Here is a 144179-nt window from a genome sequence, read left to right on the forward strand (position 1 = left end):
CAGCGTCTGTTACTGCTGCGTTACCTCCACCATACAGCCAGGCTCAGCGTCTGTTACTGCTGCGTTACCTCCACCATACAGCCAGGCTCAGCGTCTGTTACTGCTGCGTTACCTCCACCATACAGCCAGGCTCAGGAAACAGGAGAGGGAATAATATGGAGGAAATGGGCTGCTGATAGGTGTGTTCTTGTGTGCTAAGCGGAACACACATGCATGCCCACATGCATGTACACACAAATGCACATGTATATGAGTGGTTGGGTAAGAGGATACATCCATTTGGTCTAAATTGACTGCTGTGAAAACGTTTAAATATCTTGTGTTTATAATGAAGATAAGTGACACTGCAATTATGACCATCTTATGTCACAAAGTCCACACAGTGCAAATGCCTCTGTAGGCAGCACACAGCACATTACACTACCACTTTAGACATCACTAAGGTCAGGGCCAGTACGCACTGTCCCTGTAAGTAACATTACAGCAACAAAGCATTTATACAGTGACCAGAGACTCATCAAACACATCAAACACAGTACAAGACTGTCATGAGAAGGCACAAACACATTTCTGCCTGGTGTCATGTTGAAGCTGATGCAATATATAATTAGTCATGCTGCTTTCCCTCCACCATCACAAGATGCAGTAAAACCAATTAGTTGTTTTCTTGGGGCCCTACGGAACATAAAGGTTAAGAATCCTTAGTTGATCCTTGGCTTGGCTATACTGTACAGTATGTATGTTAACCCCAGTTCAACCTCAGTACACTGTTAAAGGTCTATTACAAGTTCTGATCAATGCTCCTGCTGTTTCATAGGGTGTTTCTTAGAACAATGTCTCCGAACCCAATATAGTTATTTTACAGTGGCCTTGAAGTAACCTTGTAATAGTACATCCCAGCAGGCAAAACTGTACCAGCTTTAATTTTATAATTATAAACACTTACAATCAGGGGTGGAGTTGGAAGAAGTCTGGGAACTCACCACTGTAAAATCTTCTGAAGAACCTTTGTCTTGCCCCAAAGGGAGATTTACAGTTGAAGTCAGAAGTTTACATACACTTAGGTTGGAGTCATTAAAACTGTTTTTTCAACCACTCAACAAATTTCTTGTTAACAAACTATAGTTTTGGCAAGTCGTTTAGGACATCTACTTTGTGCATGACACAAGTAATTTTTCCAACAATTCCAGTGGGTCAGAAGTTTACATACACTAAATTGACTGTGCCTTTAAACAGCTTGGAAAATTCCAGAAAATGATGTCATGGCTTTAGAAGCTTCTGATAGGCTAATTGACATAATTTGAGTCAATTGGAGGTATACCTGTGGATGTATTTCAAGGCCTACCTTGGTAGGTATTGATATTGGAGTGGCCATCACAAAGCCCTGACCTCATCCTATAGAACATTTGTGGGCAGAACTGAAAAAGTGTGTGCGAGCAAGGAGGCCTACAAACCTGACTCAGTTACACCAGCTCTGTCAGGAGGAATGGGCCAAAATTCATCCAACTTATTGTGGGAAGCTTGTGGAAGGCTACCCTAAACGTTTGACCCAAGTTAAACAATTTAAAGGCAATGCTACCAATTACTAATTTAGTGTATGTAAACTTCTGACCCACTGGGAAAGTGATGAAAGAAATAAAAGCTGAAATAAATCATTCTCTCTACTATTATTCTGACATTTCACATTCTTAAAATAAAGTGGTGATCCTAACTGACCTAAAACAGGGAATTCTTACTAGGATTAAATGTCAGGAATTGTGAAAAACTGAGTTTAAATGTATTTGGCTAAGGTGTATGTAAACTTCCAACTTCAACTGTATCTTACAAGTTATAGATATATGTCTCTAGTAGTCCCATCCTCCTCTGAGCCCGAGGCTCACACAGAGCTGGGAATATACTTCATATCACAGTGAACATTATGGACAACGTTGCTCGTGGGGACATGTCTTAGCAGGGAAGGGGGTAGACTTCACATGAACACCCCTCGTGACCCAGGCACTGGAGTAGCTCCAGGTAAACTCTGGAACAAGGCCCTCGTTTGAACAGCAGTCTACCAACTCCACCCACAGCATTACACCATGTGGTTCTATTCAAAAACAGTACAGAGTGGATGCATGTGTGTTGTTAATGTGGGTGTCTTTCAAGCAAGTATGGTTTTTGAGTGTGTGTGTGTGTGTGTGTGTGTGTGTGAGCTGCAGTGTATCCTTTGACTCTGCTCTCCTTTATAGATCCTCTGATAGGAAACAGCATTTCTGGACTATTTCAAGCGAATGAAAACTAGACAATTATGCAAATGAGTATCATGGGATGGTCTCTTCCTTTTTGCCAGATGGTCTTTCAAGGACAATAACTTGGACTCTTTAAACTCCCGGGCAACATCTCACTTATCAAATTACTTGGAAGAATCAGCGACATACAATCAAAAGATTAGGGTTGGAGTAAATAAAACATCAAAAGTACTATGGAGACAGAACGTTTGGTAGAAAATAATAGAGAATATTCCCCGCAAATGGGGTGCGTAGCCAGCTAAAGAGGATACGTGGCATATTGAATTCATGAGACATTACTGAATACAACACACCCCATTTCAACACAGATAGCCTTGTAATTTCCAGACTGATTACCACTATCTGTGCAGCGAACATTTACGATCAGGCGGCTTGCGAGGCTAAGACACAGAATGAACTGCAAAAAAACATACTTTTACACCCATATTCCCCTGGAAAGAGCGAGATGAATTATGAAATTGAATTTATTTAATATGTTTTTACTTAAGTCAATATTGAACCATATGCACAGCAGGTTTATTGTCTTTACATTAGCTTGTGTAATAAATGATTTCTAAGCAGAGTATTTACAGTAGTGGGTTGGATATCATGCAATCACTTCCTGATATTAACAGATGACTAGGGCCAGGAGTTTTTCCTGCCAACGTGACCTCATTGGGAACAACTTTGGGCCCTAGTCAATAAATAGCCCATAATTGATTTCCGGTCAGGTCAAATGACCTCTTTATAGAGAATCACAACAGAAAAATATCCTGATCAGTTTAAATGTTATCCTCAAAATCAAATTGAATTTAAAATGATGAACAGGGTTAATTTGGAGTCGAAGAAAAAATTAAAGTTATGACCAATATTAAAAATGGAACAAGACGTTAAGAAAGTCAATTTGTTCCACTCATAAGATGAATTACTGTATAATTCTGACTTTTATCAGACGTTTATTAACCTTTAACCTGACTCTCATCAACCCATATGGCAGTAGACGTTCGGTTGCTAAAACAACACCATAGGGATTTATTCAATCATAAATGATTCCACTTCAGATATACTGTAGCAGTAGGGCATCATTATCCTTCTGATGAAACACAATATTCATTTTTTTGATAAGCAATGTTCCTTTAAAAAAAGGATGAACAACTGATGAACGCAGCCTCCTGATCTTCTAGATCAGTAAGAACAACTGTCCTGAGGAAAGAGAATGGGACAAAAGGAGGAAGGACAGAGGGCTGATGGACTGACTGACTATGACAGGAGGAAGAGGTGATACTACTGTGCCTATATCAGAAAGGGGGAGTTTGTTTTATGTTTGGGTCATATAGATGACCTGCCATTTCTTTCTTTAAGGTTACAGTATATCCTTCTCATCTGTTATTGCTACCCTCACTGTATCTATTCCCTCACTCATTCACTCTCCATCCTCCTACCTCTCTGCTGTATTCCATCTCCATTCATCTTAAATCAACCTTTTATTTTCTTCTATCCATTCCCATCTCTAGGTACCCCTCCCTCAAGTCTCACTCCACCTCTCTCTCTGTCCTCCTCCTCATTTCTCAGTCCCACTCCCCCTCGTCTCTGTCAGGGTTGTCATCTCTAGGTGGCTCCTGAAACTGGATGTTGGCCAGCATGTCCCTCATGGCCACCATCAGACGATTTACTTCCTGGTTCAGCTCCCGACCCGCTTGAGCTACTTCCAGGTCATCCTGCGGCATCGGCTCACCCTGCAGAGACAGTGACTAGAGAGTGAGCAGTAATTCTAATCATCACTGAACATGACAATACGGAAGTGTGTGTGTGCATTCGGAAAGTATTCAGACCCCTAGACTTTTTCCACATTTTGTGACGTTACATCCTTATTCTAAAATGGATTAAATCGTTTTTTCCCCCTCATCAATCTACACACAATACCCCATAATGACAAAGCAAAAACAGTTGTATTTTTTTTTGTTGCAAATATATATTTTTTAAAACCCGGAAATATCACATTTACATAAGTATTCAGACCCTTTACTCAGTACATTATTGGAGCACCTTTGGCAGTGATTACAGCCTCGAGTCTTCTTGGGTATGACGCTACAAGCTTCGCACACCTGTATTAGGGGAGTTTCTCCCATTCTTCTCTGCAGATCCTCTCAAGCTCTGTCAGGTTGGATGGGGAGTTTTGCTGCACAGCTATTTTCAGGTCTCTCCAGAGATGTTCGATCAGGTTGAAGTCTGGTTCTGGCTGGGCCACTCAAGGACATTCAGAGACTTGTCCCGAAGCAACTCCTGCGTTGTCTTGGCTGTGTGCTCAGGGTCATTGTCCTGATGGAAGGTGAACCTTCGCCCCAGTCTGAGCGGTCTGGAGCAGGTTTTCATCAAGGATCTCTCTGTACTTTGCTCCGTTCATCTGTCCCTCGATCCTGACTAGTCTCCCAGTCCCTGCCGCTGAAAAATATCCCCACAGCATGATGCTGCTACCACCATGCTTCACCGTAGGGATGGTGCTAGGTTTCCTCCAGACGTGACACTTGGCATTCAGGCCAAAGAGTTCAATCTTGGTTTCATCAGACCAGAGAATCTTGTTTCTCATGATCTGAGAGTCTTTAGGTGCCTTTTGGCCAGCTCCAAGCGGGCTGTCATGTGCCTTTTACTGAGGAATGGCTTCCGTCTGGCCTGATTGGTGGAGTGCTGCAGAGATTGTTGTCCTTCTGGAAGGTTCTCCCATCTCCACAGAGGAACTCTGGATGACATCGGGTTCTTGGTTACCTCCCTGACCAAGGCCCTTCTCCCCCGATTGCTCGGTTTGGCCGGGTGGCCAGCTCTAGGAAGAGTCTTGGTGGTTCTAAACTTCTTCCATTTAAGAATGATGGAGGCCACTGTGTTCTTGGGGACCTTCAATGCTGCAGACATTATTCGGTACCCTTCCCCAGATCTTGACACAATCCTGTCTCGGAGCTCTACGGACAATTCCTTTGACCTCATGGCTTGGTTTTTGCTCTGACAACTGTGGGATGTTATATAGACAGGTGTGTGCCTTTCCTAATCATGTCCAATCAATTGAATTTACCACAGGACTCCAATGAAGTTGTAGAAACATCTCAAGGATAATTTTTACATTTACATCATTTAGCAGACGCTCTTATCCAGAGCGACTTACAGTTAGTGCATACGTTATTTTATTTTTTCATACTGGCCCCCCGTGGGAATCGAACCCACAACCCTGGCGTTGCAAACACCATGCTCTACCAACTGAGCTACCTCCCTGCCGGCCATTCCCTCCCCTACCCTGGACGACGCTGGGCCAATTGTGCGCCGCCCCATAATCAATGGAAACAGGATGCGCCTGAGCCCATTTCGATTCTGGGGTCTGAATACTTATGTAAATAAGGTATTTTCTGTTTTTTATCTCTAAAAACCTTTTTTCGCTTTGTCATTATGGGGTATTGTGTGTAGATTGATGAGGAAAAACATGTATTTAATCCATTTTAGAATAAGGCTGTAACGTAACAAAATGTGGAAAAAGTCAAGGGGTCTGAATAGGGTGTGTTGCTTAAATTCACCAGGAAAAGCACAATGGCATCTCTTAAGAACACAATATTATTCTCTCCTGTCTCTCTCAGGTTCAAAATGTTTCAAACGTTGCACTAAGGTATCACGCATAAACAAATTCATTTAAAGAGACAAACAGGAGCTTTGTACGAACCTAGGTGACATACAGTATGTCAGTGTTTTGAGTCTAGGTGTTTTGGGATTATCACGCAGAAAATCCATTTAGTTGATTGATTTAATTTCCAACACGCAGGTCCTCTGTGATCAAGGGCTGACTTCATTTTCCGCACCTAAATTGTAATTTCAGACCTCTTGGATAACACTGTAGCTATTCTAACAGTGCAATAAAACAACTGCAAGCAGACGGCATCTCTTCCTCCTCCTCCTAAACTGTCTCTTTCTTATCCTAATTGCATCTCTTCCTCTTCCTAATTAGATCAGTCTCAAGATGGTTTAAAACTAGCTGCATAAAGAAAGGGTGGTCCCTCTTGGTTAAAACATTGGGTATATGTGTTTCTGTTTGTCAGTGGGTGTTTCTGGAACTTGCATGGTCAGTTGTGGCACCGGAGGACCTTTGGACACTGGAGCACCCAGGTCGGTGGTCCACATTAGTGATTATCTTTACACTTAGCCACATGTCCTCTAATCACTAGCATGGATAGCTACACTCCGAACTAGCATGGGCATTGGAGAGTGAGTATAATGTGCCATGCTTTGCTTCCTCCACATCACGTTGCATCCCACTGCACAAGGTTAAATGGCAACCCAGTGCCAGTCAGTCTAGGACACTTGATCAAATATAAAAATCACTCCCGCACATGTATGCTGTACATTTATGTTTTGATCAAGTGGATCAAAACATAAATGAATGACAAATGAATGCAAATGAATGCTCTGAAGTAGGTCAACATGACGAGAGACAATGTGGTGTGTGTGTGGGTAGATATAGGCTATCCTCTGGTTGCTGGTGCCAGGCTGCTGAGTGCTTATCCTCTTCAGGTGTATTTCACCCTGTGTGACACTGCCCACTCTTTACCTCCTCTCCACTCTGCCTGAGGAGCAGGCGGTAATGGGGCGGACAGTACATGCACTCCTCGTTGTTTGCTATGGACAACACTGAGTCAGAGAGGAATCAAGACTCTCTCTTGAAATGCAACAGTTTTCTGTTCTGCTTCAACAGGACTCAAGTAACACACCATTAAAAACAGTGCATCAAAGAGGTTATGTTAGCCAATCCATAGCAGTAAACTGTTGTTTCAAATCAAGCTAGACCAAACAAAACACGGAGTCAATCAAGAGTTCTTGTACCAAAAGCCAAGTTTGCCTCATCATCCTGTTTCCACGACCTGTGCTGTATCAAATGATAAAGCCAAACTTTGTTAGGCCTCCGATGCCTCGTCACAAAGTGTTGGTTGTAGATAGTGATCAGATTGTGTTATCTGACATCAGATAGAGGTCAGTCAGACACTACATAACATCGTCAATGGGTCAACATTGCTCGGATGTCTCCAAAACGCGCCAGCAAACACTATTTCAAGAGCATGTTCTTCATGGGCCATATTTTTTAGTTCCAACAAAGGACCAAGTTTTTCTGTGGCAAAGTTACGCTACTGTAGACTTAATGTTGTTAAGCTGCTGTAGATCTAGTGGAGTAGGAAGCAACTCCAAAGCACTTTCTCAGGCTTGGCCACGGAGCTAATAGGCATGAAATGAGTCGTATGGTTAATCCATTCAGAACCTCGAGAGGGTTAGGGAATATCTATCCAAACTCCAGCTAATCTATGTTCCCTTCCATCCTGTCAGAACCCTTCGAGCCAACAGTAGCCCAGGATCTCTCCATTAGCTCAGCACTCCCAGAAATGTAAACAGAAATGTTTTAAGATTATTACTATGATGTCTCATCCCGCTGACCGCTGCCTTGCAACAAAGTGGGCTAGTGTATGTCAGGAATCTGGGAGCTTTGAGGAGGAGACAGACCAGGTTCTCTGACTCTCGGTACACTTTATGAATGTTTTCATTGTCTGCTGCAGCAACGTGCCAATTGAAGCAGCCTGTGATCCTTATAATCTTCCGTGTGTGGGGAGGTCATATGCCTCAACAGCTGATGTTCCCCATTGGTCACCCATTTGGAAAGGCACGGTGGAGATGCTAGCTATATTATCATTATGAGGTTGTGTTTCACATGTCATCTTATTCAAGGTCCCTGCTCTATATTAAAACACACACACACACACATTAGTGGGTTTATGAGGACATTAACAGGAGCTGGGCCATTGGGGTCAGAGGACAATCAGTCATGTTGTTCTATGAACCAGAGGACTTTTTCTTAGATTTGCCACACTTGGGGTATGCAGCTCTGTCCTCAGGGACCACAGTGTCTGCTGATGTCCTCTTCTTCCTCTGGTACTTCTTTGTCAAATCCACATCCATTAATGTCACTGATTGTAATCAGAGTTTTCCAGACTTGAAGGAAAGAACACAAGCCATCTGCCTGACACTGCAGCTCCTGAGGACCATGGTTGCATATCCCTAGTCTACTGTAGCTCACCCTTGGTCTAGCTCACTCACTTACCTGCAGGTTGAAGTTTGGCAACAGAGAGCGGAAGAACAGCGACAGGGTGCTCTCATTGGAGGCTCCCACACTCTGCCTGCAAACACAGAGACAAGGGAGAAAGCTAACAAGATAACACAAGCATGCAATACGATTCTCACACTCTTCTGCTGATAAGGATTCTCCCATGACCATAAATTATATTAACCATCATATACAGTGAGGTCCATGTTTTGCTCTGTAAAAGTTTAATATTTGGTCCCATATTCAGAGCATGCAACAACTACATCAAGCTTGTGGCATATTGGAGTTAGTTTTGGTTGTGTTTCAGATTATGTGTGCCCAATAGAAATGAATGGTAAATAATGTATTATTAACCATTCCAAAAATGTGTCACTGTCCATGTACTTTTGGACCTCACTGTATATCATGATAAGTAGGTCCAATAGTTTTTCTAAACCCTAAGAATGCTCTGCTTTTATGTTGTGGTTATAGATCCATATTGTAACCAGTAACCCCCCACCCATTAATAAAAATCATTACTTCAACCACTTATACACCCCCAGTTCTTTATCTTTATCAATCAAAACACTTATCCGTGGCCATGTTTGTAAAGCATGTGAGGAACAAGCAACCATCAGGCAGAAATAGTAGGTCTGTTCTCAGACATGGGTGTGCTGTCATTCTACGTAGTTCTCACCAGAGATCACCAGAGCAGGGTACAGTATCTTGACTAGGGGTCAATTTGTCATGTTTTTTCGTTGTCACCGTATTTGCCTCTCTGATGGTTTGATGCCTCCCTACCATCCACCACTGACTCTGCTGTTTAACAGCTATCACAAGACGGGAGGAAAGAGGCCTCACTCAGGAGCCAACAACACTCCTGTAACCACATGCTATTTCAGAGAAACTGATGACAGCGAGAGGGGAGAAGAGATATCGAAGAGAGGGATAGGTGGGAGGGAGAGAGAGAAAGAAGGGAGGCAGAGACAGAAGGGCGTGTCAGGGATAGACCACCGAGAGGAGAGATGGAAACTGGTGAAATCAAGGCTATTCTTTGTGCCAAACTTATAGCAATGGCTTTTTTTTTTTACATTTAAATGTTTAGTCATTTAGCAGACACTCTTATCCAGAGCGACTTACATTAGCAATTAGGGTTAAGTGCCTTGCTCAAGTGCACAGACAGATTTTTTTTTCACCTAGTCAGCTCGGGGATTAGAACCAGCGACCTTTTGGTTACTGGCACAACGCTCTTAACCACTAAGCTACCTGTCGCCGAAGGTACCACCATTGGCAAAGACAAAGAGTGTCCACACTCCTGAATATTACAAATGGATCACCACCATTCCCTTATACCGTACTCTAATCTAATATACCTTCCTTAGAGATCCTCAATGGAGTCAGTGGACAGTGGTCCAATCAGTCTTATGTGGACTGAAACAAACCCAGCTTTATTGGTGCTGATTAGGAAAACACAAGCAGACACTGTCCTTCTGACTCTTGGTTTTCTGTCCAGAGGCACAAACAAGATTGCTGATCCAAGTAGACCTATAGAGAAGAACTTAGCGATCTGAAGGAGCCACACTCTATAACTAGCTATATGTGATATACTGTATGTTTATATTTTGTGTACTATGTGAAAACCTGCACTGGTACATATTACCTTATTTGATTTGAGTCCCTGGCGGCGTAGTGTGTTACTGATGGTAGGCTTTGTTACTTTGGTCCCAGCTCTCTGCAGGTCATTCACTAGGTCCCCCCGTGTGGTTCTGGGATTTTTGCTCACCGTTCTTGTGATCATTTTGACCCCACGGGGTGAGATCTTGCTTGGAGTCCCAGATCGAGGGAGATTATCAGTGGTCTTGTATGTCTTCCATTTCCTAATAATTGCTCCCACAGTTGATTTCTTCAAACCAAGCTGCTTACCTATTGCAGATTCAGTCTTCCCAGCCTGGTGCAGGTCTACAATTGTGTTTCTGGTGTCCTTTGACAGCTCTTTGGTCTTGGCCATAGTGGAGTTTGGAGTGTGACTGTTTGAGGTTGTGGACAGGTGTCTTTTATACTGATAACAAGTTCAAACAGGTGCCATTAATACAGGTAACGAGTGGAGGACAGAGGAGCCTCTTAAAGAAGAAGTTACAGGTCTGTGAGAGCCAGAAATCTTGCTTGTTTGTAGGTGACCAAATACTTAGTTTCCACCATAATTTGCAAATAAATTCATAAAAAATCCTACAATGTGATTTTCTGGATTTTTTTCTTCTCAATTTGTCTGTCATAGTTGACGTGTACCTATGATGAAAATTACAGGCCTTTCTCATCTTTTTAAGTGGGAGAACTTGCACAATTGGTGGATGACTAAATACTTTTTTTCCCCACTGTATGTATAATGACACAAGTTAGGACATGTGTATCCCTTACCTCTCAGGCCGGGTGTATGAGGTCACTGAGTCCAGCGGGGGGAGAGGATCGAACCCCATCACCGGCTGAGTGGTCACCTCCTGGGAGAGAACACCCACAATTCACCATTACAGTAAACATATTTTGAAGGCCTATCCTCACTAACACTCTGTCACAGATGTCATTGTCATGCATCCAAAACATCAACGTTGATCTTGTTTGTGTTATGAGGACCTCTCGATGAGGAGTTCCAATCATTATACCTGATTGGGTTCTTCATGGAACCAATAAGTCAGCCGTATGCCAGTGATTAATTCCCTCTTAACTAGAGGACTCTATTCTCAGCATAATTTGGCATGCTCTGTACTGTAGCGGTTGTTTACGTGTATGCTACTCTCCTGTTTCATGTTATACACATACATGATGTAAAGTGTACAGAATGAATGAATACAACCATTCATGATCATGTGATAAAGCACTAAGGAAATTATACTATGATTAGGTAAGTCACTCTATTCCCCTATATACTGTGTGCTACTATTGACCAGGGTAATGGCTGGTCAGAAGTAATGCAATGTAAAGGGGATAGGGCTACATGAGGCACAGACATAATCATAGAGTAAGCCTGGTTGTCAAATCCATTTCTCATTTAACAAACGACAAACAGCATGACAATGACTCCTGAGTGGCGCAGTGGTCTAAGGCACTGCATCGCAGTGCTAACTGTGCCACTAGATCCTGGTTCGAATCCAGGCTCTGTCGCAGCCGGCCGCGACCGGGAGACTCATGGGCGGCGCACAATTGGCCCAGCGTCGTCCAGGGTAGGGGAGGGAATGGCCGGCAGGGATGTAGCTCAGTTGATAGAGCATGGCGTTTGCACCGCCAGGGTTGTGGGTTCGATTCCCACGGGGGGCCAGTATAAAAAAAAAAAAATATATATATATGTATTCACTAACTGTAAGTCGCTCTGGATAAGAGCGTCTGCTAAATGACTAAAATGTAAAAAAATGTAAAATGAAAGAGTGGGCTAAATCAGAAACAGAACTGGTGACCAGGGTATAGTAGTGTGGCTGTTGCCGGAGTCTCTCACCAGCGGTAGAGTGGAGGTGGCCTCTTTGATCTCAGACAGGATGACGTGGCGATGGATGTTCAGGGGGGCACTCTGGTACCTCTGCTTCCTCCTAGGGGGGTGGAGGTGACAGGAGGGGAAACCAAAGTCAGAGACACATATGCCAATATGCCACATTTCATGAGGCTCCTTTGATTTCTTCCTGACGTCAAAATGTAACATTGCTTTATTTCATCTAAAAGTGTTGCCTCAACACTTATGAAACAATAACTTTTGTAGATTTGTCGTAGACGTATGGTTGGTTTCTCAGACCTAGATTAAGCCTTTTCCTAGACTAAAAAGCATGTTCGAAGGAGATTCTCCATTAAAGCATGCTATTTCATCTAAGGAATAGAGGTAATCTGCTAGTCGAACACCAAACTCTTCATTGAGACAATGCTGAAACATCAATCCATGGGCAAGTCAGTGCCACATTTTCATTTGCGCAGAAATCAAAATGAAAGAAAAGTTATCTTCAGCCGGCTATGGTGTGAAATAATATAAAGTGCAGTCTTTATATTATTACTTTGGTGTGGTTCACGAGGACCTTTTCCCTCCTATGATAAAATAACTGTTACAAAATATTTACTGTGTGTGAAGTTTCAAATGCATCTGTCATTACTATGTGTAATGTGATAGGTATTTTAAACATTACAATTTCTTTTACACACAAAAACACATTTGATTAATAAAATATTTAATTAGTTGTCTTCCTCAAATGAAGTGGATGATGACACAATCTTTGCGAGAGGGAGGGAATCTGATTTAATTGGTCCTCAACTCGCAGCTCAGACACTTCATTCAGGATCAATGTAGTTAGCCCTGAGTTAGCCTGCCTCAGAGCAGGTTAGATCTGAAGGATTCATTGCCATAGAAATGTACCTGGCTAAAAGGTGAGCCACATTTGTGGTACTGGTTATACCGAGTTGAACTCAGACCAAAGTTACCTCGCCAACTCCTCAAACCACATTCGTAGTATACGGCTCAGGACTTCTGACAGTGAGGAAACAACAAGCCATGAACATTAGGCCCCCTGGAGCACAGAGAGCACTCTATGTCCCCTCTCTATGTGCCCTCTCTATGTCCCCTCTCTATGTCCCCTCTCTATGTCCCCTCTCTCTGCTCCACTTGTGAGGGGTCAGTCAGATGACTCTGTAGCTCAGTTGGTAGAGCAGTCAGATGGTCCCGTGTAGCTCAGTTGGTAGAGCATGGCGTTTGCAACGCCAGGGTTGTGGGTTCGATTCCCACGGGGGGCCAGTATGAAAATGTATGCACTCACTAGCTGTAAGTCGCTCTGGATAAGAGCGTCTGCTAAATGACTAAAATGTACAAATGTAAATGATTAACATGGGGTTAACAGACACAGTACAAACACTGACCCTAACTTCGGCAGCCTGAGGTGAGAGTGAGAAAGGGAGAAATCGATTGAGAGACACGTTAAGCAGAATGAAAGAGAGAGGGGGGAAAATAAAGGGATATGAGGGGTGAGAGAAGGAAAAGGAGAGACGACGTGGGAGAGGGGTAAGCAGGGAGGGGAAAGGGGTAAGCAGGGAGGGGAAAGGAGAGACGATGTGGAAGAGGGTTAAGCAGGGATGAGAGAGGGGAAAGGAGAGACGACGTGGGAGAGGGTTAAGCAGGGATGAGAGAGGGGAAAGGAGAGACGACGTGGGAGAGGGTTAAGCAGGGATGAGAGAGGGGAAAGGAGAGACGACGTGGGGAGAGGGTTAAGCAGGGATGAGAGAGGGGAAAGGAGAGACGACGTGGGAGAGGGTTAAGCAGGGATGAGAGAGGGGAAAGGAGAGACGACGTGGAAGAGGGTTAAGCAGGGATGAGAGAGGGGAAAGGAGAGACGACGTGGGAGAGGGTTAAGCAGGGATGAGAGAGGGGAAAGGAGAGACGACGTGGGAGAGGGTTAAGCAGGGATGAGAGAGGGGAAAGGAGAGACGACGTGGGAGAGGGTTAAGCAGGGATGAGAGAGGGGAAAGGAGAGACGACGTGGGAGAGGGTTAAGCAGGGATGAGAGAGGGAAAGGAGAGACGACGTGGGAGAGGGTTAAGCAGGGAGGGGAGAGGGGAAAGGAGAGACGATGTGGAAGAGGGTTAAGCAGGGATGAGAGAGGGGAAAGGAGAGACGATGTGGAAGAGGGTTAAGCCGGGATGAGAGAGGGGAAAGGAGAGACGACGTGGGAGAGGGTTAAGCAGGGAGGGGAAGGGGTAAGCAGGGAGGGGAAAGGAGAGACGATGTGGAAGAGGGTTAAGCAGGGATGAGAGAGGGGAAAGGAGAGACGACGTGGGAGAGGGTTAAGCAGGGATGAGAGAGGGGAAAGGAGAGACGACGTGGGAGAGGGTTAAGCAGGGATGAGAGAGGGGAAAGGAGAGACGACGTGGGAGAGGGTTAAGCAGGGATGAGAGAGGGGAAAGGAGAGACGACGTGGGAGAGGGTTAAGCAGGGATGAGAGAGGGGAAAGGAGAGACGACGTGGGAGAGGGTTAAGCAGGGATGAGAGAGGGAAAGGAGAGACGGCGTGGGAGAGGGTTAAGCAGGGAGGGGAAAGGAGACAGGGTTAAGAGTAAGGGTTGGGGGATAAGTTCCATTTGAGATAAAGGTATATGATTGATTGGACTACAATGGTGGTGGAGATGGGGGGTAGGCTTAGAGAGCTTGTGGGTGTACAGTCACTAGTGAAAGTCTACACAACCCTTGCACAGTCTTTACATCTTATTCCAGGGTTAGGTTTTCAGACTTTTTACCTGGGCTTTGCGCCTTTCATATTTTTTTAAAAATCCTAACAAACTCTCCAAGCCCTGCCGGTGACAAGCATACCCATAACATGATACATTGAAAATACAGTGGGTTTCACTCCGTGTTGTGTTGTATTGTATTTGACACAAGCCTTTAGTTTTTAATTTAGGCAAAAAAAGACATGCCAGATATGTCGAGTGAATGCAATGTGGTTTATCCTCTGTATTTTCAAGTTCTATGCTTGTAGCATCATGTTATGGTTATGCTTGTCACCTGGAGGGACTGGGGAGTTTGTCAGGATCTAAATAAATATGAAAGGAGCAAAGGCCAGATAAAAAGTTAGAGAAAACCCTGTCTCAGTCTTCTGAATAGGGCTGTTGCGGTGACCGTATTACCGCCACACCGGCGGTCATGAGTCATGAAGGCAGTCAAATTCCATGTGACCGTTTAGTCACAGTAATTAGGCTTCTCCAAGCTCTGATGCTGCTGATGGTCATTAGTAGCCTACCAAACTTGCTAACTGCCTGGTACTCAGCACTCTATTGTCCCTCTAATCCCTCTGACATCAATGCAAATGTAATCACAAATGTAATCAAACACTTCATGAGAGCCCATGACCTCATGTTGCGCAACATTTCTATAGGCTATGCAATTGCGTGAGAAAACAGAGTGAGGAGGATCCCATCAGCTTTCTATAGGCTAGGCCTACTATATTTATTTCACAACTTTCCTAATATTAAGCTAATATTAAGCACATTGCTTTTCTTTACAACAGGAGTATAGCCTACCTGGCTGGCATGAAAATGGACCACAGGAAAAGCATCCTCCATTCGCTATTTAAGTGCAGAGATGACATGTATTTTTTCCCCTGCCCCCGTTTTGAGACAGGTGCATGATAATGGTCCATTCTAAATCAAAACGAATTTCACACATATATTATTTAGTATATGTAAAGACAAGATTAAATCAAGAATAGTCTGATGGGTGACAATATTAGCCTATCACTTGTGAATTATATATTATCACTTGTGAATGATGCCCAGCTTAAGGCAAGAAACAATGCCTTTTTTTTGTGTGACTTTTTCTAATCATAGTCGCACACCTCATGTAGCCTAGCCCATAGGCCTATATGTTTTAATAAGGTTCGTATCACAACTAAAGTGGCCAAATAACTCCTTAAAATTAAGCACATTTATCCGCTTTACAATGGGTGTAGAGCCTAACTGGCTGCAGCGTCTGAGTTTCAAGTTTGGGGAAGATAATTTTCACCATAAAAATGCACCTTTATAATAAAAGCATTACATGCATAATCGCATTTGTGGTCACTTTTGATAATGGTTTTTTCCCGCTATTGAAACATTTGCGCTTAAAGCCTACTGCCGTGTGCGCATTGCTGCGCATATTATGTGAAGAAATAGCCTAATAGTTTATCAACATTTTAAGCTAAACGTTCTGATCTGTTGCGTCAGCCTCATTGCGTAAAAACATTTTTTTTTTTTATGCTAGTGGTTGTACTAATTTGAGATCTATCGCATCACACAACTGTCCAAGACTATGTTTGGAATATTTATTTCTCGCACAGAATAGGTCAACTTTTGTACTATGGGGATAGTAGATTGACATAGGCTAGTGGTTTTGCTGTTCGTTAGGCCTACTAATCTTGTTGGCTGACGAAAAGTACATGTGGACAGTTGTTCCAATATCTTCAATATGCACCTTGGAATTGGATAAGGACGCGCACAGTTGCACCGATATGTCTGTCTTCACTTGTAGCCTGTGAGAAAGACCCGATCACGTGGATCACGTGATGGAGAGCTGTGTGAGTGAGATGAGAGCTGCTTCGGAGCGGGCAGCATTTAGGGAGAAGGGCTGTAAAAGGCATGGATTTCTTTAGGGTGTATTATGGCCACACAAAGGGGATGCCGCCGAGAAATTTGAGACATGTTTCTTTGTTAAACGCTCAACACAGAATAGCCGCATGTGCGCACTCCCTCAAATCGTTTGGAGAAAATATCCTTTCTATTTTATTCAGCTTTGTTCAATTGTATTCTTCATACTATTAAATAATATTAAATAATGCCACAGAAGTCTAAGCAAATATTGTCTGCTAAATGAACTAGTGTAGCCCACAACCATATGGCATAGCCAGATCAGGACCTAACATAAGGACAACTCAGAGTATGCTATTCTGTTCTTCTGAAATAGACTACATTTTCTTCATATAATGTTTCTTTAGAACTGTCTAAAATAAATACTGGATTTATTGTGAAGGTATAGCCTATATTACATGGATTTATTTTATATTTCAGCAGGACAATCACACAAATTGTAATGCCAAAGACACACCAGAATGTTTTTCCAAGAGGTGTTGAGTGTTCCTTAATGGTCCAGTCTCAGTCTTAATTTTAATCTGCTTGAAAATCAGAGACAAGGTTTGAATATTCCTGTCCATCAATGCCTTCCAACCAAATTTACTGAGCTAGAGCAAATTTGACAAAAACAATATGTTGCCCTAAGATTTGTGCAAAGTTGGTAGATTCTTATTCCAAGAGTTTTACAGCTGTAATGGTTGCCAAATGTGCTTCCACCAAGTATTAACTCTGGGGTGTAAAGACATACGCAATCCAATGTTCTATAATTGTTATTTCACATTGGAAATGTGGAGTAGGTTGTGTACAATGGTAGAAAAAACATCTAATGTAATCAATTATTTTATTTAATTTTAAGGCAGCAAAATGTGTAAACTGTGCAAGGGGTAGGTAGACTGTTACTAGGCATCTCCAATCCAAAGTTAAATCTAGAATCGGCTTCCTGTTTCGCAACAAAGCCTCCTTCACTCATGCTGCTAAACATGCCCTCGTAAAACGGACTATCCTACCGATCCTTGACTTCGGCGATGTCATTTACAAAATAGCTTCCAACACTCAACTCAGCAAATTGGATGTAGTCTATCACAGTGCCATCCGTTTTGTCACCAAAGCCCCATATACTACCCACCATTGTGACCTGTACGCTCTCGTTGGCTGGCCCTCACTACATATTCGTCGCCAAACCCACTGGCCCCAGGTCATCTATAAATCACTTCTAGGCAAATCCCCGCCTTATCTTAGCTCATCGGTCACCATAGCAACACCCATCCGTAGTATGCGCTCCAGCAGGTATATCTCACTGGTCATCCCCAAAGTCAACACCTCCTTGGCCGCCATTCCTTCCAGTTCTCTGCTGCAAATGACTGGAACGAACTACAAAAATCTCTGAAGCTGGAGACACTTATCTCCCTCATTAACTTTAAGCATCAGTTGTCAGAGCAGCTTACCGATCACTGTACCTGTACATAGCCCATCTATCTGTAATTAGCCCAACCAACTACCTCATCCCCATATTGTTATTTACATTGTTATTTATTTTGCTAATTTGCACCCCAGTATCTCTATTTGCACATCATCTTCTGCACATCTATCATTCCAGTGTTAATACTAAATTGTAATTATTTTGCACTATGGCCTATTTATTGCCTTACCTCCATAACTTACTACATTTGCACACACTGTATATTGATTTTCTATTTTCTATTGTGTTATTGACTGTACGTTTTTGTTTATTCCATATGTAACACTGTGTTGTTGTTGTTGTTTTTAATCGCACTGCTTTGCTTTATCTTGGCCAGGTCGCAGTTGTAAATGAGAACTTGTTCTCAACTGGCTTACCTGGTTAAATAAAGGTGAAATAAATAAATACAAAATAAATAGGCACTGCATGTTGGAGGTGAACTAGCCTGGAATCCACACTGAACATTGCTCCCCTGAATCAATGAATATTACTTATTGAACAGAAATACTCAGTGTGAATTCCAGGCTAGAGGTGAATGGGGTAAGAGTTACAGTTTGGGGGGTTGGAAAGGTAATAATGCCAATAATGCCAGTGGTCCAAGGGGCTTTTACTTGTTTTGGCAGTCCTCCACCAGAGGGTCCTTAGTGTCGACTCGTCGTAACACTTCCCTCACACACTCCTCCAGCCACAGTAGGACACCTCCCTCCCTCCACAGGGTGTGAGTCCGCCCCACGTACAGAGACACCAGCTCAGCCAGGGCAGGAGACTGCCTAGAGAGAGGGAAAGAGATGGGAGGAAGGAACAATTCAATTTATGTAACTCTAATTCAATTTAAGCTCTCCGACAATAGATTACAATTTCATGCTAATAAATTATGATTCAATTCCATTAGGCTGACTGACACAGAAGAGGTGCATTTAGGAATGATATGACAGACAGGGAGACATGATGCCTCGGTTGAAGCAGATGTTTTACCCCAACTGGCTTCTGGGTCCAAAGAAGGCATGAGACGATACAGCAGCGTCAGGCTGCACTGTGCACAGGTCCAACAGAGGCATCAACACTGGGGAACACACAAACACACAGATATAAGGTATAGGTCTCTTTTGTGTATGTGTGTGTCTGCTCCATATAAGCATCCATGGTGGAACATATTCTGAAGGCTGTCCCTCTCAGGCCTGTGGTTGTGCTGTGCATGATTGATGCGTGTGTGTATGACTTTAACCTCCAGGGAACATGATGAGAGCGTTCTGCAGCAGCAGGTCAGCCTTGTGTTTGAGCCTCTCCCTCTCATCTGACTCAGTCTGATCCTCCTGACTCAGGTGGAAGTGGCTCAGAGCCACAGAAAAGGCAAAGTTTGGCAACTGGGACAGGTTCCTGTGCACCTGGGAAACACACACACACAGGAATCGGACAATAACACACACACACACACACACACACACACACACACACACACACACACACACATAGAAATCAGACACACTGGTATGAGGTCACACACACAGAAAATCTTGCACACACATGCACGCACACACACACTCGTCTCACCTCCCAATCCTGGTATAGCCGGAGGAGGAAGTTGTACTCTCGTGAGCGAAGGGATAGGAAGTCAATGAGCAGTAGCATACAGAGGGGATCGTTGTCTGGGTCCAGACTTGGGAGAGAAAGGAGATGACGGAATAAAACAGCTCCTCTTCTTCAATGAATACTTCATTCAGTTTCACCTACATAACTAAGACCACATAACTACTATATAAATAAACATGACATAAATAAAATAAATAAATTGTTTCTTTATTAACAGTCGGACCCATGACAACCCGTGACCAGAATCTGTGACATTGCCGGAAAGACTCAATATATCCTGGGGATCTTAAATACAGTGACACTATACATAACGGAAATGGAAGCAATGTGCTTTTACTGGTATTTCCAGTTTTATCCACTACTGTTGCTGCAGGTAGAAAATCCTAGGAAATGTTATTTAATTGACACTGTCTCCAATCAATCATTGTCTGGTTGTGCATGTGTGTTTGGTGGGGGGATCGCCTGAGCCAGGGGAGACACAGCGCTGCGAATCACGCAAAATCTATTATTTGGCATGGAATACCATTTGTAGATCAGTGATTCTACACCTTATTTTGCTCAAGCTGATCCTCTCCAACAGACTTAGAAGTTGTAGCTTAAAAAATTGTAAATTGGGGGCAGTTAAAAGGGGAGAGTCAATGAAACCAACCATGGAAGTACATTGTATGGAATTCGGAGGGTAGCCCCAACAGACTCAAACCCGGATCCAGCGACTATAAAGTCAACACCTTAACCGTTACTCCAAGTGGAACCTCTTGTGTAACGGTTAAGGTGTTGGCTTGACAGTCACTGGATCCGGGTTTGTGGATCCGCGTTTGAGTCCCGGTTGGGGCTACCCTCCAAATTCGCTACATTGGTGTCAGAAGTGGGATGGTGCCCATGTGGCGTGTACACGTGGGGACTTGGTATAGCTTGGGGACACGCTCTCCCGAAGGAAGGGGGTAAGTGAAGCGACCTTAACCCAACACCTAGCGAGCTCTTCAAGAGGTTCGGACCTCTTGGAGTAACGGTTAAGGTTAAGGGGTTGGCTTGGCAGTCGCTGGACCCGGGTTCGAGTCCCGGTCAGATATTGATTGGAGACAGCTTGTGTCAATTAAATATAATTTCCTAGGATTTTCAACCTCCATCAACACTAGTGGATAATGCTGGAAATACTGGTAAAAGCACAGTGCCTCCATTTCCGCAACAAAAAGCATGGCCCTATATGTGGTATATGACAGAGCTGCTGCGGGCGGCAGGGCTGGTCATCTGGTATTCCTATCAGTCATCTACTGAAGCAGAGATAAGGTCCTCCTGATCATAACACAGTAGGCCTGAGAGGGACAGCCGTCACAATGTGTTCCACCATGGATGCTTATATAGAGCAGACACACAGCACCATGAGGGGAGGAAGCCAGTGTTTGACGGAAATCATAGATATACACTGAGTGTACAAAAGATTAGGAACATCTTCCTAATGTTGAGTTGCACCCCCTTTTGCCCTCAGAACCGCCTCAATTCGTCTGGGTGTGGTCTCTACAAGGTGTCGAAAGCGTTCCACAGGGATGTTGGCCCATGTTGACTCCAATGCTTCCCACAGTTGTGTCAAGTCAGCTGGATGCCCTTTGGGTGGTGGACCATTCTTGATAAACACAGGAAACTTTTGAGCGTGAAAAACCCAACAGCGTTGCAGTTCTTGACACAAACCGGTGCGCCTGGCACCTACTACCATACCCACTTAAAAGGCACTTAAATCTTTTGTCTTGCCCATTCACCCTCTGAATGGCACACATACACAAATCAAATCAAATTTTATTGGACACATGCGCCGAATACAACAGGTGCAGACATTACAGTGAAATGCTTACTTACAGCCCTTAACCAACAGTGCATTTATTTTTAATAAAAAAGTAGAATAAAACAAAAGTGTTGAGAAAAAAAGAGCAGAAGTAAAATAAAATAACAGTAGGGAGGCTATATATACAGGGGGGTACCGGTGCAGAGTCAATGTGCGGGGGCACCGGCTAGTTGAGGTAGTTGAAGTAATATGTACATGTGGGTAGAGTTAAAGTGACTATGCATAAATAATTAACAGAGTAGCAGCAGCGTAAAAAGATGGGGTGGGGGGGCAGTGCAAATAGTCCGGGTAGCCATGATTAGCTGTTCAGGAGTCTTATGGCTTTGGGGGTAGAAGCTGTTGAGAAGTCTTTTGGACCTAGACTTGGCACTCCGGTACCGCTTGCCGTGCGGTAGCAGAGAGAACAGTCTATGACTAGGGTGGCTGGAGTCTTTGACAATTTTGAGGGCCTTCCTCTGACACCGCCTGGTATAGAGGTCCTGGATGGCAGGAAGCTTGGCCCCAGTGATGTACTGGGCCGTACGCACTACCCTCTGTAGTGCCTTGCGGTCTGAGGCCAAGCAGTTGCCATACCAGGCGGTGATGCAACCAGTCAGGATGCTCTCGATGGTGCAGCTGTAGAATTTGAGGATCTGAGGACCCATGCCAAATCTTTTCAGTCTCCTGAGGGGGAATAAGCTTTGTCGTGCCCTCTGCACGACTGTCTTGGTGTGTTTGGACCATGATAGTTCGTTGGTAATGTGGACACCAAGGAACTTGAAGCTCTCAACCTGTTCCACTACAGCCCCGTCGATGAGAATGGGGGCGTGCTCAGTCCTCTTTTATTTCCTGTAGTCCACAATCATCTCCTTTGTCTTGGTCACGTTGAGGGAGAGGTTGTTATCCTGGCACCACATGGCCAGGTCTCTGACCTCCTCCCTATAGGCTGTCTCATCGTTGTCGGTGATCAGGCCTACCACTGTTGTGTCGTCGGCAAACTTAATGATGGTGTTGGAGTCGTGCCTGGCCATGCAGTCATGGGTGAACAGGGAGTACAGGAGGGGGACTGAGCACGCACCCCTGAGGGGCCCCCGTGTTGAGGATCAGTGTGGCAGATGTGTTGTTACCTACCCTTACCACCTGGGGGCGGCCCGTCAGGAAGTCCAGGATCCAGTTGCAGAGGGAGGTGTTTAGTCCCAGGATCCTTAGCTTAGTGATGAGCTTTGAGGGCACTATGGTGTTGAATGCTGAGCTGTAGTCAATGAATAGCATTCTCACGTAGGTGTTCCTCTTGTCCAGGTGGGAAAGGGCAGTGTGGAGTGCAATAGAGATTGCATCATCTGTGGATCTGTTGGGGCGGTATGCAAATTGGAGTGGGTCTAGGGTTTCTGGGATAATGGTGTTGATGTGAGCCATGACCAGCCTTTCAAAGCACTTCATGGCTACAGACGTCAGTGCTACGGGTCGGTAGTCATTTAGGCAGGTTATCTTAGTGTCCTTGGGCACGGGGACTATGGTGGTCTGCTTGAAACATGTTGGTATTACAGACTCAGTCAGGGACATGTTGAAAATGTCAGTGAAGACACTTGCCAGTTGGTCAGCACATGCTCGGAGTACACGTCCTGGTAATCCGTCTGGCCCTGCGGCCTTGTGAATGTTGACCTGCTTAAAAGTCTTACTCACGTCGGCTACGGAGAGCGTGATCACATAGTCATCCGGAACAGCTGGTGCTCTCATGCATGCTTCAGTGTTGCTTGCCTCGAAGCGAGCATAGAAGTGGTTTAGCTCGTCTGGAAGTCTTGTGTCACTGGGAAGCTCGCGGCTGTGCTTCCCTTTGTAGTCTGTAATAGTTTTCAAGCCCTGCCACATCCGACGAGCATCAGAGCCAGTGTAGTACGATTCAATCTTAGTCCTGTATTGACTCTTTGCCTGTTTGATGGTTCGTCGGAGGGCATAGCGGGATTTCTTATAAGCGTTCGGGTTAGAGTCCCGCTCCTTGAAAGCGGCAGCTCTACCCTTTAGCTCAGTGCGGATGTTTCCTGTAATCCATGGCTTCTGGTTGGGGTATGTACGTACGGTCACTGTGGGGACGACATCATCGATGCACTTATTGATGAAGCCAGTGACTGATGTGGTGTACTCCTCAATGCTATCTGAAGAATCCCGGAACATGTTCCAGTCTGTGCTAGCAAAACAGTCCTGTAGCTTAGCATCTGCGTCATCTGACCACTTTTTTATTAACCGAGTCACTGGTGCATCCTGCTTCAGTTTTTGCTTATAAGCAGGAATCAGGAGCACAATCCATGTCTCAATTGTCTCAAGGCTTAAAAATCCTTCTTTAACCTGTCTACTCCCTCTTCAATAAGTGAGATCAATAAGGGATCATAGCTTTCACCTGGATTCACCTGGTCAGTCTGTCATGGAAAGAGCAAGTGTTCCTAATGTTTTGTACACTCTGTGTATACCATGACCACCACATCCTAGAGAAGATAAAGGCTATAGGCCTAAGACACAGGGCCGAGGTAGATGCATGTGTAATAACAGCCCTTCCATAGTGTGTGGAGTGTCCCATGGGTGTTGTTCTGTCATACTGCCTAGCCAGGTTTTATGACCAGTAATGAAATAGAGCCAGCCTGATCCATTTAGAGGAGTCATTCCTGGATAATATATGGACATCTGACTTGGGGTTTATGTTTGTTTAGTTGATATGAAGTGTTGTAAGACCTTTATTATTATTATATATGAGAAGGACTCTTTATAAGAGGAAATATTAGATAACAATTGGGATCGGGCGCAGATTAGCACAGCGCAGCCTTTGTGCCATTTAAGCAACTACAAATATCACATAGTTTTATTTAATTGATTGAACAATCTGTTTTTTATATACACTACATGACCAAAAGTATGTGGACACCTGCTCATCGAACATCTCATCATGGCATTAATATGGAGTTGGTCCACCCTTTGCTGCTATAACAGCATCCACTCTTCTGGGAAGACGTTCCACTAGATGTTGGAACATTGCTGCGGGGACTTGCTCCCATTTAGCCACAAGAGCATTAGTGAGATCGTGCACTGATGTTGGGCGATTAGGCCTGGCTCGCAGTCGCCGTTCCAATTCATCCCAAGGGTGTTCGATGGGGTTGAGGTCAGGGCTTTGTGCAGGCCAGTCAAGTTCTTCCACACCGATCTCGACAAACCATTTCTGTATGGACCTCGCTTTGTGCACAGGGGCATTATCATGCTGAAACAGGAAAGGGCCTTCCCCAAACTGTTGCCACAAAGTTGGAAGCACAGAATTGTCTAGAATGTCATTGCATGCTGTAGCGCTAAGATTTCCCTTCACTGGAGCCTAGCCCGAACCATGAAAAACAACCCCAGACCATTATTCCTCCTCCACCAAACTTTACAGTTGGCACTATGCATTGGGGCAGGTAGCATTCTCCTGGCATCCGCCAAATCCGTCTGACTGCCAGATGGGGAAGCATGATTCATCACTCCAGAGAACACGTTTCCACTGCTCCATAGTCCAATGGCGTGAGCTTTACTCAACTCCAGCCGACGCTTGGCATTGCGCATGGCTTGTGCGCAATGCCAGGCTTGTGTGCGGCTGCTCTGCCATGGAAACCCATTTCATGAAGCTCCCAACGAACAGTTATTGTGCTGACATTGCTTCCAGAGGCAGTTTGGAACTCGGTAGTGAGTGTTGCAACCGAGGAAATACGATTTTTACGCACTACGTGGTTCAGCACTCGGCGGACCTGTTCTGTGAGCTTGTGTGGCCTACCACTTTGCGGCTGAGCCGTTGTTGCTCCTAGACGTTTCCACTTCACAATAACAGCAATTACAGTTGACCGGGGCAGCTCTAGCAGGGCAGAAATTTGACAAACTCAATTGTTGGAAAGGTGGCATCCTATGATGATGCCACGTTGAAAGTCACTGAGCTGTTCAGTAAGGCCATTCTACTGCCAATGTTTAGATTAGGGGGGGTTCATGTAAGCCCTCTTAGGTTTCCAACCTCACCTGTACACCTTTTTTGTCTTGTCTTTATCTGCACTGTTTGTCTTTCAATTGTCTTTTTTGTGTGAATAAATAAAACACATAGTCTGTCGCTGTACTTCTTCCATTATGCGATTCTCACCTTCCCTCTACCCCTGACACCTGGGGTGCACACTACGCACACACACACACACGCACGCACACACACACACACACACAGTCTTCCATGTACCTCAGGATGAGTCTGCAGTACTCCAGGGCTGTCCGGGGGCATCCCCTCCTCTCCAGGAACATCATGTGCTTATAAACAGCCAAGTAGAACGCCCTGCAGAGAGGATAAATGTACAGACTAAGGAGAGACTTATATTATAAACCTTTTACATTTCCATTGACTATATCATTTTATGAGAAAGGCCCTTGCATAACAGCGTTTGTGGATTGACCTGTGTAGCAGAGGTTTATTATCTAACCTGTTTTCTGGTCGCAGGTAGTCCAGTCTGCTGGTTCCTGACGTCAGGCTGCACACAGGGTGGAAGGCACACTCAAAGCTGTACAGGGCGCGCTCTGGAACACACACCACACAGTCTTTTACCAACGACAAGTGAAAACATGTAACTTTAGCCAGCACTACCTGGTTGCTAAACAGTCCCAGTGATTCTCAATTGGTAGATCACCATACCCTCCTCCAGGCTGTTTGTCTTTTGTAAAAACATAAATGTCTCCCTCTGCTAGAAGGCATGAAAACAGCTTTAAGTGAAACCACTCCCTTTCTCCCTTGCAAGTTCCGGTGTCAAGTGCCAACAACAACTACATCAACAAGACTAGCTACCTAGAGGTAGCAGCTTTTCTCATTGGTCAAGACACTGGTAGGATCCCAATGTACTAAGCCCTTTCAAACTCAGATTACACAACTGTATAAAATGTTTTCCAGTGCTGCTGTAATGAGTTGATTAGAGTAGGACCTCATTAGCATGATCAGGATCAGCTGACACAGGATGAGAGGGGCTACACCCACACATGAAGAATTTTGACATGCACTTTCAGTGACTATATCTGAACAATCAGTGGGTTGTTTGAATGTATTGTGTACAGTGTAAACATGTGGCTAGATAACCAATAAATATTTTAGCTGGGTTCAATTCAGTTACATGTGGTTGAAAATGTACTTTCACCTTGGTGGTCAGAGAGAAGTCACTTTAAATGGAAGCTGCTTTTGCTTGCCCTCTGTATTGATGTGATTTAGCCCTGACCAAAGCGTGCTCTGCTCAAACCTTAACTGTATTTATCAACTAATTTATAGATGATGTTAGTAGGCTCGAAGCGACAGGCTTGGAGTAACAGTACGGTAACATTTCCTGCCTAAATGCATTACCTGAGGAATCTGAAATATGCTACTTTGCATCCAATTTAGAGTCTTTCAGAGAATAAACATGCTGTAGATACAGCTGACTCAATTGAACTATTAAACCTTATCTAGATCAATTGCATAAGGCAGAGGTTCTTAAGCTTTTTCAGCTCGAGACCTAAATGAGAAATGTACTGTCCTCAAACCACCCAAATTAAGAATAGGCGGCGGCAGGTAGCTTAGTGGTTAAGAGCGTTGTGCCAGTAACCGAAAGGTCGCTGGTTCTAATCCCCGAGCCGAATAGGTGAAAAATCCCTTGAGCAAGGCACTTAACCCTAATTGCTCCTGTAAGTCGCTCTGGATAAGAGCGTCTGCTAAATGACTAAAATGTAAATGTTAATAAATAGTGTGTGATTATAAATGTTTACTCATAACTCGAGACCCACCGCTCATATGCTTTCTTAACAATAGGTTAAGAAACCCTGGCATAAGGTAATATATGACATACTAGAGCAGTGTGTGGTATAGGTATTGTGTATAAAATAACCTATTATACAATGTACTGCCCAGAGGGCACCAATGTTTATCAAGAATAATGTTGCATAAACTTATTCCAACTATTTATCTGGGACCTAGATTAAATTGTATATGGGTCCAAGAAAACATACCAAAGGGGTCTCATGACACATTTACAAACCTTGAGCAAGAGGATACTGCAGAGAGGATCCCCAACTCACCAATCAGAGCTTTGGGTATGACCCTCCTTGCCAATCAGAGCAAAGACAGGAGTCCCACTCACCAATCAGGTCCCTGATACTCACCGATGAGGTCCCTGGCCATCTCCTGGTCCTCCTGTATGCGGCAGACATCAGAAAGCTGCAGCAGGGAGTCAATGTGGTAGGGGTTCATCTGGAGCAGGGCCTGGGGAGAGGGTAGGGTGGGGGGGCAGGAGGAGAGTGGGGGGGCAGGAGGAGAGTGGGGTGGACAGGGGGGAGAGTGGGGTGGACAGGGGAGGGTGGGGGGGAGACAGGGGTAGGGTGGGGGGACAGGGGAGGGTAGGGGGGACAGGGGGAGAGTGGGGGGGGACAGGGGGAGAGTGGGGTGGACAGGGGAGGGCGGGGGGGTCACCGTTTGTCTAAACATTAGAAACCATATATGTCCTCAACCTTAAATTTCAACTGAATTCCCTCTCTGAATTCTCTAGTTTCTCATGCCGTGATGTAGAATTTTTGTTAAAATTGATCTAGAATCTAGAATCATGCATATCGGTTGTCCTAGATATTTGAGACATGCATCACGGCATTGCTAATCAATCTCCAGTTATATTTCTGAGTATCATGTCAATATGAAAGACTTTTATGAACTGCAGTCCCATTGATTAGCCTAGTTATGATGACCCTTGACCCCTGAGACCGTGGGTGAACCCTTACCACAATGTTGTTGGGATCCATGGACTCCACTGAGTCCAGGAACTTGAACTGGATCTGCTGGTAGTCCCGGCTGTGTTCGAAGGTGAAGTACTGTAGACCATCCCTGGACTCCAGTAGGGTCATTGAGATACCTGAGGGAGGAAATATTACAGACAGTATTATTCTATGTGAGTTACATGCAATGAAGTATATAAACACTATGTATTGCCCATTCAGAGGCTTTGAAGCCACCAGTCGGCCATATTGGCATTCCCTAGTAGGAGCAGTCCTCCACAGGAATGAATGATATTCTACAGTATTTCACTTAAATGTTTTAAGGACAAAATTACATGCATTTAAATATTGTTGTTGTTGTAGTGGGGACAGTAACATTAGTACCCTCTAAAAAAAATACTTTAAGGAAAATGTTTTTATATATTTTTTCATTTTATGTTTAGCTCACATAATATAATTGAAAAGTATGCATTAAAGTGTCTGTATTAGAATAAAAGTGTCAAAAACTAATGTAGACATTTATAAATGCATTTCTATAGCTTCCAAAATCTTTTTTACAATTGAGGAGGAGTATCAATACAGTGCCCCATCAGTCATCCAGGATTTATACACATTACTGGTTACATGTGTACAGTTGCAGTATGTTGAAATTGCATCAATTTCATATAGATATGTATGTGGAATAAAGATAATGATCTGACAATTCGATATAGATATACAGTGCATTCGGAAAGTATTCAGACCCCTTGACTTTTTCCACATTTTGTTACATTACAGCCTTATTCTAAAATTGATTAAATCGTTTTTTCCCTCATCAATCTACACACAATACCCCATAATGACAACAAGCGAAAACAGATTTTTAGAAATGTATTCCACATTTAAAAAAAGAAATAAACTCCTCTCACTGTCAACTGCGTTTATTTTCGACAAACTTTTAACGTGTAAATATTTGTATGTACATAACAAGATTCAACAACTGAGACATAAACTGAACAAGTTCCACAGACGTGACTAACAGAAATTGAATAATGTGTCCCTGAACAAAGGGTGGGTCAAAATCAAAAGTAACAGTCAGTATCTGTGCATCTCCTCCTCATGGACTGCACCAGATTTTCCAGTTCTTGCTGTGAGATGTTACCCCACTCTTCCACCAAGGCACTTGCAAGTTCCCTGACATTTCTGGGGGAAATGGCCCTAGCCCTCACCCTCCGATCCAACAGGTCCCAGTCGTGCTCAATGGGATGAGATCCGGGCTCTTCGCTGGCCATGGCAGAACACTGACATTCCTGTCTTGCAGGAAATCACGCACAGAACGAGCAGTATGGCTGGTGGCATTGTCATGCTGGAGGGTCATGTCAGGATGAGCCTGCAGGAAGGGTACCACATGAGGGAGGAGGATGTCTTCCCTGTAACGCACTGCGTTGAGATTGCCTGCAATGACAACAAGCTCAGTCCGATGATGCGGTGACACACCACCCCAGACCATGACGGTCCCTCCACCTCCAAATCGATCCCGCTCCAGAGTACAGGCCTCGGTGTAACGCTCATTCCTTTGACGATAAACGCGAATCCGACCATCACACCTGGTGAGACAAAACCGCGACTCGTCAGTGAAGAGCACTTTTTGCCAGTCCTGTCTGGTCCAGCGACGGTAGGTTTGTGCCCATAGGCGACGTTTTTGCCGGTGATATCTGGTGAGGACCTGCCTTACAACAGGCCTACAAGCCCTCAGTCCAGCCTCTCTCAGCCTATTGCGGACAGTCTGAGCACTGATGGAGGGATTGTGCGTTCCTGGTGTAACTCTGGAAGTTGTTGTTGCCATCCTGTACCTGTCCCGCAGGTGTGATGTTCGGATGTACCGATCCTGTGCAGGTGTTGTTACACGTGGTCTGCCACTGCGAGGACGATCAGCGGTCTGTCCTGTCTCCCTGTAGCGCTGTCTTAGGCGTCTCACAGTACGGACATTGCAATTTATTGCCCTCATCTGCAGTCCTCATGCCTCCTTGCAGCATGCCTAAGGCACGTTCACGTAGATGAGCAGGGACCCTGGGCATCTTTCTTTTGGTGTTTTTCAGAGTCAGTAGAAAGGCCTCTTTAGTGTCCTAAGTTTTCATAACTGTGACCTTAATTGCCTACCGTCTGTAAGCTGTTAGTGTCTTAACGACCGTTCCACAGGTGCATGTTCATTAATTGTTTATGGTTCATTGAACAAGCATGGGAAGCAGTGTTTAAACCCTTTACAATGAAGATCTGTGAAGATATTTGGATTTTTACGAATTATCTTTGAAAGACAGGGTCCTGAAAAAGGGACGTTTCTTTTTTTGCTGAGTTTACCTTAATTACAAAAGTATTCAGCCCATTTGCTATGAGACTCGAAATGGAGCATCCTTGAGATGTTTCTACAACTTCATTGGGGTCCCCTGTAGCTCAGTTGGTAGAGCATGGCGCTTGCAATCGGGGGAGAAGGGCCTTGGTCAGGGAGGTGACCAAGAACCCGATGGTCACTCTGACAGAGCTCCAGAGTTCCTCTGTGGAGATGGGAAAACCTTCCAGAAGGACAACCATCTCTGCAGCTCTCCACCAAATCAGTACTTTATGGTAGAGTGGCCAGACTGAAGCCACACCTCAGTAAAAGGCACATGACAGCCCGCTTGGAGTTTGCCAAAAGCCACCTAAAGACTCTCAGATCACGAGAAACAAGATTCTCTGGTCTGATGAAACCAAGATTGAACTCTTTGGCCTGAATGCCAAGTGTCACGTCTGGAGGAAACCTGGCACCATCCCTACGGTGAAGCATGGTGGTGGAAACATCATGCTGTGGGCATGTTTTCAGCAGCAGGGACTGGGAGATTAGTCAGGATCGAGGCAAAGATTAACAGAGCAAAGTACAGAGAGATCCTTGATGAAAACCTGCTCCAGACCGCTCAGACTGGGGCGAAGGTTCACCTTCCATCAGGACAATGACCCTGAGCACACAGCCAAGACAACGCAGGAGTGGCTTTCGGGACAAGTCTCTGAATGTCCTTGAGTGGCCCAGCCAGAGCAGGGACTTGATCCGATCGAACATCTCTGGAGAGACCTGAAAACAGCTGTGCAGCAACGCTCCCCATCCAACCTGACAGAGCTTGAGAGGGTCTGCAGAGAGGAATGGGAGAAACTCCCCAAATAGAGGTGTGCCAAGCTTGTAGCGTTATACCCAAGAAGACTTGAGGCTGTAATCGCTGCCAAAGGTGTTTCAACAAAGTACTGAGTAAAGGGTCTGAATATTTATGTAAATTTATTATTTCAGTTGTTTAGTTTTTTATACATTTGTAAAAATGTCTAAAAACCTGTTTTTGATTTGTCATTATGGGGTATTGTGTGTAGATTGATGAGAGAAAAAAAACAATTTAATCAATTTTAGAATAAGGCTGTAATGTAACAAAATGTGGAAAAAGTCAGGGAGTCTGAATAGTTTCCGAATGCACTGTACAAGCTAAGACATTGAGACTACTCAAAAAGTGAGAGGTAAAAGATAAAATCACCCATCTATATTTTGGGAGGGAAGTGATATTTCCCAGATCAAATCTCCAGTCAGGTGATTACATAAGCCTTGAGTTTGGTGGAGCTTTGACACCCTGAGGAGTAGCTAACACTGCCATAACAGAAACTCTGATTCTTCTCCAACCTCAGCTCTGGGTTAAACAACCCAGTATCCCACAACACCAGGGGCACTATGGACCCAAACATCAATGGAGTCTTTCCCAAACATCAAAAGAGTATTTGAGGCCAAGGGCTAGGCATCATTTGATTAATGATACATGGTGATTTGACTTCATAGGGCAAAGTTCAAATCCACAGAACAAAGCCTTTGGTGTGATCCTACCCAGAAAAGCTCTCTGTCAACATGGCTTCAGGCTGCCCACTGCTGTTAACATGTAATTTTTTCTGCTGCTACTCTTGATTGGTTATAAGCTACCCAAACTGAACCAGGATTCTTAGAGTCCCGCTGATGAGAATTCCAAATTTGTGATAATGGAGAGACACTGTCGCCTTGTTGCTCAACACAGAGGCGCCAGCCTGAGGAGATGGGGATTAAATTTAGCATAATTGATTAAATCCTAATAAATAGAAACTGGCATATCAAAATGTATTTCAGAGAACTAGAGCTATAGCGTGGCTGGCCCTTAAATGTACACTACACAGAGGGCTAATAGTGGTCTAAGGCACTGCATCTCAGTGCTTGAGACGTCACTACAGACCCCCTGGTTCGATTCCAGGCTGTATCACAACCGGCCGTGATTGGGAGTCCCATAGGGCGGCGCACAATTGGCCCAGCGTCGTCCGGGTTTGGCCGGTGAAGGCCGTCATTGTAAATAAGAATTTGTTCTTAACTGACTTGCCTAGTTAAATAAAGGTAAAAAATAAAATAAAATAAAAACATGCCTGTCATTCTCTCCTGGCTCAAAGTAAGAGGAGCGATTGACTGCATCACTACTTGTCTTTGTGAGAGGTTTCGACGTGTTGAAAGCACTGATCTGTCTGTTCAAACAGCTAACACACAGCTCAGACACCCATTAATACCCTACAAGACATGCCACCAGGGGTCTCTTCACAGTCCCTAAAGCAGGGGTCTCCAACCCTGTTCATGGAGAGCTAACCTCCTGTAGGTTTTCAGTTAGTTCAACCTCAGTTGTAACTAAACTGGTTCAGCTTATCAACCAGCTAATTATTAGAATCAGGTGTGCTAGATTAGGGTTGGAGCGAAAACCTTCAGGACAATAGCTCTCCAGGAACAGGGTTGTAGAGTCCTGCCTTAAGGCCAGAACAGAGGTTGGGAAACGCACAGTACTTCATAGAGCAGGGTTCTTCAATTCCGGTCCTGGAGGGCCGAAACACTTCTGTTTTTTATTTCTACCTGGTAGTTAATTGCACTCACCTGGTGTCCCAGGTCTGAATTAGCCCCTGATTAGAAGGAGAGGATGAAAAACAGAGGTGTTTCGGCCCTCCAGGACCGGAATTGAAGAACCCTGTCATAGAGCCAAGACAACATGGAACTCTCTTCCACATCAGGTAACCCAATCTAGCAGTAAAATCAGATTTTAAAAAACATAAAAACAACACCTCACGGCACAATGCAGACTATGAAGAGACACACACACACACACTGTAATATTGTATTGTTGTACATTTTAGATTGTACATCTGTTATGGTGGAGCAGTGTGAATTTGTATAGTACACAATATTTGTTGTGATGTATTGATTTATTTATGATGTAAACTATTGTTTTGATGTGTTTTTTTGTTTTGTAGGGTGGGGCGGTATCCAGATTTTCATACCGTCATACCATTTCTCTACCATATCGGGGTATTGATTATTTTTTTATTTACACACAAAACCATTTAGGCAAAAGGGATCTTGATCCAGGAGGGTATTGAATGTCTCTGCTGTAACCAAGAAGCTTGATTTTGACATCTAGCCACTTAGCTAGCATGTTAGCAAACCAAATGCATAGCTGGAGCCCTGAGCTGGATATAATTTATTTGATCTGAGATTTCTTATAGTTATATTTAAATTATAGTTATAAGCAGTGGAGTAGCACGCACTCTCGCAGCCCCCGCGAGGCGGGGGTGCCCCCAACCCAAAAAGTATAACTTTTTTTGTGTGTTTTTAATTTCTGAACGGTATTGAAAATCATACCGTCGGTATTTTGAAATACCCTGATATACGGTATATCGCCCAAGCCTATTTTTCTGTTCCTGTTTGGACCATAGAAAGAGTAGTGGCTGCCTTCGCAGTAGCTAACGGGGACCCTGCTATGCCTGTCTGAGTGGACTGATCCATTGTGGAGGCTGTGGGGATGGAACAGCCCATCAGTCTAAGACATGATACTGAAATTGTATATGGTTATATTATGTAAGAACAATGGTGCAACACAAATAAAAATATATTATTTTATAACAAATGCACTTTCTCCTGCGTTGGGACAATGGTTGCTGTTCTGAAACACATCAGTGCGCTGTTGAATTGGCGCCTTTTCCTAGACCATGTTGCTAATAGCAAAGTTAACCAGCATATTGGTGTTGAGAACAATGTGACAGATATTATTATTATGATCAATTATTCCATATATATATATACAGAAATAAGACAGATCCTGCTTCTGTTGCCTGTTTGAGTGTTTGTGTTACAGTGTTTGTCTTACTGTGTTCAGAGTTTGTTATAACCAATTTATTGATGTGATTATGATATGCTATAGGTCAGGCCCTATTGGTCACGTGCATGCGAAGCATACATGTTTTACATAGAGAGAGCAAGGGTTGAGGGAATAGGGAATGTTTTTCCTAAACAAATTAGGGATTTCGGTAACAAAATGGCTTCAGCAACACGGATAGCGCTATACACACTGTTGATGTGTGGTGGTCGCTGCAGCAGGGAGGAGAGAGAGACACAGGGTGCTAGTCACACAGTCACTCGCTGTCTTTTTTTGTAACACAGCGCAGAAAGTCTGAGCCAGGCGTCACAATCCAATCAATTGTGGTCAGACTCCCTCTAGTCATTTCTGTGTCTTAATTATTTCATAAAACAGTTTGCTTAAAGCATCAGACAATCTCAGTGCATATAGTTGATTTGATTAAAACACATAGGATGTGCCTATATATGGAAAATAGCCTTGTGAATACATACTATTTATGCAACATTTCACAGAAATGTTTCTGTGGATGCAAATGTATTTAAGTATCTCCCATAACAAAGTCACAAAACAGAAGATAATGCCGAAAGAACAGATTACTCTTGGTCGACCAATAATTTTTTGGGTTGGGGACAGCCCTAGTATGAGGGCATTATCTTCCGTTTTGTGACTTTGTCATGGGAGATACTTCATTACATTTGCATCCACAAAAACATTTCTGTGAAATGTTGCATAAATAGTATGTATTCACAAGGCTTTCAGCATTCTGAGCGATGCCGAGTGTGAGAGGTTGAGAGTAGGTCTGACCTGGGCGACTGAAGCGTGGCCAGGTGTCTTTAGGGATGGTCATCCAGGTGCTGCGATGGAACTGTCTCTGTCTCTGACGAGGTCTGAAGAAAGAATGAAGAGATGGGCTTATACTGTAACCTTTAGTAGTATTAGTCCCACAGATAAGGAGTTCTGTGAATATCTTACCTTTGATCTCCAAGAACTGCTCGAGCTCCAAAGTATCTCTTCAACTCTGTCTCAGGATTCAGGTTCCTAACCAACAAAAGAGGGTAAGTTCAACTAAAATATATCACTGATAAATGACTGCCATAAGTTCTGTGTATTCTGATTGGATGACATTACCCCACAGAGTCCTGATGTCTGATTGGATGCAGTGCTGTGGACCTACTCACCTGTGTTCCACGTAGAGTACAGGCCTGTTGTCTGAGCCTCCACAGCCCTCATTCTGCAGGGTCAGTCCATTAGACTGCTCTATGCTCTCCAGCAACGCATCAATGTCATCCCCAGCTACCTCCTGACAACCACACATAAGAGTCAAATATAAGACAGAGCAGCCTATGTGACTGAGTGAGACGGCATCAGGGCAGCACCCCCATAGCCTCAACATACAATGAAATGCTGCTAAAGCAAGTGGCAAATATGGCAATGTGCACAACAGTGCCCTCACATTGGGGGACATATGTGTAAGTGATTTGTCAAGATGGACTGTATACCAGTTTATCTACTGTAGTGTTCTTCTTCTTCTTCTTCTTCTTCTTCTTTTTCTTGCTCGCTTTATCTCCGGACTCAGGCTGACATCATAAGAAAATAAAAACAGTTAGACAGCTCTTCAAAACATTCTGACTAGAGCAATCATGCATAATAACAACAAGACTGAAGAGGAAAGGGCTCTCAATACCCCATAATACTGTGGAGGCTACAGTGTACTAAGGGTGTCCGTTTCCCTCTCCTCACCTTCGCAGCACCTGTCTCAGGCTGTGCATCTCTCTTCTCTGTTTCCCCACTGTTGCTCTTCTCCTTGCCTTCATCACCATTCTGTTCTTCTGGCTTCACTGTGTCTTCATCAGTCGTAGCTTTCTCTGCTTCATTCTCTGCGTCACATATCTGCAGAGATGTGGTTCCAGCAAAGGAGGGAAAGGCTCAGGTTAAGGTTGTATATCAGAGACTAAATCTCTACATTGCACATAGTTTTAATTAATCTTTAGTCAGTCTCTGCCTTGATTTCTTGTGGGAGCCATTGGAATTCCAACCCATCCTAGTGACATTCATATGGTCAAGGCAAGGGGGTGTACTGTATGAGTCCTGTCTGGCCAGGCAAAAGCAGTTAGTCAGTATAATTCTTGTTTGATTTGTTGACACTGTCTGTATATGTCGATGTGTCCAGCTGCTTATTTCATTGACTAGCTTAACAAGCTAGCTAGCTTTGTCACAAAGTTACGTAGCCTAGGGGTGGAGCTACGTGGCAGTTAGCAAGAAGTTTCTTTAAAATGTTGCAATGTGTCTTAGAAAAAGAGAAACACTACCAGTTCGTAAATGTTGCTCAAGTTGTTCTTATTCTTCTTTGTTTTTCTGCTGCTGCTCTTAGCAGGCTGGAGAATAGCTTCATCCAGTTCCTCTTCTTCCTCCTCAACATCCGCAGCCTTCTCCTCTGGCTCTGGCCCTTCACCTGGGACTAGCTCTCCGAGGTCCAGGGCCTCCTGCCCCCGCTTTTTCCCCTTCAACCTCCTCAGAGCACGGCTCGACATCTTCCCGGGACAGAGTTGTCACGAAGATGGGTTATGGTTCAGCTGGGATTTGACCCAGCTCCAGCCATAAACAACATGAGAACGAAATCCGCATGCCAAAGAGCTTATTCTACGGGTGCGCTATGTAGACAATCTTAGTGCAGGCCAACTATTTTCGTTTTGATAATCACAGTTTGCTGCCGTTTACCTTTGTACCACTAGGAGGCAGTAGTGCGTTAGGACAAAGGCTCTGAAAATGCCTGAATTAGTTCACACAAAAGGGAACTAACGACTTTCAACATTTCAACTATTATTTGCATGCAGGGGGAGCGGCAACCACTACCAAGGCTGTTGCTGTAAAGTCAGTTAATGGTTTCAAAGCCTATGACCAATGCATATTTTTGTTGTAACAAGGGTTGCCCTGCATCTATCAATACCTTTTATGTGTTATGGTATAAAGAAATGCCCATTATAACTAATAAATTAGACTGAGTATAACACAGATAAACCAACAAGGAAGTTGCACATGTTCCTGCTGCTGTTATGATGTAATGGTTGCCAAACCCAAGCACTCAAGAAAACACACATTGCATTCCTCATTCTTGAGGTAAAGGTCAACTGTGACCATAGGAATGAGGAAGATGCTTCATATGGAGGAAAGAAATGTACATGTATGTCAAACTCTGGAAATGTCATTAGGGTATATAAACAGACAGTGGGCACCTCTAAATGTTCATCTGTTATAACTACTTCATGACATCTCTGTGGCTGTGTATGATCTAAATAGTGCAGGAATTTCCTATGTGTCGTAATAAAGTGTGTGAGCCTCTTTGTGTGTTGCGCTGTGAGAAGGAACGGTGAAATACATACGGTTCAAAGGAACTATTAGAAAATAGGAAATGTAAAACTTGAGACATGACACGTAAATGTAATTCCAAACCCACAGATCATCAATGATGAAACAGACACAAACTAATTGTGGTTATATGGTAAACGTGCAAATTTGAAATAACTAGAATAACTATGTTTGTTTTCAGATTGTATCAAAAGCATAACAAGCATAAAACATAGACATACTTTATTTTGTAGAGTGGTGAACACATAACTTTCCAACATACAGCTAGTTGGCCACTGACATAGTAAACTGGCCAAAAAGAGAAAGAGATAATGCAAAACAGTGCTTGCTTATAAACAGTTAACATTCCAGTGTAAAAGAACACAGTATATTCTGAGGATACAAAATGTATAAATAGCTCTTCATTCTCTTTTAAAATAATTTCATTAGGTCTGTGCCAGTAAATGTGGTTGATTCTCATTCACATCTATTCATCCAATTACTCACAAAATAACTTACTGTCACAACAAGAATACAAACTTTGCCATTTACATTCCAAAGCCTTTTTAGGGGATCAAAATGATTGTAACTGAAAGAGTTGTGGCAGGCGGTGCAGAGACATAGGACACAAACCTTTTGTAAAAGCAGTAACTAAAGATCCACAAGGCACAGCAACATCTCACTTCAATACAATCCCTTATACATCATCAAACATCAGCAGCAGTGTGTCCTCTCCACATCCCTCTACTCTCCGAGGCCTGATTCCTAACTTGATACCTGTCCATAAAAAATCCCCATTGATGCCAATGCCCAATTTACACAAAAGTCTAAGTTATGCAAACATATCTATCTCAATTTAGGATTCGGCCCTCAGCCAATGGCAGTCAGGAGTGAGCATGGCCTGGGTGGGGCCCCACTGTATATCTGTTTTGGTTGGGGCTCAGTGGAACTATAAGCTAACCTGAGTGAGCTTAGCCCAGCAGGCCTGAGGGAAGGACAGTAAAGGGATCTAGTCATCGTTGGCAGTGACAGCGATGGGGTTGACATAGGCAGCCGCCTCCAGGTCCTCTGCCCGTTTCCTGCGCATCTCAGCGGGTGGGCGTGGTGGAGGGTTCTGGGGAGGGAGCTTGATGCTCTCTGCCACCGGCTTACGGGCACTCTCCATCCTGGGCATGATGGGCTCCCACTGCTCCCCTCGGATGGCCGCCTGGAAGACATACAGACACAATAGACAAAAGATCATTCAGGCTCCCTCAATTAACATAGATAAATGGGTTGCTCTGGTGCTGCTCTCTAGAAACATGCATGCAGTGAATTCCCAACAACAGGTGATAACAGCCAAGTCACTCCCCTAACAGCCTGGGTTTCTTAACTAGCTAATAATGTCTCAATAAAAATACCAGAGGGCAAACAAACGCTTCCTTGTAAATCAAGCGCAGTAGGTTCATACAGGAAACGTGAGTGTTGTATCAACTGATAGCATCAGCTGATATTGCACCAATTAGATTTATCACACTACCTTAATTTGGCGGTCTATTTAGTCGACCAGGTTTGCACACACATTCTCTGATGGCTGCCGTGGGTAAGCTATGCGCTGGTGTTCTTGGTGACATGCTAATGCTGTAACATGCATTACTCGCCATGCATGTCTGTTTTCTGCTTTCCCACCACCCACCCCAGCCTCCACCTGTTTGGACTCTGCTTTTGTTTCGGTCAGGGGGATTGGTATAGCATACCTTGTTCATTGCCTGTTATTATTATATCTTATTTGATCTATGCTCTGGCAGTGAGCTACCCCGAAGGAGCGGAGCCTAACACCAAGACTAATGTACTGCATGTATTGTAATCTTCTAATAAATGGTTAAACTAATACGTGGCGTTTCCTGTCTGAACCATTTCCTTGTTGTTGTCTGACCACTTAACTTGGGTCAAATACTTTCAAATACTTGAAATACTAACCGCAAGGTAGATGAGGCTAGCTATGCCGAGGCAGACACAGCCAAGGACAGTTGCAAGGATGAAACCACCAGGAACGCAGATCCTATAAACACACACAAACACACACACAGAAAAAGAGTGTTACAAAGGCAACGCACTGATAACATGCAATGTGACATTTAAACTATGAAGGTGGTGTCGGGAATGACTGTGCACAATGACACAACCTGTCTCTGCTATAGCTGGAAGTAGACAGTGAAGGGAAAGAATGTAGTCTCAGCCCAGAGATCTGATTAGACTGACACACTGTGTACTCACGCTGCATGTAGAAACGCTCTGACATAGTAGTTCCTGGTCAGTGGGCCGAATGACTTCACACAGACAGTGAAGCAGTACTGACCCCTGGAAGAATCACAATATTAAAAGTTATTTATAGTGAACTTACAAACTTTCAGTGATGACGACTTGCTTATGACTTGCTTTCAACTGGTGGAAACATATCTGTTGCATTACTGTTAGAGTGACTTTACAGAAACGTTAGCTTGGTATGGTGTATGTGGGTACTCACGTCCTTTCTACGCTGGTGCCCTTGTTCCTCTTGCCCCTTGGGTACTCTAGTAGACAGACAAAGACCCCTGCAGCTCTGGGCACACCAGTCAAGGTTACTCAACAACAACAGGTACACCTGGACCTCACTATACAATGCAAATATAAACGTGGCTCATCTGGACATAAATGCACAAATAAGATACATTATGGTGTAGATGTCTATAATGCATCTACAAACATTTCCTTGTGACATGTCAATGGTAAATCAGCATTTAATCACGACAATAGATACCATTTTGTGCATGGAATTATACTGTAAGAGACAGCTCTGCCCCAGTGAAAGGATACATAGCATAAGCAGCAAACTCCCAGTCCCTGAACTGGCCGGCCACCCCCACTATGCCACCAGTAAGAAGAACTGAAATAAGGAAGTAGGAAGAAGAAAATGTTTCGTTTATCATAACAGTTCCTGCAAGTCACAGATTAAGACACTTTTTTTTATATACTGTAACTTTCAAATCGAAATGTGCCAAGAACCAAATCATTTGCACACTTTTTTTCCAAGTTGATTTGATTTAGTATTTTATACAGACACGTTTTCTTTTGACAAATATTTTCACTACCAATATAATGTCATGACTGATAATATTTTTGTCTGGAAAATGTTATTCATTTTGTTTTTGATAGGTTTTAATTACCAATGTTAGTTAGGCGTAACCTACTGGAAAAACATCTATTCGTATACAGTAATAACTCACAACTAATGGGATTACGCATTCCTCTAACAGTTGAAACCATAATTCAAATACCAAACTCAGACGTCTAAACTTGACAAAAGTTCTCTACTCACTGAGACCCGCCGCCAGAGCCTGTTCATTGGCCCACATAGCCCATTCTATTTTCCCCATGCTGTCTCTGTTCGGACCAACAGAACCCCTCTTTATGCTCGGCAGTTATCCAACTGATCGCGGTTGTCACGTTCGATTATTATGGAAAGTCAAAATGTATTATTTTTGGAGGAACAAAGGTGGGTGGTAGCCGCCGACTGGTCCGACCCGTAACTTCCGAGCAGAGCGATAGGCAAAAGGGTTGGGGATGTGACCTGGGAGGAGTAACCCTTAACCAGAGAGGAAGAGGCGAAGCGAGAGGCCCAACTCGGCCAAAAATCTGTCTTCTACAAGCAGGTGACGTTGTTTCGTTTCTTTCGCTCACCAAGCAAGGAGTTTTTGTATGGAGGTCAATAAGTGTCGAATTTGGTCAACAAAAAATGTAATGGCTTATTTGCTACGTGAGGTTTATTTGATCGAATAGAAGTTTCGTAATGTTTAAATTGTTACGAGTGTACTGATATAAGTAGGACACGTGACATCCCGGCAACTTTGAAAAAAAAAAACTTTATATCAAGAGTTGTCTCAAGATGGCTATGCATAATGAGGCTAGTAGCATCTCTCCATTGAATAAAGGCGGTTGACGTCAACAACCCTAATTGAATATTCAAAAAAGAATTAAAAATAATGAGATGTATTCACCAATCCAAAGAGAGGATTGACAGCCCGCTATGCATATGAATCTGTGCCGCTTTGTGGACAACGTCTCCATTGTTAGGGCACAGGACAAGTATCTTGTCAGTATATCCATAATCTCTGCCTTAACTAACTTTGCTGCCTGACATGATTTGGTCAAGGGGGAAACGTTCAGCTGTTGTAATATAGAGCAGGCTCAACTTGCCCGGCTGACATAAATTGTCCATCTTTCACTTAAACCAGGGTTTCCCAAACTCAGTCCTGGGGCCCCCATTGGGAGCACGTTTTGTTTTTTGCCCTAGCACTACACAGCGGATTCAAACAATCAAAGCTTGATAATGAGTTAGTTATTTTAATCAGCTGTGTAGTGCTGGGGGAGGGGAGCACAGGACCGAGTTTGGAAACCCTGACTTAAACAATGTGGGATGAACCAGAAAGATCCGTTTTAGGCTATGTCTATTGGAATTCCTTACGGTTTCGTTGTTTTCAGTAAAACATTTTTAGCTGGGGCAACTTTAGAGCAGACTCAACTTGCCCGACTGCTCAGGTCACTTGCCCCAGGCAATAGGGCAACCCTTAAGGTCCCTGCTACAACTAGGTTGTAGAGTTTTTGTAGTTTTACCTGGTTATCATCAGGAGAGAAAAAAATCAACTCTGATTATGACATGTAGGCTATATATCCATCTCTTATACTAAAGCACTGACATTGTTCTCAATACTGTAATTTATAATCCTTTTTAAGGGTTATAACAATTTAAATTAGATTGTCTTATGATTCACTCTGAAGGTGACTGTTAAACCATTATACTTTAATAAAATGTACATAATCTACTTAGAAAATCAACATAGATACATTTGAAATTGTTTTCTACAGTTATCAAAGTACTAGAGCATTTCTGATCATTCTCACAAGGCATCCCCTCATCTTTAACATGACAAAACATTTAATACAAACTCGCAATAGGAAAGGTGTCCGAATGAAGCACTAGTCAACAGTGTGAGAGGTATTCATCCGTGTGTGGTTGTTTCGCGCCAGTTAAAGGGGCAATCCTTAGTTTTGGCAAAAAGCTGAGGGATGGGTCTGGAGAAATGTAACCACTCAAAATTATAGCTGCAAGGACTGACCATCCATGATATCAAAAGTATAGTTTTAACCATGTTTTAAATGTTTGTTTACATTTACTTTGTTTACAAACATTGTAGTAAAATAAGCATTTATTTTGAGTTCGGATGGGATAGGACAGTTTAACTAAGCTCATGAGGTATTTATAAGTTATACTCTTGAAGAATCAATGGTTACATATAATTATTTTATAAGTCAAAAAATTGATATAGCAACTGCAGATTGCCCCTTTAATGACTACGTCTATGCATATGTATCCAATTGATTGAATTGGAATTGTTAATATGTCTGGTCTTTCTTTTCACCAAAGAGTTCTGTCTCTGCCCAGCTGGGAGGCTGGCTTGTATCATGCACTCTTGTTGGGCAGCCCGTCAGATCCAAGCAGATGTTCACTAGGGTCCTCCACCAAGCGAGGTCCAGGTCCAGCCTTTTTCACAAATCAGAAATAATCACTCAGACAAACCAACTTAATATCACATCAAAATGTAGCAGACCCATACATAATGTGTGTGTTTATAAGATCTTAATTCCTGGTGATTTCCCGTAAGCCGGTTGGAGAGAGCATCAAGCTCGCTCCCCAAAACCCTCGACTACGCCAACCCGCAGACATGCACAGGAAACGGGCAAAGGACCTGGAGGGTGCTGCCTATGTGTATGTGCCTATGTGTGTGTGTGTGTGTGTGTGTACCTTAGTACTGATAATATAACTGATTCCCTTCACCACGGGCTCCATCCCAATGCTCTGCTTCAGCTCCTCGGATAGTGTTGTCAGGGCAACAGGAATACCTTTTAGAAACCTGAAGTGGGACAGGTACAGTCACAGGAGGGAGTGTTGTCTGACTGGCTGAGTGTGTGTTTGTGAGAAACTCACTGTCCTCCGTTGGTCTCTGGTGGGAAGAAGTGTTTAACCACCTGGACAAACTCTTCCACATTCTGCTGAAGAGTGTAGATCACTGCATTGGGCCCTGCATCAAACGTGTATGCCACCTGGTGGAGAAGAGAAAACATCATCGGTCACTGCTTATAACTCTGGACCAAAGTTATAGCTTTGTTACAGCAGTGTTATAACAGTGTCAGCAGAAGGAGGGATGTGATGCTGCACTAGTCCTCTGAGACTCATGAAGAAGTACTAGGTCAAAGATGCGGTAAAGAGGTCAAAAGAATGCAGACTGTGGGGAAAGACGGATTGGCACACATTCAACAAATCTGATCTAACAAAGTGGATATTCGTCAAATCCGCCATGATCGATGTATTGTAACAAAGTCTGATTTGGATATACTTGGCTGTTTTCAATGCATAACATTTAGAAGTAGTCCCTTTTCAGGTTTAGAAGAAGTGACTGCTAAATGCTAACTCCCGTTCGTATAAGCTGGTAGCATAGCTAGCATAGAGAAATCGGTGGTGGTCGTTTTTTTAACTGTAATGCAGATGATTGGTGACGATGACATGAACATGTTTTGAGGTTAACATCAATACAAGCATTATACTCTGATTTGTACCTCAACATAGTGTGAAATACACATTAACAATAGTCTATTTTGCTTAGGGGCAATGAGGAGATTCTGGATCTTTCCATGGCATTTCCATTGTTTTTGTCAAGTTCCATTGACTTCTTTACCACATCTATACTTGGGCTTGTTAACACATTCTGTTCCTCTTGAACTGTAAAAATACTACCAGTTTCATAATCTCAGAATATCAACAATTACTGCACCTTGTTCTGCTTCTTAGCTTAGACCCCTTGTAGAACTGACAATGTTCCATATGACTACCACATTTCCATATGACTAAAAGAAAGAACTAACTCCCTGATGGTGCTCACCCTTGTTTCCCTGTAGTGGCGGTTATAGCGGTGCACAAGGTTGATGACACGGTGCGACACGTCGTTGAGGTAGAAGATGGGTGGGTAGGTGTCCAGGCAGGTGGCATGGAACTGGTTGCTGTCCTTCATGGTCAGCTCAGCAAACGCAGTAAAGTCCCTCTTATGTACAGCCTCAATCATCTCCTTCATCCTGGCTGGGACCACAGAGTCTGCCCGGTGCTGAGGGGGAGAGCGCAAGGGTTAAGGGTAAGGGTTAATAACATACCTTTATGTGTGAGTGTGTACCTTTAGGAGACTGCTTGTCTCTACACTAGTTTGCATGCCGGAAGTGCTGCCAACTGGTTTCCGCTCAGCACTGACCTAAAAAGAGAGAGGGAGACAGAGAGATGGAGGTGTTGAGATTATTAAAGACATGGGAGAAATGAATATGCCAACATTTGCTACAGAGAAAGCCATCTTCAGTAATGATCAGAGACCTACCACCAGTACAAGGACCCTGAGCTCAGGCCAGTGAGTCTCTGGCTCCACCTGCTGGGCCAGACTGTCCTTGCCATCTCCTTGCTGGCCCATAATCCACTGGACGAAGCCCCCATACATACTCCTACAGGCACTGCCTGAACCCTGCCTAGAAACCACAGACAACTCCCCCTCCACTCCCATCACCCGGGACATGGTGTACACTGGAACAGGAGAATGGATTGAGGAGTGAAGATGGAGAGACAAAAGGAAAATAATGAGTGAGGAGAAGAGGGAAGAAGAGATGGAGGCAGTACTTAAGTTCCCAACCTTTAAAAGCATAAAACTAGTTTCACACAAGCTTTTACTTCATTTGATCCATTTAATGCTGTGTTAGATACAAACCATTATGATGGGACACAGTCTCTTACCCAGACAGGCATAGCCGGCAGCAGAAGAGGCCAGTCCGGCTGCAGTTGGGAAGTTGTTGACAGAGCAGATGTGGACTTTATGGGACAAAGCAGCCGCGTCTACATCAGCCTCCCCATCACTATGTCGCTTACGGGCCAGGCGCCGAACTGAGGAAGGAAACCACCAACAACAAATTATTGCTTGTCCTCCCCCTTTTTTTCCTCTCTCTCTCTCTCTCATCATTGCACATAGTGACTCACTCTCCCTAAGGCAGGACTGTAGTCTGGCCTGGGTTATGTCCTCCTCTTTGTCGTTGAGCCAGATACGATCCTCCTGGAACGATCTGCTGCACGCCACTGTTGTGGTCGTTTTGAGCTGGGAGGAATAATCACAAGGCAGTAATCGTTCGTTTTTGTTGTTTTAACAAAACAGTAACATTTACACACTTCCTGAGTGTCTGGTGTACAGTATTACAGTCTTACCTGGTTGTAATATTCATATGTGTCACCATACTGAATTGTAATTGGATGCATCATACTGTGCAATGATTGGTTAAGACCACCCAGGTGGTGAGGTCATTCTAAGATGATCATGGCCAGAGACACATGGACATGCACGTTATAGCTAGTTAATAAAGAGCTACGTTTATAAATATCCTGTCGTCCTGCATTTTATTATTTTGTACAAAGCGTACAAAACAAGACATGGTGTCAGAGTAAAAGGACTAAAAGATGGATTTTGCTGGAGTTCCTTCACCTCGAATGGATTGGGGGTCTACAAATCTACCCGATGCATGGCGTAAGTTCAAACAGCATGTGGAGCTGATGTTCACGGGTCCTCTGAAGGAAAGAGGAGAAGAGGAAAAGTGCAGCTACCTGCTCCTCTGGATCGGTGAAAAAGGGAGAGACATTTACAACACATGGACACTTACCGAGGCTGAATCAAAGGTACTGAAAACATACTACGATCGTTTTGAAGCATATGTTTTGCCAAAGACCAATACAATTTTCGCTAGGTACAAATTCCATGAGAAAGTACAAGGCGCTAGTGAATCGTTTGAACAGTTTGTCACTGAGCTGCGTCTGCTTGTGAAAGACTGTGATTATGCAAACAAGGATGAGATGGTCAGGGACCGTATTGTATTTGGAATACAATCACCGCGAGTGAGAGAGAAACTTTTGAATGTTGGATCAGAGTTAACGCTGGACAAAGCTATCGACATAGCCAGATCTCACGAGCTAGCACAGGTTCAGATGAAAACCATTTCAGGCGGCAGCATGAGCGCATCACGTGAACAAGCAGTGCACGCAGTCAGGCAGACATCAAAGCACACCTCCAGTGCCCAGAGAGCATGTTTCAGAACGGAGACAGACAGAACTCCAAAACAGAGCGACACAGACTCCAAACGCCCCAAAACATGTGGATATTGTGGATACAAAGTGCATGGCGAACAGGGGAATTGCCCAGCTAAAGGCAAACAGTGTACTAAATGTGGAAAATGGAATCACTTTGCAAAAGTGTGCAGAGTTTACCGTGGAAAAACAGTACATACAGTGAGTGAAGATGAAATGTCAATCAAAGAGTCAAATGCTGATGAACTGTTTATTGATTCAGTGACACAGAAAAGTCAGATATCAGAGACAGAGCAAGCCTTTGCTGACATTGAGATAGGAAGACAAGGCACAGAGCTAAAATTCAAACTAGACACTGGTGCACAAGTAAACATTATTCCTCTGAGTAAGTACAGAAGCTTGACATCTGAGTGTGAGCTACAGCCCACCACGCGCAGACTGACTGGTTATGGTGGTGAACAGCTCCCAGTAAAAGGCACATGCACTCTCAAATGCAAATACAAGGAAAGGGACATGATGTTGGACTTTTACGTTGTTGACACTCGAGCACCTGCAGTGCTAGGTCTTAAAGCATGTTTAGACATGGACCTTATCAAGCTAGTTTTATCAGTGACAGCACCAGTAGAGATAGAGAATGTCATGGAGGAGTTTGCTGATGTTTTTACAGGAATAGGACTATTCCCAGGAGAATGTACCATTCACCTTAACCCAGACGCAACCCCTGTGATCTACCCACCGAGAAAGATTCCACTTGCTCTCCGCGCCCGTCTGAAGAAAGAGTTGGAGAGCATGGAGCAATCTGACATCGTCACCAAGGTTACAGAACCGACGGATTGGGTCAACGCGTTAGTGGTGGTGGAGAAACCACGGACAGGCAAGCTCAGAGTATGTCTCGACCCAAGAGACTTGAACAAGGCTATCAAACGCCCCCATTACCCCCTTACCGACGCTAGATGGCATCACACACAAGCTAGCGGGCGCACGCTACTTCAGTGTCATGGACGCCAGATCAGGCTACTGGGCTATCAAGCTCACAGAAGAGTCATCTAAGCTCACAACGTTCAACACACCGTTTGGACGCTACAGGTTCCGTCGCCTGCCTTTTGGGATTATCTCAGCCCAAGACGAGTTTCAGCGAAAGATCGACGAGGTGTACGAAGGCCTCGACGGAGTCGTGGCAATTGTGGACGACATCCTTGTCTATGGTCGAACCAAAGAGGAACACGACAGAAACCTCAGCGCGATGCTGCAAAGGTCCCGCGAGAGAGGAGTCCGGCTCAACCCCGAGAAGAGCACAGTCGGCGCTACAGACGTCAGCTACTTCGGGCATCTTCTCACAGCGAATGGAATCAAGCCAGATCCGCAGAAGATCTCAGCCATAAAGGAAATGGAGCCACCAAAGAACCGCGCGAGAGCTGGAAACAGTGCTTGGCATGGTCAACTACTTAGCCAAGTTCGCACCCAGCCTCTCCAATGCTAATGCACCCCTGCGTCAGCTGCTAAAGCAGTCCAGTGAGTTCCTCTGGGACAACCAACACGACATCGCTTTCCAGAAAGTGAAAGACTTGATCACGAGAGAACCAGGACCAATCCTTGCCTACTACGACCCCAACAAAGAGCTCAGACTCCAGGTGGACGCGTCAAAGTATGGACTAGGGGGCAGTGCTACTGCAAGAAGGAAAACCCATCGGCTACGCTTCCAAATCTCTCACAGACTGTGAAATCAACTACGCTCAAATCGAAAAGGAGCTGTACGCCATTCTGTTCGGATGTAAGCGTTTCCATCAGTATGTCTATGGACGACAAGTCATTGTGGAATCAGACCACAAGCCCCTCGGAGTCAATCATGAGGGAAACCGTTAGCCGCAGCCCCGCCAAGGCTACAGAGAATGATCCTTCAACTACAAAAATACGACTTCACAATCACTCACCGTCCAGGCAAAGACATCCCTGTCGCAGACACACTCTCCAGGAAGTTTCTTACCTACAAGGACAGCAGCCTCAGTGAAGGCATGGACATGCAGGTGCACACTGTGTACAGCAACTTACCAGTTAGTGACACAAAACTGAAGGAGATCCGAGCAGAAACAGAAAAAGACACACAACTCACACAGCTGAGGAAAGTCATACAGTCAGGATGGTCTGAGGAGAGGAGAAAATGCCCTCAGAGCGTCTCAGAGTTCTGGAACCATCGTGACGAACTATCACAGATCAACGGAATCATTTTCAAAGGAGAGAAAATCATCATTCCTACCAGTCTCAGAGAAGAGATTTTGACAAAGATCCATGCTGGACACATGGGCATGGAAAAGTGCAAACAGAGAGCACGGGACATTTTGTTTTGGCCCGGAATGTGCAAACAAATAGAGGACATGGTTGGTAAATGCCCCACGTGTCTTGAACGACGCCCCTCGAACACCAAAGAGCCAATGTTACCTCACCGTATCCCAGACCGACCCTGGCAGGTCGTGGCAACCGATCTGTTCACGTGGAACAACGAGGACTACATTATAACAGTGGACTACTACAGCAGATACTTCGAACTCGACAAGCTTCACAGCACCACATCTGCAGCTGTGATACACAAGCTGAAAGCAGCCTTTGCCAGGCATGGCATTGTAGAGACTTTAATATCTGACAATGGGCCCTGTTACAAATCAAATGAGTTTGAATCCTTCACAAAAGCATGGGAGTTCACACACGTCACCACAAGCCCACATTACCCTCAAAGTAATGGCCTTGCTGAAAAATCTGTGCAGATCGCTAAATCACTCATGGACAAAGCAAAGCAGACAAGAGAGACCCCTACCTCAGTCTCCTTGAATACCGCAACACTCCAGTTGACAACTTCAAATCACCAGCCCAGCTGTTGATGAGCCGCAGACTTCGCTCAATCCTCCCCAGCACCAACCAGCAGCTGCAACCTGAGGTCGTCAGCTACAAGGAAGTGCATGCAAAACGTGCACAGAGACAGCAACAGCAAAAGCGATACTACGACAGGTCAGCCAGACCACTGCCACCACTGAACGACGGAGAGTCAGTTAGAATCCAGGAGCATGGCTACTGGAAGCCAGCAGTCGTCATCCAACCAGCTGACACTGAACGTTCATATCACGTTCGCACCGCAGAAGGAGCGGTGTACCGCCGCAATCGTCGTCACCTACTGAACACAAAAGAACAACACACTGACGAGATGAACTGTTCCCCTGAAAGAGAACGGGATGGACTAAACACAGACACAACACAACATACACCATACTTACCTGCAACACCACAAGAACTGTTGACTGACACAGAAGCATGCTCAGCTTCATATCACACAAGGTCAGGAAGAGAGGTCAAGCCTAGAGCTGTCCTAGACCTGTGAAATGTCAAAGGGTGTAGGCGGATCGCTGCCCTAAAAGAGTTTCCAGACTGTAAACTTGTTATTGAAAGTTAACTTGAAATGCTTTGGTATTGTATTTGTTTGATATGTTGAGATGTCATTGCTACAGTGAAAAGCTGAGTTGCTGAGAAATATTTGTTCTAAAAATAACAATATGCTGAATCATTGTTTGTCTGTTATGTTGATGCAGTTGGTGCAGTTTAAATGGTTACTTGCCTCGAGTTCAAACTACAGAGCATATATTCAAAAAACGCTTTATTGTTCCACATATTTTTTCTTTTTTTAAAAGAAGGGGGATGTAATATTCATATGTGTCACCATACTGAATTGTAATTGGATGCATCATACTGTGCAATGATTGGTTAAGACCACCCAGGTGGTGAGGTCATTCTAAGATGATCATGGCCAGAGACACATGGACATGCACGTTATAGCTAGTTAATAAAGAGCTACGTTTATAAATATCCTGTCGTCCTGCATTTTATTATTTTGTACAAAGCGTACAAAACAAGACACTGGTCTTGATGTAATGTGACACTCAAAGATGAATTTATGGGTAGAATCAACTCCTCATCTCTCTTCCCCCCTTTGAAACAGCAATAACAACAAAGCATTTACAATTCAATACATAGTTATTTTCAAAGATTGTACATCATTGTAACAATACATTTGTCTTGTCCCAATGCCCACACGTCAAAGCGTGGCTAGAAGTGGCTACAGTGTTGCGAGCAAGCACTTCATTGATTCAATCAATGTTACAATTTACGTTACATGAAGCTAGATGTGGCTATCTAAAGACAGGCTACACTTGGTTTACAGTGTTCTTTCTAGAGTCAGACGATCAGATGTCTGTCCTGGATTATACGAAAAGACAATACTCACAGTATTTGATGACAGCGATATTCACAGGCGCACTGCATGTTACCATGGTGAGCTTGTTGCCGCTGTCCTCGGGCATTTTGATAAAAAGTAAAACCAGGAGCAATAAAATAACAACAATTACTATTAACGCGTGACTGTCTACTATTCTGAGATCTACTGATACAGTAATGTCTGCACAACCGTAGCGCTTTAGAAAACGTCTCTGTTGATTGGAAGAGTAGAGCACATGGCTAAACCTCCCACCAATCAGAAGCACTCATGTTCCGCCACTGAAACGAGGCAGCCAATCCTTTTGATCAGACCACGGTCGTACGAAAATGAGGCCAGAGCCCCATTTAGGGGGCGTATCATGATTACAGTCCGAAATGCAGTACAGTGAATGGATATGAATGGTAGCGTGGGGTATATTTACAGTATGTTCACCAAATATACCGTATATTCACAGCTCTTGTGTTATGTTCTTCTTGTACCTTCTGTGAAATTCTGTTATATGAAATTATGGTTACAGGGGAAAGAAAAACGTACAGCCTGTGTATTACAGTAATCTAGTGTATCTTTATTATTATTATAAGAGGAACAGGTGTTCAATGATCAAGAAGAATGACTCCTTGTCTGCTTTATCAATGCTGCCATTTATTTATTGGGGTGAACACTTTGAACATGAAACCAAATCTCCCATTAGCTTATCTCCAAATATTCACTAACATCTTGAATGTAACATCAGTGTACTGTCAGATATTGAGTATTACCTGTGGCAGGTGTACAATATAAGCAACCATTCATATATCTGTGTAGTCTCACGATGCACCTGTTCAATATGAGTGAAGCAGGAAGTTCAAGTGCTGTCATAGACTTCTAACGATTGAGATCGTTTAACAAATCCTGCTACAAATACATGTCTCAGCCTCTCAATGCACATATTGCATACATTCCAGCAAAGACCATTTGAACCTAGTGAGTCAAAGCAACTATGTAACTTCAGTCTATGCATTTCAATGTAATGCAACGGATAGCCTAATACACTACCTAGGACACCTTGTAAAGAGGGAAGATTGACTACATTTTAAAACAAACTATATTTTAGGCTTTATTCTTACACCATTGCTTTTCTTATGTGATTACACTTTGTTTTTTAATGAAAGCAAGTGTAGTACAAACCCATATAACCAATCAATGAGTCTTCAAGCACTCAGCTCAAAGTCAAAATATCGTCATGATAAAACGGTGTTAATTAATTGTGGAATAAGCATTCAAATGTAAGGCTTTTTTTAATTTTTTTATGTAAACTGTCAGCAAAAATGAACAAAAAATGTTGAATATGTGCTCTGTCCAGTTTGGTTTCACTATTGCTGAGTAAATCCACACAGACAGTATTCACAAAGCAGTCTCTAAAAAAATGTATCAGCAGCAATATACCCTAAATTGCATTTTGTTCTGCTTCTTGTGGTGGAGAAAAAGTCAAACGTGGTGAAAATGGATATAAGAGAGAATATAGTAATGAGTTCCAGATGCACACAGGGGATGATGTGGTATCCCAGGGTGCATCACTAACGCAGGGCCTTTGGCAAGTCAAAGATGGCCGCCAACGAACAGAGCCCTGCTCCAACCTATCCTGTCCTGAATCCCGCCCTAAGCCAGCCGTCTGACTGGCTCCTGGGCTCCTTTCAACGCATCAATCATCATCCTCATCATCTGAGTCCATCACCTTTCGTCGGTTGAACTGAGGGGAGGAGAGGGGACGCAGTCAGTTAAAAGCCTGTCTGAGATTGTGATATTGTATCTGATCCGTGGACTCACCTTGACAGTTGTCTTTTTTTCTGTTTGCTGACTAACTTTTTCTAGGATGTCGATCAAACCAGTCTCTGAAATCTGAAAGAGACAATCCAAATGTAAGGAACAGCCAATAGCAGATGGGTCAAGTCAGTGCTTTTCATAGGGATGTGACAAATGGAAGAAAAAATAAATTCTGGTTAAACGTTTAAACGATACGAAAAAAATCATAAAAATGCATGTGAATTCACAAGGCACAATATGGTCCTGCGTATGACCGTTAGGGGGCAATGCAGTTCTATCTACCGCAGTAATGGCTACTCCATCCCTTATCGCAGTTATTTCCAACGCCAATGACGTAGTTGTGGAGCATCGACTCCAAAATAATCGAATCCTTGACTCCTTCTACGTCGACTCCTGGTTTCAACTCACATTTCTGAGTGTCAAGATTCGATTCCGCTAGGGATAGACTCGTTGACTCCTAAGACTCAATATTTTCTAACTCGCAATTTCTTGGCTTGCATGTGTGTTGCAACTTCAGTAAAGCAGGGCCTATCATCAATGAATAGGCTAGGATATTCTAAACACAGAAGACCGAAGACTGAACACACTCGCATCATTAGCGAAGAGAAAGAACCGGCAGGCATTCTAAGTGTTTTTTTCGGGTCGCGTAAGTCCAAACAGTGTAAAAAATAAATAAAATAATAATATACACTGAGTGTACTAAACATTAGGAACACCTGCTCTTTCCATGACAGACTGACCAGGTGAATCCAGGTGAAAGCTATGATCCCTTATTGATGTCACTTGTTAAATCCACTTCAATCAGTGTAAATGAAGGGGAGGAGACAGGTTAAAGAAGGATTTTTAAGCCTTGAGACAACTGAGAATGTGTGCCATTCAGAGGGTGTATGGGCAAGACAAAATATTTAAGTGCCTTTGAACAGGGTATGGTAGTAGGTGGCAGGCGCAATGGTTTGGGTGTGTCAAGAACTGCAACGCTGCTGGGTTTTTCACGATCAACAGTTTCCTGTGTGTATCAAGAATGGTCCACCACCCAAAGGACATCCAGCCAACTTGACACAACCGTGGGAAGCACTAGAGTCAACATGGGCCAACATCCCTGTGGAACGCTTTCGACACCTTGTAGAGTCCATGCCCCGATGAATTGAGGTTGTTCTGAGGGCAACGGGGGTGCAACTCAATATTAGGAAGGTGTTCCTAATGTTTTGTACACTCAGTATATATATATATATATATATATATATATATATATATATATACAGTGGGGAAAAAAAGTATTTAGTCAGCCACCAATTGTGCAAGTTCTCCCACTTAAAAAGATGAGAGATGCCTGTAATTTTCATCATAGGTACACGTCAACTATGACAGACAAATTGAGAAAGAAAAATCCAGAAAATCATATTGTAGGATTTTTAATGAATTTATTTGCAAATTATGGTGGAAAATAAGTATTTGGTCACCTACAAACAAGCAAGATTTCTGGCTCTCACAGACCTGTAACTTCTTCTTTAAGAGGCTCCTCTGTCCTCCCCTCGTTTCCTGTATTAATGGCACCTGTTTGAACTTGTTATCAGTATAAAATACACCTGTCCACAACCTCAAACAGTCACACTCCAAACTCCACTATGGCCAAGACCAAAGAGCTGTCAAAGGACACCAGAAACAAAATTGTAGACCTGCACCTGGCTGGGAAGACTGAATCTGCAATAGGTAAGCAGCTTGGTTTGAAGAAATCAACTGTGGGAGCAATTATTAGGAAATGGAAGACATACAACACCACTGATAATCTCCCTCGATCTGGGGCTCCACGCAAGATCTCAAAATGATCACAAGAACGGTGAGCAAAAATCCCAGAACCACACGGGGGGGACCTAGTGAATGACCTGCAGAGAGCTGGGACCAAAGTAACAAAGCCTACCATCAGTAACACACTACGCCGCCAGGGACTCAAATCCTGCTGTGTCCCCCTGCTTAAGCCAGTACATGTCCAGGCCCGTCTGAAGTTTGCTAGAGTGCATTTGGATGATCCAGAAGAGGATAGGGAGAATGTCATATGGTCAGATGAAACCAAAATATAACTTTTTGGTAAAAACTCAACTCGTCGTGTTTGGAGGACAAAGAATGCTGAGTTGCATCCAAAGAACACCATACCTACTGTGAATCATGGGGGTGGAAACATCATGCTTTGGGGCTGTTTTTTCTGCAAAGGGACCAGGACGACTGATCCGTGTAAAGGAAAGAATGAATGGGGCCATGTATCGTGAGATTTTGAGTGAAAACCTCCTTCCATCAGCAAGGGCATTGAAGATGAAACGTGGCTGGGTCTTTCAGCATGACAATGATCCCAAACAAACCGCACGGGCAACGAAGGAGTGGCTTCGTAAGAAGCATTTCAAGGTCCTGGAGTGGCCTAGCCAGTCTCCAGATCTCAACTCCATAGAAAATCTTTGGAGGGAGTTGAAAGTCCGTGTTGCCCAGCGACAGCCCCAAAAACATCACTGCTCTAGAGGAGATCTGCATGGAGGAATGGGCCAAAATATCAGCAACAGTGTGTGAAAACCTTGTGAAGACTTACAGAAAACGTTTGACCTGTGTCATTGCCAACAAAGGGTATATAACAAAGTATTGAGAAACTTTTGTTATTGACCAAATACTTATTTTCCACCATAATTTGCAAATAAATTCATTAAAAATCCTACAATGTGATTTTCTGGATTTTTCTTTCTCATTTTGTCTGTCATAGTTGACGTGTATCTATGATGAAAATTACAGGCCTCTCTCATCTTTTTAAGTGGGAGAACTTGCACAATTGGTGGCTGACTAAATACTTTTTTTCCCCACTGTATGTATTTTTTATACATTTTCGGAATGGAAAAAACACTTTCAGTGTAAACTTAAAAGACTAAAACCAGATATAAAGTATGCAGAAAAGCTAATGTACCTATACATTTTTATATAATATAATCTTTGAGAACTAACAAATCACCAAAATAAAAGCTAGACAGTCAGGGAGAATAGAACATTCCCAAAATACTGAATTTAGCAGTATAGTTAGAACACAGGATTAGCCATGGCAAAATTCACAGAACTGCAGGAAAGATCGGGGCCTCTAAAATGTTCTCTAAAATTCAGCCGGACCGACCACACCCACCACCTAAGCCCCCTTTAGATCCTGAAAACCCCCTGATTTTAATTTAGTAAATAAAAAATATAAAAAATAGGTTAGGGATCCCAATTTTGTTTAAACGTAGGTTCAACGATATATGTCCGCATATGCCTTAGGTCCACTTCCCTCACCTTTCCCCCCAGCTGGCCCATGCGGGCCATCTGTATGAGGTAATTCTCCACTGCTTTGGCCTTCTCTGGCTTCACCAGAGCCAAGTTACTCACTGCAACACAACAAAACATAGCAGACTTTTAGGCAACGGCGCCACCTATTGTTAACCAGATGTAGGTACTGAAAGTTCCAATATCAGATCAATGATTTATTCAAACCAGGGGGATATGAACGACCTACATCTGGCACGGGCGGACTGGTCTAGAACCTGAGCCAGTATGGAGTTCCTCATCTCTGTTTCCCTGTGAAAAGACAGAACATAAGATTATAGTTAGGCCACAATGACTGCGTTTACAAAGGCAGCCCAATTCTGATATTTTTTAAACTAATTGGTCTTTTGACCAATCAGCTCTGAAAAATATCTGACGTGAAAAGATCTGATGTGATTGATCAAAAGACCAATTAGTGGGAAAAAAATATCCGAATTGGGCTGCCTGTGTAAACGAAGACATTGTTTATCACATTGACTAGCTTTATAAATAGTCTATCGCATAGTTCTTCACAAACCAGAGCTGCAAACTGCAGGTCAAGACAGCAACATTAGCAAACTGTGAACTAAACCAACAACAGTGGAGACATCTGTGTCTCTGAAATGTAGCTATACTCAGTGCGGAGTTGTGAATGCATGACAGGAATAAAAGTTTAGATGGATAAATAATGAAGACTAACCTCTGTTTGGCCTCCTGCTGCCCTTGCTGGTCATTTGAAGAGTCCTGGGAAGGGAGGGGAGAAAGAGACCGTCAGAAAGTCCACACATTACTCTGCCTTTATCTTAATTGTATAAAATAAAATATATATATTTTAAAACAATAACAAGAGAACAGACCAGCCACTGGATACAGGCTATTTGAGAGAATGTGTATTTTATTTGCGTTAGCCAACAGGCTACTGTATCACACAGCCATGCTGAGAGCGCAAATCGGCTCTCTTGAAGTGTAGCCTATCCTAATATTGATGTTAATTTTTGACACCCATGGCGAAGCGTTATAAAACAAAGGGACTAGAGACTTGAACAACACTGTTTAAACTGTACCAAAACGTAGCTCAGAAAACAACCCTTTGCCCCCTCCCCTATCCCTACTCCTTTGGAGTTTGCAGATCTGAAGGAGCCTATTGGTAGACTGGTTGGAGCCATCCCCGTATTGATTACACCTGCCCAGTTCCTTCAAATCCAGCCTACCCCAAGAGGAACAGGGATAGGGAGTGGGACTGGGATAAAATGAACTGTAATATAGTAGAATACAAAGTTAATATTTACAGGTATCTGGAAAATATTTTTATACAAAACTTTCAAAATAGTACAAAAACATTTTAAATAGTTTAACATATAAGCTTCACTCAAGCTTGATAACCATGTCACAAACCATTCACAATACTTAATGGTTCTGGCATTCAAACATTTTGCTATTCCTTTATTGCAAACATACATACTCAAAGAGCACAGGCAGAACTGCCAGACATGCTGCATTGCTCAGTCCAGGTCATTAATTATACAGCCTTTTGCCATGTCCCTGTCATCACACAATGTGCAGTACAGTAGCTGTACAGCAGCTTACCCCCAGATTCATTTGGTTCCAAGACAGACTCTGAAAAATTAGCAACTCAAACTCAATCAAAACATCTCTGTTGGAGGAAAGGATTCCTAGTGTGCCTATGTCCATCCCCAATCTTTTGATTGATAATCTCTGTCATCATGTCACTCATATTTAGGTATAACCCATTCATAGACGCTAACTACCTTTAGCACCTATTAACGATAGTATCTTCTGGCGGGGAGTTTTGTTAAGAGCCTCGACGCTCGTTGTGGGACGTTAAACGCATTGCTTGCGGTACGGTTTTGGAAACATAAGTAACGTGTCTTTTATATATGCGAGAAATAATAAAAAGGTTAAATTACTACACACCTTATAGTTTTTTTTTAATGAACCTTTATTTAACCAGGGGAACCCATTGAGACCAGGGTCTCATTTGCAATGGTGCCCTGAGAACAACAGTTCAAGCAACGTGAGCAACAATTCCAGCATGATCACTACAAAGTTACAGTTACAACATTTCAAACAAATTATGTTACATTCAAAAGGGCAGTAGAAACAATCAAGCAAAACAAGTGCAGTCTTCATTGGTCACATTTTTTATTATAGCCATAAATTCACCTTTTGGGACCAAAGAATCTAGTTAAGAGTAACCTGTAGGTCATTCCAGGACTGAGGGGCATAGTAACTGAAAGCAGTCTTCCCTAACTCAGAGGAGACCCATGGAATCTCTAGTATGAACCAGTCTTGAGAGAGAGTACTATACTTACTAGATTTCCTATTTAGAAGTGAGATGGGGTAGTATGGGAGTTTCTGGAGAAGTGCTTTATATATTAATAATGTTGGGCCCTTCTGTTAGTCAGACACTCCCATCCAACAGAACTATAACAGAAAATGATGCGTACAGAAATTACACAAGATTGAGTCCCCATAGTCAATTACTGAGAAGTATTGCTTGAACAATCTTCCTCCTATTTTCAAAAGTGAGACAGGTTTATTTCTATACAGGCAGTGGCGACCCGTCATATATATATATATATATATACACACAGTATCTCACAAAAGTGAGTACACCCCTCACATTTTTATTAATATTTTCACTTAGGTGTGTATTCACTTTTGTTGCCAGCGGTTTAGACATTAATGGCTGTGTGTTGAGTTATTTTGAGGGGACAGCAAATGTATACTGTTATACAAGCTGTACACTCACTACTTTACATTGTAGCAAAGTGTCATTTCTTCAGTGTTGTCACATGAAAAGATATACTCAAATAGGGGTGTACTCACTTTTGTGAGATACTGTATATATATATTTATTTATTTAAAAATGTGGCTGTTTTGCATGTTATTTTTGGCATTAATATGTGTCACATATCAGTTTGCAAACAATGTAAAAAAAAAAAAAACATGTATTGAGTTAATAAAGCCACATACAAACATGGTCTCTTTTTGCTTTCTTGAGTAAGGCAGCCCCAAAATGCAGGTGTTTCAGCCAAGCTCAGTGCTTTCTGTGGTGAAGAGGCAGCCAGCGGAAAATACTGAGCATAGGGGTTGGTAATCTTCTCTAGTTGCGCCGTGATTGGCTCAGTGTTCTGTCACTCATGGGGACACTACGTCACCGCAAAATCTACAGGGAAAGCTAGAAAGTTCAAGCCCCCTTGGGTGCTGCCATAGATTTACATTAGAAGTGCCCATCCAAGAAGGCTCAAGGTCATTGGCCACAGATAAAATGACGTCAAATCACGTTATATCTACCATAGCTTTGATTGGACTGATCATGTCAACATTATACTTTCAAAATCTTAGCTAGCAAGCTAGACAAGCAGTCATCATCATGAATCACGTCGACACGTCTACTGGCAAATCCTTTTCAAGCCTTGTCATATGAAGAGAAGTTATAGATAAAACGCATTGGTGCTCATCGGCCATTGGACATAAACATTACACAACAAGTTGGAAATCGCAAATTCATCAATGAGTGATTTGGAAGGAATCAGTGGCTAACTGCAAGCGTTGCAAAGAAATCATTATTTTGCTTCCCCTGCTATTCAGTGGAGAGGGTGTGTGGTCCAAGTCTGGGTTTAAGGGTCTCTTTTCCAAGCTTAAAAGCATAAACATTCACACGCAACACCATGGGCCAGAAAAGGTTGAATACATTGGCCATGCCGTCAATCCAGCATGACTTCTGCCGCGTTCAAAACAACTGGAAACTCGGAAGTGGGAAATCTCAGACTTCAGTGAGTTCAAGACAACTGGGAACTCGGAAAAAAAAACGAGCTCCGACTGGGAAAAAAAGTTTTGAACGGTCATCCAACTCGGAATTCCAAGTCGGGAACTCTGGCCTCTTTCTAAAGCTCCGACCTGAAGATCACTGACGTCATGATTCGACCTTGTTTTTTTCAGAGTTCCCGGTTGTCATGAATGCACCATAAATCCTGAGAATGCCAGACTTTGATGACAAAGTTTCATGAAAACATTTGCCCACAAGGACCGCCGTGCCACCATCCTGTTCAAGTGAGCAAAGCACAATGGTGAATCCAAAAATGTATTGTATGCTGCTGCATAAATGATATAATATGCCAGGGAGATATGTATACTGTAGCTAAGAAAGTAATACTAAGTGTATGTTGTGTAGTAAGCTGTTAGTAGCCCATGTGCCTCACCCTAATAATTTGGTCCCTTTCCCCTTCATAACTTAGCCTACTGTTCTGACTTGGTGGTGCACATGTAGCCTATAGTCTGTTTTAGAGAAATGTCATCATCGAATATTGTAAGAGCTTTTATTGTCTGCTTATATGCCCCCTTTATTTATCCTAAGGTTCTGACTTGGTGTACAGGGAGAATACTGTAAGAATGGCCCATGTTCTGAATTCTGTCACTGTACATTTCAAAAGTGCTGAACAAATAATTATATTGACTACATCTGTCTTAGCTCGCTCATTAATGTCTTAATCGAAATGATCTGCTCATCGTTCCCTTATGCCATAGTTTGTACATCTAATTTGTCAGTAGAAATCACATTTGTTTAAGCAAGTCAGCCATATCAGCTATGTTTTTTTTTAAAGGCAGGAAATTAGGCTGAATTAACTGTTTCGCTGCCAGACAAGGCTCCGCTGATAGCCAGGTGTGGCTGTGGTAAGGATTCACTCCATGGTGCTGAAAAGAAAGCTCTGCTGTTGGGACAGCTGTATTTAGGCCCTAACAGTTTGTGGGCACCGTTTGTCACCGTTATAGTGCAATTAATGTATTGTTTAGTGTTGAGAAGTGGCTTTGCTGGCATACATACATTATAATGAGTTTGCCCCACCAAAATGTACATGCTAAAATCGCCACTGTATACAGGAAACCAAGCTTTACTTGCAACTTTTTAGTCAGTTTATCAATGTGTGTTTTAAAGGCCAACTTATCGTCAATCCAAATGCCTAGCTACTTATAATGGGGAACTAGCTAAATTTGGGCTCCTCTCAAGGTCTTTAGCATCAATTTTACGAGACCTGGAGAAAAACAAACTTGGTTTTATCAACATTTAGCATTAATTTAAGGTCGGTGAGCGATTCTTGAATTGAATCAAAGCCAAGCTGAAGATTGTGAATGGCCTGCTGCACTGAGAGGGCACGGGAATAAATAACTGTCATCCACATAGAGATGTAAGCCCCAGATATTTTTATTCAGGGACAAACCAACATTATTCATGTAAATAGTGAACAGTAAAGGGCCTATTATTGAGCCTTGTGGCACTCATTTGGTTATGTTAAGAACATTTGACTTAACTCCATCAGCAAATATACATTGACCTCTGTTGTGCAGTTGCCTGGAAACCGGACTTTGAATTGCATTGAATTCTACATCCGGCAGAAATGAGCGTTTGAGTCAAGACCTCTACAAGCCAGAATGTTGAATAAAATAATATTATATTGTACTTTACCGGTTGTCCGTGCAGTTGGTCCTTTTGGCAGTATATGTTAAACAATATATCCACAGGAAAGAATAATTACATAAATGTTTCTAAGCGCTGGTAATGTATTCAGATTTCTATCACGAAGCATGGGCAGAACCATGTAAACACATGCACGAGCTCGGCAAGTACACACACATGCATGTATTTTTTTTTTATCTTGTGTGAATTATTTCAGGTGATAGAACGTGTTGTCACTGAAAAATACTCTCGGCTGCAACTGTTTTAAAACCGGTTAAAACAGTGTACAGTAAACTGTATGTAATGTGATACGAAATTTGAGGGCTTTAAGTTTCTAGAACCGTACCGCATTTGAGAATCGATTCATGTTTTGATGGCTGTTTTGGCTGCCAGAGCCAACTCGCCTCTAAACAGAACATGTAAGGTCCTTGGACTAAAATGAGTAATTTTAGGTTTATTTAGACCAATATTGGGCTAATCTAGGTATATCTATTCAGGCAAGTGTTTTGCTTAATGAGCTTTAGAAATCAGTGTCAAACAGGCTTGCTAGATAATCCAGAGGGTGGGCTACTAACAATGATGTTCAGTCTATTGTTACAGGCTCGGTCTGAAAAGACAACATTCATACTACTCTCGGACGTGCACCTAAACACCTGGGCACATGCACGCGTACCAGGGGAGCAGTAGGGTGGGTACGCGCATATCTCAACCCCAGCCTCAGAGGAGTGGAAGACGCAAGCGGTTATTGTCCTGTTAATTACTTAAATGTATTTTTGTTTCGCCTATTCGTTGAAGTGTCTGCTATTCATAAATGTTGATTCTATTAAATTATATAGCTTACTAGCTACTGGTAGGCCTATAACTCGTTTCTCACTATGGCATGAGTTTGCTTGCTAACGTTAGCTAGCTATCTAGCTACATTATCTTATAACTAACTAGCTCGTAAACTAGGTACATAATTATCTGGATGCTATGCAAACATGCAATGAACAGTAATATAGAGAATTCGTTAAAGATGGTGATAGGTTAAAATACTCTAAACTTGAGCTATAAGGCTAACACTACTAGCTAGCTAGCAACAGAATGAATAGTGGATCTCCATATATGGTCGGAACTATGCATTTTTGGTCCCCTCATGTTCTCCCCTTACCCCATGTTTTGACTGCAGTTCGGCCATGCGTTGCCGCCTGATAGCCTCCAATTCGTCGTCTGCCATTGTGTTCGAATTTATAGAAAATAGGCCTTATCAGTGGTAAAATAAGAAAATCTGTCACTTCACGAGTCTTGTGGAACTGTTTCGTTAGGGGCCGGGCCTTGCTTCAGTATAATGTAATCGATCTCAGAATAATCCAATATGCATCCAGAATAAAGCAATCGAGCCACGAAAGGATGATCTCGTAGAAATGATGAGGGCTGGACACCTTAGGCCTGCCCATCAACCAGTCACACTTACAACATAAAATATAATAATTTATGTAATCATACATAAACATAAAATTGTAATTATTTATTTTGCTATCTAGATTTTCCTAAATTCATTTCAGGACACAAAAATGGGTAATCAATATTCTGAAGGAAATGGCACTCAACCCAACCCCACTGTCCAATATAGCTTAGACATTTTGTTAATATCAAATCAAACATAAAAAAGTAGTGTTTGCTGTCATCGATTGGTCCAAAAAGTCCGGTGAAACAAATGACTGGGATCTCTCAGAGAAGTACAGTTGAAGTCGGAAGTTTACATACACCTTAGCCAAATACATTTAAACTCAGTTTTTCACAATTCCTGACATTTAATCCTAGTAAAAATTCCCAGTTTTAGGTCAGTTAGGATCACCACTTTATTTTAAGAATGTGAAATGTCAGAATAATAGTAGCGAGAATGATTTATTTCATCTTTTATTTCTTTCATCACATTCCCAGTTGGTCAGAAGTTTACATACTCTCAATTAGTATTTGGTAGCATTGCCTTTAAATTGTTTAACTTGGGTCAAACGTTTGGGGTCATTGTCCATTTGGAAGACCCATTTGCGACCAAGCTTTAACTTCCTGACTGATGTCTTGAGATGTTGCTTCAATATATCCACATATTTTTCCTTCCTCATGATGCCATCTATTTTGTGAAGTGCACCAGTCCCTCCTGCAGCAAAGCACCCCCACAGCATGATGCTGCCACCACCTGCTTCACGGTTGGGATGGTGTTCTTTAGGTTGCAAGCCTACCCCTTTTTCCTCCAAACATAACGATGGTCATTATGGCCAAACAGTTCAATTTTTGTTTCATCAGACCAGAGGACATTTCTCCAAAAAGTACGATCTTTGTCCCCATGTGCAGTTGCAAACCGTAGCCTGGATTTTTATGGCGGTTTTGGAGCAGTGGCTTCTTCCTTGCTGAGCGGCCTTTCAGGTTATGTCGATATAGGACTCGTTTTACTGTGGATATAGATATTTTTGTACCTGTTTCCTCCAGCATCTTCACAAGGTCCTTTGCTGTTGTTCTGGGATTGATTTGCACTTTTCGCACCAAAGTATGTTCATCTCTAGGAGACAGAACGCGTCTCCTTCCTGAGCAGTATGACGGCTGCGTGGTCCCATGTTGTTTATACTTGCGTACTATTGTTTGTACAGATGAACGTGGTACCTTCAGGCGTTTGGAAATTGCTCCCAAGGATGAACCAGACTTGTGGAGGTCAACATTTTTTTCCGGAGGTCTTGGCTTATTTATTTTGATTTTCCCATGATGTCAAGCAAAGAGCCACTGAGTTTGAAGGTAGGCCTTGAAATACATCCACAGGTACACCTCCAATTGACTCAAATGATGTCAATTAGCCTATCAGAAGCTTCTAAAGCCATGACATCATTTTCTGGAATTTTCCAAGCTGTTTAAAGGCACAGTCAACTTAGTGTATGTAAACTTCTGACCAACTGGAATTGTGATACAGTGAATTATAAGTGAAATAATCTGTCTGTAAACAATTGTTGGAAGAATTACTTGTGTCATGCACAAAGTAGATGTCCTAACCGACTTCCTAAAACTATAGTTTGTTAACAAGAAATGTGTGGAGTGGTTGAAAAACGAGTTTTAATGACTCCAACCTAAGTGTATGTAAACTTCCAACTTCAACTGTATGTCTACTCTCAGAAGAGCCATGGATGACAGGAGCACATAACAACTGTTACCTGTAGAAATGTACCACATAAAAATGATACTATTCTTGTGTTCTGTACTCAATAACTATAATAGTATAACTAGTATTACAGAAGAGAGTCTTCTTTCTTAGGTACATTTCTACCTACAATAACTGAAGGCTGACTTTCAACCCCCTGAATAGGCCCAGCTGACAGGTGCGGGTCATTTGAACCATAGACTTGCCCGTAACTTGCAAAGAGAGAAGGGTGGAGCTCTTCGTTCCGGTTCCGATCTCTTCCCTTAACACATATGGACCCGGAACTTAACCAAACATCTGACAATTACGCAAGACTTTAGTTCTGGGTTAACCGAGATTAGACAACGTTTGGCAACTGAACGTGGCCCAGGTGAGAGATGGTGAGAGGGGATGAGTGACAGACTCTCTAGCTCCCCCGGTAGGTACTGTAGGAGAAGCGGCTGCAGAGCAGAGGAACATGGAACTTCTGACTGTGGTCCGTTATGGTGAAGACTATCTGCAGATAAACACAGACCACCAATGTGTTAGTAACTACTCAGCCAACCAATAGGAGTTACCGAATCATTTAGCGTTCAGTTAGCGATCGCATAGCTGACTAGGAAATAAACAGAAGCTGATTCTGTGGATATAAAGAAACATTTATGTCTAACTTTATATTCCAACAGTCATACATTTAAATGCACCTATTATTTAACATAAAAGCATTGAAGACTGTCTTGAACTAACCTCGACATATGGGTAGAAAGAGGTCTCTCCCAGACTCTCCCAGTATTGGCCCGTCTCAAAGCGCATCTTGTACACCGCTGGAGTGAAAGCTTCTCTGGTGATGAGTCCTGGGCAGCGCCCATCATCATTAGTAGTCCTGAGAATAAATTATATAAAATACTGAATACATTGGACATTGGTTTGATGTGATCCTGAAATAAGCCTTGTCTCATTAACATTACTACCGGTATATATTCATATTTGATAATAATAGTATGCAGCCCTACTGAAAGAGGCTGTAGAGGTGAATCTGAAATTGATAAAAGAAATACTAAATGTGTATTTGTCTATTAAATTGATTATTATGGAGCTGCTAAGAAATGATTGTGTTAATTTCCATTCTATGTCTATGTTAACTGGTGCTGCAGCACTCTCTGTGATGAGGTTACCCTGTGGTGAGGAGGTTCCAGAGTGAAGTGGAGGGATCCAGGCGATGCAGGCTGAGGGCCATGTGGGCTCCAGGGACTCCAATCCCGGTGTTCAGGACGTGAGTGGTCAGGGGGCTGTATGGAGCTGCCATCTTTGCACACTACAGCGCATACACCGACAGCATAGTGAGTAAACATTATGGACATATGGCTACTGTACCTTTGCACAATATATACAGAAAGCTGTAGGCTAACTGTAGCCTATGAATTATTTATAATTTGGGTTAAAATAGAAGGTAGGCCTAGCTGAACCCTTAATGTCTATGAGCTGAACTAACCCAGCATTTGTTATATTGACCATCTTTTACTTTCGCTTGATTATTTTCATAAATGTCATAATAATCCTGCAGACAAACGACTGTCACACGTCTAGAATTTAGGTTTATAATATTGTAATACAATATATTAGCCTACCTTGTATTCACCCAAAAGATGATCCTTAATGTGCTGTAATCTGCTGGTACTCATGCGCGCTGATTTCAAAGTCGACCCAAACAAGTTTCCCCTCTAATGAGAAGTATGGCATTTACGGTGAATTAACTGTAACAGATTTTAAGCACAAGTTAAAAACTCACGAGGTTATTCATATGACTAGGGCTGCTCTATTTGCTGTTGCAACTTGCATATCTCATTGGGAGGAACATCATATTGTGTTAATGGTTAAGGGTATGCAAACATCCCAGTCACAAATGGCCTTTTAACATTTTTGGAGACAGGCTTGGGTCAAAGTGCATTTTAGCACACTTTAGGTAAGTCCTTAATAATGGTGACCCCTTGACATTTTCCACATGTTGTTACATTACAGCCTTATTCTAAAATTGATTAAATTGATTTTTCCCTCATCAATCTACACACAATACCCCATAATGAAAACAATGAAACATTACATTTACATAAGTATTCAGACTTTTTACTCAGTACTTTGTTGAAGCACCTTTGGCAGCGATTACAGGCTTGTCTTCTTGGGTATGACGCTACAAGTTTGGCACACATGTATTTGGGGAGTTTCTCCCATTCTTCTCTGCAGATCCTCTCAAGCTCTGTCAGGTTGGATGGGGAGCGTTGCTGCACAGCTATTTTCAGGTCTCTCCAGAGATGTTCGATCGGGTTCAAGTCCGGGCTCTGGCTGGGCCACTCAAGGACATTTAGAGACTTGTCCCGAAGCCACTCCTCAAATCAAATCAAATTGTATTTGTCACATGCGCCGAATACAACAGGTGTAGACCTTACAGTGAAATGCTTACTTACAAGCCCTTAACCAACAATGCAGTTTTAAGAAGGAATACCTAAAAAAAAAAATAATAATAATAATAATAATAATTAAAGAGCAGCAGTAAAATAACAATAGCGAGGCTATATACAGGGGGTACCGGTACAGAGTCAATGTGCGGGGGCACCGGTTAGTTGAGGTAATTGAGGCAATATGTACATGTACAGTGGCTTGCGAAAGTATTCACCCCCCTTGGCATTTTTCCTATTTTGTTGGCTTACAACCTGGAAATAAAATTGATTTTGGGGGGGTTTGTATCATTTGATTTACACAACATGCCTACCACTTTGAAGATGCAAAATATTTTTTGGGGTGAAACAAAAGAAATAAGACAAAAAAAACAGAAAACTTGAGCATGCATAACTATTGCCCCCCAAAGTTAATACTTTGTAGAGCCACCTTTTGCAGCAATTACAGATGCAAGTCTCTTGGGGTATGTCTCTATAAGCTTGGCACATCTAGCCACTGGGATTTTTGCCCATTCTTCAAGGCAAAACTGCTCCAGCTCCTTCAAGTTGGAGGGGTTCCGCTGGTGTACAGCAATCTTTAAGTCATACCACAGATTCTCAATTGAATTGAGGTCTGGGCTTTGACTAGGCCATTCCAAGACATTTAAATGTTTCCCCTTAAACCACTCAAGTATTCCTTTAGCAGTATGCTTAGGGTCATTGTTCTGCTGGAAGGTGAACCTCCGTCCCAGTCTCAAATCTCTGGAAGACTGAAACAGTTTTCCCTCAAGAATTTCCCGCTATTTAGCGCCTTCCATCGTTCCTTCAATTCTGACCAGTTTCCCAGTCCCTGCCGATGAAAAACATCCCCACAGCATGATGCTGCCACCACCATGCTTCACTGTGGGGATGGTGTTCTCGGGGTGATGAGAGGTGTTGGGTTTGCGCCAGATATAGCATTTTCCTTGATGGCCAAAAAGCTCAATTTTGGTCTCATCTGACCAGAGTACCTTCTTCCATATGTTTGGGGAGTCTCCCACATGCCTTTTGGCGAACACCAAACGTGTTAGCTTATTTCTTTCTTTAAGCAATGGCTTTTTTCTGGCCACTCTTCCGTAAAGCCCAGCTCTGTGGAGTGTACGGCTTAAAGTGGTCCTATGGACAGATGCTCCAATCTCCGCTGTGGAGCTTTGCAGCTCCTTCAGGGTTATCTTTGGTGTCTTTGTTGCCTCTCTGATCAATGCCCTCCTTGCCTGGTCCGTGAGTTTTGGTGGGCGGCCCTCTCTTGGCAGGTTTGTTGTGGTGCCATATTCTTTCCATTTTTTAATAATGGATTTAATGGTGCTCCGTGGGATGTTCAAAGTTTCTGATATATTTTTATAACCCAACCCTGATCTGTACTTCTCCAGAACATTGTCCCTTACCTGTTTGGAGAGCTCCTTGGTCTTCATGGTGCCGCTTGCTTGGTGGTTCCCCTTGCTTAGTGGTGTTGCAGACTCTGGGGCCTTTCAGAACAGGTGTATATATACTGAGATCATGTGACAGATCATGTGACACTTAAATAAAGTCCAGATATGTGCAATCTAACTAATTATGTGACTTCTGAAGGTAATTGGTTGCACCAGATCTTATTTAGGGGCTTCATAGCAAAGGGGGTGAATACATATGCACGCACCACTTTTCTGTTATTTTTATTTTTTTATTTTTTCATTTCACTTCACCAATTTGGACTATTTTGTGTATGTCCATTACATGAAATCCATATAAAAATCAATTTAAATGACAGGTTGTAATGCAACAAAATAGGAAAAACGCCAAGGGGGATGAATATATTTTGCAAGGCCCTTAGGTAGAGTTGTTAAAGTCACTATGCATAGATAATAAAGCTGTTTAGAAGCCTCTTGGACCTAGACTTGGCGCTCCGGTACCGCTTGCCGTGCGGTAGCAGAGAGAACAGTCTATGACTAGGGTGGCTGGAGTCTTTGACAATTTTTAGGGCCTTCCTCTGACACCGCCTGGTATAGAGGTCCTGGATGGCAGGAAGCTTGGCCCCAGTGATGTACTGGGCCGTACGCACTACCCTCTGTAATGACTTGCGGTCAGAGGCCGAGCAGTTGCCATACCAGGCAGTGATGCAACCAGTCAGGATGCTCTCGATGGTACAGCTGTAGAACCTTTTGAGGATCTGAGGACACATGCCAAATCTTTTCAGTCTCCTTAGGTTTTGTCGTGCCCTCTTCACGACTGTCTTGTGGGCTTGGACCATGTTAGTTTGTTGGTGATGTGGACACCAAGGAACTTGAAGCTCTCAACCTGCTCCACTACAGTCCCGTCGATGAGAATTGGGGCATGCTCGGTCCTCTTCTTTTTCCTGTAGTCCATAATCATCTCCTTTGTCTTGATCACGTTGAGGGAGAGGTTGTTGTCCTGGCACCACACGGCCAGGTCTCGGACCTCCTCCCTATAGGCTGTCTCGTCGTTGTCTGTGATCAGGCCTACCACTGTTGTGTCATCGGCAAACTTAATGATGGTGTTGGAGTCATGCCTGGCCATGCAGTCATAAGTGAACAGGGAGTACAGGAGGGGACTTAGCACGCACCCCTGAGGGGCCCCCGTGTTGATGATCAGCGTGGCGGATGTGTTGTCACCTACCCTTACCACCTGGGGGCAGCCCGTCAGGAAGTCCAGGATCCAGTTGCAGAGGGAGGTGTTTAGTCCAGGGGTCCTTAGCTTAGTGATGAGCTTTGAGGGCACTATGGTGTTGAACGCTGAGCTGTCGTTAATGAATAGCATTCTCACATAGGTGTTCATTTTGTGTAAGGGCAGTGTGGAGCGCAATAGATATTGCATAATCTGTGGATCTGTTGGGGCGGTATGCAAATTGGAGTTGATGTGAGCCATGACCAGCCTTTCAAAGCACTTCATGGCTACAGACGTGAGTGCTACGGGTCGGTAGTCATTTAGGCAGGTTACCTTAGTGTTCTTTGGTGGTCTGCTTGAAACATGTTGGTATTACAGACTCAGACAGGGAGAGGTTGAAAATGTCAGTGAAGACACTTGCCAGTTGGCCAGCGCATGCTTGGAGTACACGTCCTGGTAATCCATCTGGCCCTGCGGCCTTGTGAATGTTGACCTGTTTAAAGGTCTTACTCACATCGGCTACGGAGAGCGTGATCACACAGTCGTCCGGAACATCTGATGCTCTCATGCATGTTTCAGTGTTACTTGCCTCGAAGTGAGCATAGAAGTAATTTAGCTCGTCTGGTAGGCTTGTGTCACTGGGCATCTCGCGGCTGTTCTTCCCTTTGTAGTCTGTAATAGTTTGCAAGCCCTGCCACATCCGACGAGCGTTGGAGCCGGTGTAGTACGATTCGATCTTAGTCCTGTATTGACGCTTTGCCTGTTTGATGGTTCATCGGAGGGCATAGCGGGATTGCTTCTGGGTTAGACTCCCGCTCCTTGAAAGCGGCAGCTCTACCCTTTATCTCAGTGCCCTGTAATCCATGGCTTCTGGTTGGGGTATGTACGTACAGTCACTGTGGGGACGACGTCATCGATGCACTTATTGATGAAGCCAGTGACTGATGTGGTGTACTCCTCAATGCCATCGGAAGAATCCCCGAACATATTCCAGTCTGTGCTAGCAAAACAGTCCTGTAGCTTAGCTTCTGCTTCATCTGACCACTTTTTTATTGACCGAGTCACTGGTGCTTCCTTCTTGAGTTTTTGCTTGTAAGCAGGAATCAGGAGGATAGAATTATGGTCAGATTTGCCAAATGGAGGGCAAAGGAGAGTACGCGTCTCTGTGTGTGGAGTAAATGTGGTCTAGAGTTTTTTCCCTCTGGTTGCACATGTAACATGCTGGTAGAAATGAGGTAAAATGGATTTAAGTTTCCCTGCATTAAAGTCCCCGGCCACTAGGAGCGCCGCCTCTAGATGAGCATTTTCCTGTTTGCTTATGGCTTTATACAGCTCATTGAGTGCGTTCTTAGTGCCAGCATCGGTTTGTGGTGGTAAATAGACAGCTACGAAGAATATAGATGAAAACTCTCTTGGTAGATAGTGTGGTCTACAGCTTATCATGAGATACTCTACCTCAGGCGAGCAAAACCTTGAGACTTCCTTAGATATCGTGCACCAGCTGTTGTTTACAAATATTCATAGACCGCCACCCCTTGTCTTACCAGAGGCTGCTGTTCTATCCTGCCGATACAGTGTATACAAACAATGCGAAAAAACAAACAAAATAGCATGGTTGGTTAAGACGGCAGCCATCCCCTCCGGCGCCATTGTACAACCTGCGTTGTCTTGTCTGTGTGCTTAGGTCGTTGTCCTGTTGGAAGGTGAACCTTCGACCCAGTCTGAGGTCCTGAGCGCTCTGGAGCAGGTTTTCATCAAGGATCTCTCTGTACTTTGCTCAGTTCATCTTTCCCTCGACCCTGACTAGTTTCCTAGTCCCTGCCGTTGAAAAACATCCCCACAGCATGATGCTGCCACCACCATGCTTCACCATAGGGATGGTGCCAGGTTTCCTCCAGACGTGACGCTTGGCATTCAGGCCAAAGAGTTCAATCTTGGTTTCATCAGACCAGAGAATCTTGTTTCTCATGGTCTGAGAGTCTTTAGGTGCCTTTTGGCAAACTCCAAGCGGGCTGTCATGTGCCTTTTACTGAGGAGTGGCTTCCGTCTGGCCACTCTACCATAAAGGCCTGATTGGTGTAGTGCTGCAGAGATGGTTGTCCTTCTGGAAGGTTCTCCCATCTCCACAGAGGAACTCTGGAGCTCTGTCAGAGTGACCATCGGGTTCTTGGTCACCTCCCTGACCAAGGCCCTTCTCCCCCGATTGTTCAGTTTGGCCGGGCGGCCAGCTCTAGGAAGAGTCATGGTGGTTCCAAACGTCTTCCATTTAAGAATGATGGAGGCCACTGTGTTCTTGGGGACCTTCAATGCTGCAGAAATTGTTTTGGTACCCTTCCCCAGATCTGTGCATCGACACAATCCTGTCTCGGAGATCTACGGACAATTCCTTCGACCTCATGGCTTGGTTTTTGCTCTGACATGCACTGTCAACTTTGGAACATTATGTAGACAGGTGTGTTTTCGCTTTGTCATTATAGGGTATTGTGTGTAGATTGATGAGGTAAATGTAATTGAATACATTTTAGAATAAGGCTGTAACATAACACAATTTTGAAAATGTCAAGGGGTCTGAATACTTTCCGAATGCACTGTATGTAAACTTTGTTTAAACTCCACTGTCTGTATTCTGTCTCTAAATGTTGTCTATCACTAGCAGCTGCAGCACCATATCACCACGTAAAATTCTGTGTAAATGTACTTGGCAAATAAAGGTGATTCTGAAAGAAAAAAAGCATATTGCTCTCCCCCTCCTCTCTGTAACACTCACATACTGTACACACACAGTTTACACACGTTCCACTGTGTCTGATGTTGAGCTTTACTATATTTGTTGTTGAGTCATCATTAGTTACACACACTACAGCATTGCCTTTCATCCTGTTTCCCTTTATTACACACAGACACGGGAACCAAACAACTGATTCCCATTCAAAATCCTATCCCTAACCCTTAACCTTAACCCCAAACACTAAACTTAAACCTAGCCCTAATTGTAACCCTAATCCCTAAACCTAACCCCTAAGCCTAAAATAACCAATTCTCTTGTGGGGACTGGTGAAATGTCCCCACTTGTCTGAATTTGACTTCTGGTCCCCACAAGGATAGTAAAACTAAAAACACAAACACACACACACACTGTATGATGTGGTCCTCTGTAGCTCAGCTGGTAGAGCACGGCGCTTGTAATGCCAAGGTAGTGGATTCGATCCCCGGGACCACCCATACACAAAAAATGGATAAAAGTGTCTGCTAAATGGCATATTATTATGATAAAGAAAACACTCCCACAGGCGTTTATAATCAATATGAAAATACATTTACTACTGTGACAGTGTGAGTAGTGTTTCCACTTGGCTTCTTCATGAATGCAAACAGAACTAACAAAACATCTAACACCACTGGAATTATAATAAAACAATTATCATTGTTGTTTTCGTCTCGCTTTAAAAAACATTAACAAATAAAAATCCCTAAAACAAAATGCTGGATTAAAATCGTACAGCTGACAAAATACAGTAAAGTTTTACAGTAATACACAATATTACACATGGACCGGGCCGGGGCCACTCCTCAGCTCATAGCGCCAGGTACATAGAGGAAGAGCTGGGCTACTGTCTCCTCATACCTAATACAGGAAGGTAGTAATACAGCAGAGAGATAACATTACACAGACATAACGGGGGGAGATAGTATCAACTGATGGACTCATGCTCTGGTAATGATATGATACACAGAAAACAAAGTAACTCAAGTTACCGAAAAACTATGTTTGCGACATCTATAGTATTCTCATTTAAAAAACCCTCAGTCTCTTAATATGCAGGTCAAATTTATACAGACTGGTAATCATAATGTTTTTCAGGAAAATATGAAGACGTGCTAAAAAGAGATTAAAGAAATTATAAATATGGAAATTATTTCACCTTCCTGTTCTGGTTAATAATTACACTCTACCAATAAATTAATGTGTGTGTGTGTGTGTGTGTGTGTGTGTGTGGTGAGCTGATCTCAGTGGGGAATATCCGAGGGAGATACATGGAGTTGATTTCTGATAAACTTAATTACAGTGTGTGTGTGTGCTGTTCACACATACAATATCTGCCCTTACCAGACAGGGAGAGGAGGAGGAATAGCTGATGGAGAACCTAAAGAGGCTAATGAATATAAGGGCAGGATTTGTTCACTCTGAACACAAAGTGGTGTGTGTAGTAGTGTGTCTGTGTGTATTTCTGTTTGATGTACAGTGAGGGAAAAAAGTATTTGATCCCCTGCTGATTTTGTACGTTTGCCCACTGACAAAGACATGATCAGTCTATCATTTTAATGGTAGGTTTATTTGAACAGTGAGAGACAGAATAACAACAAAAAAATCCAGAAAAACGCATGTCAAAAATGTTATAAATTGATTTGCATTTTAATGAGGGAAATAAGTATTTGACCCCTCTGAAAAACATGACTTAGTACTTGGTGGCAAAACCCTTGTTGGCAATCACAGAGGTCAGACGTTTCTTGTAGTTGGCCACCAGGTTTGCACACATCTCAGGAGGGATTTTGTTCCACTCCTCTTTGCAGATCTTCTCCAAGTCATTAAGGTTTCGAGGCTGACGTTTGGCAACTCGAACCTTCAGCTCCCTCCACAGATTTTCTATGGGATTAAGGTCTGGAGACTGGCTAAGCCACTCCAGGACCTTAATGTGCTTCTTCTTGAGCCACTCCTTTGTTGCCTTGGCCGTGTGTTTTGGGTCATTGTCATGCTGGAATACCCATCCACGACCCATTTTCAATGCCCTGGCTGAGGGAAGGAGGTTCTCACCCAAGATTTGACAGTACATGGCCCCGTCCATCGTCCCTTTGATGCGGTGAGTTATCCTGTCCAGAAAAACACCCCCAAAGCATAATGTTTCCACCTCTATGTTTGACACTCCTTTAAGAGTGTGCTCCTAATCTCAGCTCGTTACCTGTATAAAAGACACCTGGGAGCCAGAAATCTTTCTGATTGAGAGGGGGTCAAATACTTATTTCCCTCATTAAAATGCAAATCAATTTATAACATTTTTGACATGCGTTTTTCTGGATTTTTTTGTTGTTATTCTGTCTCTCACTGTTCAAATAAAACTACCATTAAAATTATAGACTGATCATTTCTTTGTCAGTGGGCAAACGTACAAAATCAGCAGGGGATCAAATACTTTTTTCCATCACTGTATATGTGGAGGTAGAATACAATGTAACAGGTTGGTTAGAGTGGGGCCTCTGAATCAGGTGTTGGCATGGTAACTTCTTGACAAGACAGATGTTCTCTTCCTCCATGTCTAGCGCTCCTCCGTTTCTTCTCTGTTTCCATCCTCACATCTCGTCCTCAGGGTCAGAGCTGTGGTTATTCATCTGTAACGCACACACACGTAATCAGTACCAGTGTGCCAAAACACCAAAGGGTGTTTTGTTCAGGTAAGGCTCCCCTCGCCAGGCTGATTATACACAGTGATGAGGAAGGTCTGGAGGATAATAGTCTTCTATATAAACACCCACTCATCTGTCAGAGTAAGAGCATCCTGTCCTGCTTTCATTTATTCTATTTTCAGTCTCTCCGGTTCCAATTTTCAGTCTCGCTTTCTTTAATTATATTGCTTTTACTTTTTTCACCAGTGCTTTTCTTTGTGTTTTTGAGTTGCATGTCAGTTATGAGTGTGAACGGTGCGTGGGTGAGATGAACCCAGACTGAGATCTTCAAGTGTCATGCTATTGATTTGTCTGTATGACTCAAAATGAATGATGGCTATGGATTTGTTGCTCTTGTCACTGTTCTCTTTGTGTGTGTGTGTGTGTGTGTGTGTGTGTGTGTGTGTGTGTGTGTATGTTTGTGTGTGTGTTTGTGTGTGTGTGTGTTTCTCTGTGTGTGTGTGTGTTTCTGTGTGTGTGTGTGTGTGTTTCTGTGTGTGTGTGTGTGGAGATAAGCACTTTATTTCTGCTGCATGGCGAATCACTCTGACAACTGCTAAATCACAGCCAACCATACATAGGCCATGCTGAGGCACTCATGTTGCTCTGAGACAAGGAGAAAGCACTCCCACTCAGAGATTCTCCACAGACACACACACACACACATCAAGACAGTTACCGTGTGATCATCGTCGCTGGCCTCCCCCAGTTCAGGGCTCTCTCTCTGGATGCGGCGGCGAGGGGGGGACAGGGGGGAGGGGGAGCGCTCACCGCTGCTGGCGGAGGGGGGGTACGGTGACCCGGCCAGACTGCCCTCCCTCAGGGGAGACCCTAAAAAACACGGAGAGAGAGAGGGAGTGAAAAGGAGTGAACATTCATTAACTTCACTCTATAGGGCAGATCAGTGTTGGTGTGTGTGTGCTCACATTCGATCTAAACCATTCATGGTCATTTGCACTGCACGAGTTGACAGATGAGAGGAGAGAACAAGAAAGACAGGATGAGGGAGAGATGTGAGAGGGGAGAGGGAGACAGAAAGGAGAGATGAGGCGATAGAGAGAGAAATGGGAGAGGGGAGAGGGAGACAGAAAGGAGAGATGTGGCGATAGAGAGAGAAATGGGAGAGGGGAGAGGGAGACAGAAAGGAGAGATGAGGCGATAGAGAGAGAAATGGGAGAGGGGAGAGGGGAGAGGGGAGAGGGAGACAGAAAGGAGAGATGAGGCGATATAGAGAGAAATGGGAGAGGGAGACAGAAAGGAGAGATGTGGCGATAGAGAGAGAAATGGGAGAGGGGAGAGGGAGACAGAAAGGAGAGATGAGGCGATAGAGAGAGAAATGGGAGAGGGGAGAGGGAGACAGAAAGGAGAGATGAGGCGATAGAGAGAAAAATGGGAGAGGGGAGAGGGGAGAGGGAGACAGAAAGGAGAGATGAGGCGATATAGAGATAAATGGGAGAGGGGAGAGGGAGACAGAAAGGAGAGATGAGGCGATAGAGAGAGAAATGGGAGAGGGGAGAGGGAGACAGAAAGGAGAGATGTGGCGATAGAGAGAGAAATGGGAGAGGGGAGAGGGAGACAGAAAGGAGAGATGAGGTACAGTAGTGGAGTAGGATCGTAAGTGATGCTGGAATAAATGAATATGGAGATGAGATCAGTCAATCACCCAAAGGCATCGCGTACAGATAAGAGATAGAAAGGATGAGATGACACCCACACACGTTTCTTATTTGTCGGTACAGTACGTGTGCGCTAGAAAGGACAAAGGTGCAGTTTGTCCATGTGGCCACATGAGGGCAGCAGCAGCTACAACACTTCCTTGTATTTATTCTCCTATAAGCCTTCTTTCGCCATCTCTGTACTTCTCACTGTCATTCTTCTGCACTGATTCGTAAGAACTGGACAGGTGAAAGCACATACTGTATCTCTGGCTTCCCCTATCATGCTTTACTGCTGTTTCTCCTGTCCACTCCCCTGTCTCTCTCTCTGATTGGTTGTCTCACCTGTGTGGTCCCGCCTCTGTGTGTCCATCCTGTCCAGGTTGTCGAGCAGCCCGTCAATCTGTGTCTTTATCAGAGTCAGCTCCCTCTTAATGACCTGCAGTTCCTCCATCCGCACTACAAGGAGGGAGAGGTTGAGGGAGGGAGAGAGGGGGGAGGGGGGAGAGATAGAGAGAATGGGAGAGGGGGAGAGAAGGAAGAAAAGGACCCAAGGCAAGTTTCTGTGAGTGTGTTGGTAATAAGGACTATTAAGGTGATGAGGGTGGGTATTAGAACTGCATATACACTGCCGATTGGTTCTGCTCTGTTGATTTGGGCTAATAATGCGACCTGATTGGCTAGGATCCATGAAGGAAAGAGGCTGCTATAGAATGGTTGTAATGAGAGAACCATCTTGGGTGTAGTGTGTGACTGTGTGTGTGTGTGTGACTGTGTGTGTATTACTCACACTTGTCCCTGTTGGAGCTGGTGGAGTGGGCTCTGGAGCTCTTGGAGGGGGGCCTGTCTCGGCTGCGTCTGTGCCCAGAGGAAGTGGAGGACGAGCGGGGTCGTTTGGCCAGGCTAGGTCCCTGGGCCAGGGGAGGTAAGGAAGCTGGCACGCGCTGGTAGTCATACATCCTGAAGAGGGAAACATCCACACAGACTGTCATCCAACTACTAGTACTTTGTGTAGTATTGTCAGTGTGACTGGATGTGTACGTAAGCATGTCAGAAAAGTACAGTGACAGGATGTTTGTGAGTGAGTGTGTGAGCAAGCAAGCATGTGTGTGTGTTTGCGTGTATGGACAGTGATGTCTATCACCTAGTTGGATGGATGTGTGCGTGGGTGTGTGTGTTTGTGAATGTATGTCTCCTATGATGAATGACACAGAGGGAGAGGGCTGACAGGATGGTGTAATAACATCTGACAAGCAGAGGGAATACACACACACATACACACATCCACACACATACACAATGTGTACACAAGTTTTAAAAAATAATAAGAAATAGTATCTGAGAAGGTGAGGGAGAGGATATCCCAGATAGGGAATGAGGGAATGAAGTTGAGCAGGTTGAAGACCCCTTGCACTCCTCACACAACCATTATATTATTACCCTACAAGAAAACACAGTGCCGCTGGATTTGGAAGTCTCACCACATCATGTGACAAAACACAAACAAAATACTAATGACTGTAATGACTACTAATGACTGAACATACTGAAGATGACTGGCTTCCAGTTGAAGCTCGCATCTGCTACAAGACCATGGTGCTTGCCTACGGAGCGGTGAGGGGAACGGCACCTCCGTACCTTCAGGCTCTGATCAGTCCCTACACCCAAACGAGGGCACTACGTTCATCCACCTCTGGCCTGCTGGCTCCCCTACCTCTGCGGAAGCACAGTTCCCGCTCAGCCCAGTCAAAACTGTTTGCTGCTCTGGCACCCCAATGGTGGAACAAGCTCCCTCACGACGCCAGGACAGCGGAGTCACTCACCACCTTCCGGAGACACTTGAAACCCCACCCCTTTAAGGAATACCTGGGATAGGATAAAGTAATCCTTCTACCCCCCCTTACCCCACCCCCCCAAAAAAATAATATAGATATATATATATTGTAAAGTGGTTGTCCCACTGGCTATCATAAGGTGAATGCACCAATTTGTAAGTCGCTCTGGATAAGAGCGTCTGCTAAATGACGAAAATGTAAAGAGTATGAGAAACGAAGGAGAGGAGAGGTATGGAGGAATTGAAGGATAAAAGGGGAAAGGAGATGAGATGAGGAGGAGGGGATAGATCTACTATGTGACATATGTTAGATTTGGATCGGTCTCCACTGTCAGTCCCCCCCTCTCCTCCTCTCCTCCCTCATTCCCCCATCCCCAACTCCATATCCCTATCTACAGCTAAATCTAATTGGTTCTGTCAGGGCCAATCAAAAGCTCTCTGGCAGCGCAGCGGAGCAGGTGACAGGAGAAAGTGTATCACACACTCGCTTTATAGCAGTTACAGAAACATGGGAGAGTGTGTATGTGTGTGTGTGTGTGTGTGTGTGTGTGTGTGTGTGTGTGTGTGTGTTCCTGCGTGTGTGAATGTGTGGGAGTGGAGAGGCCAGAGGCTGTGACAGAGAGAGGTGGCATTTTAATCATGTTGATTAAGAGAGTCATTGATCTCCACCTCCACTACCTCCCTGGAGAGACCCAACCACTCACTGGTCATCCATCATCAGCCAGGGGGAAGGATACATGTCAACCCAATGTTAAAGGCTACAAACTAACCAATCAGACCCCCGAAAGGGGTCACAGGGGCACAGCCATCCAATCAGATTCCTCCCAGGGGTCAGAGCTAGCCAATCACACACACCACACACTTAACAGGAGTCAGCACTCCTGTAAGTCAATTGGCTATCCAATCAGATAACACCCATAGGCTGTAAGTAAATTTAGTCTCAGCTTGACTGGGACCTATGTTAACCTGCAGGTCCTATAACCACAGCTTTAATGAAAGTATTCCACTCTGAAATGAAGTACAGGGGCTTTTATACCAGGACTGCCTACCTGGCTACAGTCTGCAGTCTTTAAGGGCTGGCTTTCATCCTAACCTCTTAATAAGCTCTGCCACCTAATTCAATCCTGCTAGACTGACTGAGTCACATTCCAACCTGAATCCCTTTCATATGGTCTCTGCTTACAGCATCAGAGAGCTGTTAGGGCTGAGAGCCAGACAGACAGAGACCTGGGCACTGGCTCCAGCTCTTAAAAACTGAGAGAGAGGAGGGAGAAGGAGGGGGAGAGGAGGGTTGGAGCCAAAAAGAAAGAAAGCAAGAGAGAGAGAGTGTGAGAGAGAAGGACACATCACCCTCCATACACACCAAGAAGATCCTGCACCACCAAACACCCACCCCAGGAACCATAGCCCTGTTATCCTGTGCCCTGAGTGTAGCCTACAGCAGAGCAGGACTCAGAGACTCGTGGACAGATTGGTTAGTGTTTATTTACATGTCCTAAGTAAGCCTGAGTGGCCTTTACACAGGCAGGGCTGTGTGGAGATAGCCACACTCTGTGCAGTAAGCCTCCAGGCAGACTGCTGAGGAGAGAGAAACACACTTTAAACCAGCCGCAAACAGGATGCCAGCCGGGAAGCCTTGAGGTTTGATGTCAGTTTGGGTTCAGTGATTGAGCTGTAAGTCACCGAGAGAAACAAGACTTTAGTGTTCAGTTGAGGAACGTATGTTACCCCTTTACTGAAATCTATCTCACACAACAGTTCCCCTGTCTCAGGAGAATGTATTATCAGTATATAACCAGATACAGCCACCTCACTGTGCATGAAGTATATCAACCGGCCACCAAAGTAGTGAGAGGGCTGCGACCGTTGCCTTTGTGCAGAGACGCTGGGAGACTAAAGGCTGATGGGAGTTTAAAGTCCTTTAGTGGAGTTTGCAGAGGGAGATAGACAGTGTGCTGCTACAACGACTTTGAAGTGTAGTTTCAGAGAATAGGAGCTTGGGAAACAGACAACGAGAGACTGTGGATGTGTGAGGATTAGAGAAAACAGAGCGAGAGTGTGTGTAAGTGTTTGTGTATGTATGTGTGTGTGTGTGTGTGTGTATGTGGATTAGAAGAGAGATTATAAGAGAGGCTTTGTCTCTGCTAGAGCTGTTATCTGTGTGTGTAGAGGCAGACATTTTCTCATATGCACATAAACAGAAGCACAGACGCACACACACACACACACACACAAGCTGTCGATGGAGCTAGCCAGCCACGTAGGGCAAAATCATGTACCGTGTTTGAAGCAAATTGAATATCAGTGGTGTTTTCTCCTGTGTGAAGACAGAAAAATGCAGAGCGCGGCAAAACAACAAAATGCAAAGAAAAGATGACAGTGTGAGTGCGTCCACACAGAGGACAACAAGGTTGTTCAGTGTGTGTGTGTGTGAGAGAGAGCACTCTTTATTCAGATGTGCTGAGTGCTGTGTTTATGAATGAGCCATGTCACCTTCAGTGTGCCTGAGGGAGGTGGAGAGCTCTCAGAGCAATTACCTGAGTGACTGACCTGGGTGACGTTACGCCATGCTGAACCAGATAGAACCGGACTCAACTGGACTTGGCACAACTGAGTCAGACTGAACGTGACTGACTTGGGTTAAGCCATGCTTAACCAGACAGAACCGGACTTAACTGGACTTGGCACAACTGAGTCAGACTAAACAGGACTGACCTGGGTTAATCCATGCTGAACTGGACTAAACCGGACTGATAAGGACGGAATCCGACGGGATCAGAGATCATCAGACTGAAAAGCATTGAGCAAGACTAGAGAGGACTGAACGGGATTGAACTGGGTAGGGCCACACTAAACTTGAATTAATTGTATTGAACCAGACTGACTATCAAATTCTGGCTTGCAATCTGAACCGAGGTCATGATCTCTTGGCTGGAGCTGTAGTGAAAACACCCCACAGCTCCATGTCAAAACACAGTACCATCTACAGTACTGTACCGCTGGAAAGTGAACAGGAACTCAATGGCAGTTTTCCAGCCTACAGTTAATTCTCGATATGCTTCAGTTACTGTAATGTAGCAACCCTGACCCACGGCCCAACCTCTGCTGTGAGCCGCAGAAAACTAACCTGAGCTTTAATGGAACTTGTAATATAAGCTGCTGCACTTAGAGCAGTTTGATCTGACTCATAATGATTAGAGACTTAGCAAGGGTTAGAGTGGCTTACAACCTGACTGGATTCCTTATAGAGGTCACACAGCACACATCAACTCCCTGTGTGTCGATGTGTGTGTCTTGGGAGTGTTTGTCTTTGTGTGTGTGTGTGTGTGTGTGTGTGTGTGTGTGTGTTCGTTCGTTCGTTCATATGTGTGTGCCTCATTCACCTGCCAGGCCGAGTGGAGCGAAGATATACCAAGGTACGATTAGTGAGCAGTAACAGGCAGCACTGTTAGCAGAGACACATGACTGACAGCTCAGTGACGGACAGGGGGAGGGGGAGGAGGGAGAGGGCCAGCAGGAGACAGGAGAGACAAGGAGGGTTAAGTGTGTGTTTTAGACTTTTCCTCTGTCCGCCTCTGAACATTCAGGGTTTGTGTGAGGCGTGGTGCAGAGCAGGCTGACAGTACCTGTCATAGAGGTCCTCCTGATAGCACTCATAGTCCAGGTCATACTCAGATCTGCAGAGAGAGGTGGTTGGGGGGTGGAGAGAGAGAGAGAGACAGTGAGTTGACAGTGGCCTGACACAAAGGCTCACAACTGTCTTCACAGCTGACTGACAGTGGTGTTACTAACGGCACAACACACACACACACACACACACACACACACACACACACAGTGGTGTAAAGTACTTAAGTAAAAATACTTTTAAGTACTACTTAAGTAGTTTTTTGGGGTATCTGTACTTTACTTTATTATTTATATTTTTGACTACTTTTACTTTTAATCCACTACATTCCTAAAAAAAATAATGTACTTTTTACTCCATACATTTTCCCTGACACTTAAAAGTACTATTTACATTTAGAATGCTCAAGCAGGACAGAATTACGGCACCTATCAATATAATGCTTTGTCATCCCTACTGCCTCTGATCTGGCGGGCTCATGAAACACAAATACTGTTTTTGTAAATGATGTCAGAGTGTTGTCTGGTTTGCTTAATATAAGGAATTTGATGTATAGCATTTACTTTTACTTTGTACTTTTACTCAAGTATGACAACTGAGTACTTTTTCTACCACTGTACTTAAGTACATTTAAAACCAAATACTTTTAGACTTTTACTCAAGTAGTATTTTACTGGGTAACTTTCACTTGAGTCATTTTCTGTTAAGGTATCTTTACTTTTGTCAAGTATGACAATTGAGTACTTTTTCCACCACTGCAAACACACACACACACACACACACAAAGTCATCCTCTGTGAGAGCAGAACGGTAAGACAGGCTGATGAAAAACTGCCAGATCAAACAACATTTATCTAGGATACAAGCAGCCTTTCAGATCTGTTCCTTATTAGGTGAGCTAAAAATACTGTGCCATCAGAGATATTTCACTCTGTAAGCAGGCTGCTGGAATAGTGTGTACATAGTTAGAGCAGGGCTCTGCCAAGTGGAAGGAATATGCTATTCATGATTTCTAGCCAGCTGGAAAAAGACATTGGATTTGTTGTGCCACAGCACCCAAGGTGGAAAATCCATAGTAATTGTCCTGTGTTATGCACCAATGACCGCAGGCTGCGCACTCTATGTGCTTCTACATATTCCTGCTCATTTACTGTGAAGTTGGACTGTCAGGTGTGTGTGTTGGTGTGTATGCACCCACCTGTGTATGTGCCCATCTGTGTGTGCGCCTGTGTGTGTGTGTGTTTTTGCATCTCTGTGTGTGTTTGATTAGACTCAACTTGCTCACACCTTTCCCTACAATATACGGGCAGAGTTTGCTGTAGGTTGTAGTTGATAGCCTATCCTATAAGGTTTGGTGAGTAGAGCGGACCAGGGCAGAGAGAGTGACACTAAGCCTGATGGTAAGTAGCTCATACCCTGGTGTGTAGTTAAATAGAGCTCAGCATTTCTCTGTGTGTTTCATCCCTGCCTGGCCACTGATACCCCAGCCCTAAAGTCTACACACACACAGACACACACACACACACACGCACGCATGCACGCACTCACAAGCATACACACAAAGACATTTTCAGCAAATACCCTCCACTTTTGCTTTTTGTAAAACTTTCAACCATAGGGAAGCACTGTATTTATAGGTGCCTGAAAGGTGACTCATGTACTCATACTAATTCCTATTTATTACACATATATTAATACACTGTATAAATAGAGCCATGAGCATAGCCTCTACTAAATCGAATACATGTTCACCTCAAAGTGAATAGCATACAGTATGTGGGAGATACAGATGGTATCAGCAGGGTTCATCAGAAGCTCTCAAACAGATGGATCAAACCAGACACACACAGACAGACACACACAGATGCATGACATACCGATGACACACACACACAAAATCACACCCACATACACACACACAAAGATGAATGACAGACACATAACACGCTCTCATCACGCCCACGTCCAAACACACGTCCACACACACGTCCACACACACACGTCCACACACACACACACACACACACACACACACACAGCTAAAGCCCTTCTGTCCTATCTGTCTCTGCAGGGGGCTGGTGAGTCTCAGTGCTGTAATCATGCTGTTGACTGGAGGAAAGTGATGTATCAGTAAACATGTCAGGAAGTACAGCAGGAGACTAAACATGACACTTTTTCACAGCTAGAAACATACAGTACACACATGCATGAGAGCAGACACACAGACAGATGTGCTGCGCACACATACACACACTTTCTCTCGCTCACTCTCTATGTAAATGTGATTCAGAATGTAGCAACCGTGTCTCTGAAGTGTCGAGATAGCTAGCAGTGTCGGTATAAAAGTGTGTGTGTGTTTGTGTACCTGAGGTGTGTGTGAATTCCTAATGAATTCTCCTCCAGCTACCTGCAGCCAAACTGTTTCTGGTTTTCTCCCCTCGTCTGAAGCCAGTTGGTTTTTCTGAGCTCCAGATTCTGCCAGCTTCAAATAATCTGTAATAAGTGTCAACATTTACGCCTCATCACGCTCTTCGCCAACTGTGTTTTATGATTTAGCTCGAGGTCTGATCAATTTGCAGAAAGCTTTCTGTTATTCTAAATACCGGTAGGCCTTTCATGTGAAATGGAAGACATCTATGTTTCCAGCTATCTCTATTTAACATGATGGAAACTGCAGGGGAGCACACTCTGGTTGAAGGTTTCTTTCCATGTTCATGTCCAAATGTGTGTGTGGGTTTGTACATTGCAGGGTTGGCTGTGTGGATTAGGGTTTATGTGCTGTGTACAACTGAACCCCAACAAAACCACTCTACTTAGCCAGTTCCAAGACCCTGACAAAACAATTGTACTTAGCCACCATTGAAACTGAACTCAAACAGAACCTCTCCACTCAGTCTGCTAATAGGACCCACCTGAACACAACACAACCTCTCAACCTCTACCCACAGATTCCCTGCGCTCAGCAGAACACCATGAGATAACAGATCTGACGGCAAACAGACGTGCTGTGCTCAGGCAGGGAGGAGGGACAGAGTGAGCGCTCAGGAGAGAGAGAACAGTGCCACAGGCCCCGGTGCAGATGAGGGGCTCTGTGTTCTAATGGGGAACTTGAGCGGAAGACAGAGAAAATAACAACTATTTGCCAAACTCTCATAGCAGGAAAACTAAGACAGACTGACTCACTCTAACTCTCTTTCTCCCTCTCTTTCTCTATCATTGTCTCTCCCTGCAGCAATGTTCTAGTTGGTAATCTGTGTCATTTAGCACTGGGACGAAAGAGAGAGTCAGAACAGAAAGCAATTTCCATTGCCCCTTCCATTATCCAAGCCATCTTCTGTTATTAAAGTGGCTAAACACTTCAACCAAGTCTGAGACAAACAGACAGACATGTCAGGTATTAGTGCATTTCTGCAGTTTGAAAACATAGGAGACCATACAGTCCATTACAGTTTCTTCATCCTTTTAGCCGAGCACTCTGGAGAGGCATTGTGATTGTAACACCACCTGGCTGGTGAAAATAGTGATTCCCGGCTCCAGAATGATCACCATGACCAAAATGACTGCTGTGAGACCAATTTTTTATATATTTTTTAATGCAATGAATTGAAGGTTATTTGTTGATGTAAAATTCGAAATGTACCCATTTTAAGGTTGTGTCATTAAATCTGGGGTGGGGTGGGGTCACTATAAAATCTAGTGAAAAAAATGGGGTCCCCAGAAAATCTGGTGAAACAAATGGGGTCCCCGCAGAAAAAGTTTGAATACCACTGCCATAAACAGTATCTCTTAGAACCACAGCACATCTCTCAACCATAATGTTGAGCGAATAGTGTTTATTGAGGTTGGTTTGGTTTTGGTTCGATTATTTAAAAAATATCACGGTTTTCAATTTCGGTTTCGATGTTTTCTTTTTTATTAATTGCACTATGCATTATGTGGGTTGAATACTGTAACAACAGAGAATAAAACAATTAATAAAAGTCCCATGATGGTAGTGACTGCCGATTACTACTCAACCATCATTTATTCACATTACTTTCATAAAATATTTACATTTGTTTTATTTGATGACTTTATTATTTAATTCCAAGTCATCATCTCATCTCTACAGAGCTGCTGCTTATACTGTTTGACAAAATCACTATTTTGGAGTTCTTCAAAGTAAATAAGGCATACTTTTATGACTGCTGAATACCAACTATCAATCACTTATATCATGTATTTTCAGATAGAGCTACCTCGCAAAATTTCGGTTAAGTGCTCAGCACTACTCAACCAGCAACACAACCACCTGGAGTAAACCAATCACACTCTGGGTTGTCTCGTTAATGACATAATGGTCTCTGGAATGGAAGCTTTGTTGCTTTGACAAAGTCATTTCTGAAGATTATTATTTAATTCATGTGATTAGTGATTCATGTGAAGGTAAAAAATAAAGAAAATATAATCAACCCGGTTACGTGAACTGAATACTTGTTTTAATGCTGTATGGTGAAACTATTCCTTGTTAAACATTGAACATCTAATAGTCAAATCATAGTGTAAAAGCAGGTGAGCTGGTTCTACTCTTTTTGACAATTTTCAGGTGTTTTGTAAAAACTGAGTTGGTCGAGATTAACACGTCAACCCTGTTACCCATAGATAGACAGGCTAGAAATGTTTTATCAATTTTTTTAAAAATTTTTTTTGTCATTTAGCAGACGCTCTCATCCAGAGCGACTTACAGTTAGTGAGTGCATACATTATTTTTTTATTTTTTATTTTTTTTTCATACTGGCCCCCCGTGGGAATCGAACCCACAACCCTGGCGTTGCACATTTTTCTTTATGACTCTACAGAGCTGCTGCCTAGGCTGTCTGACAAAATCACTATTTTAGTAGTTCTTCAAAGTAAATAAGGCATAATTTTATGACTGCTTAATACCAACTATCAATCACTTAGATTATGTAGAGATACCTCGTGAAGCAACTGCTCTCTATCCCTCTCAATCACGTTCTTCTGTCTATTCTCTCCATGTCTGAGCGCTGTGCATAGATCGGACAAGTAGGCGCGCAAGGGATTGTGGTCATTGTAGTTAATTACCACGTTTTCTGTGCTAAACTATGTAGAATATTGACCTGTTGGAAACTACAACTCCCTACTACATTGCACAGTTAGGGCTTGATCTGATTTACAGTGCTATGAAAAAGTATTTGCCCCCTTTCTAATTTTCTCTACTTTTGCATATTTGTGATACTGAATGTTATCAGATCTTCAACCAAAACCTAATATTAGATAAAGGGAACATAAGTGAACAAATAACACAACAATTACATATTTATTTCATAAACAAAGTTATGCAACACCCAATTCCCCTGTGTGAAAAAGTAATTGCCCCCTTACACTCAATAACTGGTTGTGCCACCTTTAGCTGCAATGACTCCAACCAAATGCTTCCTGTAGTTGTTGATCAGTCTCTCACATCGCTGTGGAGGAATTTTGGCCCACTCTTCCATGCAGAATTGCTTTAACTCAGTGACGTGTGGGTTTTCAAGCATGAACTGCTCGTTTCAAGTCCTGCCACAACATCTCAATTGGGATTAGGTCTTGACTTTGACTAGGCCATTCCAAAACTTCCAATTTGTTGCTTTTTAGCAATTTTCATGTAGACTTGATTGTGTGTTTTGGATCATTGTCTTGCTGCATGATGGAGATGTAGCTCAGTTGTTAGAGCATGGCGTTTGCAACGCCAGGGTTGTGGGTTCGATTCCCACGGGGGGGGGGGCCAGTACGAAAAAAATAATGTATGCACTCACTAACTGTAAGTCGCTCTGGATAAGAGCGTCTGCTAAATGACTAAAAATGTAAAAAAATTTAAATGCATGACCCAGCTGCGCTTCAGCTTCAGCTCACAGACGGATGGTCTGACATTCTCCTATATAATTATCTGATACAGAGCTGAATTCCTGGTTGCTTCTATTAAGGCAAGTCGTCCAGGTCCTGAGACAGCAAAGCATCCCCAAACCATCACACCACCACCACCATGCTTGACCTTTGGTATGATGTTCTTACTGTGGAATGCAGTGTTTGGTTTTCACCAGGCATAATGGGACCCATCTCGTCCAAAAAGTTGACTCAAGTTTGCCAAAAAGCACCTGGATGATCATCAAGACTCTTGGAAGAACGTTCTATGGACAGATGATTCAAAAGTATAACTTTTTGGATGACATGATTCCAGTAATGCCTGGCGAAAACCAAACTCTGCATTCCACAGTAAGAACATCATACCAAAGGTCAAGCATGGTGGTGGTGGTGTGATGGTTTGGGGATGCTTTGCTGCCTCAGGACCTGGACGACTTGCCTTAATAGAAGGAACCATGAATTCTGCTCTGTATCAGAGAAATCTATAGGAGAATGACAGACCATCCATCTGTGAGCTGAAGCTGAAGCGCAGCTGGGTCATGCAGCAAGACAATGATCCAAAACACACAATCAAGTCTACATGAAAATTGCTAAAAAGCAACACATTTGAAGTTTTGGAATGGCCTAGTCAAAGTCCAGACCTAATCCCAATTGAGATGTTGTGGCAGGACTTGAAACGAGCAGTTCATGCTTGAAAACCCACACGTCACTGAGTTAAAGCAATTCTGCATGGAAGAGTGGGCCAAAATTCCTCCACAGCGACGTGAGAGACTGATCAACAACTACAGGAAGCATTTGGTTGGAGTCATTGCAGCTAAAGATGGCACAACCAGTTATTAAGTGTAAGGGGCAATTACTTTTTCACACAGGGGAATTGGGTGTTGCATAACTTTTTAAATAATTTATTAAATAAATGAAATAAATATGTAATTGTTGTGTTATTTGTTCACTTATGTTCCCTTTATCTAATATTAGGTTTTGGTTGAAGATCTGATAACATTCAGTATCACAAATATGCAAAAGTAGAGAAAATTAGAAAGGTGGCAAATACTTTTTCATAGCACTGTATCTCTAGAGAAACCTTGCATTGAGCTCACAGAAAAAAAACGAACAAAATTGAATTCCAATAACTGAGCCAATGTTGGTCAATTAGTTATTTAAAAACCAAAACATAACCGGTATTTCTGTTAATTGCTCAGCACTACTCAACCAGCAACACAACCACCTGGAGTAAACCAATCACACACTGGGTCTCTTTAATGACATAATGGTCTCTGAGTTTGTGAGTGGAAACATGTATGAGAGAGCGAGAGAGAGAGAGGCAGCTCAGTGAAGGGGCTGTGTGTGTGTGTGTGTGTGTGTGTGTGTGTGTGTGTTAAAAGGCAGTGCAGGGACAGCCAAATGGACAGCAGGGTCGCTAAAGGCTAATTAATTTATTTTCATAATTTCTCGAGTGCCTCTACAATCCATTAGACATGGCTGGCTATAAATCATCTCACCCTGCTGGTCGCATAGCGTGTGTGTGTGTGTGTGTGTGTGTGTGTGTGTGTGCGCAGATGGAGGAGGTGGTGGTGTTGTCTGTGGTAAGCATTGATACTTCCCCCTGTCAACATACAGTGTATACTCACACATCCCCACACACTCTATGTTGATATAAACAGGATGCCATGATCATCAATCCCATTGAGCAGGAAACTGGCCTCATGAGTATGTGTTCATTGCTCTTAGGGGATTATCCTAGGGAGGAACATGTGCCCTCATCTACTCTCTCCACACTAACAGCCCAGTCATCCCATGGCATTCGGACACAACCTTACTTACTCTCACTCCAACTCCCCAAGAATCAAACACTCGTATAAATATCCTCCCCTCCTCCCCCCTCTCATTCTCTCCCAGTAGTTTGTCGTCATCAGTGTAATGGTGTGTGTTGAGTGTTCATATTGATCTGTGTTTGACGAGCCCTGGAGAAGAGTGAGCACAGCCCCACGTCATACATAGGATGGATTGCAGCTCACGCACAAATGCACACACACGCACGCACGCTTTCTCACTTTCTCCCCTTCCTCCTTTTCCTCTCCCCTTCCCTTTTCCTCTTATTCTCTCTCTCTCTCTCTCTGGTTTTCGCTGTGATGGTTAATTGCTCATCTGGCTGGGGAGTGGGGCAATGGGCCAGATAGAGCACTTATTTCTGAATCTATTCCAGAGAGCCACCAAGCCCAATCTGCCCCCTCTGCCCAATCACATGACAGGGGGGAGGGTCAGAGTGCATTTTGTCCAATCACACGGCAGGGGGGATGGGTCAGAAGCCACAGAAGACTGATTTCAGCATAATAATTGTTCTGCTATTCAGGGTCGTTCCATGAAATGAGACCTTTTGCATCCCTTTGATATTTCAAGTAGAAATTGTGCCCCAATATTGCATTTTAAAAGCCTGTTATATAAAATAAAAGTACCCTTAAATATAGAAAACATGGAACATTCAATAAATATGTTATTTTTTAAATGAAAAAATACTTGCTAAAGTGCCAAAATTCAGCATTTTGACATTTCCCTTTGTGCACCCTCTGTGACATCTATGAAGATTTTAACCCACTGTAAGGGGCAATCTGCAGTTGCTTCATCCATTTTTGGACTTTTGGATTAATGAAATGTACCCATATTGAAGAATATAACTTGTAAATGCCTCATGAGCTTAATTCAACTGTCATACTCCATCAGAACCCAAAATATAAGCTTTTTCACTCCAATGGTTGTAAACAAAGTAATGTAAACACACACTATACAGCCTCAAAACATGGTTAAAACTATAATTTTGATATCATGGATGGTCAGTCCTTACTTCCATAGCTCTGTCTATGAATTTGAGAGTGGTTACATTTCTTCAGCCCTATTCCTCAGATTTTTCCAAAACGGGTGGGGAAGAACCCTAGTTATTTTGTTGCTTTGACAAAGTCATTTCTGAAGATTATTATTTATTTAATGTGATTAGTGATTCAACCCTGTTGCATGAAATTATTTGTGGTTTTAATATGGTGAATCTATTCCTTAAAAAACAAAATCTAAGGGAACATTGAACATCCAATAGTCAAACCATAGTGTAAAAGCAAGTGAGCTGTTTCTACTATTTTTTGGCCATTTTCTGGTGTTTTGTGGTGGAAAACTGAGTGGGTCGAGCATAACACGTCAATCCTGTTACCCATAGATAGACTGACTAGAAATGTTTTAACAATTTAATTTGTATTGTGAAGCTTGCATTCAATTGCCTATCCCTGTTGCACACAAGCTTCCATTTATGGCTGATTTAAGATGAAATCGTTAACACTGTTACGGTCAACCCTGTTACGGTGAACCCTGTTACGGTGAACCCTGTTACGGTCAACCCTGTTACGGTCAACCCTGTTACGGTCAACCCTGTTACTTTATTTGGCACTTAATAGGCACTTACCATGGTATTTTTATTTATTTAACCTCTCGAGATGGGAAAACATTATGTTGAACATGTGCTCTTCATGACAGAATGTAAAAATGAATTTCCCATCACCAAGTTACACTACCCAAGAGACTCATTTCGTGGAACAACCCTTCCACTGTTTGCCCTCTTCCTCCCTCCCTCTCTCCTTCCACCTCCTACCCCCTCTCTCATTCCCCCTCCTCCCTCCCTCTCTCCTTCCACCTCCTACCCCCTCTCTCGTTCCCCCTCCTCCCTCCCTCTCTCCTTCCTTCCACCTCCTACCCCATCTCTCATTCCCCCTCCTCCCTCCCTCTGCTTCCTTCCACCTCCTACCCCCTCTCTCGTTCCCCCTCCTCCCTCCCTCTCTCCTTCCACCTCCTACCCCCTCTCTCATTTCCTCTCCTCCCTCCCTCTCTCCTTCCTTCCTTCCACCTCCTACCCCCTCTCTCATTCCCCCTCCTCCCTCCCTCTCTCCTTCTACCTCCTCTCATTCCCCCTCTTCCCTCCCTCCCTGGTGTATTAGTTGTGAAGTTCTGTCTCTGTCCCTCTCCTCCCTGAGACCCTAGCAGGCAGGTAACAGGTGATTTATGTTCAGATAAAGTTCCCACTCAGACCTGAGCCGTGCTGTGCTGGTGTAAATCAGATCAGTCTAATGCAGGGGGAATGGAACTTGCCTCTTAAACACAGGGGAGGAGCATCAGCCCTGAGTTATGACTGCCAACGGTCAGAGAGTCGTACAATCATGCTCACACTCAACTCTTACACGAGAACGTACAGACAGCCCAGTCTACAGTCCGACACAGAAAGGAGAGTGTGATAGAGGAATGGAACACTCTGAAGCCTTAACTCAGGTGTGTTTTACTGAGCTTGTAGCACCTCACTGCTCTCTGCCAGCTCCACACTTCTCTTTGATGAACTGAGCCTTTCCTGCTGGCCGTGCAGGAAATTTCCGCTTATTGCTACTAATGTGGACATAGTGGAGGTAAGAGACATCAATCTCACTGCCGTGGCTTGTCTAGTGCTGTACGGGCAGGCTGGGTTATAGAGTCGGGTTAAACACTATAGCTGGCTGTTTAAGGGGGAAACAGCTCCTACATTCACATATTTCTCAGAGTAGAAGGGTGGTCAAGGCACCTCAGTGCCAAGTTGCCAATCCAGAAGGCAGGGGGGAAGGAGAGAGGGATATGAAGAAGGGTGAGGGGGGTAACGCCCCTGTTGACCATTTCGGTTTGACTGTTTACTACCTCTCTCACCCCCCCCCCGTCTCTCTCTCTCGCTCTCTCTCTTTCCCCGCTGGGGCAGGGTTTAGAGCGCTATTAAAGAAAAGTGCTGATCCCTCCTGCGTTGGTAAACGAGGGACTTAGCAGGGCTCCTCTGCTCTCTGGCTGGGGTACAACTATCTGTACAGAGTATAATGCACTGTACTGTCAAACATGTACATGGATACACAGTGAAGCACAATACACTCACATTTTTGCACTGTATGTAATTTAGTAATGAACACAATCCAAGTGGGTGCATTCTATAGGCTCCTACACAGAACATTTGAGATCAGAATTTTAAACACCTACAATATTAAATGGAACACTTTCTTAGTGAGTATATGTGACCCACCGAATTAGTGTGAAAGTAACAATTTTAAAAGTGTTGATAAACTAACACCACAAGAGTGTCTCTAACACCATGGGTGTTGCAAAATCCGACTTACATTAACACTTTATTAGAGCTGATGTTGTTACACTTTCTCAGTGTTAGGGAATTATCATCTGTGGTTAAGCCTTATTTGCATATTTATTTTCCAGGGTGCCTTTCAAGTGAATTTAATAGGTACTAGTACCACCCATGACAGTGTTTGCTAGTGACAGATACATTACTTTTGCGTTCAATGGCTTTCAGTCCTGTAGCCATCATCAAGTGAGTGCCTAAGTTAATATTTTATCATAAAAATGTAATTATTCATGACAATACATTACTTTTTTTGACAATACCGTACTTTGACAGCCTAGTTTTGCCCTAACACAGTGGTCTGAAACTCCTGGTTTGCAGGCCACATCGGCAAGTCATATTATGCTGTCTTGCAAGGTGTTATATACAGTGCTTTTAGAAACTGCTTCTACAAAGTATTGACTCAGGGGTGTGAATACTTATGTAAATGTTAAATTTCTGTGTTTCATTTTGAATAAGTTTGGAAAAATGTCTAAAAACATGTTCTCACTTTGTCATTATGGGGTATTGTGTGTAGATGGATGAGGAAAAAAGGTTATGTAACACAACAAAATGTGGAATAAGTCAAGGTGTCTGAATACATCCTGAAGGCACTGTAATTCTTATTGAAATCCAGCCAGTTCGAATATCCAACAATTTGAACTTTTAATCACCCACAATCTGCCTTCAGAATGACTGCCAAGGTAGGGAAGGTCCATAAATGAGACTACCTACACCATTTAAACTGGAACAACCATCTCAATAACGGGTGAAATAAGTAAAACCACTTACAGATTGGAAAAGTTAACAAAAATGTATGTTATTTATTTTTTTGTAGTATAAGATCAATTCATCAATCAATGTGCACGCAGAAACATAGATATTAAAACAAAATATTATAAAAAGCAACCTGCAGCAAAGCACGCTGGGAAATATGATAATGAGGCCCTTCCAATGTCTTTTTCACTCTGAGAGAGTTAACGGAAATTAACTAAACACATTCAAGGAACAACAACATCACGTGATGTCGATTCCACTGTGATTCAAATAACACCGCAGATGGTGTCAATTTCAATCCCACTGGTGTTAACCCCACTAGAATCAACACCCTCATATATAACACTCACAAAACGTTTTACCTCAACACTGAGTTTTTTAACACCCACAAATTTGCTGTGTATGACAAAGGCCAAATTTAGCACAGTGAGGGCTATGGGGATTTGGGCTCACTCAGAAATAAGAGCTCTCCACTCTCTGTTTGTTTCTCCCTACCTCCAACCCCTCATTCCATCCCCCCTCTCCTCTCTGCTCCTGTCCTCTCCCCCAGTATGATCCCTGCAGTGTATCTATCTGTGGGGACTGGCCTAATGGACTTTAGTTGGATTAACAGAACATTGAATAGAGTCAAACTATTTCACACTGACTCATCTGATAATCTGTTGATCCTAGCCAGAGACTCCAGGCAGACAGACAGATACACACTGAGACAGACAGCTGCAGAGATACAGCAAACCGGGAGGGAATCTCAGCATCATCAGCCAGAGCCAGAGGAATAAGTTATTGTTTTGTTGCTGTGGCCTTTCCAACTTTCCACCAGGTGCCCAAGAACGGTCCCTGGTAAGCCCCTGATCCCCCACTGTGAGCCCTGGGTAAGAGACCGGCCCAGGCTGGTAGTGATCTGTGTGGTGCTGGCTGCCCATCACTACTATTACCAGTACCATGCTGCAACTAAACTAAGCATGCAGCTGCATAGCTATACAAGGCAAGGTTTTTTCAGTCTGTGCTTTCTGTGTAATTCTCTCCTTTTTTGTCATGCTCTCCCTCTTTACAACTCAATGTTATTCTCTAAACTCTACCACTCCTCTTTCTCCCCCACCTACTCTCCCCCCACCCCACCGCACCGCACCCCACCCTCCCCACCCCACCCTCCCCTCACCCCACCTCATATGTATCTTTCTCTCGGCTTTCTTCCAATCTCTATTTCCATCGTTCTATCTCTCTTATTTTGTCATTTTCAGAGATAAAGCATAGAGGAATCCATGTGCTGCCAGTGCAGCTTACCATTTCTCCTGCCTTCTATCAGATGGTATATCTGCCCCTGGCTCTCTCTCTATCAGTCATATCATCAGCCTCTATCCATCTCTATCATCTCTCCCAACACCATACATCAAACCAGAAGGGAAATGGACTGATAATGGAAAGAGAGAAAAACCTCCCAGAGAGGCTCTGTATCTCATATATTGATCATAGGAACATGCACTGAGTCTCTCTCACGGAGTCTCTCTCTCACATAGACAGGAAGATGAACATGAGTCTGCACTGTGCAGGCTAGCGGATAAAGAATTTCCCATTAAATACTACACTAACCTCAATGCTTCTGTCTGACTGTGTCTGAGTTGCAGAGTGACATATGGTGACTTCAGTTTTTAGATGCGCATGAGCAACTAAGGCTGTGTCCAAAATCTGTCTTGCCTACTACTTACTAAAACTGTGTACTAATTGTACTAAATAGTATTTAGAATGTACAGTTTAGTAAAAACGTATGCAGTAAGCAACAAATATCAACATACTAGCTTCATCTATACTGAGAATGTGTAATCTAATACACAATTGCATTGTTTTATCGCCATATGTTCATTTTGGTACAGCCAGTCCTCTTACCTGATTATCAGCTGTTGTCAAACACTGTCAAGATCGTCGAACGGAGTAGACCAAGGCGCAGCGTGATGAGCGAACATACTTTATTATCTTTAGTGATAACAAGAACAAAACAATAAACGATAACGTGACGTCCTAGGTTAAACACAACCAACACGGAACAAACCAAAAGGAACAAGATCCCACAACACCTGTGGGAAAACAGCCTGTCTAAATATGGCTCCCGATCAGAGACAACCAGCAACACCTGACACTCGTTGCCTCTGATTGGGAACCACTCTGGCCAACATAGAAATACAATACTAGACTGTGAACATAGAACAAAACACATAGAATCTACACACCCTGGCTCAACATATAGAGTCCCCAGAACCAGGGTGTGACAGTACCCCCCCAAAGGCGCGGACTGCGACCGCGCCTCAACATAAACCAAACAGGGGAGGGCTGGGTGGGCATTCCTCCTCGGAGGCGGTTCCGGCTCCGGGCTTGCCCACCACCCTCCAATAATCCCCCCGTAGCGCCCCTGGTCCGGTCTGGCCCCGCTGGCTGGAGCTGGACTGGACATCGTAGGAGCGGATTGCTTAAGCTCCGGTGTGGAGCAGCTGACCGGTACCTGACCAGGCACCGGTGACCCAGGCACGGGTTGTGCTGGACTGACGACTCGCACCCCTGGCTTGGTGCGAGTGGCAGGAACAGGCCGGGCCGGGCTGGCGACGCGCACCGTAGGCTTGGTGCGAGGGGCAGGAACAGGCCGGGCCGGGCTGGCGCCGCACACCGTAGGCTTGGTGCGAGTGGCAGGAACAGGACGGGCCGGGCTGGCGACGCGCACCGTAGGCTTGGTGCGAGTGGCAGGAACAGGCCGGACCGGGCTGGCGACGCGCACCGTAGGCTTGGTGCGAGTGGCAGGAACAGGCCGGGCCGGGCTGGCGACGCACACCTTAGGCTTGGTGCGAGTGGCAGGAACAGGCCGGGCCGGGCTGGCGACGCGCACCGTTAGCTTGGTGCGTGGAGCAGGAACAGGCCGGGCCGGGCTGGCGACGCGCACCGTAGGCTTGGTGCGAGTGGCAGGAACAGGCCGGACCGGGCTGGCGACGCGCACCGTAGGCTTGGTGCGAGTGGCAGGAACAGGCCGGGCCGGGCCGGCGACGCACACCTTAGGCTTGGTGCGAGTGGCAGGAACAGGCCGGGCCGGGCTGGCGACGCGCACCGTTAGCTTGGTGCGTGGAGCAGGAACAGGCCGGGCCGGGCTGGCGACGCACACCTTAGGCTTAGTGCGAGTGGCAGGAACAGACCGGGCCGGGCTGGCGACGCGCACCGTAGGCTTGGTGCGAAGGGCAGGAACAGGCCGGACCGGGCTGGCGACGCGCACCGTAGGCTTGGTGCGAGGGGCAGGAACAGGCCGGGCTGGGCTGGCGACGCGCACCGTAGGCTTGGTGCGAGGAGCAGGAACAGGCCGGGCTGTGGAGACGGATAGGAGGCCTGGAGTGAAGAGCTGCCACAACCCGTCCTGGCTGAATGCCTACCTTCACACACTCTGTGTGAGGCATCAGCACAGGACGTACAGGGCTGTGTACCCGTACTGGCATAACAGCACGTGACACTGCGCAGGATATCCGGGACCGAGGAGAGGCACTGGAGGCCACGAGCGCTGAGCCGGCACACTCCGTCCTGGCTGCATGCCCACCTTCGCACGACACGTGCGGGGTGCTCGCACAGGACGTACCGGACTATGCCGGACCACTCGTGGCACAGTACGCAGCTCCGCATACCCCGGAACCTGACCAGTCTCATGCTGCCATGCCTGAGTACGGGGAGTTGGCTCTGCTCTCCATCCAGGCTCCGCCAACCTGCCTTCTGGCCCCCCAAACCCGGTGGCCTCCTCTCCTAATCTCCCAATTCGCCCTGTGGCAGCCTCCTGCTGCCCAGTCGCCCATGCCGTGTGCCCCCCCCTAAAAAATTTTTGGGGTTGCCTCTCGTCCGTCCGACGACGACACTGTTGACGTCGTTGCTCCTCTCTCGCCAGGGCCTTAACCTTAGCCCATGGCCCTTTTCCCCCGAGCATGTCCTCCCAGGACCACAATTGGCCCACCTGGGCCATCGCCAACCTCTCCAGCTCCTTACCCGGCGCTTCCTCCCATGTCCAGGCTGCCTGCTCCTGGACACGCTGCTTGGTCCTGGTATGGTGGGATCTTCTGTCAAGATCGTCGAACGGAGTAGACCAAGGCGCAGCGTGATGAGCGAACATACTTTATTATCTTTAGTGATAACAAGAACAAAACAATAAACGATAACGTGACGTGACGTCCTAGGTTAAACACAACCAACACGGAACAAACCAAAAGGAACAAGATCCCACAACACCTGTGGGAAAACAGCCTGTCTAAATATGGCTCCCAATCAGAGACAACCAGCAACACCTGACACTCGTTGCCTCTGATTGGGAACCACTCTGGCCAACATAGAAATACAATACTAGACTGTGAACATAGAACAAAACACATAGAATTTACACACCCTGGCTCAACATATAGAGTCCCCAGAACCAGGGTGTGACAAACACAAGTGGGTCTGAAAAGACGATTCTCTTCCTAAATAGCATGCTGGCAATTCGTTCTAGATGAAAACCTAAAATGAGTTTGACATCCTGGCATTTAAAGCATACTCAATCGAAATGTGACATACTATAAAACATTATATTTTCAAACTCCCAATCAGCCTACTATTTAGAATGCAAGTACGGAACATAAATGCCCCCTCTTTAGGAAATAATGAGATATATATTTCCATTAAGGATGAAATAGAATGAAGGATGAAATGGGTAAAAGGAGATGGAACTGAACATGCTGCTGGGGAAAGGCTGGTGGTGGTACATTATGTGAAGTAAACGTCACAGCAGGCCACATTATGAAGAAAGAAATAAAGAATAAAAGGAGAAAATAAAAATACTGAAAATGAAATACTGGTAGCTACAGGTCAGTGCGACCCAGACAGAGGTGGAGAGAGGCGTGGGTGGAGGAGGGAGAGTGGAGGAGGAGGAGGGGAAGGGCAGGGAGGCAAGGGGCTTCAGACCAGCCTGTTCTCCTTCTCAAACAGCACACACTCTGGGGAGACCCTCCGGACAAGGCTAATCTACTCTCTCCCTCATTCAATCTCTCTCTCTCTCCCACTCTCATCTTCTCTCGTCTTCTCTCCTTTATTCTCTCACCCCCCCCCCCCTCCCCCTCCAGACACACACACACATTTTCCCACCATGTTGAGAAGAACAGTCAGAGACACAGCAAGTCTACAATTCTAGACCTTAGGTCCTGAGAGAGATATAACCTTAAATCTTTCAATCTCTCCATCTGAACCACTCCCAGTGAGAGAGGCACTACTTAAACAAACAGCTATCATCATCATACATCATCAATGGCACCTCCTCTACAGAGCCTAATCAGTAACACACCACCATGTAATCTAGTGCTCGACATCCATTACTGACCGACCCACTGGTCAGCTGCAGAGGGACACAGGGTGGTCTGGCTGCTGACCATAGGCTCTGGACGATCACAGTAGCATCTTCTAGTACATGGTGCAAATCTCCCTGTTACATCAATGCATGATTGATTCAAAAGTCTGAGACACGGATATGGATCTTAAGAGACGATTTGTCCCTAAGCGAGTAAGGGAGGGAACCACAAGAGGTAAGTGATGTATTAAGTCAGGATGAATGCAGTATTCATCATTAGCTACTCAGAGCCAGACTGGGCGAATGAAGTAAAACCTCAAGGCACCCTGTGTCTGCCCCTCTGTACCGAGTAGGCCTGACTGATGCCCCTTCACAGTTTGATTAGAAGAGCACAACTAAAAGAGAAGTGAAAGTGGTTGATAAAGAGGAATGGGAGTGTGCAGCATTAATAAGGCATTGGAGCTAGAGTAAGCGCTGGGCCTGGAGCAGCACAGATAGGGCAGACCCAGCTATACACTGGAACACAGGAGTCTGTCCTGGGACAGATGGACAGAACACAGAGGAACAAAGGAAAGAGTTTAGGATAGGAGGTTGTGAGGAGTTGGAGTATGTCTGGAGTGTTTGGGTCTTGAGCATAGAATGCAGGTATGCAAGCACAAACACACGTACACATGACACACACATACACACGCACCTACACACACACACACACCCTGGGGGGTTACTGCTGTTTCCTGAGAATGCGCTGACAAACCAACTGAGAGGGACCAGCCTGTGTTGTGTGGGTGTGTGTTTGTGCAGAGAGGAAGAGTCAGATTGTCCACACTCTCTGTCAGAGTTTTGATGGTCAACAGTGGGGGGCCGTATCCTTTTCCCACAGTGGGAGCCCCCGCCCCCTGCTCCTCTGATACCAGTCACTCCCCTTTTACTGCTGTCCTCTACTGTGTTGTGAGGGAACAGGACTATTACTGCTTATGCATCCTTATTTCCACGTAAAACCCACCACTGGTGTGCATGGCCAAAGAGCTCTATTTTCATGTCATCCAACAAATGTAAACGCCTGGAGTTTGCTAAACGGCATTGGCACTTGGAACCAGTGTTATGGTCAGATGACATGAAAATACAGCTCTTTGGCCATGCAAACCAGTACCTACTGTAATATATGGTGGTGTATATTTGATGTTATGGGGCTATGTTGCTTCCACTGGTCCTGGGGCCCTTGTTAAGGTCAACGGCATCATGAACTTTATCAAGTAAAATCAACATTTTGCAATGGCCATCTCAGTCTCCGGACTTGAATCCCATTGAAAATCTGTGGTTTGAATTGGCAGTCCATAAGCGCAGAAGAAGGATATTAAGGATCTGGAAAGATTCTGTATGGAGGAATGGTGGTCTAAGATCCCTCCCAATGCATTCTCCAATCTCATACAACACCTTTGAAAAAGGCTCAGTGTCGTTATCCTCTTAAGGTGAGGTATTGAAAGGTATTGGAAACAGGGGTGCCAATAATATTGAAGAAAAACATATTCCCTGTTAAACAAAATCTATTTCTCTGAGCAATTGTATTAGAATAAAATATGATTTGTGAGATAAATGTAACAAATTATTTTTACAGAGGTAAAAGTTTAAGAGAAGGGGGGAATAGAAAAACAAAACAGGAGATGAGGAAGAGTGGGGCTAGGGTCAGTCTAGGGTCAGTCTGTTATATCTGGTGTTATTCTCCTGTCTTATCCTGTGTGAATTTAAGTATGCTCCCTCTAATTCTCTCTCTCTCCCTCCCATCCCGGAGGACCTGAGCCCTAGGACCATGCCTCAGGACTACCTGGCCTGATGACTCCCCAGTCCACCTGGTCGTGCTGCTGCTTCAGTTTCCACTCTTCTGCCTGCAGCTATGGAACCCTGACCTGTTCACCGGACGTGCTACCTTGTCCCAGACCTGCTGTTTTCAACTCTTTCTCTCTACCGCACCTGCTATTTCAACCTCTAAATGCCCGGCTATGAAAAGCCAAGTGACATTTACTCCTGATGTACTGACCTGTTGTAACCTCTACACCCACTGTGATTATTATTTGACCCTGCTGGTCATCTATGAACGTTTGAACATCTTGGAGAAAAATCTGGCCATAATGGCCATGTACTGTTTTAATCTCCACCCGGCACAGCCAGAAGGGGACTGGCCACCCCTCAGAGCCTGGTTCCTCTCTAGGTTTCTTCCTAGGTTTCTGCCTTTCTAGGGAGTTTTTCCTAGCCACCGTGCTTCTACATCTGCATTGTTTGCTGTTTGGGGTTTTAGGCTGGATTTCTGTATAGCACTTTGTGACATCTGCTGATGTAAAAAGGGCTTTATAACTAAAATTTGATTGATTGATAAGAGAAGAGAGAAAACATTTAATAAAATAAATAAGGAGAGGTCCAAATGACTCCCTCCATAGTGTGTATCAAAGCAGTAGTGTGGTTCTGTGTATGACAGTTGTAATGAATATCTTGGAAGAAAAAGGTTTCGATTCATGCGCCGTGCACGGCAGGTGTTTATTACACCTTCGCAGAAGGCAGGAATTGTGGTCACTGGCAGGCAATGGTCATACACAGGTAGGCAAACAGGCAGGTGAAACAAAACTAGGACTGAAGGCTAAAACTGGTTCTCCCAAATGAGCTAGGAAAAGGCTTAGTAGAGTCAAAATTAACAATACCTCACAAGGCACAAACAGAAAGAACTGAACTAAATAAGGAGCTGATGAGACCAGGTGAGTAACTAACACAGGTGAAATCAATGAACAAAAATAAACCTTACAACAGTATATTTCAGAGAGAAAGAGAGAGAGAGAGAGAGAGAGAGAGAGAGAGAGAGAGAGAGAGAGAGAGAGAGAGAGAGAGAGAGAGAGAGAGAGAGAGAGAGAGAGAGAGAGAGAGAGAGAGAGAGAGAGAGAGAGAGAGAGAGAGAGAGAGAACAAACTCTGGGCAACAACAGCTCTGGCATGTTTAAACAACAGATTACCATTAATCTGCCTTTCAAATCAGCCCAGGTTACAGATGTTTACTATGATTACCAACCAAAGGCTATTATTATAATTACTCACTTAGGCTCCTGGCAGAGAGAGAGAGAGACAGAGACAGAGAGAGAGAGAGAGAGAGAGAGAGAGAGAGAGAGAGAGAGAGAGAGAGAGAGAGAGAGAGAGAGAGAGAGAGAGAGAGAGAGAGAGAGAGAGAGAGAGAGAGAGAGAGAGAGAGAGAGAGAGAGAGAGAGAGAGAGAGAGAGAGAGAGAGAGGGAGAGAGAGAGAGAGAGAGAGAGAGAGGGTATATGCATAATATCCTGCCTTTTCCTAGTGGAAACACCTGCAGGTAATCAGATTAAATGATAGATTGAGCTAATCTCTTTGTGAAACAGGAGAGGACGACAGGAGGCTGCAAACAAGAGGGTGCTTTACTCTAAACACTCGCTACAAAGGGAATAAATCTGAAGACGTGTGTGTTTGTATCAGAGCCATTCTCTTTTAGTTTCTCACAGAGTAGATTTATCTTTCTGGAGGCGGAGGGCCATTTGGTGTGGGATGGGCCAGTATAGACTGCATGGCTAGAGACCATCTGGACATCAGCAGACAGAACCCACAACGTCCTCAGGCTAACTTTGAGATAACATTCATCTAACTTTGGCAAAGAAATCTAGAGAGAGAATAAAGGGCCCGTTATTGTCTCATTGTTGTCGTCTTTGCTCCAAGAAGGAGAGCTTTTTGGGCACTCAGAGCTTCGGTACCCTCTTCTACTGAGAGAGAAAGTGGAATGATTACTGTATTTGACAATGATAAAGCACCAGAGCCATCTCACTAAAACACCCCCTATGTCTGGAAGAGGAGCACAGTCTACAACATCTCTGACTGCTTGTCTGTCCTAAACAATGTACCTCAGACGGCATTCTAAAAGCCTTTGCTCCCAAGAGACGCCCCCACCCGCCACCCACCCACACTGTGAGTGTGTGTATGAGCCTCCTCTCCAGTCCCAGTCAGAGCTTTGTCCCTTTATGGTCGGTCTGAGCCCAGGAACGAGGGACAGAACAGTAATTGGACATTTCAAAGATGAAAAGGATTCATTACGATGGTTAGTGTTAATTAGGAGCACTAGACAGCAGTAAGGTGACGAGTGACAGTGGGGGCAGCAGTGGAGGGTGTATGTAGTGTGTGTGTGGTGTGTGTGTGGTGTGTGTGGTGTGTGTGTGGTGTGTGTGTAGTGTGTGTGTGTGTGTGTGTGTCCTTCCCCCATCACATCTCTGTCTCCAGGAGAGGATACTGTTCAGGGAGATCAGGATGTTCTCTGTTAGAGATACCTTAAAAGGTCATTGTAAAAGTAAAAATGTTAAGTTAAAAGGTTGTCAGAAACTGGCGTCTGCAATTAATCCGCCTAGCCCTTTTAATATAGCATACCCATGTCCCTCTAAATTGTTCTCAAATGATCTAGCAACCTAGCAACCCTAGTCTATGACCATGTCCAAATCTGTCACAGTGAAATACAAGTCAAAAATATGAAAGCACTACTTGAAAAGAAAACTCTTCCTAACTAGACTTACTCGCCACACACAGAATGGAAACCTGTGAACTACTGAGGGTGAGACCCCATCTGTGAATCCCTCTACACAGGACACCTCCTCTTTAAGACAGAAACCAGCCCAGGCTCCTTCCGTTCCTGACCCTTTAAGAAGGACAGTAAAGCATCAGCTCAACAGTAGAGGAGAAAAAGGGGGGGGAAACATCTAGGGCAAACAGTAAGCTGTCAATCAGAGCAGCCTCAGGAGAGCTGTCAGGGGTTTAGCTGTGATTGTCAGGTGTGACATTTGCTGAGTCGAACCCACACTACAGTCTGAGATCCTCACAGGAGGAGGCTTCCACCCGGGCCAAGAACTCCCCAAAACTTACTGACACACTCACACTCACACTCACACTCACACTCACACTCACACTCACTCACTCTCTCTCTAGGTCTGTCTGTCTCTCTCTCTCTCTCTCTCTCTACGTCTGTCTGTCTCTCTGGGTCTGTCTCTCTCTCTTTCTCAATTCAATTCAATTTGCAGCTCTCTCTCTAGGACTCTCTCTCTCTCTCTCTCTCTCTCTCTCTCTCTCTCTCTCTCTCTCTCTCTCTCTCTCTCTCTCTCTCTCTCTCTCTCTCTCTCTCTCTCTCTCTCTCTCTCTCTCTCTCTCTCTCTCTCTCTCTCTCTCTCTCTCTGTGTCTCTCTCTCTCTCTCTCTCTGTGTCTCTACGTCTGTCTGTCTGTCTCTCTGTGTCTCTGTATCTGTCTCTCTCTCTCTCTCTTTCTCAATTCAATTCAATTCAATTTGCAGCTCTCTCTCTGTCTCTAGGTCTGTCTGTCTGTCTCTCTCTCTTTGTCTCTAGGTCTGTCTGTCTGTCGCTTTCTTTCTCTCCTATACACATACAATTTCTCATTGTACAGAGCAAACACACACACACACATACTTGCACACACACACGTACATGTTTGTCCTAGAACTAAGAGAAGAAGCTGTCCTAGAGCTAAGAGAAACCCACTGAATGCAAAAATGTCCTCACACACCTTCACTGAGAAGTCTGGCTGGAAAGAGGCAGAGAGAAGGGGGTGGGTGAGATCAAAGACAGAGCTGCTGTAGAATACAGAGAGGAGCAAGGAGGCCTGCTGCTATCGGAGCCAGATAACAAATAACAGCCATTAACAGAGAGCTTCACAGTGTTTCAGGGCTAATGCAGCAGAACTAAAGGCACAGATATGGCCCACCGCTAGCGCAGCTCTACCTTTTTTATATGGAAATGTACTGTGAAGAAATATTAGTGTATGAGCGTGTGTGTTTGGGTTTTTGTGGGGGTACAAGTGGTATACAGGTAGTGTGCATAGTGTGTGTGTGTGTGTGTGTGTGTGTGTGTGTGTGTTGTCTGAAGGACATCTATGTGTTCATTGGTAGGCACCTCAGGTCTGTGAGTGGGAATAAATTGAGTGTGAAGCAGGGTAGCAGGAGAGGGGATTAGATTTAGATTTAGATTTTAGCATTTAGCAGACACTCTTATCCAGAGCGACTTACAGTTAGTGAATGCATACATTATTATTGTTTTATTTTTTTCATGGCTTTGAAAAGACGGTGTGTGTGTGTGTGCGTGCATGTGTGTATGTCCTTTGTGAAGGCCAAAGATCAACTGGGGTCAAGCCTCATTTTCCTGCAGCATTAATTACCAGATGCACACACAGTGCTGAAGGTATGGAGGCTCATAGTGCTGCTGGCTGCAGTTGCAGAGGGTGCAGATGTAACGATCCCGGCAGTCTGAGTCGGGTCCTGTCTGGTGACTAGTTTTTCTGTTCGTGATCTCCAGTTTCCCGAGGGTTCGGGAACGCTCCGGGGAGCTCTCTTGATTTCCGCACCTGCATCCCATCAGCAATCTGCACACCTGGTCCTGATCATCACCCTTCTTAGGCTCTGGCCTAACATCCAGTCCCTGCCGGATCGTTAGCCATGAACAGTAGGTTTACCAGAGTATCAGTCTTTGAGCCTAGCGTTAGTTTTGTTGTTTTTGCACCGTGTTGGTTTGTTGCTTACTTACCCCCGTTTTGTTCCATCTGCAGTTACCCGTCCGGAACCTTCATCCAACCTCTGCCTGGTGGTCGGCGGCTGCCGACCCAGGATGGGATCAACCACTGCACCCCCCAACAACTAATCAACGCCGCCCGCTCTGTTCCCCGGATTATTCAGCATCACTCTTGAATTTGTAATAAACACTCACCTTCGTTTCAACTTACCTTGTCCTGGTCTGCTTCTGGGTTCTGGCTTAGCAACTCGTGACAGAACGATCCGGACAGTAATGAACCCAGCGGACCTGGACTCTGTTCGCCATGCCATTACCCATCAGGAGAAGATGTTGGGCCATCATAGCACGGTACTACAGGGAGATCGCGTTGTCAGTTCGAACCTTTCTACCGGTCTGACGGAGGTCCAGAACCAACGCAAGTTTCCGGTGGAGGATCCACTACCGGTTTCACCCATCTCGCCTGCCGCTTCTGGAGCTGTGTCCTTCCGTGAGCCCAAGGTTCCGACGCCGGATAGATATGAGGGGGAGCTGGGAAGATGCCGTTCCTTCCTTATGCAGTGTGGATTAGTGTTCGATCTACAGCCCTACTCTTATGCCACAGACAAGGCTAGGATAGCCTTTGTGATTGCGTTGCTGCGTGGTCGAGCGCTGGAGTGGGCTTCAGCCGTTTGGGAACGACAAGACCCCTGCATGGCTTCATACCAGGGGTTCACGGCCGAGATGAGGAAGCTCTTCGACCATTCCGTCCGAGGGAGGGACGCAGCTAGGCGCCTGTTTTCGCTTCACCAAGGAACTCGCAGCGTGGCCGACTTCGTGATCGAGTTCAAGACGTTGGCTGTGGAGAGTGGGTGGAACGAGGAGTCTCTGCAAGCGGCCTTTTACCAGGGTCTGTCGGAGCAGCTCAAGGATGAGTTGATCTCATATCCGGAGCCTAGTGACCTGGACAGCTTGGTAGCCTTGTCTATTCGGGTGGATAATCGAGTCCGAGAGCGAAGGAGGGAGAAGCAATGGGGTCCGTCCAATCGATCAGCTTCTCAGTTCCCAGTCGGGTCGGGTGGTGGACCAGAACACGTCGATCATTCTCCACCACAAAGGATTAGTGGAGAGGTCCCTCTCCCGATTCTGAACCCATGCAAGTGGGGGCGGCACGGGTTAACCAAGGAGGAGCGTCAACATAGACGTAAGACCAACTGCTGCCTCTACTGTGGTAGCTCGGGACATTACATCTCCACTTGTTCCCGGCGGTCGTCAAACTGCCCGGCTCGCTAAAGTTGGGAGGACTTTTTAGCGAGCCAGTTTCAACCTCTCAGTACCTCTGTCAGACCCCGTTTCCCGGCTACCCTTGTGAACAGGAATCAGAGCTTAGCGATTAACGCTTTTATCGATTCAGGTGCCGATGGAAGCTTTCTTGATGCCGAGTTGGTGGAACAGCTGGGGCTTTCCAAGGAGCAATTGCCGGAAGCCATTGAAGCGACCACTCTGAACGGCAGTAGTCTGGCACGTATCACGATGAGGACTGAACCGGTTAAGATGCGGTTGTCGGGGAATCATTCTGAGATGATTTCATTCTTCATTCTGCCGTCTTCCCATGTTCCTCTGGTCCTTGGATACCCCTGGCTGAAGGAACACAATCCCACGTTCGATTGGGTGACGGGCAAGGTAACGAGTTGGAGCCTTGATTGTCATGCTAACTGTCTCAAGACTGCCTGCCCCCATTCGGTTCCCAGTCAGGTGATTGAGGCTAAACCCCCAGATTTGTCCCTGGTTCCCGAGACATATCACGATTTGGGGAAGTTTTCAGTAAGCAGAAGGCTCTGTCACTCCCTCCCCCACCGACCATATGATTGTGCCATCAACCTGTTCCCTGGAGCTGTCTACCCCAAGGGAAGGTTATACAGTATCTCCCGACCTGAACGTGAGGCTTTGGAGACCTACATCAAGGAGTCCCTAGCTGCTGGTCTCGTTCGTCCCTCGTCATCACCCCCTGGGGGCAGGATTCTTCTTTGTGGGTAAGAAGGATGGCTCTCTTCGACCGTGTATTGATTATCGGGGGGTTGAATGACATCACGGTCAAGAACAAGTATCCCCTGCCCTTGATGAGTTCTGCCTTCGACTCCTTACAGGGTGCTACGGTGTTCACCAAGCTAGACCCTACGCAATGCGTATCACATGGTCCGGATCAGAGAGGGGGACGAGTGGTTGACGGGTTTCAATACACCGATGGGTCACTTCGAGTATCAGGTGATGCCGTTTGGACTGACCAATGCTCCAGCGGTATTCCAGAGTATGGTGAACGACGTCCTGAGAGATATGATCGGTCTCTTTGTGTTTGTTTACCTGGATGACATTCTGATCTTCTCGAAGGAACCTTCCGACCACGTCCAGCATGTCCGGCAGGTTCTGCAGCGATTGTTGGAGAATCGCCTGTTCGTGAAGGCCGAGAAGTGCGAGTTTCACGCCCACACGACATCCTTTCTCGGGTACATCATCTCCAGGGGAGAGATTAGGATGGACCAGGAGAAGGTTAGAGCGGTTCTGGAATGGGCCCAGCCCGGTACGAGATTGCAGCTCCAGAGATTTTTGGGGTTTTCGAATTTCTACCGCAGATTCATCCGGGATTACAGCCGTGTGGCCGCTCCGTTAACTGCCTTGACTTCCAGTATCAGGACCTTCAAGTGGAATCCGGAGGCGGATCGAGCGTTTCTGGATTTGAAGAGGCGATTCACCAACGCACCGATTCTCTCTCAACCGGACACGGCCCGTCAGTTCGTCGTTGAAGTGGACGCGTCTGATGTGGGAGTTGGCGCCATCCTGTCGCAGCGATGCTCCACGGACAGTAAACTCCATCCCTGCGCCTACTACTCTCGTCGCCTTTCGCCTGCGGAGAGGAATTACGATGTGGGTAACCGGGAGCTTCTCGCGGTGAAACTTGCCTTGGAGGAGTGGCGCCACTGGTTGGAGGGGCGGAGCAACCGTTTATTGTCTGGACTGACCACAAGAATCTTGCTTACGTGCAATCGGCTAAACGTCTCAACTCCTGTCAGGCCAGGTGGGCGTTGTTTTTCGGACGATTCAAGTTTTTCCCTGACGTTCCGACCTGGATCTAAGAATGGCAAGGCGGACGCCTTGTCCCGGATGTTCTCCAAGACGGAGGAGAGTGGGTCCAAGACCGAGACAATTCTCCCCCGGAACTGCGTCGTGGGAGCAGTTATGTGGAAGATTGAGGAGGAGGTGCTGGCGGCCCTTCGGACTCAGCCCGGTCCCGGTAACGGTCCACCCGGTCGGTTGTTTGTGCCTGAGTCGGTTCGTCCTGCTGTCCTCAAATGGTCCCACGCCAGCAAGATGGCTTGTCACCCTGGCGTGGCTCGGACAATGGCGTTTCTTCGCAGACGTTTTTGGTGGCCTGCCATGGCCGAGGATACTCGGGGTTTTGTTGCTGCCTGTCCAGTGTGTGCGCAGAATAAGAGTACCAATCGGCCCAGCTCTGGACTACTTCACCCCCTTCCTATTCCCCGGCGACCATGGTCGCATCTGGCCCTGGACTTCGTCACTGGGTTGCCCGCTTCTGAGGGGAACACGGTCGTTCTGACTATCGTGGACAGATTCAGCAAGTTCGCCCACTTTGTGCCAATTGCCAAGCTTCCCTCTGCCTCGGAGACGTCCGAGATCCTGGTTAGGGAGGTTTTCAGGGTCCACGGTTTGCCCAGTGATATCGTTTCCGACCGTGGCCCTCAGTTTACCTCTGCTGTCTGGAAGTCCTTCTGTTTGGCCATTGGAGCTACAGTCAGTCTCACATCTGGTTTTCACCCCCAATCCAATGGTCAGGCGGAGAGAGCCAACCAGAAGATCTACGCTGTCTGGTCTCTTCCAACCCCACCTCCTGGGTCTCTCAGTTGCCTTGGGTTGAGTATGCCCACAATACTCTCCCTACATCTGCCACTGGGATGTCTCCCTTCCAGTGCCTGTATGGCTACCAACCTCCCCTGTTCCCTTCTCAGGAGAAGGAGCTCTCAGTGCCTTCTGTTCAGGCCCATATTCGTCGTTGCCACCGGACCTGGCATCGGGCCAGAAAGGCACTCCTTAGAGTTTCGGACCGGTATCAGCTCCAGGCGAATCGTCGCCGGATCCCCGCTCCCACCTATACCATCGGAGATAGGGTTTGGTTGGCCACACGGGGATCTTCCGTTACGGACTGAGTCTAGGAAGTTGTTACCGAAGTTCATTGGTCCGTTTGTGGTGGAGAAGGTGATCAATCCAGTGGCAGTTCGACTCAAACTACCGAGGACGCTCAGAGTCCATCCCACCTTTCATGTCTCCTGCCTCAAGCCTGTCTTCCTCAGTCCTCTGTTGCCTCCTCCGCCTCCTCCTCCTCCTCCTCGGATGATCGGAGGTGGTCCTGCCTACACGGTGCGTCGCATCATGGATTCCAGACGGCGGGGCCGGGGTTTCCAGTATCTCGTGGACTGGGAGGGGTATGGTCCCGAAGAGAGGAGTTGGATTCCGCGGCGACAGGTCCTAGATGCTGACCTCATCAGTGACTTCTACCGCCTCCATCCTGGCGCTCCGGGAGTCCGCCCGGTGGCGTTCGTCGGAGGGGGTACTGTAACGATCCCGGCAGTCTGAGTCGGGTCCTGTCTGGTGACTAGTTTTTCTGTTTGTGATCTCCAGTTTCCCGAGGGTTCGGGGAACGCTCCGGGGAGCTCTCTTGATTTCCGCACCTGCATCCCATCAGCAATCTGCACACCTGGTCCTGATCATCACCCTTCTTAGGCTCTGGCCTAACATCCAGTCCCTGCCGGATCGTTAGCCATGAACAGTAGGTTTACCAGAGTATCAGTCTTTGAGCCTAGCGTTAGTTTTGTTGTTTTTGCACCGTGTTGGTTTGTTGCTTACTTACCCCCGTTTTGTTCCATCTGCAGTTACCCGTCCGGAACCTTCATCCAACCTCTGCCTGGTGGTCGGCGGCTGCCGACCCAGGATGGGATCAACCACTGCACCCCCAACAACTAATCAACGCCGCCCGCTCTGTTCCCCGGATTATTCAGCATCACTCTTGAATTTGTAATAAACACTCACCTTCGTTTCAACTTACCTTGTCCTGGTCTGCTTCTGGGTTCTGGCTTAGCAACTCGTGACAGCAGAGAGGAGAGACAGTGGTTGTGTTGCACCTGTCAAACCTCTCCTCTGTCTCTAAGAATTCCCTCTAAGAGTTTTAGTTCAGCAAGGTTTGAGTGTGTGTGTGTGTGTGTGTGAGTGCGTGTGAGTGTGTGTGTGTGTGTGTGTGCCTGCCTATAGGGTTAGATTTTTTCCCTGGTGTCAGTACGGTAGTCCTGGGCACATGCATCTCTGATGGGGTCACTGGCACCACACAACAACACACACACACACATTCACCCCCATTACCCCACAGTGCTGACTGGGCGCTTTTACAAGACAGGCCGCTCAAACGCTGACACACTCAAACACCCTCTGTCTCACTCTCTCCCTCCCTCTATTGCCCTTTTACTCAATTCCTACATCACTTTCTCCCTCTGTCCGTCCGTCACTGGATTGAACTGGACATTATTTTCAGTGTGTTATCGTTTATGGTCATGCACTCTTAAAAAGCCTGTCAGCTACACACTGGTGACCTAAGCACATCTGACAACAAAGACAAAACACACTATAGCTCCTCTCACCAGCCTCCTCTGGTGCTGTAGCGGTGTTGCATAGCGGACCGCCACAGTGTTGAAACAGGAGCTGAAGTCGTTTCCTGAAGCTGCTATAACCCAGGAAGGTTAGACTGTTTCTTTTCTCTCCTTTTTTTAAATCCTTGACATTCAGATGAATGAGAGAGATGTATGAATGTATTTATGTTCAGGCTTTTATGTGCAATGCCTTCCCTTGATATTCCATGTTAGACTACAATAGAAGCACCTGGCCATGTTTCCTCAGTCTTGGGGGATGTTCTGAAAGTCAGTGTTTATTTATGTGTTTTACGCTGAGAGAGAGAGAGAGAGAGAGAGAGAGAGAGAGAGAGAGAGAGAGAGAGAGAGAAGCAGGTTTTCCCTGGGAGCTGATTCTCTGTTTAAATGCATAGCTGTATTGATCATCCACACCGGGCCTCTCTCAGAGCAACACTAAGGACACATTAACTGTGTTAGAAGTCACTAAGACCCGCAGGTCTCAAATCACACCTGTCTGACTCATCATATGTAGCACTCCTGCTAACTTTTCAGGACGTAGTCTTTGGTTGTGTACAGATGACAGGGTTGTGTATGTGTCTGATTGTTTGTGTAGTTGGAAAGGGAGTGTGTGTGAGAGAGAGTCTGTGTCTGTTTCGCCTGGGGTGTGTGTTTTTGGGTTTGTTTGTATTTGGGGGCAAGATATACATCTGTTTGTATGGAGAAACATTTGGCAACGTGTATCATGTGTGTGTGCGCTCGCGTTGACTTAAGTGTGTGTACATGCAGTGTGTGTGTATGTGTGTGTGTGTGTGTGTGTGTGTGTGTGTGTGTGTGTGTGTGTAGCAGGGAGCTGGTTGGGTCCCCTTGCCGCCCTGGGGCTTCAGAGTCCATTTCCAGTTGTGCAGTGTGATAAGTTTCCCTGTCAGATCCTCCCAGCACCACTATATTTCTGATAAGCTCCGATGCTCGTTTTCCAGACCTCTGGCACAGAGATCAATTTGAGATTGATTCGGAATGCCCTGCTGGGGCGAGCTGGGAGATCAATTTGAGATGGATTGTTCACGCCAGGGGGCAAACGGCACACAGCTCTCTCTCTCTCTCTCTCTCCCTTACTTGCTTTCTTTACCTCCCCCCTTTTTCCTCATCCCTCCCTCTCTCCCTCCCTTCTGTTCTATATTTTTCTCATTCTCTATCACTCTCCCCTTTTCCTACATTGCTCCTCTCTCTCTCTCTCTCTCTCTCTCTCTCTCTCTCTCTCTCTCTCTCTCTCTCTCTCTCTCTCTCTCTCTCTCTCTCTCTCTCTCTCTCTCTCTCTCTCTCTCTCTCTCTCTCTCTCTCTCTCTCTAGTAGAATCTCTAATTTACATCTCCCTTTCGCCCCCTTCTCGTACTCTCTACCTCCCCTCTCCCCTCTCTCTACCTCTCCCCCCTCTCCCTCTCCCTCTCCCTCTCCCTCTCCGTCTTCCGGTGTGTGTGTGTGGATCAGGCAGACTGAGGAGCAGTAGGGGTAGGAATGACTCCATTAGCTCAGGGCCAGCTCCTGTGGAGTGATAAGCCTCAGGCGACCACAGATAACTCATCTGGCTTGGTAATGTACACACACACAGTCCACAGAGAATACCAATGGATACCCCCCTGGCCCCCCAAACACACAACCACACACGCACAAGGAAACACACACACATAGCATAGGCCAGTTCCATTCTCCCCAGCCAAGTGACCATGGTCAGCCAACCTCCTACCCTGTGTCACCCCCACTGGATTCTGACCTTATCTCCACAGAAGTCATCAGGCCAGGGCAGACCCATCTCCATCCATCCACCCCTTCACCCCATATCCACTCCTTCATCCCTTCCACCAATATGCTACCACCCCACCATCCGTTCACCCAATCCATCCCTCTACTTCCCTCTCTCTGCCTCTCCTCTCTGGCCCAGTGACCAGTGTTATTACCAAATGGAAACCTCCTTCCTCTATCTCTACCTAGAACCTGACCTTATCTCTATCTAGAACCTGACCTTATCTCTATCTAGAACCTGACCTTATCTCTATCTAGACCCTGACCTTATCTCTAACTAGACCCTGACCTTATCTCTATCTAGACCCTGACCTTATCTCTATCTAGACATCTCTATCTAGACCCTGACCTTATCTCTAACTAGACCCTGACCTTATCTCTATCTAGACCTTATCTCTATCTAGACCCTGACCTTATCTCTAGCTAGACCCTGACCTTATCTCTATCTAGAACCTGAACATATCTCTAACTAGACCCTGACCTTATCTCTATCTAGAACCTGACCTTATCTCTATCTAGACCCTGACCTTATCTCCACACCACCTCTGGAGCCCACAACACTGACTGGGACTGTTACTGTAGACAGCACTGACCTTTACCCTCAGCCTAAGGATGTGGAACATCCTCATTTACCTATTGACCTGACCCTGTCAGCAGTCAGGACCACATTTTATCTAGACAAGCACAGGGAGACAAGACGTGAGCCAACAAATCCCAGAGACTTACCTTACACCTCTGGCTTGTGGACCACCAGGGAAGGGGGCTGAGGTCATGAGCCGTAGCCCAGTATGTGTGTCCTTGGCTGAGTTGCCCATGTAGCCAGAGCCCCTACAGGGAGATGGAGCCTCCACACCTGGGTGGCTCTATAAGAGCCTGTCACCACTCTATTAATCAGACTGTAACCTGGATGCCCGGCCTGGGCTGAACAGTAACAGGACCCGGCGCTATGTGGCACCTCATTACACTAAAGGTTTAAAGGTTTTATTCTCTCTCATCCCGGGAGTGACCACCCTCACCTTCCAAATACCACACTAGATATTATATTATACCCACCACCTCCCTACCCTCCTCTGCCCCCTCTACTGCCCTTTTTTTGCCAAGAGTGACCACCCTCATCCCCAAATAACACACTCGTTATGCCCCCATGGCATCCTCCTACCCTGTGCCCCCCTCCCTGCCCTCCCAGAGAGCTCTGGCCCTAACCAGCCAGTCTAATAGGGCAGTTTAGTATGGGGCGTGCCATCGGCCCCAGCAGCTGCAGATAGTTCATGCCCCTATGCCCCCTTGCGCCCACCCCCCTGAACCCCCTTCCTCTTTCTGAGCCTGTGACAGATGGGTCTGATCTATTATTACCCCCCCATCCAATCTCCAGCCCCCCCAGTAATGAAAACAGATGATGCCACATTAGAGGAATGGAACGCATAGAGGGAGAGCAGACTGAAAATACACAGGACCAGATGCCTAGCACACACTGCCCTGTGTTCAGTCAGACCCTCCTCTCCTCCCTCCTCTCATTCTCTCCACTGAGGGAAAATGGAGCGGACAGTAATGGCCAGTGTAATACTAGGGTACAAGCTGGACCTTCATATTTACAGTGAACGCTCACATGGCCACAGAACAGAGCTGATGAGTGTTGAGGGTTTAAAGTTGCAGTGACTCCCTATGGGCTTAGATGAAAAGGCAGGGAATTCTTACCGGAAATGTACATGTTAAAAACGTATAGCATATAAAATAATTACACAATAACAAATTTGATTGTAATGTAAATTCATTCCACAAGTCTTCGCCTTCACAAACACCTGAAAATCTATAGTTTGGAGCATTTTTGTATTGGAAACAGGTTATCAAGTCATTTTACATGCCATTGAACATGTGTTAATTTAGTGAATTTCCAGTAGGGATAGGTCATAAGCAACATTTGTGGCTCTGTGCAAAACATAAGGATGCATTTGGAGTGTAGTTAGTCTTCACTCCCCTGGGCAGTTGTTTCATCCTGGTGATTCAAGGCTCTGAACTACAGAGATGTCCTATTAGACTCCCCACATTCCTCAACCTTTATTAACTCACTTACTAAAACATCTGCTGTTCCAAAAAAGTGAAATTAGAGAGAAGAGCTGTTTGCTCATACAATAATTTACTGCTTATGCACACATGCTCCCTGCGCTGCCTCAAACTTCCAGCTCTGTTTGCCATGAGAATGTGTGTGCATATGTGATATGTGCGTGCGTGTGTGTGTGTGTGTGTGTGTGTGTGTGTGTGTGTGTGTGTGTGTGTGTGTGTGTGTGTGTGTGTACAAGCGTATGTGTGTAGAGAGAGAGACTGTTGGCCTTTGATAGCACCTGAGTCTCTGTGTACAGGAATAACAGTACAGTGAGCTTTTGTAGCAGTGCACTGGAGCGAACGGAGGGCAATGTCAGCTGTATCTCTCCCCCAAACAGAGTGAAACAGTGAAACTGTGCCCCCATCCCTCATCCCACAGCTGGGCCACGCCAAGCCACACAGCCCCTGTCACCGCCTGCAGCCCTGGAGGAAACAAACGATGACAAAACCCATCCACTGTCAGGGTCATCCAGGAGCACTGTCTTCAGTGAGACAGATGAGAGACAGAGAGAGAGAGAGAGAGAGAGGGAGAGAGAGACAGAGAGACCACTCTGTTGGAAAGAGGTGAGGGTGACAGGTGCAGGGAGGAGGGTACTGGGGTATTGTGGGAGGGGGAGGGTGGACCTTGTTTGGAAATAATGTAGAGATGAACAATGTGGAGGTGGGCTTGGAAAGAAAATGGGCTCCATTGGTATGAGGGGACAGCGGGTTGAGGGTTAGGGTTGTGTTGAGGCTATGGTTAGGGTTGTACCAGGATGTGGACATGAAGCTAGGGTTAGGGTTTTGGTTGAGGGTTAAGGTTAAGGTTGTACCGGGAGTAGGACATGAAGCTAGGGTTACGGTTAGAGTTGTGGTTGAGGGTTTAACCAGGATGTAGACATGAAGCTAGGGTTAGGGCTAGGGCTAGGGTTGAGGCTAGGGTTGAACTGGGATGTGGACTTGAATCTAGGGTTAGGGGTTAGGGGACAGGGCTGGTCAGACACAGAAAGGGTGGAGTAGAGAGCAGAGAGGAAGGTGCGATGTAGATTAAAGGCACCTGAAGGGCAGGGTGGGGGGGGAACATTCGCACTATAACCACATACGATACACCAGGGTGATTTCCATCCTTGGGGTGATCCCTGGAGCTCCCTAATCCCAACAGGGACAAGTGGGATTCCCCTGGGCTTCCCAGGGATAGACAGGGAATACTGGCATCACCATAGTAACCTCCAGGGTCACATACCACACAGTTTTAAAAATAGAAAACATTCTGCTCCATTGCACTCCATTGTAAAGGGTGCCAATATATTTGACCACGACTGTATAGTATTGCTGTCCTGATATAACATATATTCCTCCAGCTATCTCAGCACAGTTACCATAACTCTGTTGTAGCTGCAGGGCTGCCTATCCTATGGCTAGCCATGAACCGTAATCAGATCCAATCACATGCATGCACTTTATCAACAGATTGATTAAAACGTTGACTAAGACAGCCCTGATACAAAATACAGTATGTAAGGGATAATCAACGAGTGGCTATGCATTCTATGGAAAACAATGAGCGACGTGGAAGGTGTGTTCCACGACGTGCAAGCAGAGTGGAAATGATCTTCCACGGAGTTGCATTATTTTCCAGAGAATGCATAGAGCCCCGAGTTGATGATCCCTTTTATACTATGGCTATAATTTAACACATTTGATGCAAAAAAAATTGCAGGTAGAAATGTGTTCAACATCCACTGAAGTAGGTAGCAAGTTTACTAGATAGCTACAGTAGTTGCCTTAGTAACCAAACAGAAAATTCGATCCAAAGATTAAGGCAGAGACTATTTAATTGTATAATAAAAATATATTTAATCAATCAGCTGCAGGGGAGATCTATCTCTGATTTCACAGGGAAGAACTAAAAAAATAAATGGTTACATGTCCCTTATATAGTAGGAGGTCATAATACAATCATATGGTTTACACAACAGTTATTTTCTAAGAGCAACAGAACACAGAACACAATGGCCTTGTGTTAGGGTGCCGATATAACAGGAGTCTATGCAAGCCATGACATCACAGTTCAACACAGAACATGTCACTTGAGAAGTTACAACAGCTCACCCCAAATTCTGCCACAACAAAACCATCAGTCCTAGCTTGCTATTATGACAATCAAATTCAACAATGCCAAAAATGTTTTCAATGCGACTTTTGCTTTCAAAAGTAGCTCAAACATAGAACATGTAAGAATGAACTAAAGCCATTGAATTCTACTGTGGAAGTATACCGTGCTTTATAGGGAAATAATGCACGCTCTAGAATGCCCTTCAAGCCCATCAGAAACGAGAATTCAACAATGCCATGGTATGAATGATTATATAGGATAATAGATATTACAGCATTGATTACATTGGCAAATATGCGTGTGTGTGTGTTGTGTGCGTGTGTGTGTTTCTCTGGTTTATCCCCATTTCTCAACAGGGGCAAACACACCCAGCAGCAACCTTATTTCTTTACCCACAACCCATCACCAGCTGGGATATTTGCAACAGCAACAAGGGGTGCTGCTGTAGGGCACACACACAACAGAGAGAAGAGTGTGTGTGTGACACGCAGGTCGGCAGTCTAAAGTGATGTGAAAGGGTATAAAGTGATATGAGACTCACCCGTATGGATTGCTGCTGGGTCTCTTGCTGCCGGTCTTGGAACGGCTGGACTTCAGCTCTCCACTCATGCTAATGTCTGTAAAGAACAACACAACCACAGTCAGGTATAAAAAGGCATGGCACAGTATGGCATAACTCGCTCCAGCACTACAAGTACCGGCTGTTTCTGCTTTAACCAATCATATATTTTCTGTTTCTACTCTAGCCATTTACTTTGTTGTTGTCGTCATGTGGCATGAAAACAACAGAGGTTGGCAGAAACAGACTGGAACCCAGGCTGTCTATCTACACACTGACACTAACTGTGACTCTGTTGGCGCCAACCAGCATCAGAAACCCACATTTCTGTACATCAAGAGACTCTTGTCACAGCACATTAGCTCACTGGCATTGAGACACATGGCACTGGTCATTCTGACTTGCTGTGTCGCACACACATTTGTGCACGTACACTCACAAACACACGCACACAAACAAATACACACACACAAACACAACATACACACCATCTCCACGGCTCAATTATACAGGAGCCATCTTGATTACAACACATGCCAGAGCAGCTCTCCCTCCATGGCGTGTGAGAGGGGATTGTGGTTCAGAGAAGAGGGGCCATTCTAACATGGACAGATGGGAGAGGGGACTAGAGTGTGACTGGGCAGGCTGCAGAGAGAGAGATGTGATGGGGGAGTGTGCATCTTTGTGTGTGTGGTGGGCTTGTATTATTATCCTTGTGGGTACTGGATAGGATAGTAAAACAAGGAAAATTCCCAGGTCCCCATGAGGACAAAGGCTAATTTAGATTTAGGGTTAGGATTACAATTAGGGTTAGAATTACAGTTAGAGGTTTAGGGTTTTAAATTAAAATAAATGTTAGGTCCCCACAAGGATAGTAAAACATATGCTGTGTGTGTGTGTGTGTGTGTGCATTTGTGTAGGTTTGTCCCCCTCCCCTTTTCATATCCTGACCAAGCTAATTTGCCTGTCCTCCAGGGTCTGGGTGTGACCTAGGTCTCCTCCACCTCATGGCCCGGCTCGGGCTCTCCCTGCTGGGGTTGGCAGAGTGGGTCAGGCTGGCAGAGTGGCAGTACTCTGGAGCTCAGGCCCAGGGCCGACCCCAGTGCCCGGCCTGGCCTCCCACAGTGACAGCATGCCTGATAAACGGAGCTGTGCTGCCTAATTGCCCTCCGTCTGTCACTGGGAAATGCATGGGCTCTCAGTCTGCAGAGCTGTCACAACACACCCCGCTGTCCACTGCCTCCTGTCTACATCCACAGTGGCACACATAGGTCAACAAACACCTACAGACACATACAGTATGCACAAACAAGAAAAGTATACACCTTGCTGGTAGGAATATGCCTTGGTGAACGTTAGGTAATTTCTAACTATTTCATGTATTCTGTAGAGACATTTAGAAGAGCATTCGAAACAACCCCCCAAGCCCACAACAGTACCCTATCAAAACAAAGTCAGAATAAGCCAATTACTAGCATTGAGATGATATCGTAGGTTAGCTGCATCACTATATAACATTAACCCCACAGGCTTCAGTAGAGTGACTACAACACGGCTGGGGGAATACTGTACCTTATGTTACGTTTACTGAGCTAATCGACTACAGGGTAAAGCCTTTACACAGAGAGAGAGAGAGAGAGAGAGAGAGAGAGAGAGAGAGAGAGAGAGAGAGAGAGAGAGAGAGAGAGAGAGAGAGAGAGAGAGAGAGAGAGAGAGAGAGAGAGAGAGAGAGAGAGAGAGAGAGAGAGAGAGAGCCCATGCATCCTGCTCTACAGGGGACCAACCTCAGGAGGGAGGGTTGTGTTGTTTGGTAAACACACTACAACACAAGGCAATTAGCTTTCCCTACTGCCTTCTCCATTGAAACACAAAGCAGGATGCCTCTCAACGCTAAAAACCTCTAAAAACACAACTACAAAGCTTTCAATATCTGCAGGGGATAGAACATGATTAGCATGCCAATAATGTTGACTTTGTTGTTGATGTGTTATTTTGTTTGGCTGTTTGAGAGACTTTTCGACTTGTAAGCAACCTGACCAGTGGTGAGTGGGTGGTTTGAAGTACAGTAGACCAACACAGAGCCTAGAGGAAACTCATCACTCTCATGAACCTGGTTGTATAAATTCAAATAACCACCAGTATGTTGCAAAATTTTCATTCAATTTCACATCTTGCATCTCTCAGTGTCTCATTTCGCCATAGCTCTGCACTTCCTACTCGAAAACTCCTGTATAGTTTTTGATCAATTCAAAGTTCTCATTTCGAGTGGGCAAGACTGCTCCCAAGCCACATGGTTCCATATAGTTAAACCTAGAGTAGTCAAAATGGGGAAGAAGAGGAGAAGATCTTCATGTCTCTGAGCTGGGGGAATGAGACAGGCTCTGAGCTGGGGGAATGAGACAGGCTCTGAGCTGGGGGAATGAAACAGGCTCTGAGCTGGGGGAATGAGACAGGCTCTGAGCTGGGGTAATGAGACAGGCTCTGAGCTGGGGTAATGAGACAGGCTCTGAGCTGGGGTAATGAGACAGGCTCTGAGCTGGGGTAATGAGACAGGCTCTGAGCTGGGGTAATGAGACAGGCTCTGAGCTGGGGTAATGAGACAGGCTCTGAGCTGGGGTAATGAGACAGGCTCTGAGCTGGGGTAATGAGACAGGCTCTGAGCTGGGGTAATGAGACAGGTTCTGAGCTTGGGGAATGAGACAGGCTCTGAGATGGGTGAATGAGACAGACTCTGAGATGGGTGAATGAGACAGGCTCTGAGCTGGGTGAATGCACGCATAACTGTAAGTCACTTTGGATAAAAGTGTCTGCCAAAATGGCATATATTATTATATTCCCAGCTCCTGAACCATTAACAGATTACCAAACCATATTCCCCACTCCTGAGCAATCTACAGACAACCAAACCATAATACCATCTTACCCATTCCTCAGCCATCTCAAAAATACCAAAAGGTCTGTGCTTACACAGGCAGCCCAATTCTGATATTTTTTTCTGCTCATTGGTCTTTTGACCAATCACATCAGATCTTCTCATTTCAGATCTTTTTCAGAGCTGATCTGATTGGTCCAGAGAGCAATTAGGGGGGAAAAGATCAAAATTGGGCTGCCTGTGTAGATGCAGCCAAGGTCTTCCCCACTCCTGAGCCATTTACAGCAGACCACACTGCATGTGCCTCCCTCCGAGCGAGACCAACTGTCACTCATCAGGAGCTGCCAATCAGTGGGATCACTATCTGGGCGCATTCCGCTGCCAAGTAAATTGCATCAACAAATGGCAAATTCCTGCCAGTTCACGCTGTGTTCAAAAAAGTGTTCCAGTTGTCCCCAAAAAATGACGCTGCTGACTGAAGTGGAGTCACCACCTGCGTCAGTGAAAAAGGCTTCAAATTGCTCAATGAACAAAGGAATGTTTGGGGGAGTGTTATGCTAATAATCGCCATCTACACGGGAGGTGTGAATTGCAGACAATTACCACGTGCCATGTGCTCAGGTAGAAGCCATAGCTATTAGCCCAAACAAAGAAAACCATGTTTTAAAGTGGCACTCCAGTCGGCATTTCACCTCATTTATGACCTGATTTACAAACAGTAGTGGTGCATGGGTAAAATAACTGGGGAAGCCAAGCCTTTTTCACTGACGCAGGTGGTGACTCCACTTCAGTCAGCAGTGTCATTTTTTGGGGACAACTGGAACACTTTTTTGAACCCAGCGTGAACTGGCAGGAATTTGCCATTTGTTGATGCAATTTACTTGGCAGCGGAATGCGCCCAGATAGTGATCCCACTGATTGGCAGCTCCTGATGAGTGACAGTTGGTCTCGCTCGGAGGGAGGCACATGCAGTGTGGTCTGCTGTAAATGGCTCAGGAGTGGGGAAGACCTTGGCTGCATTTACACAGGCAGCCCAATTTTGATCTTTTCCCCCCTGACCACTTTCTCATTTCCTGCTCTGCATTTAGCTATTCAGATATTCTGTATCTTTATTGATTTTGTAAGAATAGACATTGCAGTGTTTCCAGCTGATGGTGACCTAAAATTGTGTTATGCAAAGTGTGCTTGTCTGTTGATGTGAGTATCTTTGCCTTCCATAGCTAATACTTTGATGAGAACATGTACTATTTCTAAATGGCCTGTAACAGAGTCAAATGCAGTATGAAAATAAAACTAATTTGGTTTCAAGGAACTACAATAATTACGGGGAGAGATGAAAGGAAACAAAAGCAATACAATGCAATTAGCTTTCCCACTGTGATCTCAATCCAAACACATACCAGGATGCCTCTCAACACTAAAAACATCTAAAAACACAACCACAAAGCTTGTAATGTCTGCTGGGGATAGAACAGGACTAGAGTGACAAGAGTGCCCATTTTTTGACACTTATGGTTATGTGTTTTGTTGTTGTTGTCTAAATGGCAGGCTTCCAGAGGTGGCATTAGCACTATGGGGGTGGAAAAGCATTTTGTGTTGAGGGGTCTGTAAACAGAGGACCCACCTGTACAGAGGACATACTCAGATTGAGAGTCTATTAAGGAAACACCAGGGAGGATGCTAACAGACTCAAAAGGGACTCAAAGTGGTCACATACACATATGTGGGTGAGGCTATAGGACAGTCACCACAGTGCAGTCAGTGCACACACACGAGTAGGCCAGGCAACCTAAGCAGATTACTCAACCCAAGTCAGGATGTGGGATGGACACACAAACACAGATGTAGGGTTGCAAAATTCCGGTTGAAAGATTCGTGAAATCAGGTGAGAATAAGCAGAAATTCCGGAAACCTCCAACCAGGATTTCTGAAAAACCTGGGAATTTGGGGAAATTCCTGGAATTTTGCAAGCCTACACAGATGGCACTGTATAGCATGAACACAGGCCTACAGTAAAAAACAAACAGCCATCTACAAGATGTTCTATGCATATTTTTTCTATTCAATTCCTTATGGAATTTCTGATTAGAGTACAACAGCAGGGGTAGGAATTAACTATTGTAAGAAACACTAAGTCCACTTTTTCAACCCCCCTATTGACCTCGGTGCTAATTATCCCTTGTTCATGAGTTTATCTCCACAATCTCTGTGTTGAAGTCTGTGAACATGATGACAAAGAGGGCAGAAAGGGTGGAGGACTCAGTGTAGAATCTCATCAACCACAAAACCAGTAAACTGAAACAGAGATGTGTCATCAAACCAGCGGCTGCAGCCAGCGTCTGTCTGTCAGTGTGACCAAATTGTAGCAGAGGTCACAAGACCAAGGTCACATGAAATGAGTTGCAATCATAACCACAGGATTATAAATCCATAATCCCTACTGCCGTGTACTGACTGACTGTTGGCTCCTGCCTCTCCCACGACCTCTACTCTGCCTCACCACCAGCCATGGTAAATGCTCGTATCTAAAGCCATCTTAAATCACATTACCTGGAAGAGAGGAGGATATGCATAAACAAAAACATCCTACTTGGAATTAGGCTTTGTTTTTTATTTGTTTTTTTTCTCAGGCAAATGCTGTGACCTCTTAAACCGGGAGTCAAGCCCCCGATGTGGAAAATATGATGTAATGAAAGCCCTGAGCTGTGGAGAGAGTGGAGTGACATTTTGGCAGTTTTGTGCGCTCCAGGAACAGATTAATTGTGGGGGATCCTGCACAGCGTGGAGCCCTGTGTGTTTTTGACAAGTGGCACCGCCTTTCACACACAGGAGGCTGGCATTCTGCAGTGGCAGAGTGGGTAGTTTGTCAAACGGGACTGTTAAAGCAAAGCCCACCTTCCTGCTCACATCATGCTGACACACAGCTGTTCTCAGATCTGACTTCCTGGATCCCTCCCATCTGCTTTCTCTGACAGCAGTCCTGGTCCATCTGATCTCAGATCAGAGTCTGCTGACAGGGTCGTTACTGAAGATATCACAAGCTGAGCAATCACCAACATCACTGTCATAACAATAGGCCTAACACAGCAGCATGACGGGGAGTGGGCGTGAGAGGGAGAGAGAGGACGGAGAAAGAGACGGGAGAGAGACAGTTGAAAGAAAGAGAAAGGGGGATAGAGGGAGAGAGAGAATAGGTTAGAAAGACAGTAGAGAAGGTACATCATTGTCACGATCGTCATAATGAGTGGACCAAGGCGCAGCGTGATATGCGTACATCTCTTTAATAGTGTACTTAGCAACACGATACAAAATAACAAAACAACAAAACGAAACGTGAAGTCCTCGGTCATACACAAACCTACACGGAACAAGATCCCACAAATCACAAGTGCACAAAAGGCTGCCTAAGTATGGTTCCCAATCAGAGACAACAAGCAACAGCTGATTCTCGTTGCCTCTGATTGAGAACCACCCCGGCCAACATAGAGACACATAACCTAGAACAGAACATAGGAAACGAAACATAGACACTACACAAAGAAACTAACACCCTGGCTCAACATACAAGAGTCCCCAGAGCCAGGGCGTGACAATCATAATGTTCCTGACAGTTGCATTATTGCTCTTACAAAACAACACATTAAAAAATCACGTGAAAAGAACACACATTATGTTCGGACACGTGAATTGTTAATTTCTTTGAAATGTTCATGAGTCAGATATGTGGTTTTCGGACATGAGTAACACATCGATGGGGGATTGGAAGTGATGCAGACAATTACATTGATGGAAGTTACAATCTATCTGCAATATTAAGCTGATCTACCCCCTAAAAAAAACAACAACAACAAAAAAACACATCGATGGCCACATTTTGAGGTTAGCCTACTGTAACTATAAAATACTTCTTATGTCATCATAGAACGCGTGCATGTTCAAGACAGCATGCAAAGGTCGCAGGTCTGTTGAGCTCTTTATAATTACTATAATAATCTGCGCAGAATCTCAAACAGCATTGATCACTTGCACTAGGCCTATGTACTTTTAATGTACTCTCAACTACAATCCAGGTCATTTGGTTCTGCTATTAGATGAAGCACAGTGATAATACATTAAGTTGTTGTATATATACAAAATATCTGACATTGTATTCCCATTTGAACTTTGTTGTGCTTTTAAATGGTTGAAAGCGCAGTGATAACACATTTAGATGACAACTAAACCAAAAATCTGACATTGTTTTTCCATTGGAATTTGGTTGTGCTTTTAGATGGTTGAAGCATAGTGATAACACATGGGGAATTCAACAAACCTCTGGCTGTCTTTTCGAGTGGGAAAATAAAGGTTGAAATCTCATTGATCAATGTCTCAACCAAATATTACCCACATTTCCACGTTGAAATGACGTGGTGTGCCCAGTGGGGACACCACATGCTCTATTCTATTGTCTCCTCTTCTAATAATTTATGTTCATTGAGGTTCAAGAAATAACACTTCCATTTTCCTATAGAATACGCCCCAGCTAGTTCCCTAGTGTTGAACACAGTCAATCAGTCAATCAATCACACACACACACACTGGCTCAGGGGCATGGCAGCGCAGCATACTCAAAGAGCAGAACCACTGGAGCGGCTGAGTTTCTGATACAAGCTGCCTGGCCGTACCTCTCTCAACGCATTCTTAGACATACTTAATTCAACGTTCCATATGACTTTTGCTAGTAATAAACAGGTATACTGTATGCTGTAAGGACACCATACACTCTGCCCTCTGAGAGCTTTAGAGAGATATTAGCCATGTAGGTCTCTCCCTGGTGTGAAGGGAGTGAGGCAGGGTGGCACTGTGGGGAGACGTGCTCTGGGTGGACCAGTCTCAGGGGGACTGTCTGGTGAGCCTGCTGGTGCTGCTGTGTTTACTTATTCATACCGTCTCATCTCTAATGGATCTACTGTAATGGCTCTCACTACATACACCCTTACAAAAAAAACACATGTGAATTGCAGTTTCACATGTGAAATTTGCGGTTTCACGTGTTAAAAGCTATCAAATGTGAAAATCTCCCTTTTACATGTGGAATTGCATTTTCACATGTGAAAATCACATTTGCAGTTTCATATGTGGAAACACTTCCACATGTGATTGTTTTTTCACATATGAAACTGCAAATTCGATTTTTACATGTGATTATTTTTCACATGATTGTTTTTCACGTGAAAGTGAAAATCAAAATTGTAGTTTCACATGTAAGAAAACTCCAACTGTGAAAATCTCACTTTCACATGTTGAATTGCAGATTCACATGTGGGGTTAAAATAAGGTTATTTTCCTCACATGTGAATAGATGGTGTTAACATGTTGCAGTAGCAATGTTTCCACCGGTGGAATTAGGGTGACAACATTTAAAAAGGGAAAGATTTTGCGGGACATTCGCGTAACAGTGGACAGAATACATTTTTGGGGGGCAGGTTAATGGATCACGTTGAAATTGTGAAATGGTTGTGCTTTATGAAGGTCACTGCCTGTTAAAGGGGCAATCCGTAGATGCTACATCCATTTTTGGACTTAATTAATGATATATACCCATTGATTCTTGAAGAATATAACGTATACAGTGCCTTCAGAAAGTATTCACACCCCTTTACTTTTTCCATATTTTGTTGTGTTAGAGTCTGAATTTAAAATGGGTTCAATTGAGATTTTGTGTCACTGGCCTACACACAATACCCCATAATGTCAAAGTGGAATTATGTTTTTAGAATTTTTTACAAATTCATTAAAAATTAAAAGCTGCAATGTCTTGAGTCATTAAGAATTCAACCCCTTTGTTATGGCAAGCCTAAATAAGTTCAAGAGTAAACATTTGCTTAACAAGGCACATAATAAGTTGCATGGACTCAATAATAGTGTGCAATAATAGTGTTTACCATGAGTTTTACCTCATCTCTGTACCCCACACATACAATTATCTGTAAGGTCCCTCAGTCGAGCAGTGAATTTCAAACACACAATCAACCACAAAGACCACAAAGAAGGGCACCTATTGGTAGATTTTTAAAGCAGACATTGAATATCCCTTTGAGCATGGTGAAGTTATTAATTACACTTTGGATGGTGTATCAATACACCCAGTCACTACAAAGATACAGGCATCCTTCCTAACTCAGTTGCCGGAGAGGAAGGACACCGCTCAGGGATTTCACCATGAGGCCAATGGTGACTTTAAAACAGTTATAGAGTTTAACAGAAGGAAGCCTGTACAGAATACAAATATTCCAAAACATGCATCCTGTTTGCAATAAGGTACACCTGCAAAAAATGTCCTGAATACTGTAGTATCTTAAGAGTCTAGAAATGCTGACCGTTGCAAAAAGTAGGAAACTTGGCTCTAAGATTTTGCTGATGTGGCAAAATGGTGCAACGGATGAACTGTACTCTACAGTGCTGGAAACATCTGGAAATCATTACTTATGGAAAGATGATATGGGGAGAGAGGTGAAAAAGACCAGGGATTGGTTTTTAGAATCACACCATATTACGTCATAAATTGTATAAAACCATGTCTTGAACAATAGGAGGGGAGAATAGCGAATTATTGATTTGGCTGTTGCTGTCTCCAGACATCTGCAGGTGTCTGTAAATTCCGATGCTGAATATTCTTTGTTATAATAAACCTTTATAAACAGAGTACAGTGTCGGCGGATTCCTTATCATCACAAGCATGGACCAGCAAAGGGGTGTCTTTTAGACACTACAATACAAAGCGTTATGTTTGGGGTAAATCCAACACAACACATCACTGAGTACCACTCTCCATATTTTCAAGCATGGTGCTGGCTGCATCATGTTATGGGTATGCTTGTCATTGGCAAGGACTAGGGAGTTTTTTGGAGGGGATAGAATAATAAACGGAATAGAGCTAAGCACAGGCAAAATCGTAGCGGAAAACCTGGTCAGTCTGCTTTCCAACAGACACTGGGAGACAAATTCACCTTTCAGCAGGACAATAATCTTAAACATAAGGCCAAATATACACTGGAGTTGCTTACCAAGAAGACATTGAATGTTCCTGAGTGGCCTGGTTACAGTCTTGACTTAAATCGGCTTGAAAATCTATGGCAAGACTTGGAAATGGCTGTCTCGCAAAGACCAACAACCAACTTGAGAGAGCTTGAAGAATTTAAAAAAGTAATGTGTAAATATTGTACAATCCAGGTGTGTAAAGCTCTTAGAGATTTACCCAGAAAGACTCACAGCTGTAATCGCTGCCAAATGTGATTCTGGCATGTATCGACTCAGGGGTGTGAATACTTATGTAAATGAGATATTTATATATTTCAGTTTGTGCAGAAATTATATCTCAGGGAAGCTCATCTGAATGCTCATCGTCCTCACCAGGGTCTTGACTTATGGCAGTTTGACATTGTAACTGACTTCAGTGAGCAAATGCTCACCTTCGATAGCCACTGGCACGATGGAGAAGTGTGCTCTTCATGGATGAATCCCGGTTTCAACTGTACCAGGCAGATGGCAGACAGTGTATGATGTCGTAGTGTAGGCTCTGTCGTATCCGGCCGCGACCGGGAGACCCATGGGGCGGTGCACAATTGGCCCAGGGTAGGGGAGGGAATGGCCGGCAGGGATGTAGCTCAGTTGGTAGAGCATGGCTTTGCAACGCCAGGGTTGTGGGTTCGATTCCCACGGGGGGCCAGTATGAAAAAAATTAAAATAATAATGTATGCACTCACTAACTGTAAGTCGCTCTGGATAAGAGCGTCTGCTAAAATGTAAATGTAAAATGTGTGGGAGAGTGATTTGCTGATGTCAACGTTCTGAACAGTGCCCCATGGTGGCGGTGGGGTTATGGTATGGGCAGGCATAAGCTACAGTGAGGGAAAAAAGTATTTGATCCCCTGCTGATTTTGTACATTTGTCCACTGACAAAGACATGATCAGTCTATACTTTTAATGGTAGGTTTATTTGAACAGTGAGAGACAGAATAACAACAAAAAAATCCAGAAAAACGCATGTCAAAAATGTTATAAATGTATTTGCATTTTAATGAGGGAAATAAGTATTTGACCCCTCTGCAAAACATGACTTAGTACTTGGTGGCAAAACCCTTGTTGGCAATCACAGAGGTCAGACTTTTCTTGTAGTTGGCCACCAGGTTTGCACACATCTCAGGAGCATATGTTGCCTTTATTTAATATACATTGATTTTGTCCCACTCCTCTTTGCAGATCTTCTCCAAGTCATTAAGGTTTTGAGGCTGACATTTGGCAACTCGAACCTTCAGCTCCCTCCACAGATTTTCTATGGGATTAAGGTCTGGAGACTGGCTAGGCCACTCCAGGACCTTAATGTGCTTCTTCTTGAGCCACTCCTTTGTTGCCTTGGCCGTGTGTTTTGGGTCATTGTCATGCTGGAATACCCATCCACGACCGATTTTCAATGCCCTGGCTTGACGGTACATGGCCCGTCCATCATCCCTTTGATGCAGTGAAGTTGTCCTGTCCCCTTAGCAGAAAAACACCCCCAAAGCATAATGTTTCCACCTCCATGTTTGACAGTGGGGATGGTGTTCTTGGGGTCATAGGCAGCATTCCTCATCCTCCAAACACGGCGAGTTGAGTTGATGCCAAAGAGCTCGATTTTGGTCTCATCTGACCACAACACTTTCACCCAGTTCTCCTCTGAATCATTCGGATGTTCATTGGCAAACTTCAGACGGCCCTGTATATGTGCTTTTTTGAGCAGGGGGACCTTGCGGGCGCTGCAGGATTTCAGTCCTTCACGGTGTAGTGTGTTACCAATTGTTTTCTTGGTGACTATGGTCCCAGCTGCCTTGAGATCATTGACAAGATCCTCCCGTGTAGTTCTGGGCTGATTCCTCACCGTTCTCATGATCATTGCAACTCCACGAGGTGAGATCTTGCATGGAGCCCCAGGCCGAGGGAGATTGACAGTTCTTTTGTGTTTCTTCCATTTGCAAATAATCGCACCAACTGTTGTCACCTTCTCACTAAGCTGTTGGTGATGGTCTTGTAGCCCATTCCAGCCTTGTGTAGGTCTACAATCTTGTCCCTGACATCCTTGGAGAGCTCTTTGGTCTTGGCCATGGTGGAGCGTTTAGAATCTGATTGATTGATTGCTTCTGTGGACAGGTGTCTTTTATACAGGTAACAAACTGAGATTAGGAGCACTCCCTTTAAGAGTGTGCTCCTAATCTCAGCTCGTTACCTGTATAAAAGACACCTGGGAGCCAGAAATCTTTCTGATTGAGAGGGGGTCAAATACTTATTTCCCTCATTAAAATGCAAATCAATTCATAACATTTTTTACATGTGTTTTTCTGGATTTTTTTGTTGTTATTCTGTCTCTCACTGTTCAAATAAACCCACAATTAAAATTATAGACTGATCATTTCTTTGTCAGTGGGCAAACGTACAAAATCAGCAGGGGATCAAATACTTTTTTCCCTCACTGTATGGACAACGAACACAATCGCATTTTATCGATGGCAATTTGAATGCACAGAAATACCGTGACAAGATCCTGAGGCCCATTGTCGTGCCATTCATCCATCACCTCATATTTCAGCATGATAATGCACGGCCCAATGTCGCAAGGATCTGTACACAATTCCTGGAAGCTGAAAATGTCCCAGTTCTTCCCTGGCCTGCATACTTACCAGACATGTCACCCATTGAGCACGCTTGGGATGCTCTGGAGCGACGTGTACGACAGCATGTTCCAGTTCCCGCCAATATCCAGCAACTTCACACAGCCATTGAAGAGGAGTGGGACAACATTCCACAGGCCACAATCGACAGCCTGATCAACTCTATGTGAAGGAGATGTGTCGCGCTGCATGAGGCAAATGGTGGTCACACCAGATATTGGCTGGTTTTCTGATCCACACCCCCCTACCTATTTTTTAAAAGGTATCTGTGACCAACAGATGGATATCTATATTGCCAGTCATGTGAAATCCATAGATTAGTGCCTAATTTATTTATTTAAATTGACTGATTTCCTTATATGAACTGTAACTCAGTAAAATCTTTGAAAATGTTGCATGTTGCGTTTATATTTTTGTTCAGTGTATTTAAATGAATTAAAATCCTCGGATCATGATGATGCCTGTGTTTTCTACTGCTTTTGGGGCGGCAGGTAGCTTAGTGGTTAAGAGTGTTGTGCCACTAACCGAAAGGTCGCTGGTTCTAATCTCCGAGCCGACTAGGTGAAAAATCTGTCGATGTGCCCTTGAGCAAGGCACTTAACCCTAATTGCTCCTGTAAGTCACTCTGGATAAGAGCGTCTGCTTAATTATTATTATTTAAAACAGGGGTAGGCAACCCTGGTCCCGGAGTTCCGAGGGGCACTTGTTTTTGATTTAACCGACCTGGAAGACCAGGTGTGTTGAATATAGGCAATCACTGAACTGATCAATTAGCTCAGTTGGTCAGGTGTGGTGCCTAGTTGGAACAAAATCCTGCAGTACCTGCGACACTCCAGGAACAGGGTTGCCTACCCCGATCTAAAAGCACAACCAAATTCCAATGGAAAAACAGATTTTTGGTTTAGTTGTCATCTAAATGTGTTATCACTGCGCTTTCAACCATTTAAAAGCACAACAAAGTTCAAATGGGAATACAATGTCAAATATTTTTTATTTATACAACAACTTAATGTATTATCACTGTGCTTCATCTAATAGCAGAACCAAATGACCTGGATTGTAGTTGAGATTACGTTAAAAGTACATACAGTGCCTTGCAAAAGTATTCATTCCCCTTGGCGTTTTTCCTATTTTGTTGTATTACAACCTGTAATTTAAATGGATTTTTATTTGGATTTCATGTAATGGACATACACAAAATAGTCCAAATTGGTGAAGTAAAATTTAAAAAATAACTTGTTTCAAAGAATTCTAAAAAATAAATAACGGAAAAGTGGTGCGTGCATATGTATTCACCCCCTTTGCTATGAAGCCCCTAAATAAGATCTGGTGCAACCAATTACCTTCAGAAGTCATATAATTAGTTAAATAAAGTACATCTGTGTGCAGTCTAAGTGTCACATGATCTGTCACATGATCTCAGTATATATACACCTGTTCTGAAAGGCCCCACATTCTGCAACACCACTTAGCATGGGGCACCACCAAGCAAGCGGCACCATGAAGACCAAGGAGCTCTCCAAACAGGTCTGGGACAAAGTTGTGGAGAAGTACAGGTCAGGGTTGGGTTATAAAAAAATATCAGAAATGTTGAACATCCCACGGATCACCATTAAATCCATTATTAAAAAATGGAAAGAATATGGCACCACAACAAACCTGCCAAGAGAGGGCCGCCCACCAAAACTCACGGACCAGGCAAGGAGGGCATTAATCAGAGAGGCAACAAAGACACCAAAGATAACCCTGAAGGAGCTGCAAAGCTCCACAGCGGAGATTGGAGTATCTGTCCATAGGACCACATTAAGCCGTACACTCCACAGATCTGGGCTTTACGGAAGAGTGGCCAGAAAAAAGCCATTGCTTAAAGAAAAAAATAAGCAAACACGTTTGGTGTTCACCAAAAGGCATGTGGGAGACTCCCCAAACATATGGAAGAAGGTACTCTGGTCAGATGAGACTAAAATTGAGCTTTTCGGCCATCAAGGAAAATGCTATGTCTGGCGCAAACCCAACACCTCTCATCACCCCGAGAACACCATCCCCACAGTGAAGCATGGTGGTGGCAGCATCATGCTGTGGGGATGTTTTTCATTGGCAGGGACTGGGAAACTGGTCAGAATTGAAGGAATGATGGATGGTGCTAAATCCAATTGAGAATCTGTGGTATGACTTAAAGATTGCTGTACACCGGCGGAACCCATCCAACTTGAAGGAGCTGGAGCCAGTGGCTAGATGTGCCAAATTTATAGAGACATACCCCAAGAGACTTGCAGCTGTAATTGCTGCAAAAGGTGGCTCTACAAAGTATAGACTTTGGGGGGGTGAATAGTTATGCACGATCAAGTTTTCAGTTTTTTTAGTCTTATTTCTTGTTTGTTTCACAATAAAAAATATTTTGCATCTTCAAAGTGGTAGGCATGTTGTGTAAATCAAATGATACAAACCCCCAAATAATCCATTTTTATTCCAGGTTGTAAGGCAACAAAATAGGAAAAATGCCAAGGGGGGTGAATACTTTTGCAAGCCACTGTATGCCTAGTGCAAGTGATCAATTCTGTTCAAGATTCTGTGCAGATTATTATAGCAATTGTGAAGATCTTTTCAGACCTGCGACCTGCAAGCTTTCTATGATTACATAAGAAGATATTTATAGTTACAGTAGGCTAACCTCAAAATGTGGCCATGGGTGTGTTACTCATTTTAAGGTTGAATAAATACTGTTACATTAGTTTGTAAGATAGCCTTAACTTTAGGCTATTTACTGTATTACAAAAGTATTATTGAATTGTGTATTGGTTGACAATGCAACCAAATATCAACATTTAAATGATATCTAATGCTTGGATAGTTTCTTCTGAGCCACTGGCTTAATCCTATTCTTTAACTTTTATTTTGCGTTTAGTTGGAGATGTGAATCCAACATAGGCCTATCATTTGTTAACTTATTGACAAGTTAATAGGCTACTTACTGTATTTCAAACGTGTCATTGAATTGTGTTTGGTTATCAACGCAAACAAATAAAAATTTGAAGGAGATTTGTCTTTTGTGCCACTGACTTAATCTGGTTTTAATTCCAGTTTGTCTACTAATTAATCATTGATATGTTGGATTCACGTTTCCATCTCAACCAAGAATCAAAGTTAAAGAATATGACTAAATTGATTTAAAGTGCATTTAAAGTTTATTTTGATTTAATTTAGTCCTATTCTTTAACTTTTGGGTTGAGATGGGGATGTGAATCTAACATATAAATTATACATTTGTAGACAAACTGGAATTAAAGCCAGACTAAGTCAGTGCCACAGATGGAACTATCCAAGCAGAAGATCTCCTTCAAATGTTGATATTTGGTTGTACTGACAACCAAACACAATTCAATATCCAGTTTGTCTACAAATTAATAATTGATATGTTGGATTCATGTCTCCATCTCATCCAAACATCTAAGTTAAAGAATAAGGCAAATCTAATCAAACTTTAAATGCACTTTAAATAAAGTTTGATTTGATTTAGTCCCATTCTTTAACTTAGATTTTTGGTTGTGATGGAGACATGAATCCAACATATCAATTATTAATTTGTAGACAAACAGTGAATATATTTAGCTATTAAGAGATCTCTCAATAATCATTCTCACGATAGCACATTGGTAGTAGTCAGTGACAAATATAAAAGATGGGCTTGGTTAAAACCCTGGATGGGAGAACAAATGAATAGTTGTAGATCAACTCTCTAGTAGGAGGTGCTGCCCAGCCTTGAGTTTTTTTTTCTGATAGTGGTTATAACGTTGAAGATCTAATGTTGTTTCAAAGGTTCAACATATTTTATACAAGGTTTGTCTATGTTGAAAATTGGTTACAATGATGGCATAATGCTGTGGTTGAAATTTCACCCTCAAAACTACAGTTGATGGTGTTTTTTTAAATCCAATGTATTTTCCACGTAGATTCCACGTCAAAATATGTTGACAAAATACATTGAAACAACGTTGATTCAACCAGTTTGTGCTCAATGGGTCCTAAGTTCATGTGCTTAGTATACTAAGTATACTTAGTATACTAAGCACATGAGAGAAGAGCATCTGGATCTAGTTCTATTCCAGATCTCTCTCTATCTTTTTCACTCTCTGAGGACTCTTCCTCCCTCTCTCATCCTCTCCCTCCGTCTTTCTCTAGATTTCTCGGTTCTTTTTGTAAATGATTTTCTTTCTCTGTTCTTTAAAAGCTCTATAACCCTTAAAGGTCCAATGCATCTGTTTTTTATCTCAATATCAAATAATTTCTGGGTAACAATTAAGTACCTTACTAGCTAGACTTCCATAAAATTGGCGACAGATTTTAATGCGGATATAAAAAATATATATCCAGTTGAAGTCGGAAGTTTACATACACCTTAGCCAAATACATTTAAACTCAGTTTTTCACAATTCCTGACATTTAATCCTGGTAAAAATTCCCTGTCTTAGGTCAGTTAGGATCACCACTTTATTTTAAGAATGTGAAATGTCAGAATAATAGAGAATAATTTATTTCAGCTTTTATTTCTTTTATCACATTCCCGGTGGGTCAGAAGTTTACATACACTCAATTAGTATTTGGTAGCATTGCCTTTAAATTGTTTAACGTTTCGGGTAGCCTTCCACAAGCTTCCCACAACAAGTTGGGTGAATTTTGGCCCATTCCTCCTGACAGAGCTGGTGTAACTGAGTCAGGTTTGTAGGCCTCCTTGCTCGCACACGCTTTTTCAGTTCTGCCCACACATTTCCTATAGGATTGAGGTCAAGGCTTTGTGATGGCCACTCCAATACCTTGACTTTGTTGTCCTTAAGCCATTTTGCCACAACTTTGGAAGTATGCTTGGGGTCAGTGTCCATTTGGAAGACCCATTTGCAACCAAGCTTTAACTTCCTGACTGATGTCTTGAGATGTTGCTTCAATATATCCACATAATTTTCCTTCCTCATGATGCCATCTATTTTGTGAAGTGCACCAGTCCCTCCTGCAGCAAAGCACCCCCGTGCTAAACGGTTGGGATGGTGTTCTTCGGCTTGCAAGCTACCCCCCTTTTCCTCCAAACATAACAATGGTCATTATGGCCAAACAGTTCTATTTTTGTTTCATCAGACCAGAGGACATTTCTCCAAAAAGTACAATCTTCATCCCCATGTGCAGTTGCAAACCTTAGTCTGGCTTCTTTATGGCAGTTTTGGAGCAGTGGCTTCTTCCTTGCTGAGCGGCCTTTCAGGTTATATCGATATAGGACTCATTTTACTGTGGATATACAGTGGGGAGAACAAGTATTTGATACACTGCCGATTTTGCAGGTTTTCCTACTTACAAAGCATGTAGAGGTCTGTAATTTTTATCATAGGTACACTTCAACTGTGAGAGACGGAATCTAAAACAAAAAAAAATCCAGAAAGTCACATTGTATGATTTTTAAGTAATTAATTTGCATTTTATTGCATGACATAAGTATTTGATACATCAGAAAAGCAGAACTTAATATTTGGTACAGAAACTTTTGTTTGCAATTACTCCTGTAGGTCTTGACCAGGTTTGCACACACTGCAGCAGGGATTTTGGCCCACTCCTCCATACAGACCTTCTCCAGATCCTTCAGGTTTCGGGGCTGTCGCTGGGCAATACGGACTTTCAGCTCCCTCCAAAGATTTTCTATTGGGTTCAGGTCTGGAGACTGGCTAGGCCACTCCAGGACCTTGAGGTGCTTTTTACAGAGCCACTCCTTAGTTGCCCTGGCTGTGTGTTTCGGGTCGTTGTCATGCTGGAAAACCCAGCCACGACCCATCTTCAATGCTCTTACTGAGGGAAGGAAGTTGTTGGCCAAGATCTCGCGATACATGGCCCCATCCATCCTCCCCTCAATACGGTGCAGTCGTCCTGTCCTCTTTGCAGAAAAGCATCCCCAAAGAATGATGTTTCCACCTCCATGCTTCACGGTTGGGATGGTGTTCTTGGGGTTGTACTCATCCTTCTTCTTCCTCCAAACACGGCGAGTGGAGTTTAGACCAAAAAGCTCTATTTTTGTCTCATCAGACCACATGACCTTCTCCCATTCCTCCTCTGGATCATCAATATTGTCATTGGCAAACTTCAGACGGGCCTGGACATGCGCTGGCTTGAGCAGGGGGACCTTGCGTGCGCTGCAGGATTTTAATCCATGACGGCGTAGTGTGTTACTAATGGTTTTCTTTGAGACTGTGGTCCCAGCTCTCTTCAGGTCATTGACCAGGTCCTGCCGTGTAGTTCTGGGCTGATCCCTCACCTTCCTCATGATCATTGATGCCCCACGAGGTGAGATCTTGCATGGAGCCCCAGACCGAGGGTGATTGACCGTCATCTTGAACTTCTTCCATTTTCTAATAATTGCGCCAACAGTTGTTGCCTTCTCACCAAGCTGCTTGCCTATTGTCCTGTAGCCCATCCCAGCCCTGTGCAGGTCTACAATTTTATCCCTGATGTCCTTACACATCTCTCTGGTCTTGGCCATTGTGGAGAGGTTTGAGTCTGTTTGATTGAGTGTGTGGACAGGTGTATTTTATACAGGTAACAAGTTCAAACAGGTGCAGTTAATACAGGTAATGAGTGGAGAACAGGAGGGCTTCTTAAAGAAAAACGAACAGGTCTGTGAGAGCCGGAATTCTTACTGGTTGGTAGGTGATCAAATACTTATGTCAGCAATAAAATGAAAATTAATTACTTAAAAATCATACAATGTGATTTTCTGTTTTTTTGTTTTAGATTCCGTCTCTCATAGTTGAAGTGTACCTATGATAAACATTACAGACGTCTACATGCTTTGTAAGTAGGAAAACCTGCAAAATCGGCAGTGTATCAAATACTTGTTCTCCCCACTGTAGATACCTTTGTACCGGTTTCCTCCAGCATCTTCACAAGGTCCTTTGCTGTTGTTCTGGGATTGATTTGCACTTTTTGCACCAAAGTACGTTAATCTCTAGGAGACAGAACGCGTCTCCTTCCTGAGCGGAATGATGGCTGCGTGGTCCCATGGTGTTTATACTTGCGTACTATTGTTTGTACAGATGAACGTGGTACCTTCAGGCGTTTGTAAATTGCTCCCAAGGATGAACCAGACTTGTGGAGGTCTACAATTTATTTTCTTAGGTCTTGGCTGATTTCTTTTGATTTACCCATGATGTCAACCAAAAGGGGAAACTGAATTTGAAGGTAGGCCTTGAAATACATCCACAGGTACACCTCCAATTGACTCAAATTATGTAAATTAGCCTATCAGAAGCTTCTAAAGCCATGACATCATTTTCTGGAATTTTCCAAGCTGTTTAAAGGCACAGTCAACTTAGTGTATGTAAACTTCTGATCCACTGGAATTGTGATACAGTGAATTATAAGTGAAATAATCTGTCTGTAAACAATTGTTTGAAAAATTACTTGTGTCATGCACAAAGTAGATGTCCTAACCGACTTGCCAAAACTATCGTTTGTTAACAAGAAATTTGTGGAGTGGTTGAAAAACTAGTTTTAATGACTCCAACCTAAGTGTATGTAAACTTCCGACTTCAACTGTATGTCCATTTTCCCACCAGAGGTGTGGTTCAATCAAACTGACTTTTTAGCGGATAAAATGCTGCATGTGATGACAGTCCACATAAAAGCACTTTTGCGCTTAAGGCCTAGATTCAATCAGATCAAGTGTTAACCTGCGATAGCAGAAGACCACATAGCGATGTTTTGGCAGTGTCGGCTGTCAAATCAGTAAGCAGCTGCTCTTGCGATCATTGTCACTAAGCCACACCCTCCCCACTCGAATAAGAAGTTCAGAACGAGAAAGCGTCGGATATATATAAATAATTACGCTTAACAGAGTAGGTAAGTAAGCATTTCACTGTAAGGTCTACACCTGTTGTATTCGGCGCATGTGACGAATAACATTTGATTTGATTTGATCCTAATCGAGGTGTAGATTGCATCTCACATTCCAGTGTGCAACTTGTAAACAAGGCTGCATGGGATTTCTGTTAATGCAACTCCGTGACGCCAATGGTAATGTCCGCTTTAGGTACAGTGGGGGAAAAAAGTATTTAGTCAGCCACCAATTGTGCAAGTTCTCCCACTTAAAAAGATGAGAGAGGCCTGTAATTTTCATCATAGGTACACGTCAACTATGACAGACAAAATGAGGGAAAAAATCCAGAAAATCACATTGTATTGAATTTATTTGCAAATTATGGTGAAAAATAAGTATTTGGTCAATAACAAAAGTTTCTCAATACTTTGTTATATACCCTTTGTTGGCAATGACACAGGTCAAACGTTTTCTGTAAGTCTTCACAAGGTTTTCACACACTGTTGCTGGTATTTTGGCCCATTCCTCCATGCAGATCTCCTCTAGAGCAGTGATGTTTTGGGGCTGTCGCTGGACAACACGGACTTTCAACTCCCTCCAAAGATTTTCTATGGGGTTGAGATCTGGAGACTGGCTAGGCCACTCCAGGACCTTGAAATGCTTCTTACGAAGCCACTCCTTCGTTGCCCGGGCGGTGTGTTTGGGATCATTGTCATGCTGAAAGACCCAGCCACGTTTCATCTTCAATGCCCTTGCTGATGGAAGGAAGTTTTCACTCAAAATCTCACGATACATGGCCCCATTCATTCTTTCCTTTACACGGATCAGTCGTCCTGGTCCCTTTGCAGAAAAACAGCCCCAAAGCATGATGTTTCCACCCCCATGCTTCACAGTAGGTATGGTGTTCTTTGGATGCAACTCAGCATTCTTTGTCCTCCAAACACGACGAGTTGAGTTTTTACCAAAAAGTTATATTTTGGTTTCATCTGACCATATGACATTCTCCCAATCCTCTTCTGGATCATCCAAATGCACTCTAGCAAACTTCAGACGGGCCTGGACATGTACTGGCTTAAGCAGGGGGACACGTCTGGCACTGCAGGATTTGAGTCCCTGGCGGCGTAGTGTGTTACTGATGGTAGGCTTTGTTACTTTGGTCCCAGCTCTCTGCAGGTCATTCACTAGGTCCCCCGTGTGGTTCTGGGATTTTTGCTCACCGTTCTTGTGATCATTTTGACCCCACGGGGTGAGATCTTGCGTGGAGCCCCAGATCGAGGGAGATTATCAGTGGTCTTGTATGTCTTCCATTTCCTAATAATTGCTCCCACAGTTGATTTCTTCAAACCAAGCTGCTTACCTATTGCAGATTCAGTCTTCCCAGCCTGGTGCAGGTCTACAATTTTGTTTTTGGTGTCCTTTGACAGCTCTTTGGTCTTGGCCATAGTGGAGTTTGGAGTGTGACTGTTTGAGGTTGTGGACAGGTGTCTTTTATACTGATAACAAGTTCAAACAGGTGCCATTACTACAGGTAACGAGTGGAGGACAGAGGAGCCTCTTAAAGAAGAAGTTACAGGTCTGTGAGAGCCAGAAATCTTGCTTGTTTGTAGGTGACCAAATACTTATTTTCCACCATAATTTGCAAATAAATTCATTAAAAATCCTACAATGTGATTTTCTGGATTTTTTTTCCTCAATTTGTCTGTCATAGTTGACGTGTACCTATGATGAAAATTACAGGCCTCTCTCATCTTTTTAAGTGGGAGAACTTGCACAATTGGTGGCTGACTAAATACTTTTTTCCCCACTGTATAATGCAGGGAGCCACTTGTGGTTTTGACAGCTGTAATGCAGTTCCACCTAAGACACCGTCAAAACAACTGCTATGTGGATGTTGGCTAAAGCGGATCTGATTGAATCGAGCCCTCAGTTTTCATGTACTGAATAAAAAACTAAAGTTTAATGTGTTTCCATTGCATTTTTAACACTACATATGGTTTTGTCACAAAAACTGTTGCGATAAATAGCATACTTGCCCAATCTGGTTTTGGCGCATGCTCTATAGACAAAAGTTAGCTGATAAAGTTGACAGGGTAGGTTATATGATGATATGGAAAAAAGCAAGATCCTTTTTTATTTTCAGAATTGGCAGCCAAGCACCGGTCATCATGATAACAGCATCATTTAAATAATAGCCTACCCTCAATATTTATTGGATATTTGCATGAAGCTCATCACTGCACTTAACCACATAAGTTATTACGTTATTTATTTGTCCATGTCGTGATGGTAGTAGGCTACAACATCATCACGTGACTCCAAGTTTACTGAGACATTATGGTTTTTCTGTCAATATTTGCGCATTAAAAGTGTTTCCACCGCAATTGTTGCATAATCTTTTTAACAGACATAATAAATATCCCACGTTGTCTAGCGTATTTAGTTTTGTCGACATTGGGAAGTTTTACCATAAGGCCTGTCGTGACTTTTTTTATGCATCAGGTCATTTATCTGCATGAAATGGTTAGATGGAAACTTGGTTGCTGTGATTGTTTTCAATTAAAATGGTCAAAAATAAAAAAGCTTCATAGCAAAGGGCAATTTCTCAAGCAAGAATTTTGCTAGGACTGTCTAGGAGTGGTCTGAGTGGGGAAGGGAAAACTGGCAATTAGCTGTTATTGGCAGAGAGGTTTGGAACTCTCTTTCTTATTGGTCTATTAAGTCATTTACCGCATTGTGATGTCACCACAATTTCTTAGTATCATTCCAACCTCATAGTGTGGAAATATATATACAACACATTTTTGACCGCAGTGGGCCTTTAATAATGTCGTCGGCCCCCTTGCCCTTTCTCTCTTTTTCTGGACTGTCCGATATTCTAGTTGCAGACAGGCATACAGACAGACAGGCATACAGACAGGCATACCAGTATCTAATAACTGCTCTATCAAAGCTGAAAAATGTGTTGGCTCACACATCAGAAACAGTGGTATCCCCCAGGTCCCAGAATCATACACACACACACACACACACACACACACACACACACACACACACACACACACACACACACACACACACACACACACACACACACACACACACACACACACACAGGGTTAGACATGCAATAGAAATACCATCTTTCCCTGTGCACCGATCTAATCCCACTCTCCACAGTTATTGACAACCCCAGTGAAGGCACAGCTGGGTAGAAGGTTCAGCTCTAGCCCTAGGTCCTGAAGACTCTCTCTCTCTCCTGTCATTTCTGCTCCAGTGAGAGAGAGCTGACCCTGTGCCCTTATTCTTCCTCCTGAGCTGCTCTGGTCTCGGCTGAAGCACATAATCGATTCACACAGTCTAGCACTGCAGGAGAGCCTGTCAAACACACAGCCTGACACCTCAAAACCAACACCACTCCGTTGGCCAACACACTATCACAGTTACGGACATCTGTCATAACGCAATCTCATGCACCCATGCTCACACATACTGTAGCATGTATGTAGACACGCATTAGTGATCTCTTTCTTCCTCTCTGTCTGACTCTCTCTCTCTCTGGCTATCTCTCTCTTGCAAGCACACACACCCACGTGCACACGCGCACACACACACACAAATGAATGACAGACACATAACACGCTCTCATCACACCCACGTCCTCTCAAACACACCTCTCCAGTCCTTGGTTAAGCACAGCTGTGTTCGGAGAGTAAACAGCCGAGTTCCTGTCACCTCAACTCAGGATCCTTTCACTACCTCACTCACTCCTTCTCTCTCTCCTTCTCTCATTCTGTCTCTCCTTCCATTAGACAGGGTTATCCCTGGCCAGGCGTAAGGGTGGGCATGAGGAAATACCAGAGGGAGAGAGAAAGGGGGGATAGAGTAAGGAGAGGGGAAATAGGGACTGAGGGATTCAGGGAATAGAGAAGCAGTGGGAGAGAAACCAAGAGAAATTAGGGAGGAAGGAGAAAAAGAGATGGGAAAGAAAGGGGAGTGAAAAGCAGAAAAAGGGGGGTGAAGAAAGGGATAGACGGGGAGAGACAAAAACAGGGAGGGAGGTAGAAGGTAGAAGGGAGGTAGAAGCAGAGAGAGAGTGAGTAGGAGATGTATACATACACACTGAAACATAGAGACACAGATACACATAGTGGTATCTATAGCCTGGCATACTCACATCGTGGGCTGCGGTGGTGCTCACTTTTAAACAGGGTCATATCAGGGACGCCAAACAAAGAGGGCGGCTGTGGCTTGCAGAATGGAGACAGACAGATGGCTGGATGCTTTCCCTGCTTCTGTCTCTCGCAATCACTCTCTTTTCCTCTCTCCTTATGTCCTCTTTATCTCTCTTCCTGTTTTCGCTCTCTCTCTCTGCAGGCAGGCTGTGGACTGACGACTGTGTTCCTACTGAATCAATGACAGAGCAGTTAGAGCAACACCAACAGTATGTACCATCAGTCCTTCTGCAGCGGGGGTGGACAGATGAAGCACTGGGTTAGCCCATTAGCTCCCAGCAGGCAGGGGGGGTTAGTGTAAGTGTGCAGCTGGTTTTCTCACAGCAACGGGAGCCTGGCTGGGGCTCAGGGCTTATAGAGTCTGCCCAGGCAAAGAGAGAGCTGCCAAGAAGTGTGTGTGTGTGTGTGTGTGTGTGTGTGTGTGTGTGTGTGTGTGTGTGTGTGTGTGTGTGTGTGCGTGCGTGTATGCGTGTGTGTGTGTAGGGTGTGGTGAGGAGAGGGTAACTCTATCCACAGCCGGGGGCTGAGGGAGTGAAGGGGGACAGGGGAGGGCAGGGGTCTAAGAGAGGAGCAAGAATCTGAGGACACAGTGGAGCCACACACAGAGATGAAGAGAGGAGCTCACCACTGACCTCATATCACACAGGGATCAAATCAAATCAAATCAAATTTTATTGGCCACATGCGCCGAATACAACAGGTGTAGACATTACCGTGAAATGCTTACTTACAGCCCTTAACCAACAATGCATGTATTTCTTAATAAAAAAGTAAAATAAAACAACAACAACAAAAAAGTGCTGAGAATAAAAGAGCAGACGTAAAATAAAATAACAGTAGGGATGTACTGGGCCGTACGCACTACCCTCTGTAGTGCTTTGCGGTCGGAGGCCGAGCAGTTGCCATACCAGGCGGTGATGCAACCAGTCAGGATGCTCTCGATGGTGCAGCTGAATAACTTTTTGAGGATCTGAGGACCCATGCCAAATCTTTTCAGTCTCCTGAGGGGGAATAGGCTTTGTCGTGCCCTCTTCACGACTGTCTTGGTGTGTTTGGACCATGATAGTTTGTTGGTGATGTGGACACCAAGGAACTTGAAGTTCTCAACCTGTTCCACTACAGCCCTGTCGATGAGAATGGGGGCGTGCTCAGTCCTCATTTTTTTCCTGTAGTCCAC

The 144179-nt window shown here is 44.4% G+C and overlaps 6 protein-coding genes across 7 annotated transcripts; all 6 read right to left on the reverse strand.

Moving 5' to 3' along the window:
* Positions 1–2738: 2738 nt before the first annotated feature.
* LOC121548251 (transcription factor 25) lies at positions 2739–36946 on the reverse strand. The gene is made up of 18 exons (XM_041859665.2): positions 36603–36946; positions 36034–36183; positions 35793–35870; positions 35472–35593; positions 35266–35331; positions 35098–35180; positions 28121–28251; positions 27512–27611; positions 25816–25909; positions 25578–25670; positions 19492–19597; positions 19166–19325; positions 18916–19003; positions 18552–18710; positions 11852–11942; positions 10783–10862; positions 8386–8461; positions 2739–4003 (listed from the first exon to the last, which is right to left on the reverse strand). Exons 1-18 carry the CDS (start codon positions 36822–36824, stop codon positions 3836–3838), a joined length of 2067 nt encoding a protein of 688 aa, XP_041715599.1. The 5' UTR covers positions 36825–36946; the 3' UTR covers positions 2739–3835.
* A 920-nt stretch (positions 36947–37866) lies between these two features.
* On the reverse strand, positions 37867–41397 carry LOC121548252 (cytochrome b-245 light chain-like). The gene is made up of 6 exons (XM_041859666.2): positions 40976–41397; positions 40474–40543; positions 40145–40219; positions 39895–39978; positions 39598–39679; positions 37867–38845 (listed from the first exon to the last, which is right to left on the reverse strand). Exons 1-6 carry the CDS (start codon positions 41031–41033, stop codon positions 38648–38650), a joined length of 567 nt encoding a protein of 188 aa, XP_041715600.1. The 5' UTR covers positions 41034–41397; the 3' UTR covers positions 37867–38647.
* On the reverse strand, positions 40202–51248 carry LOC121548253 (diphosphomevalonate decarboxylase-like). Its single transcript, XM_041859667.2, has 12 exons — positions 51081–51248; positions 50708–50784; positions 45722–45836; positions 45482–45628; positions 45075–45274; positions 44880–44954; positions 44595–44813; positions 43643–43758; positions 43460–43568; positions 43077–43198; positions 40474–40543; positions 40202–40219 (listed from the first exon to the last, which is right to left on the reverse strand). The coding sequence occupies exons 1-10, from the start codon at positions 51154–51156 to the stop codon at positions 43118–43120; spliced, it is 1215 nt and encodes a 404-aa protein (XP_041715601.1). The 5' UTR covers positions 51157–51248; the 3' UTR covers positions 40202–40219; positions 40474–40543; positions 43077–43117.
* Positions 51249–51693: 445 nt separating this feature from the next.
* LOC121548254 (programmed cell death protein 5) lies at positions 51694–63001 on the reverse strand. Of its 2 annotated transcripts, XM_041859668.2 has the most exons (7): positions 62810–63001; positions 57768–57797; positions 56881–56924; positions 56392–56453; positions 56172–56263; positions 52878–52949; positions 51694–52800 (listed from the first exon to the last, which is right to left on the reverse strand). In XM_041859668.2, the coding sequence occupies exons 1-7, from the start codon at positions 62873–62875 to the stop codon at positions 52753–52755; spliced, it is 414 nt and encodes a 137-aa protein (XP_041715602.2). In that variant the 5' UTR covers positions 62876–63001; the 3' UTR covers positions 51694–52752. The 2 variants fall into 2 exon arrangements, with proteins under 2 accessions (XP_041715602.2, XP_041715603.2); XM_041859669.2 differs by lacking the exon at positions 57768–57797 and having other exon boundaries at positions 62810–63000.
* A 1722-nt stretch (positions 63002–64723) lies between these two features.
* On the reverse strand, positions 64724–66789 carry LOC121548417 (5-hydroxyisourate hydrolase-like). The gene is made up of 4 exons (XM_041859847.2): positions 66433–66789; positions 65980–66119; positions 65552–65687; positions 64724–65321 (listed from the first exon to the last, which is right to left on the reverse strand). The coding sequence occupies exons 1-4, from the start codon at positions 66484–66486 to the stop codon at positions 65232–65234; spliced, it is 420 nt and encodes a 139-aa protein (XP_041715781.1). The 5' UTR covers positions 66487–66789; the 3' UTR covers positions 64724–65231.
* Positions 66790–75010: 8221 nt separating this feature from the next.
* LOC121548418 (RNA-binding Raly-like protein) lies at positions 75011–143235 on the reverse strand. The gene is made up of 7 exons (XM_041859848.2): positions 142945–143235; positions 118349–118424; positions 82431–82481; positions 77761–77930; positions 77316–77429; positions 75995–76146; positions 75011–75261 (listed from the first exon to the last, which is right to left on the reverse strand). Exons 1-7 carry the CDS (start codon positions 142982–142984, stop codon positions 75223–75225), a joined length of 642 nt encoding a protein of 213 aa, XP_041715782.2. The 5' UTR covers positions 142985–143235; the 3' UTR covers positions 75011–75222.
* Between the last annotated feature and the right edge of the window lie 944 nt (positions 143236–144179).

Source organism: Coregonus clupeaformis, unplaced genomic scaffold (assembly GCF_020615455.1).
Source record: "Coregonus clupeaformis isolate EN_2021a unplaced genomic scaffold, ASM2061545v1 scaf0385, whole genome shotgun sequence".
Classification (NCBI taxonomy): domain Eukaryota; kingdom Metazoa; phylum Chordata; class Actinopteri; order Salmoniformes; family Salmonidae; genus Coregonus; species Coregonus clupeaformis.

Bases quoted from the DNA above. Each gene is read 5' to 3' on its own strand.
- LOC121548417 (XM_041859847.2), bottom strand. From the start codon at position 66,486: ATGAGTACCAGCAGATTACAGCACATTAAGGATCATCTTTTGGGTGAA. The intron at 66,120-66,432 runs GTAGGCTAATAT...TATGCGCTGTAG, and splicing joins ATCTTTTGGGTGAATACAAG to TGTGCAAAGATGGCAGCTCC. The intron at 65,322-65,551 runs GTTAGTTCAAGA...GTTTATCTGCAG, and splicing joins CTTTCTACCCATATGTCGAG to ATAGTCTTCACCATAACGGA.
- LOC121548418 (XM_041859848.2), bottom strand. From the start codon at position 142,984: ATGACCCTGTTTAAAAGTGAGCACCACCGCAGCCCACGAT. The intron at 77,931-82,430 runs GTACTGTCAGCC...TTCCCTCTTCAG, and splicing joins CAGGAGGACCTCTATGACAG to GATGTATGACTACCAGCGCG. The intron at 77,430-77,760 runs GTGAGTAATACA...CCCTCCTTGTAG, and splicing joins CAGCTCCAACAGGGACAAGT to TGCGGATGGAGGAACTGCAG.
- LOC121548252 (XM_041859666.2), bottom strand. From the start codon at position 41,033: ATGGGGAAAATAGAATGGGCTATGTGGGCCAATGAACAGGCTCTGGCG. The intron at 40,544-40,975 runs GTGAGTAGAGAA...TCCTTATTTCAG, and splicing joins GGCTCTGGCGGCGGGTCTCA to TTCTTCTTACTGGTGGCATA. The intron at 39,680-39,894 runs GTGAGTACACAG...GTGTGTTTATAG, and splicing joins AGAGCGTTTCTACATGCAGC to GATCTGCGTTCCTGGTGGTT.
- LOC121548254 (XM_041859668.2), bottom strand. From the start codon at position 62,875: ATGGCAGACGACGAATTGGAGGCTATCAGGCGGCAACGCATGGCCGAA. The intron at 56,925-57,767 runs GTAAGCTGCTGT...CTCCCTTCCCAG, and splicing joins GGAACCAAATGAATCTGGGG to GACTCTTCAAATGACCAGCA. The intron at 52,801-52,877 runs GTGAGTCCACGG...TCCTCCCCTCAG, and splicing joins AAAAAAAGACAACTGTCAAG to TTCAACCGACGAAAGGTGAT.
- LOC121548251 (XM_041859665.2), bottom strand. From the start codon at position 36,824: ATGTCGAGCCGTGCTCTGAGGAGGTTGAAGGGGAAAAAGCGGGGGCAG. The intron at 35,181-35,265 runs GTAAGATATTCA...TTCTTTCTTCAG, and splicing joins GCAGTTCTTGGAGATCAAAG to ACCTCGTCAGAGACAGAGAC. The intron at 11,943-18,551 runs GTAAAAGCCCCT...CCACCCCCCTAG, and splicing joins GTGGAGGACTGCCAAAACAA to GAGGAAGCAGAGGTACCAGA.
- LOC121548253 (XM_041859667.2), bottom strand. From the start codon at position 51,156: ATGCCCGAGGACAGCGGCAACAAGCTCACCATGGTAACATGCAGTGCG. The intron at 45,629-45,721 runs GTGAGTCACTAT...TTCCTTCCTCAG, and splicing joins ACAGTCCTGCCTTAGGGAGA to TTCGGCGCCTGGCCCGTAAG. The intron at 43,759-44,594 runs GTGAGCACCATC...CTTCTCCACCAG, and splicing joins GCCACTACAGGGAAACAAGG to GTGGCATACACGTTTGATGC.